This window comes from Ochotona curzoniae, unplaced genomic scaffold (genome assembly GCF_017591425.1).
Source record: "Ochotona curzoniae isolate NIBS_2020 unplaced genomic scaffold, NIBS_Ocur_1.0 contig_3498, whole genome shotgun sequence".
Classification (NCBI taxonomy): domain Eukaryota; kingdom Metazoa; phylum Chordata; class Mammalia; order Lagomorpha; family Ochotonidae; genus Ochotona; species Ochotona curzoniae.
The window spans coordinates 39,630,304-39,746,929 of record NW_024465885.1 but is presented as its reverse complement, the minus strand read 5'-3'; the positions used below and the strand labels follow the sequence as shown (position 1 = coordinate 39,746,929).

At 44.8% G+C, this 116,626-nt stretch overlaps 2 protein-coding genes across 3 annotated transcripts; one reads left to right on the top strand and one right to left on the bottom strand.

Annotated features, from left to right (window-relative positions):
- The first annotated feature begins 5,832 nt into the window (after positions 1–5,832).
- LTN1 (listerin E3 ubiquitin protein ligase 1) lies at positions 5,833–75,189 on the top strand. 2 transcript variants are annotated; one of them, XM_040980690.1, is made up of 30 exons: positions 5,833–5,922; positions 10,833–11,036; positions 11,838–11,936; positions 12,408–12,638; positions 14,982–15,034; positions 15,782–15,962; positions 19,614–19,787; positions 21,930–22,120; positions 24,496–24,631; positions 26,445–27,254; positions 28,851–28,892; positions 30,694–30,880; positions 32,020–32,259; positions 33,517–33,670; positions 34,385–34,529; positions 34,921–35,107; positions 37,156–37,315; positions 38,740–38,844; positions 42,890–43,032; positions 44,635–44,770; positions 45,717–45,861; positions 50,126–50,339; positions 51,408–51,645; positions 53,249–53,323; positions 55,114–55,300; positions 59,673–59,844; positions 63,835–64,055; positions 69,234–69,428; positions 73,155–73,322; positions 73,724–75,189. In XM_040980690.1, exons 1-30 carry the CDS (start codon positions 5,881–5,883, stop codon positions 73,784–73,786), a joined length of 5,298 nt encoding a protein of 1,765 aa, XP_040836624.1. In that variant the 5' UTR covers positions 5,833–5,880; the 3' UTR covers positions 73,787–75,189. The 2 variants fall into 2 exon arrangements, with proteins under 2 accessions (XP_040836624.1, XP_040836625.1); XM_040980691.1 differs by lacking the exon at positions 28,851–28,892.
- A 13,951-nt stretch (positions 75,190–89,140) lies between these two features.
- On the bottom strand, positions 89,141–99,892 carry N6AMT1 (N-6 adenine-specific DNA methyltransferase 1). The gene is made up of 6 exons (XM_040980689.1): positions 99,759–99,892; positions 97,774–97,860; positions 96,693–96,783; positions 93,461–93,544; positions 90,571–90,712; positions 89,141–89,393 (listed from the first exon to the last, which is right to left on the bottom strand). The coding sequence occupies exons 1-6, from the start codon at positions 99,890–99,892 to the stop codon at positions 89,287–89,289; spliced, it is 645 nt and encodes a 214-aa protein (XP_040836623.1). The 3' UTR covers positions 89,141–89,286.
- Between the last annotated feature and the right edge of the window lie 16,734 nt (positions 99,893–116,626).

Here is a 116,626-nt window from a genome sequence, read left to right as displayed (position 1 = left end):
CCCTGCACCCATGTGGGATACCCGGAAAAAGTTCCTGGATCCCGGCTTCGGATCGGCATAGCATCGGCCGTTGCGCTCACTTGGGGAGTGAATCATCAGATGGAAGATCTTCCTCTCTGTCTCTCCTCCTCTCTGTATGTCTGACTTTCCAATAAATAAATAAATCTTTTTTTAAAAAAGAAAAAGAAATAATGTTAAGTCTTAGAAAATAGAAAAACAGTTGTACTCAAATTAGGCAAAAGAACAAGCAGGAAACGGTGACTAGTGTCAATTTTATTTGTAAAAAGCATTTCTGTATCAACAATACTAATCTTCAAGTCTTAAACCCACCCTCAAAAAAACTAAAATTCACCCCATAGATCTAAATGAATTGAAGTGAAATAAAGAAATTAAAAACCAGGGCCCAGCACGGTGGCCTAGCCACTAAAGTCCTCGCCTTGAACTTGCCCGGGATCCCATGTAGGCACCAGTTCTAATCTCGGCAGCTCCACTTCCCATCCAGCTCCCTGCTTGTGGCCTTGGGAAAGCAGTCAAGGACGGCCCAAAGCCTTGTGACTCTGCACCCATATGGAAGACCTGGAAGAGGCTCCTCACTCCTGGCTTCAGATCAGCTCAGCTCCAGTTGTTGCAGTCACTTGGGGAGTGAATCAATTTTCAGAAGATCTTCCTCTCTATATATCTGCCTTTCCAATAAAAATAAAATAAATCTGAAAAAACGAAATTTTACAAAGCACCCAAGGGTCTGCAGCCCCTTCTCCAGGATTCATCACAAGTACTTAGATCAAACCAAGTTTCTGTAGAAACACTGCACATGGGTACAACCAGCTCCACACTGAAGCCGTTCAGCTAGACTGCATTCAGGAAGCGTCCTCCACCCTCCCAGCGGAAGATCACAGACCAACCCCCTCATGGCACTGGCTGTGAGAGCAAAGAGGAGCAATTCACTTAGGCTCTGGCACTTGTGTTCCAGCTCTCAATCAGCAGGGCCCCAGCACAGCCAGCAGCACGTTGAGAGCTCGGCATTGCACCAGAACCACCAGCGGGGCAGGGCCCGGTGTTGCCAGCCCATGGCTTGTCCCAGTGGCAGCCACGATTTCTGCCTCAGCCAAAGTAGCAAGGTCAGCTTGCAGTCCTAAGCCGCACGCTCACACTTGAGATGGGCCAAGTGCAGCTGGGTTGCTGAGATGTACTTCTTTCTTTAGCTTATGTTTCTGAAAAATAGTCAATGATCCAAGCCCTTGGCATTTCTTAGAGCTTGCTATAGCAGGGAAATTAAAGAAAAGGAGTTCCTTGTTCCTCGAGGTTCAGGGTATTCTCCAGATTTTAAACTGGGGTCAACCAAAGTAAGTTTTGTTTTTTCTGTTATTCGGCACTTGTCAGTTGCAATCTTGCTATCCTGTCCTCTTTTACCTCTCCCCTTCGACACCCCACATTTTATATATAAATAAATGTTGTTCACTTTTATTAGGAAAAAGTAATGAGAAAATGTGGAAACGGCAACGTAAACATCCTTGAAATGGACATTTAGCAAGCGATTAAGATGCAGCTTGGGATGTTTTGACTCGCTTGTGAATCAGCTTCTGCCGATGCGGACATGGGAGGCAGCAGGAGATGGATCAGGGTCCTGACCCTACCCAGGAGACTGAAATCAGGGCCCCCTTTCCAGCCTCTGTGGGTTGTATTACATAGGGAGTGAGCCAGGGGATGGCAGAAGGACCCTTTTCTGTTTCTGTGCCTTTCCAACAAATAATGTGACAAGCCATGGCTGGGCTGAAACATCCAACAGCAAGGACCAGTTTGAGTTGAAGGCCAGTCAGGAAAAGCCACTGTTCCTGCTAGGACAGGAGGTGAACTGAGTTGTGCTGGCTCATGGACCCCCTGGTATGTGCAAAATCTGGCATTGGGAGAGGTTCTGATAGAGGGACCTGGGCAACTCCTCTGGCAGGACACAGACCAGGCAGGTAAGCGCAAGAAACATGATAGAAAACAGTCCAGAACAGGCCATGGAAAGTTTCCCACTGTGGCATACATTTGGCAGGGGTTGGGGGCAGACCAGGTTGAATCAGTTCATGTCATCCACTGGCAAATCCAAGCACCAGAACAGTGTGAGTCGAGCCAGGTTCAGTCACGACAAAAACTACTGCACAATATGGAATGCCAAAGTGAGGTTGCCTGTACTGAATATGACCGCAGCACCCAACCAGCACACATAAGAACAAGGAAGAGAGGGGGCAGAGCTGGTAGGGGGACAAGGGGTGGTTCCCTTGCTGGATAGCTACTCCCACTGGAGAGCGTGAGCTGGGATGGGGGCAGACCAGACTAAGCAGGGCTACAACACCTGTGTGCCTCATGTGGACTAGATCAGGGAAAAGCCAGGCTGGGCTGATTATTCCTACTGGTACAACAAAATTAGAGTGGGTGAGGGTTGTTTGGGCTTAGCCATAGCATCAGCTGGCAGAAGCTGGCACTGGGGGTCTAATTCTGTCAAGTCAAACCCCAGAACTACCTGGAGAGTGTATAATCTGGAAGTGGGAGACGCCTGGGAGGGAAATAGTGGGCTCATCCCTATTGGGTTACCACTTCCATGGGACGGCATGAAAACTAGGACAGGGGCTGGGGTGGCTAGACAGACACCCAACAGCATCTGTGTGGGATCATAGTGGAGCTGGTTAGAGGGAACAAAGCTTTATATCCATTGACATGTACGTGACAGACTGGACTACTGCTACACTTACTGGCAAACCAGGGTAGGGGGTGGGCCTGGTGGGGGTTATTGTGGGTCGCTCCAACTAGGCTGCAGCTTCCACTGGTTTATGCGAGGGCCGAGTATGTGCTGGGCAGAACCAGGCTGGACTGCAACACCCACTGGTTCCACTGGAAGTCGGGAGTGAAAACAGAACCAACCCAGTGATTGCAACCACCAGCTGCTCAGGGTGATGGACCCTGCCGGGCCCTGTACTTGCTAATACATACAAGAATGTGGTCTGGGGCCCGGCGCGGTGGCGCAAGTGGTTAAAGATCCTCGCCTTGCACGCCCGGGATCCCATATGGGCGCCGGTTCTATCCCCACAGCTCCACTTCCCTTCCAGCTCCCTGCCTGTGGCCTGGGAAAGCAGTCGAGGCCGGCCCAAAGCTTTGGAACCTGCACCCGCGTGGGAGACCCGGAAGAGGCTCCTGGCTTCGGATCGGCATAGTATCGGCCCGTTGCGCTCACTTGGGGAGTGAATCATTGGACTGAAGATCTTCCTCTCTGTCTCTCTTCTCTGTATATCCGCCTTTCCACTGAAAAAATAATAAAAAATAAATCTTAAAAAAAAAAAAAAAAGAATGTGGTCTGAGGACACCTCAGATGAAGTTTCTTTAGGGATCTCCCCAATCGAACTGCTGGACTCAGAACCCTAACCAAGAAAAGACAGAAGACAGAACAAGTTAATCAAACATCTCAGCTATATGTTAGCAAGCGAAATACAGGACAAATGGAGACTCTATGATGGACTATGTCAATCAGTGGATTCTTCAAAGATCTCACAGTGCTTGGAGTGGCAAGACTGATAGTGATTCATAACAGTTGAACTATCAAAACCATTTGAGCAAGAACCTCGGAGCATACCCTACATCCGGGACCTGGGGAGGATGGGCAGTTGGGTGGGCCTTCTCCCTTAATATTCCCCTTTAAGCATGAAAGAAACAATATGGAAATAATAGTCTTACCCACTTTCCTATAGCTCTTGTACCTTTTTACCCCAATTAGCTATGTATAGATTGTCAAAAATATAATTTAAAAAAGGTTAAAAAAAGATTTATTTTGATTGGAAAGACAGATGTACAGAGAGGAGAAAAGACAAAGAGGGAAGATCTTCCCTCGGATGGTTCACTCCCCAAGCAGCCACGATAGCTGGAGTTGAGCCAATCCGAAGCCAGGAGTCAGGAGCTTCTTCCGGGTCTCCCACGTGGGTGCAGGGTCATAAGGCTTTGGCCCATCCTCGACTGCTTTCCCAGGCCACAAGCAGGGAGCTGGATGAGAAGCGGAGACGTTGGGATTAGAACCAGTGCTCATATGGGATCCCGGTGCATTCAACAAGAGGACTTTAACTGCTAGGCCACGCTGTTGGGCCCAAGTTGTTGTTGTTGTTTGAAAGAAGTAATTATTTTTGCTGGAAGATAGATTTTACAGAAAGGAGAGACAACAAGAATGGTCTTCCATCTGCTGGCTCCTCCCCAAATGGCAAGAATAGCTGAAGCTGAGCTGATCTGAACCAGGAGCCTTCTCTCTGGCTCTCCCATGCAGGTGCAGTGCCCAAGGACTGGGGTCATCCCATGCTGCCTCCCAGGCCACAAGCAGCGAAGAGGTGGATCAGAAGTGGAGCATCCGGGACATGAACTGGTACCCATGTAAAATGCCAGCATCACAGATGGTTCAAAGCCTTGGGGCCCTGCACTTGCATGGGAGACCTGGAGGCTGCTGGCTCCTAGGTTTGGAACAGCTCAGCCCTTGCCACTGTGGCCATTTGGGAAGTGAACTAGCAGATGGAGGTTCTTTTTATTTTTTTTTCAGATTTATTTTAATTGTAAAGTCAGATATACAGAGAGGAAGATCCTCTGTCTGTTGATTAACTCCCCAAGTGGCCACAAGGGCCGAAACTATGCCAATCTGAAGCCAGGAGACCGCAGCCTCTGGCGGAGCTCCCACATGGGTGTTGAGTCCGAAGGGTTTGGGCCGTCCTCTATTGCTTTCTGAGGCCACAAACGGAGTTGTTTGGAAAACAGGGCCACTGGGATTAGATCTGGCGCCTATATGGGATCCGGTGCGCCGGGCCCAGCAGGCTCTTTCTAGGTTTTTTCTCTCTGCTTTTCCCTATAACTTTGATTTGCCTTTCTGATAAAAATAAATATATAATCTTAGAGGAAATGACTCTCCTCCTGCACACCCCCACCCCCAGTTTTGATTAGAACAGAAATTCATGAGTGTAACAGAACCCAGACAAGCTGAACTCAGCAAGACTAGACGACTGGGTGGAAAATCAAGTGGTAAAAAGCTTTCCCCCAAAAGAACCAAATGAAGGCCCTGGAGCTGGAAAGCCTGTGACACTACTGAGAGATTCAACTAGGCTATTGAGGCTCATCCTTGTCACATGACAGGCAGAAGGGCCCAAGATTAGATGCTGCAATGCATGATCTTGCAGGACAGTTTCATCGGATTCTTCTGGGTTCAGCACGAACCCTGGACTGAAGTGAGAATGCATGTGTGCAAAAACAGTTGGCTATTGCCAAGGTGAGCGTCTGGGCTTGGTTAGAGGTGATGAATACGGGGGACGAGGGATGCCTTTGTCAGACATGCAGGAGAATCCGGGGATTTAGTGGACAGAGGGATGAAGGGGAGAAAGATTACTCTGAGGAGAGTGGCTTGTGCACCTGGATTTATCGTGGTGCACTTCAGCAGATGGACAATGCTAGAGAACCAAATTTAAGGATAAGACAAATTCCAATTTATTGAGTGTGGATTTAAGGACTAAAAAAAATGTTCAAATGCTATACCGTTTCACGAATGAGTAGGGAGCATACAGAAGAGATTTGGATTGTTTACAAAACGTGACCCAAACTCACAGCCAGCAACGGTCATGCCTGTTGCTGGAGCCAGCAGGATATGTCGCTGCAGGTGCACCGGACTGCGGGGGCGTGGCTTCCATTGTGGCGTATCCAGTGACGCCACGTCACAGGCTTAGCGGGAGGTGGGACGGGAAGCGGGTCGGCTCGGGGCAGGGAGGGCAGGCGACGGAAGTTGTTAAAATGAGCCCTCTTCCGGCGCCGGGGACCGGAAGTTGTGATCCGGCTGAGTCCACCCGGGAGCTGGGGGCTGGGAGTGCGGCTGCAGCCGGCACGATGGGCGGGAAGAACAAGCAGCGAACCAAGGGGAACCTGAGGGTGAGTGCTGCGCGGGTCGGCGCGTGCAGGGTGGGCTGTGTGTGCGGGTGCGGTGGGCAGCAGGTGCAGCCGATGCCGAGTCTCCGTGTCCCTTCCCGGTCCCTCAGCCACAGCCCCCGCCGTGCAGAGCTGCGATGTCCGCCGGCGGCGCGGGGTGCCGCGGGCGGCTGGGGGAGCGAGCTTGGGGTGCAGCTTGGGGTGACCCTCCTGATCAAGGCCAGCCTGCTTCCAGGGCTTGCCGTCGTTACTGTCAGTGTCAGACAGACCCTCTGCTCGGCTCCACCGCAGCCATGCTGACATGGCGGGGTCTGTTAGGTTTGCTCTCTGCAAAGCCTGTTTCGGGTTTTATTGGACTCCACTGCAGGTGACATTACACCTACGATTGTAGTTGACCATCTAGCTGCACTAAAAAGTGATTTGAAAGTAGGTGTTTACTTCCCACGACTGTAATCTTGGAGCCTGAAACACAGACCGGCATATGGTGCAAGTTCATCCATACTCGTTTTGAGTAGATTCGGGTAAACCCCACACGCTTTGGGATGTTGTGATGCTGTAGATGCAGGGTTTGTGGTAGCGCAGTGCAGTTATTAGGGAAAGCTTCCCCACTGTTTGATTCAGTTCATTGTAGCGCTTTCATCGCTACATTTTCTTGGCTCTGTAACTTGAGATGTTTAACATAATAAGAATGTCAAAGGTTATAGTAATTTACCTTGTGGCCTGTGCGCCTCACCAGTTGCTTGTTGCAATCCTGGTCCTTGTATTCTTTACCTATGCGTAGATTCATGAATTGTTACTGTTAGTCATATTTGCTTTTTTTCCTTCTTCCTAAAAGGCTTATTTACTTGAATTGTGGGCACCATGGAATGATGGGCTGGGCCACTGAGTGTGGTTCTGGTATCCCCTGTGGGCACCAAATTGTGTCCTAGCTGCTCCACTTCCCATCCAGCTCCCTGCTTGTGGCCTGGGAATGCAGTAGGACAGGCCTTGGGACCCTCCACCTGCGTGGGAGACCGGAAGATGCTCCGACTTCCACCCGTGGATCATGGCCATTGGGGATGGAGCAATGAGTGGAAGATCTTTCTCTCTCTGTCTTTCCTTGTCCCTGTTACTCGGACTTTTAAATAAAAATAAGCTAAAATTTAAAAAGGTTTATTTATTTGAAAGGCAGTTAGAGAGAGAAAAAAATTAGTATCCTATCAACTGTTTCACTCGCCAGCTGCCTGCAGTGGCCAGTCAGAAGGCAGCTCTCTGGGGAGCTTTGTCTTGGGCTCCAGTGTGAGACACAGATACTCAGTGCTTGCGCATCTTCAGCTGCTCTCCTGGACACACTAGCAAGGAACTAATAGAAAGTGGCCACACTAGGATTCCAGCAGGGGCTCCTGAAATGCAGGCGCTTCAGGCAGCAACTTCACCTGCTCCTCTCTCTCTCTCTCTCTCTCTCTCTCTCTCTCTCTCTCTCTTTTAAAGATTTATTTTACATTTATTGGAAAGTCATATTTTACAGAGTAAAGGAGAGACAGATACAAAGGTCTTCTGTCTGCTGGTCCACTCTGCATATGGCTACGGTGGCCAGAGCTGAGTGTATTCGAAAGCAGGAGTCAGGAGCTTCTTCTGGCCTCCCGTGTGGGTGCAGGGTCCCAAGGCTTAGAGCCATCCTTTACTGTTCCCGGGCCACAAGCAGGGAGCTGGACGGGAAGTGGAACAGGTGGGACACGAACCAGTGCCCACATGGTATCTCAGTGGTTGCAAGGAACGGGTTTTAGTTGTGAGGCTATCATGCTGTGCCCTGCTTTCTTAATTATGTTTTGCTGAACTGTATGAGTTAATTGTGAAATTGAGACTTTAAATTGTTAAATACTTTGTTTTCTTAAAGTAATGCTTTTTTCCATGTAATCATGAGCAGTTGTAGCATGCTTAGGCTGTAACTTATGCAGTTTTATATTTACATTTTAAAAAAGACTTATTTATTTTTACTGGAAAGACAGATTTACAGGGAGGAAAAGAGACAAATCTTTCCTCCCCAAATGACTGCAGTGGAGCCAGGAGCTTCTGGGTTCCCGTGTGGATGTAGGGGCCCTAGGACCTGAGCCATCCATCACTGCTTTCCCAGGCCATAAGCAGGGAGCTGGACACGAACTGGAGTCCGTCTAGGATGCTGATGTTTGCAGGTAGAGGATTAGCCAATTGAGTCATTGTGCTGGCCCCTGTTCTTAAGTTGTATTTTTTCTTTTTTAGATCTGTTGTGATTTTGATTTGAAAGGCAAGAGTTAGAGAGGAGAAACAACCCAGGATCTTCCATCTACTGGTTCCAGATGGGTACAACAGCTGGAACTAGGCCAGTCTGAAGCCAGGAGCTTCTGGGTCTCCCACACGGGTGCAGGGGACCAAGGCTTTAGACCATCCTCTATTTCTTTTCCAGGCCATAAGCAGGGAACTTTATTGAAAATGAGACAGCTGGGACATGAACTGGTGCTCATCTGGGATGCTGGATCCACAGGCAAAGGCCTAGTGTAATATGCTAGGGTGTCAGCCTCTCAGTTATATCACAGCCCCCTTTTTTAAAAGAAAGATTTATTTATTTTTGTTGGAAACACAGGTGTATGGAGAGAAGGAGAGACAGAGAGAAAAACCTTCCATCTTCTGACTCACTCTGCAGGAGGCCACAAAAGCCAGAGCTGCACCCATCCAGAGCCAGGAACCAGGAGCCTCCTCCAGCGCTCCCAAGCGAGTGTAGGATCCCAGTGCTTCAGGCCATTGTCCACTGCTTTAAGCTGTAAACAGTGAGCTGGATGGGAGGTGGAGCAGACAAGATGTGACCTGGTGCCTGTATGTGATCCTAGCACTTGGAGGTGGAGGACTGGGCAGCTGTGCCATTGCACCGGGCCCCAGTTATAGTCTATAGCCTTTCAGAACCCTTTGAGATTCAATGAAAGATCAGTCACTCATTTATATATCAGTTATTATGACAGTTAGTTTGCAAGAGTCTGAGCCATTTATTTGACCTAATTTAGCTTTGCTAGTTTTTTCCTTAAGATTAGATCTAGGGTAAGTCCGATGCTTGTAGATAGTCTTTCCTAGTGTGTAACATTAGGGATACATGAACCTCTGTCCTATTATTGATGTTATTTATTTCATTACTTGTTTACTATCCTTTATGGAGTTATCTTTTCCCTTGATTGATAAATAATGTGGATTGGTAGCTTGAGAATGAATGTCTGGGTCTTCTTTAAACTTTTACCTATAATTTGGTATTTCTTGCTGGAATAAATTACTGTGATTGTTTAAACCCCTAGATTTAAGATTGATTTATCTATTTGAAAGAGTTAGAGGGAGAGAGACAGTCATGGGAAGATCTAGCGGTGACCAGGGCTGGGCCAGGCTCAAGCCGGGGTCTGTTTCTGGGCGTCCTGCAGGAGTAGCGAGGCTCCAAATATGCAGGCAGATACATTGGCAGCCTTCCACTGCTTTTCCCAGGCTTTTGGCAGGATGTTGGATGAAAAGCCGAACAGCCGGTACGAGAGCTGGCACTGCACCTCTGTGGGATGCGGGCCTTCCAGCTCACGCAGTTCAGGCTATGCCTTGGGTATGTGTAAATGAGTGTGTATGCCTGTGAAGAATTCCCAGTTCACAAACAGCTGTCATTACACTGGTCCCATGCTAATTGCTTGATAAGTATTTGATGAATGAATGAAAACGTGGAATCCATTGGTGAGCTAACTTTACAGCACTGCACAGTTTACCTGAGTTGTATATATTCTATTTATGTGAAAGTTGGAAATAATTTCATAAAAATAGTGTTTATGAAAATTCTTAACAATTTTTAATCGCATTTTAAAATTCTGGCAATACCGATTATGTTGACACAATGAACTGCTAACATTTATTTACACAGTTTATAAATCAGGAAGTAGGCACTGGTGGTGTTTAAAGGGCAAATCTGTCCTGCTGTTGGCATCCTAATTGGGTCCTACTTTGTGTGTCTGCTTCAGCTCAGCTGCCCTTTGACGGGCTGGGAGAAGCACCGGAAGGTGGCCCGAGTGCCTGGGCCTCTGCCAGCCACGTGTGCAGCCTGGATGAAGCGCCTGGCTCTGACCACACTCAACCCTGGTTGTTGCAGGCAACTGGGAAGTGAACCAGCAGAAGACAGATCTCTCTGTTTCTGTCTTTCTCTCACTAACTGTCACTTTTAAATATTAAAGAAGAAGAAACGAGGAAGTAACTCCCCGGACTATTTTGACAGGTTCTCGGTGACAGAAACATTCATCTTTGAGTAAAACTGTGATGAATGAAAGCTTATGTTAGGAAAAAACAGTACCTCAGTAACAGTATTTTTTAAAGATTTATTATTTATTTTTGTTGGGAAGTTAGATATTATATTGTGGAGGAGACACAGAGAAGATCTTCCATCTGTTGATTCACTCCACAAGTCGCCACAATGGCCAGAGCTGTACCAATCCAAAGCCAGATGCCAGGAGCTTCCTCTGGGTCTCCCACTTGGGTGCAGGGGCCCAAGGCTTTGGTCTGTCCTTGACCACTTTCCCAAGTCACAGGCAGGGGGCTGGAAGGGAAGTGGGGCTGCTGGGACACGAACCAGTGTCCATATTGGATCCCTGGTGCATGCAAGGCGAGGACTTTAGCTGCTAGGCTACCATACTGGGCCCTCAGTAACATTTTTTTTTTTTTAATTAATCGCATTGCATTATGTGACACAGTGTTATGGGCACTGGGATTCCCCCCACCCCTCCCCGAACCCTCCCCCCATGGTGGATTTCTCCACCTTCTTGCATTACCACAGTTCAAATTCAGTTGAGGTTCTTTCATTGGAAGTATAGTAACATTTTGAACCATGGGAATTGTTAAGAAATTACAAGTTAAGTTTTGAACTCTTCTTGTGTCTTCTTTCTTTCCAGCCTTCCAACAGTGGCCGAGCTGCAGAACTCCTTGCCAAAGAACAGGGCACAGTTCCTGGGTTTATAGGGTTTGGAACATCTCACAGTGACCTGGGCTATGTTCCTGCTATTCAGGGAGCTGAAGAAATAGACAGCCTTGTAGATTCTGACTTCCGGATGGTGCTGCGGAAACTGTCTAAGAAAGATGTCACAACAAAATTAAAAGTAAGTTTTCATAAAAGTGACCAGAACCTTCTTTTGTTAGAACATGTTGGTCTAGCATATTCTGTATACAAGTGGGTAAACACTCTTTAGTTGCTTTCACATTTCTGCTTTTTCTGACATAATAATACTTCAGCTTACTTGACACCTTCTGGGTTTTAAATTAGTTTATTGCCCGAAATGTTTTGAAGTGATTGAATTTTTTAAAGATTTATTTATTTTTATTGGAAAGTCAGACATATGGAGAGGAGGAGAGACAGAGAGGAAGATCTTCTGTCTGTTGATTCACTCCACAAGTAGCCGCAATGGCCAGAGCTGCGCTGAGCTGAAGCCAGGAGCCTGGAGACTCTTCCAGGTCTCCCACATGGGTGGAGGGTCCCAAGACCTTGGACTGTCCTCAACTGCCCTCCCAGGCTACAAGCAGGGAGATGCTTGGGAAATGGGACCTCTGGGAATAGAACCAGCACCCATATGGGATCCCGGCCACTAGGCTACCTTGCTGGACCCTTTCCATCAGTCTTTCCATCAGGAAATGTGATTCTGGTTCTTTTTTAACCGTTTTTTTTTCTTTTTCTTTGCATGCATTTTATTTTTGTTCTTGGAACCATTGGAACCATTTCTTGTTCTTGTCCAGTGGACCCATTCCTTCCATGGTTATCCATGAAGGAACTCTTCAAATTAATCCCATATGACAGAAGTATAAATAATGTGTTGTTCTTGCTGTATGACACTCACTAGGCTTCCAAAACAGAATATAATCGGTTGCCAGCATCTTCAATGTTACTGGTGTGTTAATACTTTCAGGCTATGCAGGAATTTGGAACCATGTGTACAGAGAGAGACACAGAAGCAGTGAAAGGAGTGCTTCCGTATTGGCCAAGAATATTCTGCAAAATTTCACTTGTGAGTATTAAGAATTTGCGCGTTCTTTGGTTGAAGTCCCAAAGACTGTGGGGTCGAAGGGCTCCGTTTTGCTCAGGGCTGTGGCGTGCCGTCAGCACCGATCCTGCGGACTGCGTTGCATTGATTTGTGGAGTGTGTGGAGCGTGTGTTCACAGATGAGGTCATTGGTACAAGTCCATCCAGATGCTTCCCAGCTGTCATAAATCTTGGCAGTAGTTTTAGTCCTTTGCCTATGTGCTCTAAGAAAATGAGAAGGAATGGAATCTAATGTGAAAATATTATTAAGGAAGGCAGAAAACAAGAAATTATATTTGAGGAATAAACCTCAAGTTCTTGATCCTTGAAAACATTGAGTGTAGTTTTACTCTGTACATAGGCAATTCTTGGTAATGGGCTGTTGTTGCATGCCTAGAAATAAATGAGTTTATTTTTCTATTGCATTTCTTTATGCCACATTTATGTTTTCCACAGGACCACGACCGCCGGGTTCGAGAGGCCACGCAGCAAGCTTTTGAAAAACTTATCCTGAAAGTAAAGAAACACTTGGCTCCCTATTTAAAAAGTTTGATGGGCTATTGGCTCATGGCTCAGTGTGATCCGTACTCGCCAGCCGCGTTTGCAGCGAAAGACGCATTCGAAGCGGCCTTCCCTCCAACCAAGCAGCCTGAAGCCATAGCATTTTGTAAAGATGAAATTACCACTGTAAGTTTTGGGAGCCATTCTGTAATTTTGTTTTTTAAATATTTAAAGAATATAAAGCATAATACAATGACAGTTCTGTTAGCTGCCATTGTAGAAGAATGAGTAAGTCAAATGCCATTTTTTTTTCATAATGTTTGACAAAATTGACTGTTTTTAACAAAATGTGTGCCTTACTTGGAATGTTTATCTAGTCGTTTCTTAGAGCTTTTGTTTTTATAAATTTATCATGTATTATCTAAAGATTTAGATATATGTGTGAAGGGCCATTTGGATATTTAGAGCAGGTGAAAATGTAAGTTTACAAATTAGTTTGCTATAGATTTAAGGAATTTAGAGCCCTGCCTGTGGTAGCCCCTGGCTAGGCCCGCCAGAGTGCTTTTGTGGCCCTTAAACAACTTGCCAGTCAGACACCTTGCATCCTAGCGTGTACAAAGTAAATCTCAAATTATTTTCTCCATATTTCCATGTCAGTGTATTCTTTTAGTTCGCTGTTTACTGCTTCTTTATATGAGAAGATACAGGGTACTTGAAAAATGAGATGAAAAGTTTTATGAGGGAACAAGAGGTGTTGAAATTTGTGCATAGTTTTTCATGAGTTACTTTTACACAAATTCTTTAAAGTCCCCTTGTGCAAGGGTTAAACTCTATATATGACTGGAGAATTGAATTTTTCTCAATTGTTTCTAAAGATTTATTTATTTTGATTGGAAGTTCAGGTATACAGAGAGGAGGAGAGACAAAGAGGAAGATCTTTCCACTGCTGGTTCACTCCCCAAGCGACCACAATGGCTGGAGCTGAGCTGATATGAAGCCAGGAGCGGGGAGCCTCTTCCAGTCTCCCACACGGGTGCAGGGTCCCAAGGCTTTGGGCTGTCCTTGACTGCTTTCCCAGGCCACAAACAGGGAGCTAGATAAGAAGAGGGACTCCCAGGGTATGAACAAGTGCCCATATGCTATCCTGGTGCATGCAAACTTCAGCCACTATGCTACCGAGCTAGGCCCCTAATTTTTATTATATGAAATTTTGATAAGCATCTTATTAAAGGATTCATGTATTTATTTGAAACTCACAGGTGGATGCAGCAGCTAATATCTGTGTCACATGTGCAGCAGGTGCCCAGGCACTTAGCCCATCCTGCACTGCCTTTTTCCCTTCCTTTCTTAAATAAAATGTATGAGTGATTCACAGAGACAGAAAGCAGGCTTCTGTCTGCTGGGTCACTCCCAAATGGCTGCAGTGACCAGGGTGAGGCCGGTCTGAAACCAGGAGGGTGGAACTCCTGCGTTTGGGTTTCCCATAAAGGTGGCAGGGGCCCAGGCACTTCTCGTGCCTTTCCAGGCACATTAGCAGGAAGCTGGATTGGAAGTGAAACAGCTGGAGCTCGGAACACCCTGATGTGTGATGCTGGCATCTCCCAGAGTGCCACAACTCACTGGCATGGAACAGGGCACAGGAAGCGTCCTCCTGTATGCGTGGGTATCCTGGCAGAGTCATCTCAGATTTACTGTGGAGTTTTTTTCTACTCAGCTCTTCTGTGCAAGAGAAAAGAGGAGTAAGTGGCCAAAAGCAGGTAGAGAAAATTTCTCTTGATGGAAACAGGAGGAAGTACATTATCTTTGCCTCAGGAGCATGGGGCTGGTACCGTGGGATAACAAGCTAAGCTTCTGCCTATTACTCAGGCATCCTGTTTGGCTGCCAGTTTGAGTCCCAGATGTTTCACTTCCAAGTCAGCTCTGTGCTAATATTAAACTGGGAAGGCAGGAGAAGAGGGTCTGAGTGCTGGGGCCGCTGCACTCGCCTGGGAGACCTGGAAGACGCTGCTGCAGCCGTGTGGAGAGTGTAACCCAACAGATGAAAGGTCTCTCTCTCTGTCTCTGCCGTTCAAATACAAATAAAATAAATCTAAAAAAAAAATGCAGCTTGATAGAAAAAGTAACACAGATAAAATTTGAATCTTTTAGCTTCTCTGTGTGCTTTTGCTATTTAGCAACAGATGAGGGAAACATACAGACAAAAAGAATGCTTCAGTGTGCTTGTTCACTTCTCAAGCACCAGCGAGTTAGGACTGCAGCAGGCCGGAGCTGGGAGCTCATCCCAGGTGTCCCCTGTGTGGCAGATGCACAACTTCTTGAGCCATCACTTGCCATCTTTCTATTTTAACAGGCAGGTGAACTGGTGATAGAGTCAGTACTGGAGAACCGGGCAGGAATATGGGCACTGCAGCTACTGGACAGACACCTGTCCCCTGGAGGCCCTGGGGACTTGTTAACTGGCTTTGCTTAACTTTGCCCTATTCATTCCCCATGAAGAATCAAGGCCTTGTTATTTTTCTCCTGGTGTAGGTGCTGCAAGATCATCTCCTGAAGGAAACCCCTGACACCCTCAGTGACCCACAGTGAGTTTCAGTGTTCATACGTAGCCAGTGTTAAAGGTTTGTTTCACTTCTAAGCAGTCATGGTAATGTCGGTGGGATTTATTTTTTTTTTTTTTAAGAGAATGATTCTAAATATACAGCTGAAAATACTTAATGTAATGCCACATGGCACATGCTATAGTAAGTACTTTTATTTGCAAATTGACCCGCAGTGTAACTTGGACTTTCAAGAAGGTACACATTTGGTTCTGTTACAAAGAGATGTTTTAAATGTTTCCTACATGCTTTTGTGTATAGCAGGAACTTTTTTGAAATCTGGCTTGAAGTAGTTGTACTACAAGCAGTTCCGAAAGAGAAGGGAAATATTTTTCTTTCATGCCTTCTATTCTAATCAAACTTAGAAGAATCCATAAGATAGAGTAGATGCTAGATATATGTGTTCCCGAGGATAAGCTTGGTATGTGCTGTTGAAAGTGGTGTACTAGATCATGTTTTCTAAGCCACAGCTCTTCATCTGTTTTTAGACTATTAGGAGTAAGTAATTAAAATCAACGTTGATTATCTTACAAGGAGTTGCTAGAGAACAAATAAAAGAATAAAATAAGGGAACTGTATTACATGTTTAATGATGACAAACATATAGTTACATATATGTATATATTATGTGTGTATATGCACATGTATACATGCATACATATGCCTGTATATACCAAGTATGTAGTTTGGCTTGTTCTCAATCTTGATATATGTTCTTTTTTTTCCATCAAGAACTGTCCCTGAGGAAGAAAGAGAAGCTAAATTCTATCGGGTTGTGACTTCTTCCTTATTGGCATTAAAGAAATTGCTTTGCCTTTTACCGGATAGTGAACTTGACTCTCTGGAGGAGAAATTGAAATCTCTGCTGTCACAGAACAAGTTCTGGAAGTATGGAAAGCACAGTGTACCCCAGGTATCTTCATTCTTTCAAGGGTGAAAGGCATTTGTCTGGTTTCTTTTAGCTTGTTCTTATTGGCTTACTTTATGCTTTCTGTGTCAAAGATCTGTAAGCATGTCTTTCTGGTGACTCATTCAAGAGTGGATTAAATTTTTTCTATTTTAATTTTTTAGATTTAGTTTGAGCCTTAGGTATCAGTCTCTTTTGTCCCTTAGTACTGTTGGTGTGCTCAAGGCTCTTTCTTTCTTTTTTTGTTTGTTTGTGTAAGAGAAGCTCATTTATTTATCTGAAAGAGTTAACAGAGAGGGAGGGAGAGACACAGTGAGAGACCTCTTCCATCTCCTCGTTCACTTCCCAGATGGCCACAGTGGCAAGCCCCGGCCAAAGCCAAGAGGAAGCATAACAGGCCATCTTCTGCTGCTTTCCCCAGGTCATGATCGGATTTGCTGGGTCTGAGACAGAGCCACCAGGGCGTGAGCCAGCACAACACTGGTCCAAAACGACACCTTTCATTTCATGTAATTAGTTTTCACTGAATCCCTGTCTGTGCATTTTCTTTTTCTCTTTTTTTAAGCATTATTTCTATGGAAGCTAGGATTCTAGAGAGATGGGGGAGAGAGAGGGAAAAAAAAAAAGAGAGAGAGAGCGATATCTCCTGTATCCACTGCTTCACTCTGAAAATGGCCATAATGGTTGGGGCTGGGGCAAACTGAAGCTGTGAGCCAGGAGTTTCATCCAAGGGGCACATGCATTTAGGCCATCTTCCACTGCTTTCTCAGATGCGTTAACAGGAAACCAAATTGGAAATGGCACATCTGGGACTAGAATCGGCACTCTTAGGGGAAGCTGGGGTTGCAGGTGGCTACTTTACACACCGTGTCGCTGTGCTAGCCTCCTCACTCTGAATTTACCCTCTCCAGCAGCTGATGGAATATTTTGGACATATGTCCTTTTGTTTATGTAATTGATTCTCGTTATTCATTGTAATTATGTTCTAAAGTCCTCATAAAGATGGTGCTATGGCATGATAGCTAAGCCTCTGCCTGTGGTGCTAATATCCCATTGGCTGTGGTTCAGGCCCCAGATGCTGTGCTTCCAGTCAAGCTTTCTGCTATGGCCTGGAAAAGCAGAAGATGGTGGCTGAAGTCCTTGAGTCCCTGCACCTGTATGGGAGACCCAGAGGAAGCTCTTGGCTCCTGTCTCAGATTGCATCCGTTCTGGCCATCACAGCCATTTGTGACCCAGCAGATGAAAGATGTCTTTGTGTCTCTCCTGTCTTTGTAACTCTGCCTTTCACATGAGAGTAAAATAAATCTTGGGAAGAAAAAGTTCCTATGAACACTTAGTTATTGGATTATTGCTGAAATAGAGGAAATACTGTTCTGTTTTAGTCAACTGATCCATATATAATGTTTAAAATACTTGCTTATCATTCATCTGTTGATGTTAAACTCATGAATTAGTACACTGAAGGCTGCACATAGCTTATCTCATGCAAGGCACGTCTCGGCCTTCTTATACTTCAACTCAGCAGGTAAAACAACACAGATAGGCCATTTAAGTCAACAGATCATCACCCAAAAGCTCAGTAGCTTAAAAACCGAGGACGCAGTGTAAACGGTGCTTGTTTCTGTTGTGAGAGTTGAAACATAAAGGTGGAGCACTGTCTTCTCTCCTTTGGGATTACGCATGTTAGTGGCTCACATTTTGTATTATTCTGGGCATGTTCACAAACTATGCTAAAAAACTGACTTTTGGGCCCAGAACGGCAGCCTAGTGGCTAAAGTCCTTGCCTTGCACATGCCAGGATCCTGTATGGGTGCCGGTTCTAATCCCACTTCCCATCCAGCTCCCTGCTTGTGGCCGGGAAAAGCAGTTGAGAATGTCTCAAGGCTGCACTTGCATGGGAGACCTGTAAAAGGCTCTTGGTTCCTGGCTTTGGATTGGCTCAGCTCCAGCCATCACGGTCACTTGGGGAGTGAACCAGTGGATGGAAGACCTTCCTGTCTCTCCTTTTCTGTGTAAAATCTGACTTTCCAATAAAAATAAATCAATCTTTAAAAAAGATTGTGACTTGATACTGGGTTCACAGATTTTAGAAAGTGGGTGATTTTTTCAAAAATGGAAACTTCAAAAGTCGGGCTGCAGATGTTTTTGAGACCCGAGCCTTTATGTATGTTTTTAATTTAGTATCGGAGTTTGCACTGAGCCCTCAGTACACTGTGGTGCAGCATCTGAATGGCTGCAGCAGGTGCCTGCTCTGGATTCTGTCTTGGTAGAAAACAGGATCTGCTCAGGTCACCAGAGCAAGGAACTGTAGACTAGTATGTAAGTGATAGAAATGTGTTTTTCACAGCTCTTGAGACTGGGAGGTGCAACATCAAGGCACCAGCAAATTAATTTTCTCATAAGGACGTGCTTTGCTTGAAAGATGGTGCCTTGTTGAGTTGTCATAGGACAAAGGGGTGGGAAAAGGACCATAATGCCATTCATGAGGGTGGAGTCCTCCAGACTCAGTAGCCTCCCCATGGCACCACCTGTTCTTGCTGTCGCATTGGGGAGTAAGTTTCAGTATCTGGAGGAAAGCACTGCTCTGAAACTGAATTGAGTTTTGCATTTTAATTATTCACTTTTAGCTTAGGAATTGCACTTTTTTTTTTAAATCTGAAAAGCTGCTTCCAGATTTATTTCCATGCAGATTAAAAAATTTTTTTGTTTTATTTTTAATATTGTTTACATAGCTGAGAGGGATGCACACCCATGTGGCCCTCTGGTTACTCCGATTAGGGTGCAGGAAGTTGAGGTATGGAGGAAGGTGGGTGGGACAAATGCTTGAAGTTTGTGTGTGTGTGTATGTGTGTGTGTGTGTGTGTGTGTGTGTTTGTGATCTTAGAGACCTTGATTTGGGGAAGAATATTCTCAAGATGTTAGTTGAGCTGAACAATTGTGTTAGTTCTTAGACATTGTTAGCTTTGTTGCAGGAAATCTATCAAAGGTCTGTTGGCTGACCAAGCTCACCCTAGTGCATGCACAGACCCAGACACTTGCTGCAAAGCTTGGCCAGGAGAGTTGTCCAACCTGTTCTGCTTTCCATCATCTGATGAGACAGTTGCTGTGCCCTGCTGTCCTAGATGAGCTAGTGGTCCTGTCCCATTGTGCCTCTGGACATGTTTGTCCATTGCATGGGCATCAGCAACCGAGGAGGCCCAGTCCCAGGACCTGTCAGCGCAGACTTTTTAAAGTTACTTTTTAAATATAATAAATGTTGTTTTATGGTAGTTGTATATATCTGTCATGTAGGGTTATGTGACTGATAAATCTAAAATTTGAAATCTTTTGGATTTCTGCTATTTGTATTACTGTTAGCCGTGGCTCATGGTGCCTCAGCTTTTGTTAAGTGATTGTGGTAATTCCAGAAGAAGGCTTCCTGAAACTAAACATGTTTTGTACTTGTTTTGCCAGTGAAAGAGAAAATCCAAGTAATCCTTTCCAATTTCACATTTGCTTTAAAGATTGCTATTGTCTTTTTAGCCTTTTGATGTTCTTATGAAGATTTTAAAAAGCGTTTCAAGCCCTTTCAGTATTGTTAGTGGGGAGTTAATGCGAGTAATCCGACCATAAAGCATCTTGCAAGGCTGTCATTTAATTCAGCTTTGTTTCTTTCAGATCCGCTCAGCTTATTTTGAGTTAGTGTCTGCTTTGTGCCAGCGTATTCCACAGTTGATGAAAGAGGAAGCCTCCAAAGTGAGCCCTTCAGTTCTACTCAGCATTGATGACAGCGACCCCATGGTGTGCCCGGCTCTCTGGGAAGCTGTCCTCTACACAGTTACAACTATTGAGGTATGTGGAAGAGGCACAGTTACGCAGTGAATACTCCGCATCTTATGTTTCAGAACCCTTAGATACCACACAAGACAGAACTGATTATGATGTTTAAAACTCACTGGGGAAAAAAAAAAAAAAACCTGCTGTCTTAGAACTAGGCTATTTGGGAGCTGGTGCAGTGGTTCAACCAGTTAATCCACTGGCAGCACCAGCATCCCATATGAGCACCAGTTCATGTCCCGGATGCTCCACTTCCCTTCTAGCTTCTTGCTTGTGGCCTGGGCAGTGTGGAAGATCCTGCAGAAGCTGCTGGTTGCTGGCTTTATGTTGGCTTCGTTGTGGTCATGGTGGCCATTTGAGGATCAAACCAGCAGATGGAAGATCTCTGGTCTTTCCTTCTCTCTGTAAATCTGTCTAAAAAAAATCTTAAAACTAAGACACTTGAAACAAAATGCTAATTAAAGCTTGTTGTAAAGCTTAAACTGAATATAAGATGTAGTTTGTATGTTGCATTGCATTTGCCAGTGTTAACAGTCACGTGAAGTGTATGTGACCTCATGGGGTCTCCCCTACAGATTCCTCTGATACCCCATTGTCGGAGGGGATGAGCCTGCTGCCCGCCACCAGCCTCCCGGCCCGCGAGAGACAGACGGACAGGGCTTCTGTCTCAGCAGTTCCGATTTATTGGGGAAATTCAGTTTCTGTAGGGTAAGGGATAAGCCTCAGGCCAGGAATTTCAGGAGTTCCCGGAGGGGAGAAACTAGGAGCCAATTACTAGGAGCAGGATTGCGGAAGCCACCTCCCTTAGGCCAGGGGTGGGTGAGCGAAATGGCCCTGGACGATCAGTCTTTCTTTGAAACGACCTGACCCCTGCCCTGGTTCAGGCCCAGGGCTCTGTCCTTGGCCGCCATCTTGCCTGCTGTAACCCAGTGACCTTGACCGTTAGTCACCATGTTATTGACTTAGTGACCTCTTTATCCCTGAGCCCCACATGACCTGAGGGAAAGGTAAAATATAGCTGTCCCTGTTAGAAAGCGGCTTTTTTGTCTCTCATTTTAAGGCTCATTTATTTATTGAAAAGATAGAGAGATCTTCCTTGTACTGGTTCACTCCCTGATGGCTGCAATGGTCTGGGTTGGGCCTGAAACTGCACAGGAGTCTGCCATGTGGGTGGCTAGGCCCCAAGTACCTGGGCCATCTTTCACGCTGTCCTAGGTGTGTTAGCAGGGAACTGGATCAGGCGTGGAGAGGCGGGACTGACTGCATCTCATATGGGATGCAGTGTCTAGGTCAGGACGTCACTGGTTGTGCCACAGTGCTGGTCCCAGTCCAGTATTAATGAGCAGCATTATCCTGTGGGCATGTATAATGTATCGTTATCATTTATAATATTCATAATGTCAGAATTTTAGTTTTTTTTTTTTAAAGATTTATTTATTCTCATTGGAAAGGCAGATATACAGAGAGGAGAGACAGATGAAGATCTTCTGTCTGATGGTTCACTCCCAAAGTAACCGAGGTGCTGATCTGAAACCAGGAGGCAGGGTCTTCTTTGGGGTCTCCCACATGGGTGCAGGGTCCCAAAGCTTTGGGCCATCCTACACAGCTTTCTCAAACCACAGCAGGGAACTGGATAGGAAGTGGGGTGGCCAGAGTATGAATTTTAGTTTTTAGTAGAGGTGAGAGATTTTCCTTCTAGATAAAATACTTTTTGCTTTTATTTTTGACTCTGTGAATTGTCTCTTTTTTTTTTTTTTCTTAAAATTTATTTATTTTATGGGAAAGGCAGATGTACAGAGAGGAGGAGAGACAGAGAGGAAGATCTTCTGTCCGATGATTCACTCTCCAAGTGAGCTGCAACGACTAGTGCTGTGCTGATCCGGAGCCAGAAGCCAGGAGCTTCCTTCCGGGTCTCCCACACGGGTGCAGGGTCCTAAGACTTTGGGCCGTCCTTGACTGCTTTCCCAGGGCACAAGCAGGGAGCTGAATGGGAAGTGGAGCTGCCGGATTAGAACCGGTGTCCACATGGGATCCTGGCGCGTTCAAGGCGAGGACCTTAACCATCACGCTATTGTGCCGGGCCCTGTGAATTGTCTCTTAATTGAGAAAATCTGCTTAAGGTCTTTAATTGCTGATAACAGTCTTTTCTTTGCTTAGGACTGTTGGCTTCATGTAAATGCCAAAAAAAGTGTGTTTCCCAAGCTGTCCACTCTGATTCGCGAGGGTGGCCGGGGCCTCGCCACTGTCATCCATCCCTACCTTCTGCCATTCCTCAGCAAACTTCCTCAGTCCATCACAGATCCAAAGCTGGATTTCTTCAAAAATTTCCTCACATCTCTTGTTGCAGGGTAAGGATTTAACATTCTTTATTTTTAAAGCAAGATGTTTGTTGTTTTCATATGTAAGTTTTTACAAATTACTTTGCTATTCATTACACACTGAAAAGTTTTCAGAGAATTATGATTATAATCCTGTTTTGGATACTTTCAGAACTTAAATACTACCAAGAAAGGTAAGTATTATAAGGTAGCTGCTAGGCGAAAATAGTCCAGTTTTAAAATTTGGAAATAACAATGCGTAAGTGCAAAAATGCAATCCAGTGAAGTTTTAAAACATTCCATAAAGCAAAATAATGCTGTTCAAATTCATGCTTGGAAAAACTCAGTGCATTTATTGCATTTGAAAGACAGTTTTAGCAATGATTAAAATTCTAAACATTTTAAAGTTAACTTAAATGACAGGCAGCCCTGCCATTTACTGGTTCACTTCCCAGGTATATCTGTTAGCTGGAGCAGGACTGAGGTGAAACAGGAGCCAGGGTTTCGGCCCTCGTCTTCCCTGTGCGTGGCCTGGACTCAGCTGCCCGCAGCCGTTAGTGCAGTCTCGCAGCCTGCGAGCGGGGAGCTGGAGTCCAAAGCCACCAGCACTGTGTAAGGACTGGGTGCATCTTGGCAGGCAACTTAGCTTAGGTCAGATGCCTGCCTCTGCCCTGCACTCCACCCCAAACCATTCCCCATTTGATTAAATCTTCTCCGTCAAAGGCAAAATGTCATAAAACACATAGTCTTAGCTTTTTCTGATAAATTTTGAAAATACGATTTTTCTCCTCCTTAATATTTTCTCATTGGTCTGTTAATATATTTTGGTTGTTCTTAGCCTATGAGGCTTTTAGTTAATTTTTAAAAGATGTATTTGTTTGAAAGGTAGAATGAATAGAGAGAGGGAAACACAGAGAAGGATCCTCCATCTGCTGATTCATTCCTGAAAATGCTGCAATGGGCAGGGATTGTTCCTGGATCCAGTAGCTTTTTCTGGGTTCCCATGTAGGTGGCAGGGCCCAAGTACTCCGACGCTCTGCTGGTTTCCCAGGTAACGTTCACAAAGAGCTGGGTTGGAAGTACAACTGCTGGTTTTTGAACCTGCGCTCATATGGGATGTTGGTATCACAGGTGGCTGTGTAACCGTATTGCACCACAGTGTCAGTTGCAATTATTTTCATTTAAAAAATTTCGTGTTTGGGGCCCAACGAAATAGCGTAGTGATTAAAGTCCTCACTTGAACACACTGGGATCCCATATGGGCGCCAGTTCTAATCCCGGCAGCCTCCCTTCCCATCCAGCTCCCTGCTTGTGGCCTGAGAAAGCAGGCGAGGACGGCCCAAAGCATTGGGACCCTGTACCCACATGGGTGACCCAGAAGAAACTCCTGGCTCCTAGCTTCAGATTGGCTCAGCTCCAGCTGTTGCTGCCACTTGGAGAGTGAACCATCGGACAGAAGATCTTCTTCTGTGTCTCTCTTCCTCTCTATATATCTCACTTGCCAATAAAAAATAAATAAATCTTAAAAAAAAATGTCCTGTTTGGGGATCACACCTGTTTGTTTGTTGTGTTTAGCATGTCTCTGCTTTATTTTTTGTTTATTTTGTTGTTGTGTTGAAATTTTGGAATGATTTTGTATAGCCTGGGATTTCCTCCCACCCCTGACAGATTTTCTCCATGTTGCTACAATCGTACAGTCTCTCATAAGGACTCAAAATTCCATCAGTCTCTTATTTAAGGGGATCACATCTTTGTAATATCTTTATTTTTCTTTTGTTTTAGTTTTAAATTTTTTTTGAGATTTATTTATTTTCAATGGAGAGAGAATTACAGAGAGAGAGAGAGAGAGAGGTCTTCCATCTGCTGTTTCACTCCCCAAATAGCCACAATGGCGGTGGCCGGGCTGATAGGGAGCCAGGAGCTTCCTGCCCTCCCAGCTGATTAGCAGAGAGCTGGATTGGAAGCGAAGTAGCTGGTACATGAATTGGTGCCCATAGGTTGCCTGTACTTGTGGGCGGGGGATTAGCATGATATGCTACAATGCTGGCCCCTATTTTGTTAAGATTTATGTATTTGAAAGGCAGAGTGACAGAAAAATCTTCCATCCATTAGTTTCCTCTCCAAATTTACCTCTCTGACTGTGGCTGGACCAGGCTGAAGCCACCAGTGTGATGCTCCCTCTGGGTCTCCCTCGTGGATACCCCTGCTGCCCTCCCAGGCAGTTTGTGGAGAGCTGGGTTGGAAGTGAAGCAGCTGGGACTGAATCAGCTCTCTGGTGTTGGATGCCCGCGTCACAGGCAGCGGCTTCAGCTGCTGCAACGCTGCCAGGCCTCCAGTGCCTTTGTCTTGTTCATTTGGGGTTTCTTCTTCTCGAGAGTAATCTACAGTTGTTTATTCTTTTCTAGGCTGTCAACAGAGAGAATCAAATCAAGTGGTTCCGAGTGCTCAGCGGTGATAGCCGCCTTTTTTGAATGTTTGCGTTTTATAATGCAGCAAAACTTAGGTGAGGAAGCGATCGAACAGATGCTCGTAAATGATCAGGTATTTAAAACTTAAAAATCACCTGCGCCTCTGTACACTGATGGTAAACAGACTTATTGCGACTATTCTCAGTTGTTAGCCCGCCTTGTAAAGATATCATTTGTGTAATTCACGAATCGCACAGTGGGCATTTCACTAAGAATTCCATATTGTCATAGCCACTGTAATCCCAATGCCTGAGGACCAGTTAGTCTTTGGATGTAAAACGACTACATACAAAAAAGAATTTGAGGGATGCACCTTGCATTGTTCAAATGCCATCATTATATCACTACTTGTAAAATATTCGAATGTATTTTTGTTGTTGTTGTTAGAATTTTGGCTTGGTTTTTAGAAATAAGACATAGGAATATGTCTTACGGTTTCTACCGGCATACTTTTAATAACAGATTAAAAGCCCATGAGTTGATATTTCAGATAGTTCTCTTATTTTTGTAATTTAAGCAAGAGTTATGAATTTTTCAAAAAAGATTTATTTTTGTTGGAAAGGCAGATATACAGAGAGGAGGAGAGACAGAAAGGAAGGTCTTACACACACTGATTCACTCCCCAAGTGGCCACAATGGCCAGAGCTGAGCCGATACGAAGTCAGGAGCCAGGAGCCACTTCCAGGTATCGCACGTGGATGCGGGGTTCCAAGGCCTTGGGCCATCTCGACTGCTTTCCCACGCCACAGGAAACAAGCTGGCTGGGAAGCGAGGCCACCGGGACATGAGCCAGCGCCCATATAGGATCCCGGTGTGTGCAAGGCGAGGACTTTAGCCACTAGGCTTGCCACGCCAGACTCGAGTTACGAAATTTTGTGGGCTCTGGGTATTCTTCATATTGGCTTATGGTCTCATGTCTTATATTTGTCAACAGTTAAATAGGAATTGCAAAACATTGAGTAAATACAAGATGCAAGACTTGTGATTTTTTAAAAAGATTTGTTTACTTGAAAGACAGAATGGTGGAGGTCTGTGCCTGAAGCACCAGCATCCCATATGGGCACCAGTTTGAATCCCATCTGTTTCGCTTCTGATCCAGATTTCTGTTAATGTGCCTGGGAAAGCAGTGGAAGATGGCCAAGCCATTGGGCCGCTGCACCCACATGAGAGACCTGGAAGAAGCTACTGCCTTTGGACTCTCAGTGTTCTGGCTGTTGCGGGCATTCGGGGAGTGAACCAGTGGATGTAAAATCTTTGTCTCTTCTCTGTCTGCAATTGCCTTTCAAATGAAAATATTTTTTTGTTGTTTAAAAAAGAAGAAGAAGAAGGAAAAAAAACAGGTGATCGAGAGAGAGAAGTGGCTGGGAGCAGAGAGAGGATGAGATCCAGAGAGGCAGAGAAGCGGAGAGGAGAGGGCTTCCATTGGGGAGTTTCTTTCTCCAAACACAATGGCCGGCTCTGGGCAAGAAAGAAACCAGGAGCTGAGAATTCCATCCGTGTCTCCCACAGAGGAGGCAGACCCTCGAGCCCTGGGGTCCTCCAGGGCTGGCTTCCCAGGCATGGAAGCAGGGAAACTAGGATGGGGAGTCTCTGGGACTTGAACTGGCATTACCTGTGGGATGCCAGTGGTCCCAGGCCATAGTTTAACACGTATGATGCTCACCGTTGGACTATGTATTATTGACCAAGACTGTAGAAAAGAAGTAATTCTTATGGAATGTGGTGACATTGTTAAGTTCTTTGTATGATCTGCAAGTTAATGTTTCTTGGAGTTCTGCAGCAGGATTAGTATTTTTCTGTTAATAAATATGAAAGCTTATGTAGTCTCTTTTCCAGAATGATTCGTTTCTCTCCATGACCTTTTCCACGTTTACATTCTTTTTCAGTTGATTCCTTTTGTTGATATGGTTCTCAAAGACCCAGTATTGCAAAATGGGCAACTGTTTCATTGTTTGGCAGAAACCTTAAGTTCCTGGGAAGCTAAAGCAGACATGGATAAAGATAATCAGACAGCTCACGGCTTGGAAAATGTCCTGCTGAATTTCTGGGAACGATTATCAGAGATCTGCGTCGAGAAAATCGATGAGCCAGAAGCTGATGTTAAATCCGTTTTGGGCGTCTGTAACTTACTACAGGTGCTGCAGAAGCCAAAGAGCTCAATCAAGTCCAGTAAGAGGAAAAATGGTAAAGTTAGATTTGCTGATGAGATACCTGAACCTGAAAGTAACAAAGAGAATGAGCAGTGCATGTCATCGGAAGGAGAGAACAGTGAGGCCACTGAGTTAGTGCCTGGGTCTGCTCGTGACTCCTCAGACGTCTTATCTCCTCTAAGGAAAAAACCTTTGGACGATTTAGTGTGTAAGCTCGCCGAGATGAGTATTAACTATGTCAATGAGAAGAAGTCAGAGCAACATTTGCGGTTTCTGTCTACCCTGCTTGGCTCCTTCTCATCAAGCCAGGTGTTTCAAGTGCTTCTTGGTGATGAAAACCGGAGTATTGTCAAAGCCAAATCTGTTGCAATAACCGAGCTCGCACAGAAAAATCCCGCCGTGAAGTTCTTATATGGAAAAGTAATAGGTTGGCTGAGTGAAGAACAAAGAAAGGATTCTGGGTTCCTGGTGGACATTTTGTACAGTGCCTTGCGTTGCTGTGATAATGATATGGAAAGAAAAGATGTCTTGGACGATATCTCTGAGGTATGAGTGTTCTGTATCCTTTCTCTCCCTGGAAAGGCAGAGAGCAAGCAAGCAGAGATCCGGGAGACAGGCTGAGCTCGCTCATTTGCTGACTTACTCCCCGTAAGCACAACACGGTACCTAACACCTGGCCATGCTGAAGCCAGGAGCCGAGAGCTCGAGCCCAGAAACCCCTTTGGGTAACAGGATCTAAGAACTTGAACCATCACTGTTGCTTTGTAGGGTATGCTTTTTAGTAAGAGACCAGAATCAGGAGTGAAGCATGTACTTGAACTTCCCAATATGGCAAGGGGCAGTCTCGGTTGGTATCTCAGCTGCTCTTCCAAATGCCTATACTCCTTACTGTTGTGTTAATTTCGTTTCTTTTTCTTGTAACATTTATTCATTTATTTGAAAGTCAGAAGAGTGAGAGGGGGCAGGGAGAGCTTTTGGATGAGCTGGTTCACTCCTAAATGGCCATAGCCAGAGCAAAGCCAGTTGCGTGTAGCTCCATCCTGGTCCCTGATGTGGTGGCAGGGCTCGCAGCACTTGGGCCATCCTCCACTGCTTTCCTGGGCACGTGAGTAGAGACCTGGAGTGGAAGCTGAATGTTCGTGTGCGATGTTGGGGTCTCAGCTAGTGGCTTAACCACCTTTTTTTGTTTCTTTCTTTTTATTTTTTAGAATATGTTACATAGGCTTATACTTTTTTTTAAAGATTGATTTTTTAAAAAAGATTTACTTATTCTTATTGGAAAGTCAGATATATACAGAGAGGAGGAGAGACAGAGAGGAAGATCTTCCGTCCGATGGTTCACTCCGCAAGTGACCACTGTGGCCAAAGCTGCACCGATCCTAAGCCAGGAACCAGGAACGTCCTCTACATCTCCCAATTGGGTGCAGAGTCCCAAGACTTTGGGCCGTCCTTGACTGCTTTCCCAGGCCACAAGCAGGGAACTGGATGGGAAGCAGGGCTGCTGGGATTAGAACCGGCCCATATGTGATCCAGGTGTGTTCAAGGACGTTAGCCCCTAGGGCACAGCGCTAAGCCAGATTGATTTGTTTTTTTTTTTAATTGGAAAATCAGATATGCAGAGAAGATCTTCTGTTCGCCAGTTCACTCCTCATTGGTCCCAACGGCCAGAGCTGAGTTGATCTGAAGCCAGGAGCCAGGAGCTTCTGGGTCTCCTGTGTTCGGTTGTAGAGGCCCAAGGCATTGAGCCATCCGCAACTGCTTTCCCAGGATACAAGCAGGGAGGTGGATGGAAAGTGGGGCGACAGGGATTAGAACCAGTGCTCATATGGGAACCTGGTGCGTGCAAGGCAAGGAGTTTAGCCACTAGGCTACCGCGCCGTGTCCATGGCTTAATCTCCTATGCCACAGTACTGGCTCCTCCCTTTGTCATCAGTTTTAATAATGGCTGCCCATGAATTATTTTGGATTTCTTTTTTACTGAAGATCAGTTTTAAGATAAGTAATATATTCTTGATTGTAATTTGGGAAGTATCTGATAGTGCTTCATAAATGTTTAACAATACTAGCATGATTAAAAAAAGGGGGGAGAGTTTTTTAGTGTTTGTTCTAGTAGAGTGTTTCTAAATCTTTTTCTTCTTTCAGGAGCACCTACACTGGAATTCTCTTCTTCAGGTTATTGAAAAGGTATCTCAGGAATTTTTTTCTCTGTAATTTTATTCATGAATATAGAGAAACTAAAACCATTGTCATAGTTTCAAGTGGTAAGATGTTTACACTAGAAAACCTCTATGCTATTGTAACGTTTCCTAATTTAAGAAAACATTTGGTCTTTGCCTTACATTCTGTTACTTTTCCGGTTAAGTATATCAGAGAATGTACAAGTTTTGGAAAGTTCAGTGTGTCATCCCTATTTATTTTTATTGCAAAGTCATAGTTACAGAGAGAAGGAGAGATAGGAAGATCTTGCTTTCACTGGTTCACTCCCCAAGTGGCTGCAATGGCCAGAGCTGAGCCGATCCGAAGCCAGGAGTCAGGAGCCTCGAGCCTCTTCCTGGTCTCCCACGTGGATGCAGGGTCCCAAAGCCTTGAGCCGTCTTCAACTGCTTTCCAAGGTCACAAGCAGGGAGCTGGATGGGAAGTGGAGCAGCTGGGACATGAACCAGCATGCATATGGGATCCCAGTGTATTCAAGGCAAGGACTTTAGCTGCTAGGCTACTGTGTTGGGCTGGAATTAATGATTTTGTAGGAGCAGGCTGAGGGATCCATTGCCAACTTAGGAATGTGGTTTACAGACTTGTATTTGTCATGGTAAAGTATCTCTTTCTTGGGTATTAAAATTCCTAGCTAGTGTTTGCCTTCTGTCCTGTGGCTCGCTGCTGTCAGCTACCCCATTTTTTGGCAGCTGTAAAGATTGTTTCATCAGATACATTAGTACCTTGAAATTCCTGGCTTGCTAACTTGACAGAGAATTTTAAATATCTATGCCAGGATTCAATAGGTGTGGTTGAATTTATTAATAAACTACATTAGAAAACCAGTATTATAACCCTCCTAAATGTTAGTGTGTTGTTGTTGTTGTTGTTGTTTTAAATTGAACCTGGTGAAGAAATTTCCTCAGGATTATAAGGCTCATTTATTGGTAGCTCTAGTTACCTACAGTTTTCTTTAAAATTAGAAGAATAAGCAGTTTTTTAGACATTACCCAATCTGCACTTGGATTTTTTTTTTCCAGATTGCTTTGAAATGAGCCAAGTTGCACACTCCTTCCTTCTCAGCCCTTGCAGAGAAGCTCTGGCACCTGGATCAGCATTCTTTTCGGGGTGGATTTACAAGTTCTCTCCCCCTCCCCATTTCATCAAAATAAAGAAGTTACTGTCAGATACCTGGCTTTAGGAACCATTTTTCAGAGAATTTAGGGGTTGACTCCCATTTTCAAATTGAATTTTTACAAAATTAATTAAGAAAAATGTAATATCCTTAGAGTGGTTAAATCTGTCATTTAAGTTCACACACTCATCATTCAGTGAACATGCCTGAAGTGCTGACAGCAGGTGTCAAAGAAGTTTAAGAGTTCTCTGCCCTCCAGGACGTTAAAGTTTCATTGGAAAGACAAGATGCAGACAGGTGAACCTTTACATGTTAATACAGTACAGTAAGTGCTTTAGAAACTCCGAGAAAAGCAGTGATCATTGCAGGTTCCAGTGGATGGGGAGACTTTATAAACATGGCATTTGTACCATTTTGAAGAACGGAAGGGAGTTTGGCAGGAAATGGATGGAATATTTATGGTTGGGAAGGTAGCAGGAACACATTGTGGAAGAGCAGAAAAGCCAGGTTTAATGGGAGACCAGGAAGATAGCGGTTTCCTGGAACCAAGGAGGAGGAAAGGGCGGGGGAATGCTGGGAGATGGAATTGGAGCCATGAAGGCTGGCAAGAAGGTTTTGATCTTGAATCTGACCTTTGTTTCAATCTTATGGTTTTAGGCATGTTCTGGTTCAGATAAGCATGCTTCAGTAACACCTTGGCTAAAAGGTGATACACTTGGAGAGAAACTGGTAACTTTGGCAGACGAACTTTGTAATAAAAAGAACTTACAATCTACTTCAGAATCCTACTTCTCCGAAAAATGGACTCTGCTAAAGTTGGTGTTGTCTCAGCATGTTAAAAATGGTAGGGAAAAATACTGCTTTTGTGTGCTTTTGCTGACATATTACTGATTAAGAATAAACAGGACTTAGTTGGATGTCTTAATTTTGTAAGCATGCCCAATCATTGTCAATCTTTGTAGTATGGCTTAAAAGATAAACCATTTTTTTTTTTTTTAGTTTCATACGCTAAGATTTTTTAGTGTAACAAAGCTACTCCCAGTGATTTTGCAAACTAATGCTATTCTGTATGCAATTTATTTATTTGTTTATTTTTTATTTATTTTTATTACAAAGTCAGATATACAGAGAGGAGGAGAGACAGAGAGGAAGATCTTCCGTCCGATGATTCATTTCCCAAGTGAGCGCAATGGCCAGTACTGCGCCGATCCAAAGCTGGGAACCAGGAACTTCATCTGGGTCTCCCACGGGTGCAGGGTCCCAAGGGTTTGGGCCGTCCTCGCCTGCTTTCCCAGGCCACAGGCAGGGAGCTGGATGGGAAGGGGAGCTGCGGGGATTAGAACCGGCGCCCATATGGGGTCCCGACGCATTCAAGACGAGGACTTTAGCCGCTAGGCCACATTGCTGGGCCCTATGTATGTAATTTAAAATAGCTTTTTTTATCTGTTGGTGTTTATGTGTGACAGGACAGATTGATTTGTTGAGATAATATTCTTCAGTGTAATGCATAAACAGTTCTTATTCTTTTTTTTTTTTAAGATTTATTTATTTTTATTGGAAAGTCAGATATATACAGAGAGGAGGAGAGACAGAGAGGAAGATCTTCTGTCCAATGATTCACTCCCCAGGCAGCTGCAACGGCTGGAGCTGAGCCAATCCAAAGCCAGGAACCAGGAGCTCTTCCGTGTATCCCACACAGGTGCAGAGTCCCAAGGCTTTTGGCCATCCTCTACTGCTTTCTCAGGCCACAAGCAGGGAGCTGGATGGGAAGCGGAACGGTCTGGATTAGAACCAGCACCCATATGGGATCCTGTGCATTCAAGGCGAGGGGCGAGGACTTTAACCACCACACTATTGCGCCGGGCCCAGCACTTCTTATTCTTAAACACACAGAAAGACCCACCTGTTACTAACTCCAAGTAAGATTTTAAAAATATATGTTAATATTTTTTTCATTTTTGTCTGAACTTTTTTTTCCTCTAGATTACTTGATTGGAGAAGTATATGTTGAAAGAATCATTGTTAAACTTCATGAAAGTTTATGTAAAACAAAGACATTGTCAGAAGCTGATAACAGTGATTCGTCAGTGTCTGTTGTCTGTGACGTGGTCCACAACTACTTCGGCTCTCCCAAAGGGTGCTCGTTAGTGCCCTCGGCTGAAGAGTTACTATTAACGCTCTTTCAGTTGTGTGCTCAGAGCAAAGAAAAAACACACTTGCCAGGTAATAGCAAATGTTTTGTTGGGAATCTCCGCCTCTGACCTTCGTAGTGAGAGTAAGTTTCCAGGCTTTATTAATTGAATCATAATATGTTTCAAAATTTAAAGCATTTTGAGTAAATGACTGCGATGTTAACACACTTTCAGCTTTAGCAAGCACGTTAAAGCTGTATGTGAACTTCATGTCAAAAGAGTTTTGGAAGTAACCCTGGCAGATGAGTTAGAATCTTGGCTCGCCCCCCACATCCCTGTTCATCAGCCTTGGCAAGCTGCTTAATTTTTTAAAAATATTTATTTTTATTATTTTTTTATTAGAAAGGCGGATATACAGAGAGGAGAGACAGAGAGGAAGATCTTCTGTCTGATGATTCACTCCCCAAGTGAGCGCAACGGCCGATGCTATGCATCCGAAGCCAGGAGCCTCTTTTGGGTCTCCCGCGCGGGTGCAGGGTCCCAAAGCCTTGGGCCGTCAGACGTTTATTTGAAAACCAGACTTAGAAAGGAGAGGGAGGAAAAAGAGAAATCTTCAGTGCACTGATTGACTCCCCGAATGGGAATGGATAGGCTGGCGTTAGGCCTGTCCATAACCAGGAGCTGGGAGCTTTTGCCGGGGCTCCCGCGGGAGTGCGGGGACACAGTCCCAGGCCCATGTGCGGGGACACAGTCCCAGGCCTGTTAATAGGGAGCTCGATCAGATTTGGAGAAGCCAGGACTTGAACCAGTGCCTACATGGGCTTTATGCCGGCTCTGAGTTGCTTAATTTCTTGGTGGTTCCACTTTCTCGTTTAACGAATAATAATGTTATATCTCAATTATAGTAGAAAACAAATCAGTGTTGGCTCTTATCACAATGAAACATTATCATTGTGAGGACTATTTTCTTTAATGTATTACTTCAGACTTCAGAAGCACTTGTGAAAAAAATACTCAGAAATATAAAACACTTTGGATAGACAGCCTTTCTTTACCTTTTTCTTTAATGTTTACACTTATGTGAAAGAAGTGTGATGCTTAATTCTTATTATCTCCAAAAGAACAGTTCTTGTAAAGGCATTTGCAGTAGAAAAGCTACTAAAGTTTTACACTTTTAGTTTTACATAGCACAAGGTAGTGTACATATCTGAGTGTTCACAACACTTTTAGTAATTGAATTTTAATTTTATGTTTTCTTATCCTGAGTCCAATTTATGAGTTCTTTCAGATATTTTTTAACAAAGCTGATTTGTGAGATGATAAATTCCTACTGACATCTCGATTTTAGATTTTCTTAGGTGTAAACTGAAAGATACTTGGCTCTCTGGTGTAAATGTGTTGGTCCGTCATGCCAGTGGCACATTTAAGCAAAGCACCTTCCTACGTTCATCTGCTCTGTGGCTCAAGAGTCAAGTTCAGTCTTCCTCTTTGGATATCACAAGGTAAGCTTTTTTGGGCTTAGTTATAAAGTGTCTTTTTGATCACGGTCCTTAAATCGGCTCCATTGTGATGTGTATACCTAAGAAAAATGATTTGTTCTGTAAGAAAACCATAGGACTCTTTAAGAGAGAAACAAGATTTACAAGTCCATTTTGTTGTACTGCTCATTCATTTAAACTGATCGCTTGAAGAATCATTTGTTATGATGCATCAGCAGGACTCCTAACTTGTAGCAGTTTCTGATGATGGTACTGTCCTGTGTAGGGAGCTGGTCTGGAGTGGTGGCCGTGACTTCTCATCTCCACACACTGTTGATTGGTTCTTGGGAAGGTATTCTGTATTTCAAGCTGCTGGAAATACATTGCGAATACATTTTACACATCAGATATGAATTAATGTAACACAAGTGAAAACAGAGAATGTATATTGAGGCTGTTGGGAAGGGGTCAAAGAATCAAGCTCTTTTCAGGGATAAGAGAGCTGTAGCTCGGGCAGATCTGCCTTGAATTGGAATCAGGTTCCCTTCAACCTGAGCTGGAGGCTGCATTTGATTTCCGTTCGTGAAAGCATTCCTGAAGGCCCTGTTTTGACTGTGTGTATCCAAGGCCTTAGGAGCATCTGTTCTCTGCTGTTTTTGTCACAAGTATTGTCATCTGTGATCAAGTATTTCACGAGTGCCAGGGTTCTCAACAGCTAAGTTCTTTCATTATTTTCAGTCTTCAAGTCCTTTTGTCTGCTGTTGAAGATTTGCTAATTGCATTTCTAGAGAGTGAAGATCCCTGTCTTCTGGCAGATTATATTGGAAGTATAATGCCAACCAGCAGTGAATGGGAAAAGATGAGACAGTCTCTTCCTACTCAGGTATGTTGGAAGTTGGAGAGTATAATTTCTGATTTTATGCAAGCTTGGAAATTTTAATTTGCTGGGGAAGAAAAAGAAATTCCAAGAAACGAGCACCTTGCTTTGTGTCTCTGCCTGCCTTGCACCCCTCATGTACTGAGTGAAGGCTGTTTACCAGCTACTGTTTGGATCTGACAGTAGGGAGTAAGGCTTAATGAGTCCTTAGGAAGTTTTATTTAATCATTTCTTTTCCTTAGGGAGTTTTAAAGAGATATAGACTTTGATGATTTCCTTTAGTAGTAAACAAGCTTCTACATATTATAATAACTCATCTTTATTCTCTGAATTATGTAGGTCTGTAAATAATATAGAATAATGATCTTGTATGTAATTTGATGTATTCATTTTACAGTGGTTACACAGACCTCTTTTAGAGGGAAGATTGAGTTTGAATTACGAGTGTTCCAAAACTGAGTTTAACGAACAAGATGCCAAGAGCCTTCCCAGCCATTTGTGTATGTCAGCCTTATTGGGCAAGATGATGTTAGTGTCACTGAAAAAGAAAATAAACCTGGAAAATAGTGAGCTTGAGAAAATAAGTAAGTATCCATGGATATAACTGAAATAATTTTCATTGTGCCACAGTTTAAATCTAAGATCTTCAGTTTCCTATTGATTGTTTTGGTGATAGGAAATGTGAGGTTGGGAAACACTGAAGTTTGTTCTGCTATTAGCTAGGGGTGTAATTTGCTCTGAAATAGGATCCTCGGGTTGGCAAAATATCAAAGTATAAGCAAGTCCTGTGACACGTAACCTAAAGGAAATGGGAAATGAGGCTTTGGCGTTTCACCAAGGATTCTGAATTCTGCTTGATTTTTGAATCTGTACCTTGCTATTCAGCACAATATAATACTTTCCCGACAAGTATAGGTACAAATATTATATCTCCAGAGGAGACAGTTTGTATCAGGGTGTGGCATAGAGTTGTAGGCAGGGGTAGGACCTTGTAGGAGATGGTGTGAAAGGTAGAGCCTTTGGTGAAACCTGTGTGTCTTATTGCTGTGACACAGTAGGGAACAACAGATGGCAGGGCAGAAAGCTGAAATTCTGAATTGCCTCTTGAGATCATTTAGCTGCTTACGTAGTTAGTGCTAAGAAAATAAGCCTACAGTTTATATTGCTCAGAGGGATTCTATCACCACATAAAGCTGAAATTTAAGAGTTTTTGTAATAATTTGTTCTGATTGTAAGTAGTTATTAGAAACTGATAGTTATTTATTCTTCTTACTAGCCTTATCTGTTAGATATTAATTGCTGTTTTAGTTAGCTTTGCTTGATTGGAGCTACCTAGCTTAAAAGGATAGAATTGTATTTTGAATCTAGTCCTATGGCTTCTGACTTTAGCATACACTTTTAAGGAATGTTCAGGACCCGGTGCGATAGACTAGTGGCTAAAGTCCTTGCCTTGCACTTGCTGGGATCCCCTATGGGTGCTGGTTTGTGTCCCGCCTGCTCCACTTCCCATCCAGCTCCCTGCTTGTGGTGGGAAAATAGTGTAGGAAGGCCTAAAGCCTTGGGACCCTGCACCTGCATGTGAGACCCTGAAGATGCTCCTAGCTCCTGGCGTTGGATCAGCTCAGCTCCAGCCATTGGGGCCAGTTGGGGAGAGAACCCACAAATGCAAGTTCATTCCCTCTGTTTGTCCTTCTGTCTGCAAATCTGACTTTCTGATAAAAATAAATGTTAAAAAGCAAAGAATGTTCAGATCATTAATGCATTAGAAGCCTGTGATGAGTCGATCAGAATGGACGTTAGGTCATTTGATGCTCACAGTAGCCCTGTGAGGCAGGTTGCAGTATCCTCAGTAATAATCACGTATGTGTGCAGTACAGTGCTACATCATGCCGTCTCCCCCATCCTGCCACTTGGGCGCACAGTGCTGACCCAGGTGTGGCCTGTGTGTGTTTCCCCTGAGGCAACTTGCTGTCACTTGTGCCAAGATAGTAAGAAGATTGTTTCAGTGTCTAATAAATTAGTTACCCAAGCTCATTCCCCCCCCCCCCTTTTTTTTAAATCTTTACTCATTAGAACCACCAAGTAAGACTTGGGGAGAGAAGAGTGGCATTTTGTGCCACAGGCAGATGTTCTGTTTTCATTATACTAGGAAATTCTTAGTTTTTTTTTTTCAGATTTATTTACTTAAAAGCTAGTTGCAGACTGAGAAGGAAGGAGAGAGAGCGAGAGAGCGCTTTTATCTGCTGGCTCACACTGCTGTTGCCTATGACATCCAGAGCTGGGCCAGGCCAAAGCTGTGAGCTTCATCTGGGTGTCCTGTGTGGGCGCGGAGGCCCACGTGCTTGCCCTGTCTGCCGCTTTCCAGGGCAAACCGGGCTTCCAGGAAGCCCAGGTGAGCGTGGAGCTGCCGGGCCTTGAGCTGGCACACAGGGGACGTTGATGTTGCAGACAGCAGCCCAACCTAATGTGCCACAGTGCCTGCGCCCTATGTGAATGGCCTGAAGGTCATTTGACAAAAAGTCATAGCTACTTCGATGTGAGTACAGCAGTAACACTAGGAAATGGGACGCGGACGTGAAAGTAATTCAGTTGTGAAGTGCACCTGGTGATGTGATGCCTTCCTCAATGTTAGCCGCAGAGCTGCTCTACTCACTGCAGTGGTGTGAAGAACTAGACAACCCGCCTGCTTTCCTAACTGGATTTTGTGAGATGCTTGAAAAAATGAGTATTACATTTGATAACCTACGTGCATTTGGCGATACCTCTGGCCTTTTGCAACTGTTATTTAACAGGTAAGAATCCCTTTAAGTTTCCATTTTTTAACTGATTATTGTTCTTTTGTGTAGCTTTGTCCTCCACAAGCTGGTGATGAACGGCTCGGGGATGTTAAATCATTGGTGTAATTTTCCAGGGGATCTGTTTGGACCTTGCTTCTCTTTTAATCTATAAATTTATGTATTTTTAAAGACTTATTTTATTTTTATTGAAAAGTCACATATACAGAGTGGAAGGGAGTCAGAGAGGAAGATCTTCCATCTATTGATTCACTCCCCAAGTGGCCATAAAAGCCAGAACTGCGTCCGGAGCCTCCTCTGGGTCTCCCATGTGGTGCAGGGTCCCAAGGCTTTGGGCCATCCTTGACTGCCTTCCCAAGCCACAAGCAGGGAATTGCATGAGAAGTAGTGTAGCCGGGATTAGAACCAATGCCCATATGGGATCCAGGTGCATGCAAGGCAAGGATTTTAGCCGCTGGGCTACTTTACTGGGCTCCGTAAGTATTTTAAATGGCAAATGACAATGAAAGATACAAGTGGAAAAGCCAGGACAAGAACCTGCACCCATATGGGACACCAGCGCACACGCAGAGGATTTGCTCTCTGTGCCACACTGGCCCTAGCAGGCAGTGGCTTTGCTTGTTTTGCCACAACATTAGTCCCCAAATTTACTCTGAAGCAAAAGAGAGGTTACATTTCCATACTCTGATTGACAGTCCATAAAAACCAGAGGGTAGATCAGACTAAAGCCAGAATCCTGGAACTCGGCCTGAGTTTTCCATGTGGGTGTAGGGACGCCAGAACTTGGACCATGCGCAGTTGCTCCCTGTGGTGGACATTGGCAGAAAGGCAGCATTGATGGGGCTGAGACTTGAATCCAGGCACATGACTGGTCCGTGTCTTAGAAATATGAGATCCTTTCCCTAAGAGGAGGAAGTTAGATGTGCAAGAGCCTTTGTGGAAATTACAGTGATGAGATGCTTAACTTGTCCAAGTCGTTTTCATCTTCCAGAGCGATTCCTTGCCTGTCTGCCTAGCATGCTTTGCGGTGTCAGGGTGCCCACTTCTTCTCGGGTCCTAGTCTGATTGTGGAACAGCTTGCCTTGGAGGAGGGAAGTTCCGGCCGGCTGTTCGTGTGGCAGATGCCCAGGTGTCCTCAGGGAGATGTCCTTTTCCCACCTGCACCCTCTGGTTCTTTAAGTCTGTTCTTTAGGTTTGTCTCCTAGTGAAACTTGACAGACTTGGGGATTTGCTTGAAGTGAGTACTCAGTTCAGTTGTGGATAATTACTGAAAGTCTGAACTGCCTTTTCTTTGGGTAATTATGGTAGTTGTGTGGTAAAAGTTTTGGGTAAGTTGATGCCTTCAGAAAGCTATTTATTTAATTTTACAACGATTTTTAAAAATATGTGTTCAAAATGAAGTGTAACTTTCTCTTTTTTAGGTCCAAGGAAAATGGAACACTCTGGGCTCTTATTATTGCCAAGTTGATCCTTTCCCGAAGCATTTCATCTGATGAAGTAAAGCCACATTATAAGAGAAAAGAAAGGTATCCTTATCTCACGTGTTGTACTTTGTAATTTATTATTTTTGATCGTCTAACAAATGGATAATCTCTAGTGAATCAAAAAAATAAAGTTTACAAAATGAGCAAATGAAAGGAAGTGAAAAGTAAAGACTTTTTTTTTCCTTCAAATTTTTTTTATTGGAAACGGAGATAAACAGAGAAGAGGAGAAACAGAAAGATCTCTCCTTTTACTCACTCAAGTGGCTGCTATGGCCCAGGCTGTGCCAGTCTGAAGCCAGGAGCCAGGAGCCTCCTCCAGATCTCCCATGCAAGCATAGGGTCCCAAGGCTTTGGGCCATCCTTAACTGCTTTCCCAGGCCACAATCAGGGAGCTGGATGGAAGCAGGGCTGCTGGGATTAGAACCGGCGCCCATGTGGGATCCCAGGGCATGCAAGGTGAAGACTTTAGCCACCAGGCTTCCATGCTGGGCCCAGAAAGTAAAAACTTTAAAACATCTTAAATTATCTTAGATTAGAGGCTCATCTTATTTTTTTCAAACTGACATGTCTAAATTTTCACATGTGCATTATGAAATGATATATACTTGTTTTAAACAGATAGTATTGTGTAAACTTAGCCTTTTCTTCAGAAGTCTCCTTAGTAAAAATCTTTTTCTTCTCTACAGCATTCTTCTGCCACTTTTGCTCTAGGGAACTGGTAGAGAAAGTCACTCTTAAATGAGAATAAGCCTGTTGAAAGATGTTTTGCAACTATAATAAATGTGTACTTTAGACAAAGCAAAACAAGAATGTACATTTAAAATTCGTACTTAGGGTCTGGTACAGTAGCCTAGTAGATAAGTTCTCACCTTGCACACCCTGTGATCCCATATGGGTGCTGGTTCTAATCTTGGCTGTGCCACTTCCCTTCCAGTTCCCTGCCTGTGGCTTGGGAAAGCAGTGGAGTATGGCCTAAAGCCTTGGGACCCTGTACCCGCATGGGAGACCCAGAAGTGGCTCCTGGTTCCTAGGTCCTGGCTTTGGATTGGCTGAGCTCCATTCATTGCGGCCAGTCGAGGAGTGAATCGGCAGATGGAAACTCTTGCTCTCTGTCTTTCCTTCTCTTTGTAACCCTGACTTTCCAATAAAATAAATAAATCTTTCAAAATAACTTTAATAATTAGCTGAGATTTACCCAGAAATGTTTCGGATGTAGTGATCCACCAAGAGAAATTCAGAAGTTAAATGCATGTATGTATCTATTTTGTCTATTATACAATATCATGACAAACAAAATGGTATTTCCTGTAAGCTGTTGAGCCGGCTGACACAGGTTGACAGACATATGAGGTATGTGAACACGTCAGCCCAAATAATGCAGTAGTTTCAGCATAGGATCCCTTGTGTATAAACCCGTGTCACACCTTCTTGTTATTTGTGTGAATGAGAGAATTCACAGTGAGAGGGAGGTAGTCCGTGCAGTGTTACTCCTTGAATCGCAGCCACAGCTGGGGCTGGGTCGGACTGAGGCCAGGGTTTTCCAGGTCTTCTTCGTGGGTGGCAGGATCCCGAGGCCTTGGCCATGCTCGGCTGCTTTCCTGGGCCAGTAGCTGGGAGCTGGATTGGAAGTGGAGCAGCCAGGAGTCAAACCAGTGCCCATACGGGATGCCTCAACACCCGCCCCAGGCAAGATATTAAGGAACGGACAATGTCATAAAATCCATAAAGTAAATAGATATTTGACTGTGTGAAAAGGAAAACTTTTATCTGTCTGGATCAAAAGTCAAAAAACTAAATAATACTCACTTTTAAAAAGGAAAAAAATTCTGACACATGCAATAGTGTTAATGAATCTTGAAAAATCTTACACCAAATGAAGTGAGTCAGTCACAAGGAGACACCTACTGATTAGCCTGTTGATGAAAGTGACCCAGACTGGTTGCAGGAAACTACTGGGGCGTCGGGGCTAGGTTGAGCCCAAGTGCTGGTGGGCCCTAGGCATCCCAGCGGGCGGTTTGACCATTAGGCCACACCGCATTACTTCATCAACTTTATGAAGCCCCTTTTCTGAAGTTTGAGTTACATGTATATTACCTTAATGGAAAACAAAAATCTTTTTTTTTTAGATGAAAATGAATTTTAACAAGATGTGTGTACTCATTTGAAAGGCAGAGGCCAAGAGCGAGCTTCCATCTGTTGGTTCACTCCACAAATGGCTGCCGTAGCAACGTCTTGGTCCTGCCAAAGCCAGGAGCCAGGAGCCAGGAACTCCCTTCTAGTCTTCCCCATGGGTTGCAAGAGACAGTGCTTTGGCTGTTACCTGTTTTTCAGACTCATCAGCAGTCGTGGATTGGAATAAGAGTAGCTGGAATTCAGACCAGCTCCCATATAAGGGACACTAGATTGCAGGCAGTGGTCTAACTCTGTGCCACAGTGCTGAACCCTAAATGATAATTTCTTTATCGTGGAAATATTATAAATAAAGGTTAGAGGGGCAGGTGGTAAAATGGCAGAACCTTTTTTTTTAAAAGATTTATTTATTTTTTATTGGAAAGGAGTATATACATAGAGGAGAGACAGCGAGGAAGATCTTCTGTCTGATGGTTCACTCCCCAAGTGGCCACAACAGCTGGAGCTGAGCCAGTCCGAAGCCAGGAGCCTCCTCCAGGTCTCCCACTCGGGTGCAGGGTCCCAAAGTCTTGGGCCATCGTTGACTGCTTTCCCAGGCCACAGGCAGGGAGCTGGATGGGAAGCGGGGCTGCCGGGATTAGAACTGGCACCCACATGGGATCCCGGCACGTTCAGGGCAAGGACCTTAGCCGTTTGCTATCGTGCCGGGCCCAACAGAAAATATTTACAAACTAATAAGCAAATGGTGTCTATAACTTATAAATAGCTCTTATGAACTATTAAAAAATCGTTGAAATTGAAAAATGTGTTAAGGTCTTAAACACCAAATTTGTAGATGAAATTGCCAAAGCTAATTCAGTAAATGTGAAATGGAAAAGTATTTGCTTTATTGGTAAGGGCTGCTAATAAAGTTAAAACTAGCATGTTTTTCTACTGTATTACCAGGAATGAAATAGATTTTAAGTGTGCAGTGAGTCACATTTTTACATATTTTTGGTGGAAGTATAAACTAATTATGCTTTTTCATAAAGCAGTTTTTGAAGCTATCAAAATATTAGGACTTCAGATCCTTTGATGTTACCAGCTTCACTTCTGAGGATCCAGAGTCTTTTTGTACATACATGGAAAAGAGGACGTTCAATGCAGCTTTATGTGCAAGAACGAAATTTAAGGTAGAGTGGTGTCCTAAGTGGCCACAAAGAGAGAAGCAGGCAAATGGTGAACATCCGCAGGGTAGACCGTTAAATAGTTTTTTCTGCGTTTTTGTTATGTAACTTTTAAATGGGTTGATTATACCTAAACATCCTCAGTTGAACAGATCTACAAAATATGCACGTGGTAAATAGAGTGGTATGTTTAGTGTGATCCTATTTATGCAACTAAAACCCAAATATTTATTATTAACATTAGTTCAGAAGGTCAGTAGGTAGTTAAATTGAGTCAGTTGAGACAATACACTCATGTTTGCTGGTAGAAGTTTAAGTTCATTCATGGGGAGGAGCCTTGGGGTACGGCCCACATCCCATGTCGGAGTGTTGGTGGGGTCCGGGCTGTTGGGCTCTGGTTCTGTCTGCTGATGGCCTAGGAAGCAGCCCTTAGAAGCTCAGGCCTTTGAGCTCCTGTCCCCACGTGGGAGCTGGGTAGCGCTGCTGCCTCCTAGCTGCAGCCCTGGATATTGCAACCATTTGGTTGCAATATCACTCCACCTTTTAAGTAAGTGAATCTAAAAAAAAAAATCATACGTGGTGGAAAAGTTCTGTATACTCATTTCGAAAACTAGAAATATTCAAGAAAAGGTAATAACAATTGTCTAGGTTCAGCAGTTTAAATCTCTTATCAGTTTATTTTCTTACGCTGTTTTATGTAGTAGAATTATTGATTTTTTTTGCGTAGTTGAATAAGGTTTTGATGGATTGCATATTTAGAATAAATGTAATTCCCATTTCTCTTTAAACAGCTTTTTTCCACTAACCGAAGGTAATCTGCATACCATCCAGAGTCTCTGTCCATTTTTGTCAAAAGAAGATAAAAAGGAATTCAGTGCGCAGTGTATCCCTGCTCTGCTGGGTTGGACTAAAGAAGATCTTTGCAGTATTGATGGTTAGTTTACCGGCGAGTAAAATGTTATTAACTTAACCATTGTTTTGGATGAAAAGGGTTTTACAAGACGCAACAGCAGAAATAAGTTGGATTAGTTCTCAGTTTATGACGCATTTCACTGCAGGAGTGGCTGGTAATATTTTGTAGTACAGACATTCTATAGGCTTCAGGGGAACTTGTCACCCACAAAAAGCATCTACTTGTTTATTTTCCAATGACAAGGGTCTTCAAAATGTTCATGGGAAAAGGAAATTAAAAGTTTGTCTTGGGGTCAGGCGTTTGGCCCAGCCGTCGGGAGGCTGCACGGGACTCCCGGGTCGCCCCGTCTGCTGCTCACTGACGTGTAACCCCGGGCTCCGCAGGTGGCGGCCGCCCGGGCAGTCGGAGCCCTGCTGCTCAGGCGTGAGCTCCGAGCTGGGTGCTGGGCTTCTGGCTTCGGCCTGGCCCAGCTCAGGACTTTTGGGCATTTGGGAAGCGGACGATGACAACTGAGTCTGTCTCTCTCCCTGTCAAAAATGTAAAAAGGGTAAGTTTAAGTGCAAAAAATAAAGAAATGAAGTCCAGTCTTCTCTTAGTATATATGTCCTGTGAGCCTTTTGAAGGCTCCTGTAGAAATCTGTCGCATTCTTTCCTAGCCAACTAATGCAAAAAGCAAAAGAAGAAATATATCTTGTTGTATTCGAAACTTTTTGGAGCACTCTTATTAGTTCATTTGTTGACTAAGTTAAACGCACACCTTCCACAGGACAGTTCCCATTGTAAAGAAGACAGGCATAAAGTCATACTTTGTAACAGCGGATGGTGCGAAGTGATGTTGCGAGTGTGGAGAAGGCAGAAGGGGTGTTTCCACTCTGCTTTAAGGGTGCCAGCAGGAGCGTCCCAGAGAAATACAGAGACAGTTACAGGATGACCAATGATACATGTGGATATAGTTGAGAAAGGCCATTCCAGATACACAAGAACGTCCAGAGGTGCAGATGGTATAGCGTGGGTGGCATTTAAGGGAGAATGTCGGAGGCAGAGGGTGTCAGGATGTGCCAGAAGGTGGCTTACGTGAGATGTTGGGATTCTAAGAGCGGAGACCACAGTTACCAGACATCTTCTTTTCTGTCTTTTTTTTAAACTTTGCAGTTGCTTGCTGTCCTTTTCGGTTTTTATTTGGACAGTGAATGCACTGCACGTGTCCTTTAAGAAAGGAAAAGGGGCATAGATTTGCGTAAAGCACAGTTTCCTTCGCTCGCTGTACTTTCAGTTCATCTGTCTCAGTGGAGCCTGCAAGACTGTTTGTGAACTCCTATATTTTTTATAGGTTCATTTTTTGTTTTGTTTTTCCTTTCTCTTTTTGTGTTATTTATTTATTTTATTATTATTATTTTTCTTAATCACGTTGCATTATGTGACACAGTTTCATAGGTTCTGGGATTCCCCCCCCCCCATCCCCTTGTCCTCCCCCATGGTGGATTCCTCCGCCTTGTTGGTTGTCTTTTATAATTCGTAATCTGGATAGTCTTGAACGTTTTTGACTTCTCAGAGTAGTCTTCATTTCGTGGTAATGGTGTACTTCAAAGATTTTTAAAATTTTCATTTTGAACTTTACTTTAGGAGGTTTTGGCCATCTTGCCATTTTCAATTCTTGTCTGCAGACCAGAAGCATAGATGACGGAGAGCTGTTACATGGGATATTAAAAATAATAATGTCCTGGAAGAAAGAGCATGAGGACATATTTCTTTTCAGTTGGTGAGTGATGCTTGACACTGCTCTGCCTGCTCCCCCATGACACAGTAGGGGCCCAGAGTCTGTGCCTACATTTAGCAGGTTTGTATGAGGTAGTAAGATGATAGATGTTTAAGTCAGTCATTTATAAGACTGTAAATGGAGGCAGGACGTCGTTACGGTTTTACACCACTGCTCGGAACATCCACAGTGGATTGATTCTGATTGACTCAAGTTAGTCAACACTACTGATGAGCTTCAGGCAGCACCTGTGTCTGAGCTGGGTGGAGCTGCTGGTGCCCGCTCTGGGGTTCCCCCAGCCCGTGGCTGAGCTGGGTGGAGCTGCTGATGTCTGCTCTTGGGTTCCCCCAGCCTGTGGCTCAGCTGGGTGGGGCTGCTGGTGCCTGCTCCAGTGTGGGTAGCCCTGCTGATGGGCATTCGGAGGCAGCAGTTGGGTTCCCCCAGCCGGTGTCTGAGCTGGGTGGGGCTGCTGGTGCTCGCTCTGGGGTTCCCCCAGCCTGTGTCTGAGCTGGGGGGGGGCTGCTGGTGCTCGCTCTGGGGTTCCCCTAGCCTGTGTCTGAGCTGGGGGGGGCTGCTGGTGCTCGCTCTGGGGTTCCCCCAGTCCGTGGCTGAGCTGGGTGGGGCTGCTGGTGCTTGCTCTGGGGTTCCCCCAGCCTGTGTCTGAGCTGGGTGGGGCTGTTGATGCCTGCTTTGGGGTTCCCCCAGCCTGTGTCTGAGCTGGGTGGGGCTGCTGATGCCCGCTCCAGCGTGGGTAGCCCTGCTGACGGGCATTCGGAGGGTGAGCCAGTGGGTGGAAAATCTGTTTTCTCTCTCTTTGTCTGTCATTCAGATGAATAAATAAGCAGATAAATCTCTTTTTTAAAGTGTAAAAAGAATACTTTCTACTTGAATGTAAATGTAACTAATGCTTCTTGGTTTCTTGTTATTTTGCTTCTTGTCGTTATCACAGTAATCTATCAGACACAAGTGCAGAGGTGCTCGGAGTGAACGTAGAGATCATCCGGTTCCTGTCCCTGTTCCTGAAGTGTGGCTCGTCTCCTTTGGCGGAGGGTGAATGGGACTTCATTATGTGCTCCATGTTGGCGTGGCTGGAGGTAAGGTAACTTGGTACCGTGTTCCCTCTGTTGGATTTTCGTGTGTATCTGTACAGCAGACCGTTTGCTGATGCAGTCAACATATGGTTGTAATTAGCTCCTTTTAAACATTTAGAACGGAGCAGATCTCCTCCCTACCAGGCACTCTGACAGACTGTAAAGATTGTGATGTAATCATAGCCAACACCATTCACTGCTGTTAAAGCTGCTGCGTCCGTGGAGCTGTGGTTCAGTGCACCAACGCTCCGCCAGTGGTGTCGCAACCCACATGGTTTCATTCCTGCTGCTCCGCTTTCTGTCCAGTTCCCTGCCGATGGCCTGGGAAAGCAGAAGACACCCCAAGTCCTTAGGCCCCTGCACTCATGTGGGAGAAGCTCCCTGCTCCTGGCCTCGGACTGGCCGAGCTCTGGCTGTTGCAGCCATTTCGGGAGTGATGTAGTAGTTGAAAGACCTCTTTCTCTCTCTTTTTTTCTATAATTCTGCCTTTCCAACAAATACAATGATCTCTTTTAGAAAAACTATTCTCTCCATTAACATTTTGCATATGGTTTTTGTTACTTGGTTGATACTGGTAAAATACAAGTTTTGTTGTTGTTGTTGACTCTTTTATCGTAATTATTACCAGACTGATGCGTTACGGCTAGGCAGATGGAGATGTTTTTTATTCCCCAGAGCCATCAGATGCGTGACTTGGGCTCAGACCAGTTGGTGAGGCTTAGTTGGTTTGACTCCTGACCTTGCCTGTAAATGTGACCCTGTTTAAGCTTCAGATTTTTTTTTTGTTCTCCTTCATATATTTTCTTTCTTTTTTTTTTGTTGGTAAGACTCTTATTTTTTCCATATTGCTTCCTTCACGTTTAAAGGGGGGTATTAAGGGAGAAGGCCCACCCAATTTCCCACCCTCCCCAGGTCCCGGATGTAGGGTATGCTCTGAAGTTCTTGCTCAAGTGGTTTTGATATTTCAACAGTTATGAATCGCCGTCAATCTTGCCACTCCAGGCACTATGAGGTCTTTAAAGAATCCACTGATTGACCTAATCCATCATAGAGTCTCTGTTTGCCCCCTATTTCGCTGCCAAGATATAGCTGAGATGGTTGGTTGACCTGTTCTGTCTTCTCTCTTTTCTTGGTTAGGGTTCTGAGTCTGGCATTTTGATTGGGGAGATCTCAAAAGAAACTTTGTCTGAGGTGTTCTCAAACTACATTCTTGTATGTGCTAGCAAGTACAGGGCCCGGCACAGTCCATCACCCCAATCAGCTGGTGGGTTGGCTCTGTTTTCAGCCCCGATTTCCAGTGGAACCAGTGGGTGTTGCAGTCCAGCCTGATTCTGCCCAGCACATACTCGGCCCTCACATAAACCAGTGGGAGCTGCAGCCTAGTTGGAGCGACCCACAATAACCCCCACCAGGCCCACCCCCTACCCTGGTTTGCCAGTATGTGTAGCAGTAGTCCAGTCTGGCCCACACCCCATTCCACCCCAGCCCCTATCATAGTTTTATGCCCTCCCGAGGAAGTGGTAACCCAAGAGGGGGAACCCATTATTTCCCTCCTAGGCCTCTTCCACTCCCAGATTATGCACTTTCCAGATAGTTCTGTGGTTTGACTTGACAGACCTAGCCCCCAGTGCCAGCTTCTGTCAGCTGATGCTGTGGCTAAGCCCAAACAACCCTCACCCACTCTAATTTTGTTTGCAGCAGTAGGAATAATCAGCCCAGCCTGGCTTTCCCTGATCTAGTCCACATGAGGCACACAGGTGTTGTAGCCCTGCTTAGTCTGGTCTGCCCCATCCCAGCTCGCACTCTCCAGTGGGAGTAGCTATCCAGCAAGGGAACCACCCCTTATCCCCCTGCCAGCTCTGCCCCCTCCCTTCCTTGTTCTCACGTGTGCTGGTTGGGTGCTGTGGTCATATTCGGTACAGGCAACCTCACCTTGGCATTCCATACTGTGCACTAGTTTTTGTCGTGACTGAACCCGGCTCAACCCACACTCTGTTCTGGTGCTTGGATTTGCCAGTGGATGATGTGGAGAGATTCAGCCTGGTCTTCCCCCGACCCCTGCCAAATGTATGCCAGTGGGTAACTTTCCATGGCCTGTTCTGAGCTGTTTCCTGTCATGTTTCTTGTGCTTACCTGCCTGGTCTGTGTCCTGCCAGAGGAGTTGCCCAGGTTCCTCCATCAGAATCTCTCCCAATGCCAGATTTTGCACATACCAGGGGGTCCATGAGCCAGCCCTACTCAATTCACCTCCTGTCCTAGCAGGAACAGTGGCATTTCCTGACTGGCCTTCAACCCAAACTGGTCCTTGCTGTTGGATGTTTCAGTCTAGTCATGGTTTGTCCATACCCACATATGGCTCACACATGGCTCAGTAGGGGGTTGAGACTTTGCCTAGTCCATCACACATCTGCCCTGGTCCTCCAGAACAACAGAGGGTGTTGGGGTCTGGCCCGGCTCGGTGCATCCAATCCCAGTCCACACAGTGCCAAGGGAGACTACATCCGTTTCCTGATCAGAACGCAGCCCCCATGCCAGGTCATAGGCCCCTTGGTGATAACCTCAACCCAGCTAGTGATGTCCCCTTAGCTCCCCAGCCGGGCCTGTTCCCAGCCATAGATCATGCGCATGCCAGTGGTTGCTCTGACTCAGCTTGGCTCAGCCCCTCACCTGTCCTGACCTCTGCCTTAGACACTGTGGCTTAGAGTTCCTGACTCTTGCACATCAGTTTGTGCAAGAGCCTAGCTTGGCATGACATGTGCTCCTCCTGGTCTCTAGTTTTGCTTGTGGGCTAAAGTTTGCTCAGTCTTGCCTGATCTACTTGCTTCCAATACCAATTGACACATTTGCCAGCTTTTGGAGCTGTTTGCCCAGCTTGTCCAACCCCCAGGTCTGGACCACATGTTCACCAGTGGGAGCTATGACTCGCCACGGGAGTTTCCCCAGTTCCTCCACTTAATCCACCCCAAGCCCAGTTCTCATACATGCCATTGGACTTAGGCCAGTGCCCAGTTCAGTCTGGCCTTCCATTTTGCCTTGTATGAGCTGGTGAACATTGCAGCCTGGCCCACCCCACACCCTAATTAGGATGCACATTTGGGTGTTGCTGCCCTGACCAGTCCAGAGTGTTGCCGGTTCCTTTACCTGTGGTTGATGGCAGGCTCCTTGGTCACACCTAGCTTAGTCCATCACCACCCCAACTCTTGAGCTAACCAGTGGGGCTGGAGTTTCCACAGGATGTGGCCCACACATCCCTCACAGAATCTACCCCTGGTTATGGTTCTTGAGTGCTAGTTAATGTAATGGCTTACTTAATGTGACCCTTCTCCTGATCCATCATCATGTTAGGTAACATGGTATGATTCTGCAGGACAAGCCATGAGCGATAGCCTCTGAATGGACTCGTATTTGGTGGTCAGCATTGTTCAATGATTGCAAGTTTTATAAAGGAATAGTTATTGCCAATGGGAATCTTTACGAATGCTTCATGTCCTAAAAGTACAATGGGTTCAACCTGGAGCTAACTAAGCAGCAACTCAAAGAACCAAAACCCCAGAGCTCCCCGACCGGGTGGCCACCAGGAGTGCCCGGGAGCCTGGCACCGAATTGTGCACTGGCCCGGGAACAGCTCACCATGTGCACGTGGTAGCTGGCGTCTGGGATCCAGGCATGAGACGCCCGGTCCTGAGACCCAGCAGCCGGGAGGCTGCTGGAAGTTTAAACTCCCAGGCCCAAGGTCGCACCCCTCCCCAATTCCATTCACTGTCCAATGAAGGTGGCAGGCGGGTTCCAGAGCTGCCCATTCCCGGAGACCTCCCCCCGGGTGTACTCACCCCGAAGGAAGCAGCCCCTGGAGCCCAGGCAGGCCCGGGGACAGCTCACCACATGCACATGGTGGCTAACATCTGGGATCCAGGCATGAGATGCCTAGTCCTGAGACCCACCTTGTTGTTGTTTTTAAACAATAAAGTGCAATGTATAGGCTGCTGATAAAATCATGAATATGTTTTTAATGTGTCTGACTTGGTAAATTGTAGGCAATACATTTTCTTTTGTTGTTTTGCAATTTACAAAAGGGATTCCAGAATAAATTGTTCATTAGATTTTGACTCTTTCCCAGCAGTTGTCTTGGTATATAGACTACAAATTCCACTTCAGGTGCTTTTTGCTTTTTAACTCCTAGAAACGGAGGAGGCTTTTCTCTTTACTGCCTTCATCTGCAGTGCTCCAGTTGAGGCCAGCTTACCTGTTTTATTTCTTGTTTCCACAGACAACAAATGAAAACCAGGCGTTATACTGCGTCCCCCTCGTCCAGCTCTTTGCCTGTGTCAGCTGTGACCTGGCCTGCGAGCTCAGTTCCTTCTTTGATTCCGTAACTCCGGACACCGCTGGCAACCTTCCTGTAAATCTAATCAGTGAATGGAAAGAATTTTTCTCCCGAGGCATCCACAGTTTGTTCTTACCTCTTTTGGTGACTGTTACAGGCAAGTGAAAAGGGGCGTGAGAATGAGACTGTTATTAAAAATGACTTATTAAAAAATTCAGAACAAAAATCTCAGTGGTTTAAATCAAGCTGTACTAAGTGGAAAAAGAGAGACAGTAGAGAAAGTACAACTTCCTAGAAGCATCATGTATGCTTTTACAGAAGAAATTCAAAGCAGTCAGGTATCCAAAGGCCATCGTAAAATAATGGGGCAAGCCTCGTGGTGTAGAGGGTCAAAGTGCCTGCCGCACACTAGCATCCACTCTGACCCCAGTTTGAGTCTCGGCTGCTCTGCTCCCAACCCGGCTCCCCGCTGACGGCCTCGGGAAAGCAGTGGAAGATGACCCAAGTGCTTGAACCCCTGTCTCCAGTGCGGGAGATGGGGGGAAGCTCCGCCTTTGCCCTGGCCCAGTCACAGTCGTTACAGCCATCAGGGGAATGAACCAGCAGATAGAAGATATTTCTCTGTAGGTGTGATTTTCAAATAAATAAATGAATTATAAAAATAATAATTCAGATGGCATGATAAGTGGAATCTGATGAACAGTCGTTTGCTTTTTATTTTTTTTTTTAAAGATTTATTTTTATTATTATTATTTTTTAATTGGAAAGGCGGATATACAGAGAGGAGAGACAGAGAGGAAGATCTTCCGTCCGATGATTCACTCCCCAAGTGGCCGATACTATGCCGATCCGAAGCCAGGAGCCTCTTCCGGGTCTCCCACGCGGGTGCAGGTTCCCAAAGCTTTGGGCCGTCCTCGACTGCTTTCCCGGGCCACAGGCAGGGAGCTGGAAGGGAAGCGGGGCTGCCGGGATTAGAACCGGCGCCCATATGGGATCCTGGGCGTGCAAGGCGAGGACCTTTAACCACTTGCGCCACCGCGCCGGGCCCAGTCGTTTGCTTTTTAAAGATTGCGATTAAAGTCATTACTTGAGGTGAACTGAAATGTGTGTTTAGTTACTCTTAGGACTGCTTGAATAATTCTGTTTTTCCTTGTGATTGTGTGAGTTGGTTGAGCTGTATTACTGAATTTATTGTGAGATCTGAATGTTTCCCTTTCGTCTCCAGGAGAAAACAAAGATTTGTCGGAAACATCCTTTAAGAATGCGATGCTGAGGCCCATGTGTGAAACGCTAACGTATATTTCAAAGGATCAGCTGTTGAGTCACAAACTTCCTGCAAAACTGGTTACTGGCCAAAAAACGAACTTACCGGAGTGTCTGCAGACCGTGTTGAATACGTTGGTGCCGTTACTGCTCTTCCGAGCCAGGCCCGTGCAGATCGCTGTGTATCACATGCTGTACAAGTAAGTGTTCTTGAATCAGTGTTACAGCAGTCTGGGAAAAAACAGCAGAATGCGTGTTTACATTTTCATCTTAAATTAAAAAGTAGCAGGGTACAAATAGAGACAAAGTGTAATAAATAACCTAGGAATCCACGTCACGTGGTACTTCAGGTCGTTGTTCTCTGCATAAAGTTATGTTTAGATGATCCAGGCCACACATATTTATTTTACAAAACTCACATTGAAAATATGTTCATTGCCTATAAGTCACCTGTTACAATCTTAATAGATTATACAACATGGGCGCTTATGGATTCACTGTAGGATTCCCCTCAATGCTACATATTTGGATGCTTTCATAATAAAACATTTTCAGGGAAAAGATAAAATTTACCTTCAGTACAAACACATTTCCATGGTTGTGCTCTCTGCTGGGCCGACTCCCTTTCAAAAGAAAAATACCATTTAAAGCAGTCACTTGCCGATAAAAGAAGTACACCAATTAGAAAAATAGAAAATGTATTCATTGCTAAAAAAGTACTGATCTTTCTGCTATTAAGCATGTTTTAAAAATAGATAGATACCCTAGCTTTAGTGCGTATGTATTTATCATAGCTACCTCTTCCTGGTTTTATTTATTTATTATTAGTTTTTGTTGTTGTTGGAAAGTCAGGTATGTATAGAGAGGAGGAGAGACAGAAAGGAAGATCTTCTGTCCACTGATTCACTCCTCAAATGGCTGCAATGGCCAGAGCCCGGAGCCAGGGGCTTCTTCTTCTGGGTCTCCCACGTGGGTACAGGGTTCAAAGTCAATGCCTTGGGTTATCCTTGACTGCCTTCCCAGGTCACAAGCATGGAGCTGGGAAGCAGAGCCACCTGGATTAGAACCAGCACCCAGTGGGATCTTGGCATGTGCAAGGCGAGGACTTTAGCCACCAGGCTACGGTGCCAGGCCCTGCTGTTAAACATTTAGCAGTGGGGCTGAGCCCTGACTTAGCGGGCTGCCCTGCCTGCAGCGTGGGTATCCCATGTGGGTGCTGCTTCACTTCCCATGCAGCTCTCTGAACCCAGGTGCAAGACCGAGAAAGAGCTCCTGGCTTTGGATTGGCTTAACTCTATCCATTATGGGCATTTGTGGAGTAAACCAGTGAGTGGATAGGAGATCTCTCTCTCGGGCCTGGTGCAGTGGCCTAGCGGCTAAAGTCCTCACCTCGAACGCACCAGGATCCCATATGGGCGCCGGTTCTAATCCCAGCAGCTCCACTTCCCATCCAGCTCCCTGCTTGTGGCCTGGGAAAGCTATAGAGGATGGCCTAAAGCCTTGGGACCCTGCGCCTATGTGGGAGACCCAGAAGAAGTTCCTGGATCCTGGCTTCGGATCGGCATAGCATCAGCCGTTGCGCTCACTTGGGGAGTGAATCATCGGACTGAAGATCTTCCTTTCTGTCTCTCCTCCTCTCTGTATGTCTGACTTTGCAATAAATAAATAAATCTTAAAAAAAAAAAATCTCTCTTTTTCTCTTTCCTCTTTGTAAATCTACATTTCAAATAAAAATAAATAAGGAAAAAAATATATTTAACAATGAACAATTTAATATGAAATACTTGTTTTTCTAATCTCCAGATTGATGCCTGAATTGCCAAAGTATGATCAAGATAATCTGAAGTCATATGGAGATGATGAAGAAGAACCAGCCTTGTAAGGTTTTTCCTTTATTTTTTGTCCTAAATAATTTGGTTTATTAAATACTTATAATCTGCCTCATCGTATGGTGTCTTTAAAAGATTGAAGCCAAACAAACTCCAAGAGGATACGTTCTTTTTCAGTTATCTAAAAGATGTCATGTAGCATTTGCTCTGTAGGAGAAGATATATGACAGTTTTTAGGAACAAGGAGAAGTTAGCATGTTGAGAACCGGAAAGGAGTAGGGTGGGCTGGGGCGGTTAATGGACACAGACGTTATATTGTGAAAGAGATGCTTGGGCTGAACTTTTAGCGTGGTACTTCAGCAGGCAGGAAAGATCAAACAAGTTTAGGAAGCACCGTGTGCAGGATGTTGGGGATGCACTGGTGAAGTGTTTACCCTTTGACATTGTTTGTGCGTCTGTGAAGGCACAATTTTTGTTTCTTGCTGCTGACTGTAGGTACCCGGTACCCAGTACAGTTTATCATCTGTTGAAGACTCATGGGTAGTGCCCATTTGTTGAATGAAAGGAGAAATGAGCCGGTGTTTACCGGGTAGGGTGGGTATAGTTGAAAGTGAAACTGGAAGATTTCAGGGAGCAACAGAATAAATGGTTCTAAAATGACATTTTCTAAATTGTGGGGCATTACTTGGTAGAAGATGAGTTCTATGATTGAAACAGTACTGGGAAGCATGAATTACAGAAAGAAACAGAGTGGAAAGGAAAGCGATTTGGGAGCTGTGATTCTTAAGATCTACTGTCCCCTGGGACGGAAATGGAATAGAGAGACATGGTGTGTGAGAAGGAGATGGTGCAGGTAAGGACCTGGGCTGGAAGTTTCGAGAAAGCCTGTCTACAGACGGCAGGAAAGTCTCAAGGAAGAAAGAACATTCCCGGGAAAGGAGAAAAGCAAACTAGAGAATCATAGGAAAGAAATTTGAGAAGCTGGTGTGTTCATCTTACTTCCATAAATACTGTGAATGAGTTAATGTGAAAAGAGTTAGTTGAATGATTTTCTTAAAAGTGTGTATTTGCTATTGATCATTCTGATTTATAGTTTTGGTTATAGTACTTTTTATATACACAATACTGCCAGGTATGCAGTAAAGCGGAGATAGAACCAGGTGCCTCTGCTGCTCTCTCTGTCCTTCGTAGGATGGCACAGGGCGTGCTGGATGTCAGGCTCTCCTGACTGGCTGTTGAACTACTCATTTGGCCTCTCTGGGCACATGGTTTGTCTTGCAAAGTTAAAATAGATATTTTCTAGAAGTGTCGTCTTGAAGTACTACCTACAGAGTTATATATATAAGATGTATGTATTTTTATTGGGTTAAACAGTTAAAGAAGCAAAGATAGCAAGAGAAATCTTCCAGCCTCTGGTTTACTTTCCAAATAGCTGTCATTGCCGGGGCTGGGCTGCTCTGAAATTAGGAGCTTCTTTGGATGTCCCACGCAGGTGTGAGATCCCAAGGCTTTGGGCCATCCTCTGCTGCGTTCCCAGGCCACCAGCTGGGAGCTGGACCGAACGTGGAGCAGCTGTCACTTAAACTGGCATCTGCATGGAATGTGCAACCACGGGCAGAGGCTTAGTGGGCTATACCATGGCACCTGCCCCCAGGGTCTGTGTTTTTCTTTCATAGCTTTCAGATCCAACAGTTGGCATTATATGAGATAAATCGGATCTGTACAGGGGAACTGTTCAAAGCGTTTTGGAAAACAGAGGAATAAGTTTGTGCAGCACTTGCAGTTTGTGCATGTTTATCAGTTTGTCGAACATTGTGGTGTTCAATCCTTCCTTCTCAGGTCTCCACCGGGAGTGCTGATGTCTGTCCTTAACAAACAAGAAGACTTACTAGAAAACATTTTGGGGTGTATTCCTGTGGGACAGATAGTTACTATCAAGCCACTGAGTGAAGACTTTTGTTACGTTCTGGGGTACCTCCTGACTTGGAAATTAATACTTACTTTCTTTAAAGCCGCTTCATCTCAGGTAAATAATGCGACAACTTTTGGCAGTTTTGTCCAAGCGTGTATCTCCATCACTGTCATTCAGGGGGAAATGCCTTCCAGTTCGATGTAATACTGTTGCTTCACCCTGCATGTTTCACAAAGTGATTGATCTGTGAAATGTAGCTGGTCGCAATGGCAGAGTCATTCTGTTGCAGAAACTTTTACCCAATACCTTCATAATAATGATTTCAGAAGAATCGAATCTTAAACATTTTGTGAGGAGCAGATCCTGATGTAACAGATTTCATTTGATGAAAGTGCAGATTTACATTGTTTGGAAATCATGAAATTGGAGAAAGACAAGTGAAGTCACCTGTACAATTCGAAATGCTTTTCTGATGAAAATAGCCCAAATTATGAAAACGGCCACTAGGTGTCTCTCTTGGCCCTTGTTTAGGCAGAGTTTGTGGCCTAGAAAGAAGCTGGAACTATTCCAGCCATGCTTTAAGGAGATCCTCACTTAAAATTTCATCCTAGTTTTGATTGACTTAGTCTGATGGTGTGCTTTCTTCAAACAAATCAATACAGAAAAGAGTGAGTTTCAGTTCATATTTTAAAATGTCATTTAAAACTCAAGGCATCGTTTTCATTATGATTTTTCAGAATCTTTGAATAATTGTATTGTTGATCATAGTCATACCAATTATTTCAACTTACACTGCATTAAACCTTCTAAGAGGAAAATCAAATCACGGGTCACATTAGATTTGCTTTGCTTCTCTGCTTATCTGTAACTTATATTTATGATGTAAACTTTTTACTTGTTGATGTATTTTGAGAGCTTCTTGTTGAACTTTTGTATTTGTTTCTTTTTTATAAGGTTTGTTTATTTATTTATTTATTGAACAGTCAGATATACAGAGAGAGGAGGAGAGACAGAGAGGAATACCTTCCATCTGATGATTCACTCAGGTGGCTGCAAGGGCCGGTGCTGTGCCGATTCAGAGCCAGGAGCCAGGAGCTTCTTCTGGGTCTCCCACATGGGTGCGGGGTCCTAAGGCTTTGGGCCATCCTCAGCTGCTTTCCCAGGCCACAAGCAGGGAGCTGGATGGGAAGTGGGGCTGCCGGGATTAGAACCGGCACCCATATGGGATCCTGGCGTGTTCAAGGCGAGGACTTTGGCTGCTAGGCCACTGTGCCAGGCCCATGTATTTGTTTCTTAAAATATTGTTAATCTCTTTTAAAAATTGCAAAAGTTTGTGAATTTTTGTATTAATTTTGTTATTGTCATTCAGAAATCAGAATTTACACGTATCATTGTTATCAAGCCAGCATGTGGGCAGAATTGCAAAGATTTGCACAAAGTTTAATGTGGAGCCTGAAATTTGAACTGAATTAGTAATACAAAAGCTGGAATAATTCAATAAGTAATACTCATTAGATGAGTCCTGAGTTAGAGGATTTTAAAAAAACTTAAATTAGCCTTAAATTATGGACTGTTTTAATTCTATTCTCAAAAAAAAAAAAAACCAACAAACTTGAAAAATGAGATTGAACGAGAAATCAAACTCTGGTGAGAGTGTGTGTGTGTACAGTGTGTGTGTGTACAAGTGTGTGTGTAAAATGAGATAGAGCATGCTCTTTATTGAGATACAACTCATGTACCTTAAGATTTAACCATTTCAAAGTGTACAATTTGGTGTTTTTAATATACTATGGTATTTCAAAAATTTCATGATACATGGAATTAAAAGTAACTGTTTTAGTTTAGTTAAAACATTTTTCCTAATGTGCAGATTCTATGAACTTTTTAAAAAATTAAAAAAAAATTTTTGTCTGAAAAGTATGATTTACTTAGGAAAAAAAAAAAAGAACTCCTGCATTAGTGACAGGAAGGACTCCAAGGGAGGAAAAACCTCTCCATAAACTTTTTTTTTTTCAGTTTTTATTTTTTTTTTTAATTCGAAAGTCAGATATACAGAGAGGGGGAGAGACAGAGAGGAAGATCTGTTGATTCACTCCCCAGGAAGACGCAGTGGCCCGTGCTGCGCTGATCCGAAGCCAGGAGCCAGGAAGCTATTTTGGATCTCTCAAGCAGGTGCAGGGTCCCAAGGCTTTGGGCCGTCCTCTACTGCTTTCCCAGGCCACGCACAGGGAGCTGGATGGGAAGTGGAGCTGCTGGGATTAGAACCAGCACCCATATGGGATCCTGGTGCATTCAAAGTGAGGACTTTAGCCACTAGGCCACTGTGCCGGGCCCCTCTCCTTGAACATTTGAAAACCCTGTGTATACATGGAGTTATGCTCCTATTGGGGCACGATCTAATTTTAGAACATTTTCAGCATCTTCCAAACCAGCCCATACCTTGGAGCAATCACTTCCCATTTCCTCGCTAGTGTTGCTGGTTTGGGCAAGCACTAAATTCTTTCTCTGTGGATTTCTCTTTTTTGGACATTTTACACTTTTGCTTTATTTTTATTTGAAAGGCAGAGTTAGAACAGAGAGGAGAGGCAGAGATCTTCCATCCACTGGTTCACTCCCCAAATGGCTGCAGTGGCCAGAGCTGGGCCAGCCTAAAGCCAGGAGCCAGGAGCTTCGTCTGGGCATCCTGTGTGGGTACAGGGGACAAAGCATTTGGTCTGTCCTTCACTGATTTCCCAGGCCATTGGCAGGAAACTCGGTGGAAGTGGAGCAGCTGGGACTCGGACTGGTGCCTATGTTGGATGCTAACGCGGCTGGCGGAAGCTTAACATGCTTACATCACACACCAGCCCCACTGTGTGTGTTTGTACCTGAGTAATACTCTCTTGTATGGATGTGCCACATTATGTTTATCTTTTCATCTGCTCACGAACATTTGGGTCATTTTTACTTTTGGCTAGTGTCTGAGGTTGCTGTTAACACTGATGTGCAAGCTTTCGGCTTCTCCTGTATACCTGGCTGTGCGATTTCTAGTCATGTTCGTGTGTTTTTTTAGATACCATTGATAATACCTAATTAATTATTGAAAAATTTTTTTGTTCCAATGTTTTTATTTTGGAAAAGAAAGAAACAGCAGCTAGAACTCAGTGACTGTATGAGAAGTCACACACCATCATACATTTCACCATCACACGTTTTCACATGGTACTGTATTTACGCATGCTTTTTATTCTGCTGCTCTGCTTAAAAGTAAGGCACACACACTGATGTGATGCTTTACCAAAAGCAGCTCAGTATGTATCTGCTGAGGAGAAGGCCGCGTTCCTGTAAAACTGTAGCGTAGGAATGCAGTTTTGATGCACTTGTCTAAGTAGGACTTGGAGTTCCCTGGTTTATCACAGTTATAGTCCTTCTAGCTTTATTTCCTTCTCTACGAAGGGTGCAGGCAAGGCTTATAGTACATTTACTTGCGCTTGTGGCGATACCCCATAACTCCTCTGTCGCTCTCGTTGTTAGCCAGCTGTTATGTCGAGTGTCCCGTACTCTTCAGTTCTCTGCCGTTTCCTCGTGATTATTTTCAGCAAGAGTACTTCCTGCACTCGTGAGCCTGCGTTACCTCTGCAGGTGCATGTCATTGTGCCCTTTTACTGATGATGTTCAGTTTGATTTCTCAGTAAAGGTAGCATCAGTCTGATTTCTTTAATATGAAGATACTTTGATCAATGTATTCTAAGAATCAACTCCAGATGCTACCATGGCTTGATCCATGTATTTGAGTTTTCATAATATTCAGCTAGTGGTATCTTTGTACTGTGAGGAGGTGTATGCTGTGATGCAAGACATTATGTTAAGCAGATAAAATACCGAAGAACTAGAAAGCCGATGTGAAGAATTTGAGCTCCATTCTTGAGGGACGACAGGTACAAGCACGCCAGAATACACCCAGCGGTGCCGCTTTCTCCTGTTCCTAAAAGAGAAAATAGAAACTCATATTTTCATGTTAAATTTTCTGATTGATTAAACAACAGTGAGGAAACCCCAAGACATTTTGGGCTACTAGTTTCTGTACCCTGCCCTAAAACCAGTTGATACAGAAAGAGCTCAGCCATGAAATGACATTCTTTTTGGAAGTCTTGGGGAGAGAGTAATGAGTCCTCCTTGGGGAGGGTTGAGTGGATTTTCTTCATGCTGTAAAGAGAGACTCCAGGCCAAGGTAAGAGTATTACCTGGGAGATGATATGAGAAAGTTGTGATAAGCATATATCTAATAACGTCAGCACGAACAGGATGTCATGGAAGGAATAGTACCGTGTGACATGGCACATTTGAAACATGGGAGTGACAGGAATTTTAGAACTTTCCTTGTAATTGTAAATCGTCAAATCCTTTTGTAATTTGTTCTAAGATCTGCTATACGTTTGTCTGTTCTTTCCCACCGATTGTATTGATCCAATTGGTTTCATCATCCAATTCTTTTCCTTTTCACTAGCTTCGGGCTCTCTATTCCATGTACCTTCGCAAAACGAAGAGCTTGAATAAGTTGCTGTACCACCTGTTCCGACTCATGCCAGAAAACCCCACTTACGGAGAGACAGCTGTTGAGGCCACAAATAAGGACCCGAAGACATTTTTTACCGAGGAGCTCCAGCTGAGTATTAGAGGTCGGTAAGCTCTGTGTGTTCCGTCTTGGAAATTAGGTTCACGCCAGGTTACGTGAAACCTGTCCCTGGAGCTTGGAAGAATGATCCCAAATGGTCCCCAACTGTAAGAATGTTGAAATGGAAGACTTTCTGTATCTCTGTTAATAGGACAAACATTTAAATCTTGGGATAAGATCTAAAGAACTATTGAATAAATGTTTGAGGGTTAGTACGTGGAGAATGTTGCCTCATATCCCACAAACAAATATTTGTTAGGTGATAACATTTTACAGGCTTGTAAACAAGTAGTCTTCAGTTGAGAAAACAAAGGCGAATAAAAGATGCGCTCAGGTCTTAGCGGGACAGTGGCATGTCTGCATCTAGTTGTAAACGGCATTCTAAACAACCGACCAGCAGTGGGGAGTTTTGCTGGGTTGCCTGTCTGCAGGGCTGCACGTGCGAGGGTTGAGGGCAGTGTTTTGGAGCTTTGCAGCGGCATTTCATGAGCTCTGAAGAACATAAATGAGGCCAAATTTCTTTTCCTAATCTACTAGGATCCTCAAAAAGTTCACTGTGCAAAACCAGTGTGAGGATTCTAAAATTTTTTTTTCACATTAAACTTTTTTTTTTGAATAATGTATTTACTTACTCAAAAGGCAGAATGAATGAATGAATGAGAGAAAGAAATCATTTGAGATCTCCCTGTGCTGGTTCACCCTCCCAGTGGCCACCGCTGCCAGCTCTGAGCCGGGCTAAAGCCAGGAGCCTGGATCATGTCCGGGTCTCCGCCTACGAATGGCAGGAACTCCCGTACTTGAACCATTGTTTGCGGGGGAAGTGGAGAAGCTGGGCCCAGTGCAGGTGGCCTTAACACTGGCTCGAGCTGCTGTGCTATAATGCCCGCCCGGGGCACCAAAATAAGCTTTTCAAAAATGTTTAAACATTTTAAAGTTTTTTTTATAATTGTAATTAGTTTGTAAGATTCACTATGGTTTGTATGTGCAACTTTAAGACCGTAATGTCATTCCCTTTTCCCTGCTTCTCTGCTTCCTTTTTTTTTTTTTTTTCTTTTTTTGAGTTTGAACATTGTAAATTGGAGGGCTGGTGTGGTGGCTCATTAGGCTTAACCCTCTGCCTTCGAGAGCTGATATCCATATAGGTGCAAATTCTAGTCTTGGTTGCTCCACTTTAAAAAAAAAAAAAAGATATATTTATTTTTATTGCAAAGTCAGAGATATACATAGAAAGGAAGATCTTCCATCAGATGATTCACTCCCTAAGTGACCGCCTCGGCCGTTGCCGCGCCATTCCAAAGCCAGGAGCCAGAAGCTCTTCCAGGTCTCCCACATGGGTGCAGGTCCCAAGGCTTCAGGCTGTCCTCGACTGCTCTCTCAGAACACAAGCAGGGAGTTGGAGGGGAAGCAGGGCTGCTGGGATTAGAACCAGTGCCCGTATGGGATCCTGGCGCGTTGAAGGCGAGGACTTTAGCCATTAGGCCACTGTGCCAGGCCCTTTTGCTCCATTTCTTTTTTTATTTTTTTTTAAAGATTTATTTTTATTATTTTTTCATTGGAAAGGCGGATATACAGAGGAGAGACAGAGAGGAAGATCTTCTGTCCGATGATTCACTCCCCAAGTGAGCGCAACGGGCCGATACTATGCCGATCCGAAGCCACTTCTGGGTCTCCCACGCGGGTGCAGGTTCCCAAAGCTTTGGGCCGTCCTCGACTGCTTTCCCAGGCCACAGGCAGGGAGCTGGAAGGGAAGCAGGGCTGACCGGGATTAGAACCGGCACCCATATGGGATCCCGGGCGTGCAAGGTGAGGACCTTTAACCACTTGCGCCACCGCCTGGGCCCTTTTGCTCCATTTCTAATCCAGCTGCCTGATTATTGACTGGAAAAGTGACACAAGATGGTCCCAAGTCCTTGGACCCTGCATGCGTGTGGGAGACCCAGAAGAAGTTCCTGGCTTCAGATCAGTTCAGCTGTGGTTTTGTAGCCATGTGGGGAGAAAACCAGCGAAAGGAAGATCTTTCTTTCTCTGACTCACCTGATCTCTGTAAATCTACCTTTCTAGTACAAACGAATCTAAAAAGCAATTTTAAATTAATAAAAAATTTAACAAAAACAAAAAAGACTGTAGTTGATAAAGTTAATAAAGACTGTAGTTAATAAAGACTGTGGAAATTTAAGCAGTGGCTGTAACTGAATGAAATAAAGACCATTTCACTCATATGCAGTAACTTTTAAAGTAATCACAGATCATTGACTCTATAGCAGTGTATAACTGGCTTGACAAAGCTATAAAAGAAGGTTTTTTTTTTTTTTTTGAAGATTACTTATTTAGAAGACAGATTTAAAAAGATGGGGACAGATCCCCAAATGTTCACAATGGTTGGAGCTGAACTGATCCAAAGCTAGAAACCCGTAACTGCTGCATCTGCTGTGTGGACACAGGGGCCCAGCACTTGGGCCATCCTCTGCTGCTTTCCCAGGCTCCTAGGGGACCTGAACCTGAAGTGGAGCAGCCAGGACCCGAACCAGCACCCACTGGGGACTTTGGCCAATACACCACTGCACTGGTCCCTACAATAAAGCTTTGTGAAACTGCCTTGATAGCAACACCCGTACACGCAGATGTGTCTTTTCGAATTTTAACTCCCATGCATGTATAAGGGGGAACTTGTAGTGTTTGTCTTTTAGGGTCTGGCTTATTTCGCTTACAGGATCTCCTCTAGTTGTGTTCGTTTTGCCACAAATGGCAGGATTTTTAAAAATCTATTTTTGTTAGAAAGGCAGATTTACAGACAGATAGAAAGAGTCTTCGTTCCGCTAGTTCACTCCCTAACCCTGAATTGCATTTGCTTTTATGACTGAATGATATTCAATTGTTTATGTATAAATATAAACCGAATTACCCTTGCATGTGTGTTCTGTTTTATATGAGGTCTTTGTCTTATTATTGTTTTAGATGATGTTTGCATCGTTGGCCAGGGCGGGAAGGGTCTAGTGTCAGGGAGAAGTGGGTGTGATCGCTGCTTCCTATAGGAAACATAGAATGCTTCTAGGAAGACTGGGTCAGTGGTATTGACATTTTCCCTGTTTTTACTTCTTTTGCCATTCCTATATATATATATTTTAAACTTTTACTTTCTTTTTTTTTTAAAGATTTATTTTATTTTTTTATTACAAAGTCAGATATACATAGAGAGGAAGATCTTCCGTCTGATGATTCACTCCCCAAGTGAGTGCCTCGGCCGTTGCTATGCCGATCCGAAGCCTGGAACCGGGAACCTCTTCCGGGTCTCCCACATAGGTGCAGGGTCCCAAAGCACTGGGCTGTCCTCACCTGCTTTCCCAGGCCACAGGCAGGGAGCTGGATGGGAAGTGGAGCTGCGGGGATTAGAACCAGCACCCATATGGGATTCTGGCATGTTCAAGGCGAGGACTTTAGCCGCTAGGCCATGCCGCCAAATTTTATTTCCTTTAATATTATAATGGCAGGGAGAAAGGTCTCTTTAATCTGCAGGGTGGTTCCCTAAATGCCCGCTGCAGCCCAGGATAGAACAGGTTGAAGCCCAAGAACTCAGAATTCCATATAGATGTCCTGGAGAGGGCATAGCGACCTGCGTACTTAGAGCCTCTCCTGCTCTTTGCTCGCGGACACATTAACAGGAAACCGGATCAGAGCAAGAGTAGCTGAGATGTGAAATAGGTGCTTCCGTGAGTAACAACATCACAACATCCCAACAACTTGCTTGATAGAGCAGCAAGTTGGCTGCTCTATCAAACTTTGTCCTCTTATTTTTCATTTTGAATGTGTTGGAGGGTGCTGGCACGGTTCTGCTTTGAAACTCTTTGTCCTATTAGCTGTAACAGGGTTGTTGGAGTATTAAGATGTTCTAAGGAAAGTAGTAATGTTACAGCAAAAAGATGTAAATAAACATAAAATGTTATGTAAGAATAGTATTCCTAAACTTAAGAATTTGTTTTTTTTTTTTTTTCCTTAGAAACAGCAACTCTTCCATACCATATTCCACACTTGGCTTGTTCAGTGTATCATATGACATTAAAAGACTTGCCAGCCATGGTTAGGCTGTGGTGGAACAGCAGTGAGAAACGTGTTTTCAATATTGTTGATAGATTTACAAGCAAGTATGTCAGCAATGTTCTTTCATTTCAAGAAATATCTTCTGTGCAAACAAGTACACAGCTGCTTAATGGCATGGCGGTAAGTACTGGCCTGATGTGCAGAAGCGGTTTGAATATTGTTTAAATTGGCTTCTGTGAATATCATCACAAAAACGTCCGCTGTTAAGATTATGTGGGAGTTGTGTTATTTTCTTTCTTTTTTTTTTTTTACTTATTATTATTATTATTGTTATTAGAATTTTGCAATACAGTTCCATAGACACTTCCCCAAACCCCTCCCCTCTCACTCAGTTCCCCTATATTATTACTATAGAATAGTTCAGTTCTTCATACAGTCATATGTCCAGCATGCTATTGTCAAGATAGAGTTAACAGTTTCATTGGGAGTCCATCTTTAGTCTGGCGTTAGAGATGCATACTACATTGTATCCTCACATCTGGACATGATAGTCTCCATGACATAATTACTGTTCATCCCCTTAAATGAAAAATCACAATACAAAATCAGCAACAGGAAGAAAAATAGAAATTTACAATGCTATGAAGTTAAATAACATGCTACTAGATATGATAGTCTCCATTACACAGTTACTAAACCTCACCTTAAATGAAAAGTCACAAAACAAAATCAACATCAGGGAGAAAAAAAGATTTTAACAACACCATGAAGTTAAATAATACGCTACTGAATGACTAATGTGTCCTGAAGAAATGAAAAAGAAGATCAAGAACCTTCTTGAAGAAAATGATGCTACTGTGTGATCTATGAGTCATGAAGACTTTAATAAGAGAATTCTGAAGAGATGAAACTAAAACAAATAAAAACTTGAAAATCCATGAGATATAGTTTCCGCTGATCTTTGTTGGTGAGATATATGTCCTGTAGGCAACAAATAGATGGCTTTTTTAATCTATTCTACAAATCTATGATGTTTGATTGATGCGTTTAAGCCATTTACATTCACGGTTAATATGAATGGGTGGTAATTTGATCCTGTTATTTTAGGAATGGGTTGTTCATTGATTTAGTCTTCTGTTGTTATTTTACTGGAATGTTCTTTGCATTTGTCTTTCATTTTGGTGGGTGCTGTTCTTCTGTGAAGAGAATATCTTTAAGTTTCATTTGTAGAGCAGGCTTGGAAGAGGCATATTCTTTTAATTTCTTCTTACTGTCAATTTTATTTCATTTTCAAAGACAAAAGAAAGTTTTCCTGGGTACAATATCCTGGGCCAACAATTTTTTTCTTTTGGAATCTGGAATATGTCACTCCATTCTCTTCTGGCCTGTAGAGTTTCCTGTGAGAGATCTGTGAGTTTAATTGACATTCCTTTATATGTCAGCTGATTTTTTTCACATGCACATTTAAAAATCTTTTCCTTATGTTCGAATGAAGAGAGCTTGATTATCATGTGTTGTGATGAAGATCGCTTTTGGTCAAGCCTGTTGGGAGTTCTATGCCTCTCCTGGATGTTGTTTCCCAATTCTTTCTCCAGATTAGGGAAATTTTCCCTTATTATTTCATTAAATACATTTGTAAACTCAGCTTCTCTCTCTGCACCTTCTGGGACTCCCATAACTCTTATATTTGGCCTCTTAATAATGTCTTTCAATTCTTGTGTACTTTTTTAGCTTGATCCAGCTCTGCTTCCAGCTTTTTGTTTGTTTGCTTCCCCCTGGTGACAGGAAATATCTTTCAATTCTCAGATTCCTTCTTCTGCTTTATTCATTCTATTTTGGAGACTTTCCACTGTACTTTTTATTTTATCTTACTTTTATTGCAAAGTCTGATATACAAAGAGGAGGAGAGACAGAGGAAGACCTTCTATCCGATGATTCACTCCCCAAGTGGCCACAGTGGCTGGGGCTATGCTGATCTGAAGCCAGGAGCCAGGAGCTCTTCTGGGTCTCCCACGTGGGTGCAGGGTCCCAAGGCTTTGAGCCATCCTCAACTGCTTTCCCAGGCCACAAACAAGAAACTGGAAGGGAAACAGGGTTGCCGAATTTAGGACCCTCCACTGTACTCTTAATTTGCTCTAATGTATTCTTCATTTCTGATGTATCAGCTTCCATTTAATTCATTTCCTGTGTGACACATTCCTTAAATTTCTTGAGTTCCTGTATTACTGCCTCTTGTTGATAAGAAGCTTTATAACAAGTGTTTTGAATTCTGTATCCTTCATTTTCTGGATCTATTCCTCAGTTAACTCTGAGATTGGCAAAGGCTTTTTGCTCCTTTCAAGGAAATCTTCAGTAATATTCATTGGTCTCTTCTTTTGCTGTTGGTCATTGTACTTCTGGTTAGCAGATTCTTCTCCTTGGGGCAGGTTTCTAAGCTGTGTCACCCACAGGTCTACAGTTCAGTTTTACTTACTGTGCTTGGTACATGTCTCTTTGTTTGCAGTCACTTGTGCCACTCCCTCCAGCGAGTTCCAGAGCTGGGTTCTTCAATTAGATTTCCATCATAGCCCCAGCTCCTGGATCACCAGTCTCCACCTCCTGTGGTACTGTGCTTAGGCTGCACCACTGCCTGTACAGCCTTTCTCCCACTTCTGGTTGGAGCAGTTCTCAGGATTAGGGAGACACCAGGTGTCCTGTGTAGCTAGGTAGTTGTTGGTGGTGCTGATCTTGCCAGAACCTATTGACCGTTTAGTCTGGGGGCTGCATGGATCTATTTTGACCCATACAATGCCAAAGTTCATATTATTTTCCTGTGGGACCAGTGCAAATCACTGAGTTCAGTGAGTTTGCTCCCAGCTTAGAGCATGCACAGCTCAGTGTTGTCCCTGCAGTATCAATGCCTTTGGCACACTGTACAAAATGGCACTTGATGTGCCACTACTAGAGTTCTTGATCTGTTGACCCTCTGGTCTGAGGGCTACAGGGGCAGGTTGGCTGTGAAGTCCACCCTGTCCCTGCACCACGCATTGGGACCTGCTGCTGTGTCTCTTGTCCTGGCCAAATCAAACAGCCCAGTAAGGTGGGCAGTTCTTTGTTCTCGCGGCTCGCTGAATGCTGCTGGCGTACGGGTCACTGCGACACCTCCCGTTGTCTCAGCTGCTTTCCTGTGGCTGTCAGTCACCAGGTCCCCTCAGCTTTTGTTTTGTCCTCTTCTGTTTCCTCGAATGTGCCCTCTCTGCTTCACCCAGGCTAATGTTTCTCCATCTGTTTAAACATGTCCTTACCTTCTTCCGCCATCCTGATTCTCAGATTGCGTTCATTTCGGATTCTTGTGTACTGATTTCAAAGTTATTCCGTGCATTGGAATACTAATATGATTTTATCCACCCACCAAATAGTTTTCATTGACTAGTCCATTCAAAATCGATATAGGAATGCTGGCACATACCAAACTATATACCCATCACCTGGGCAGTTACAACCCATCTGTCAGAGAGCAGACTGGTGCTTCCTGCATTAGGAACTAGAGTGGCACATCAATGAGAGTGCTCTGAGATGTCACTGGGAGATGCTCACGTGGCTGAGTGGGTTTAAGTAAGACTTCACTTGGGGTGAGCAGGGAAAGACATTTCATTTGGAGAAAACAGTATTTCAGAAACAAACAGCATTGGAATGGAAATGTAATTTAATTTTATTTGAATCGTATAGTGACAGAGTGATACCTTTCATTCTGATTCACCATCACAAAAGCACACAGCAGCCAAACTGGCAAAACTCAGTCTGAGTCTCCCTCACGAACAACTGCAACTAAAATATAGTAGCCATCATTTGCTGCTTCCAAGTATGTTAGCAAGGTGCTGGTTGGAGTATAGCAACGGCATTGAACTGGTGCAGCAGTGCTGTGCCCCGACACCTCCCCTAAGGTGATACTCTGATTTCACCCAAGAAATGACTGATCCAGTGAGCATTTAGAACAGGATTCCCAAAGGGGAGTCATCAAGAGAGTCAGTTTTAGGCACGGGTTAATTGGGGCCCAGCTCGATAGCCTAGTGGCTAAACCTTGCATGTACCGGGATCCCAAATGCGTGCCAGTTGGGCAGTGAATCAGCGCGTAAAGGATGTTTCTGTCTCTCCATCACTCTGCAAATCTTCCTTTTGAGTAAAAATAAATAAATTTTTTAAGAGTTAGGTTGGGCAAGATAAATCTAAAACATTTGGTCTCTGCAGCCACTGAAGGGTTTCCATTTAGACAGAAGTATGGTCAGAGTTCTGTTTTATGAATTGCTGTGATTGTGGTGTGTAGCATGGACTGTTGGGATATGACTTGGATTTAGTTGAATAGTTCAGAGATACGTGGAGTAGACGTGAGCAGGAGCAGGGTCTGCGCGTTGCTGTGCTGCTGGCAAGGCCAGAGACAAGAACTAGGCGAGGCCAGCACTGTGATGGGGCTAAAGTCACAGTGGCTAGAAGAGCTGGCTTGCCACTTCTTCTTGTTTTTTTAAAATTATTAATTATTTTTATTTTTGATGATTTTTACATAGCTGATTAGGGCCAAGGGCTACAGGAAGGTAGGTGAGATCACCATTTTTTTCCTTCCCGTGGCTGTGCCACTTCTCATCCAGTTTCCTGCTCATGTGCCTGGACACAGGAGCAGAGTCATTTAAGGGCCTGGTCCTCTGCTCCTAACTGGGCAGTCTGGAGGAAGTTGCTGGCTCCTGGCATCCAAGCAGCCTTGCTCCGGCCCTTGTGGCCCTTTGGGAAGTGAACCAGCAGGTGGAGGTGCCCTCGGTGGAGGGTTAGTGTGATAAACTGCTGTGCTGGCCCCAGTTTGGTCGTATTTATATCTAACTAATATCTAGGTTAAGGCAGGAGGCAAAATTCTAAAATATGGTTTTTACACTGGAAATAAGAAAGTCAGAAGTTTATAAAGCACGATATGTGTCCTTGTTGAGTTTGTAGTGTTAGTATGGCAATAGAAGGAGCAGGTTGAAATGCCCTAGCAGCTGCAGCTCAGGGGAGCGCGGCGGTCGGTGGATCCAGTAGATGTGGAATCGAGACCCTGGCTAGGGAAGAGACGAATAATTCATTCTCTCTGTTGTTCATAAATGACTTTATTTAATAATCTTCAACAAAAACATAACTTTCTCAAATGAAAAGCCTGTTGTCAAGTAAATTTTTCAGTGTGATAAAATCACTATAAATATACAAAGGGATTTAAACCTATTTATTAAATATCTCATGTCAGAGAAATGAGTGTGTCTTCCTGCTTTGTCCTTGTCTGGTCAGTCTAGAAGAAATGTCTTGAGTGAAAAAAAAAAAAAAGGATTTGGTTATAAAATTGTCTTTATTGAATTGCAGGTGAAAGCTCGAGCTACTACTCGAGAAGTAATGGCTACGTACAGCATCGAGGACATTGTCATTGAGCTTATAATACAGCTGCCTTCCAATTATCCTTTGGGGTCCATCACAGTGGAAAGTGGCAAGAGAGTGGGAGTGGCCGTCCAGCAGTGGAGGAACTGGATGCTGCAATTAAGTACTTACCTCACTCATCAGGTAAAGTTCCATTTCAGGTTTGGCGTTCTGCACTAAGGCAAGACTAGTCGAGCCTGATTGGATCTCTTGTGTTTGAGAATGCAAGCGTACCTCCGACCTGTTAGCATTGGGCTCTAGAGCGCAGCAATCACTTGAGTCTCAGAATCCAGCAACTCCTAGGAATCGCTTGGCTTCCCAGCGTACACAGAGGTTGTAACCTATTAAACATTGTACATACCTTAATTTCAAGATATTTTGCTGCTATCACAAAATGCTGAACCTTCATTGAGATGTAGTTTTGTCTGTGGAGTGTCTTGCCTCCGCGTGGGTGACCGCTCACTGGTGGAACTGGTGGCTGCTGAAGGCGGAGGTGCTGGATGGTTTCTTCAGATGACACAGCAGTGGAGTTTGCTGCGTCAGTTAGCTCATCCTTTCACAGCAGGCTCCCTGAGGCTCGCAGCTGAGCTGCTTTGAACATTGCAGTCAGTTCTCTCCCACTCTGCTGCTGCTTTGCTGCAAAGTGTAGGGAATGTTCTAGCTCACTTGTCCTACAGCAGTGCTCACAGCATCTTCATCACAAGGCCTTTCTCTGCTACTAACGTTTTTTTTTTTTTTTTATGAAATTGTAACAATTCAGTTGCCTTTTTTTTTTTCTTTTGTAAAGATTTATTTATTTCTTATAGGAAAGATTTACAGAGAGAAGGAGAAATAAAGATATTCCATCTGGGCTCAGCATGGTGGCCTAGCAGCTAAAGTCCTCGCCTTGCATGTGCCAGGATCCCATATGGGTGCCAGTTCTAATCCCTTCAGCTGCGCTTCCCATCCAGCTCCTTGCTTGTGGCCTGGTAAAACATTCGAGGACGGCCTAAAGTCTTGGGACCCTGCACCCATGTGGGAGACTCAGAAGAGGCTCTGGCCTGGCTTCAGATTGGCACAACTTTGGCTGTTGTGGCTGCTTGGGGAGTGAATCAAAAGACGGAAGATCTTTCTCTCTGTATAGCTGACTTTCCAATAAAAATAAAATAAATTCTCAAAAAAAATAGATAATTCCATTTGCTTGTTTACTCCCCAAGTGGCCACAGAGCCTGAAACTGAGCTGATCTTAAAGCCAGGAGTGTCTTACGGGCCACACGGGTGCAGGGTCCCAAGGCTTTAGGCCATCCTCCACTGTTTTCCCAGGCCACAGACAGGGAGCTGGATGGGAAGTGGAGCAGCCAGGATGCAAACCTGTGCCCATATGGGATTCCGGTGGATTCAGCTACTAGGCTACTGTGCCAACATAGCCACATCTTTGAGTTCCACTTCTAGCTGTTAACCTGTGTATTCTCACCTCATCTGCAGTTGCTTCCTCCATTCAAGTCTGAATGCCATGAAAGTCACCACGGTGCAGCACCAGCTGTCGCGGTCACTTGGGGAGTGAGCTATAGTCAACTTCCCTCAAATTCTTGATAATATTGATAATGTTGACCGCCTCCCATAGTTCAAGTATGTTTTTAGTGGCATCTGGGATGCAGGCCTTCCCAGAAGGGAGTGTACTTTACCTAGATTTATAAGAGGAATGAGCTATTGCTTTATGAAACGTATTGTTTAAATCATAAACTTCATAGAGTTACTTCAGGACCCATGTAGGGCTACAGAATAGATGTTTTCTTCACAGCCGTGAAAGTAACATATTCATCTCCCTCATATTCTAGGGTGGTCAGGTTCATGGTCAGCAGGCAGTAATTTTTGAATTGCTTTTCCTCATCTGAAGCCAAATTCTCAGGGAATGTGTTACATACAGAGGTGTTGACCTCCAGGCCTTGCTGTTCCCCTCATGGCAGAGTGGATTTAGTGTAATTTTACAGGGTCTTAACCTTTTCAGAATATGAAGTGAGAATTGGCTTCAAGTCACCAGTTGTGCTGGCAGCTAGTGGGAAATTCAGCCCGTTCCTTGAACACTGAAGCCAGGCATGGGCTTCACATAAAATATCGGCACAGCATCTTTTTCCAACACAGCACTGTTCTGTCTACACCGAAAATGTGTTGTTTAACTTGGCCCCTTCCAGCAGTTCTGTGAGCTAGATCCTCTGGATGGATCACTGACAGAGCTGCTTTAAGCAGCAGTGCCTTACCTTTTATATAATAATAAAGACCACTTCTTTCCTTCAGCACTGTGAGTCTACTGGAGTTGGTTTCTCCTGCAGCTTTCTTCTCTCAGCCTTCATAGAATTGAAGGGAGTAGGCCCAGCATGGTGGCCTAGCAGCTAAAGTCCTCACCTTGAATGTGCCAGGATCCCATATGGGCACTGCTTCTAATCCTGGCAGTTCCACTTTCCATCCAGCTCCCTGCTTGTGGCTTGGGAAAGCAGTCGAGGACGGCCCAAAATTGGGGACCCTGTACCCACATGGGAGACCTGGAGGAAGATCCAGGCTCCTGGCTTTGAATCGGTACAGCACTGGCCGTTGCAGTCACTTGGGGAGTCGATCATCGGATGGAGGATCTTCCTCTCTATATATCTGACTTTGCAATAAAAAATAAATCTTTTAAAAAAAATTGAAGGGAATTAGGCTTGATGTGGGTTACGCTTTGGTTTAAGGGAATATTGTGGCTGGTTTGGTCTTCTGTCCAGATCACTAACTTTGTCTCAGTTTCAGCATTCAAGCTGTTTCCTTTCTAGTCAAGTGTTCAGTCGAGTAACACTGTTTTGTTTTGCGTTAACAACTTGGCCTACTGGCAGAGGTGGCCAAGCTTCCAGCCCGTTTCAGCCTTCAGCATGCTTTGCTAACTAGGTTTAATGATTTCTGGATTCTTTTCAAGACTGTTTTTATGTATTTATTTATTTGAAAAGCAGAGTCAGAGAGTAGGAGAGACGGAGATTGTCTGGTTCACTCCCCAAATTTACATAAAGGCTGGAGCTCAGAGCTTCATCCAGTTCTCCCACAGGGCCAGGTACTGCTGCTATTTCGGGCACATAGCAGGGAGCAGGGTGGGAAGTGGGACAGCCTGGACTATGTCCACATGGGAAGCCAGCATTGTACTTAGCAGCTTTTCCTGCTAAGCCTTGGCCCCAGCCCCTAACTCTTGATTTCAGGTGAGAGATAGGTGACTTTTACAGCCACTTAAACTCTTTCAGGCTGCTACAAGGTTAATTGGCCAGCCTTCAGTGTTTTTATGCCTCGGGGAATAGAGAGCTGCTAGGAAAGGGAAAGGATGGAGAACAGTCAGCTGATGGAGCAGTCAGAACTACTCAGTATTTACTTTCCAATTTCACAGTCTGATGGATGCGTGATTACAGTGGCAGCATCGAAGATCACTGGCCAAAGGGCTCGTGTTTGGGTGCAGTGCGTTAAGCTTCTGCTTGGGATATCCTATTCTAACGGAGTCCTCTGCATCTGATCTGGTTTCGTGCTAATGGATCTGGGAAATAAAATAAATCTTGAAAAAAAAATTGCTGGTCACAGATTACTGTATCATTTATTTTAATGAAGAAATTTGGACTATTTTAAGAATTGCCAGTGTGATATAGAAACAGAAGGTTAGGGTTGGATGTGCGGTACCTGAAGATTGCCTTAACAAAGAAAAGTCCCATACGATTCCTGAAACCTGGAAGGTTATTTTTAAGCCAGCATTCATAGAACTGCATATATGTAAATATTAGCCAGATTCTGTTCTTTATAGTACAACTTAAAATGTTGAGAAAGTGAATAAAAATATCATTGGTGGCTTTCGGTTTACAGTATGACTTTGACTTTTCTTCTTCACAGAACGGAAGTATTATGGAAGGCTTGGCATTATGGAAAAACAACGTGGACAAGCGCTTTGAGGGCGTTGAAGATTGCATGATCTGCTTCTCAGTGATTCACGGCTTCAACTACTCCCTTCCCAAAAAAGCCTGTAGAACGTGCAAGAAGAAATTCCACTCAGCCTGCTTGGTGAGTCTACACACACATGTGAAAAAGAAGATACGTGTTAAGTGCTTAGGTTTCCTAATTATAATTAATAAGAGGCATATTAAAAAGTGATTTTTAAAAAAATCTGTTAAAAACATAGCAATTTGCTGTGGCTGCTGGCCTCTGAGCAGCTGGGGTTTCTGATTGGAATGCCGGTGATTGCCGCTGGCATTTCCTTTGAGGAAGACCTTCCCTGATCTTGGCGAGTGAGCCTAACTAGAGGAAAATCATAGTGCAGCCGCTGCAGGTGGCGCTTAGGTCTGTTGATTCTGAGGAGCACAGAACAAAAATTTCACTCTCTCTTTTTCAGTGATTCTGACGCGCATGTGTGAGATAACAGCCGTGAAAAGGTCTTTTAACATTTACAATCTTTTCTTTTTCAGTACAAATGGTTTACGTCTAGCAACAAGTCGACGTGCCCCCTATGTCGTGAGACCTTTTTCTGAGTCAGTTAAAGGCGTTTGACTTGGATCGCTCGTGAGGCAGCGTTGATGTGAGGAAGCCAGTTATTTTTAAATGGGACTTTTCCAAACAATTCTTTTGGTTAATGTAATGATCCTGAAATCAAGTTTACTTATCTTTAGATTGCTTTGTAAATGTTTGGAAATCTTTTCCTTTACAAAAGAATATTGCATATTTGAGAGAAAAATATTTATATGAATGGTTTAATTTCTTTATATAGTTAATGAAAAAAATCTAAATTACAGAATTGGGATATATGAAAATGCAGCTATTATACTGATAAATCTATTCAGTTTGTTCTATGCTCTAGAAAAGTCCAGGTGAGGTAAAATGAATTGAGAGAGCTAATGTAAATCTGCAGATATTTTAAGACATATTTATTAGTTTTGACAAACAATAGAGACAACTAACTAATTCTGATTTTTGTAGATTATTCTAATGATAAAATGACACTGATCTGCTTATCTCGAGCTATCTGAAGCATGCTGTTATATCCTAAGTAAGAGTACACTGAACTTAAAGGTGCCTCCGTCTGTCAAGGGGCATGAGATTCAGAAAGCTCCAGTTCATCACACTTACATTTTGCTTGTGGAAAATCATTTCCGTGCATTGGTGAAATCTCAATTGTCAGTGAATGGATTACTCAGCTTGGAAGAGTTTCCAAAGGGTAAGAATGTGGGAGAAATAGTGATTTGATTATTTCATTCATGAAGCAGAATGGTACCTATCCCTCAGTTGAGAGGGAAGAGTGAAAAAGCATAAAGACTGATAGAATAACAATATTTTTAAAAATGCTCTAGGAGTCTTTACATTTTGGAGGTAGATCTTGCTGTTATTACCAGCCAAAATTACACAAAATAAGAGATTTGGAGAAGCTGGCCTGTTTTAGCCTTCAGAAAAGAAAGCTAGGGTTTTACTGCAAAGTCAAGTTCAATGTGATAGATAAAAGTGTGCAAATGGGTGAAGGCCTGCTTTTTGCCACAGCATGGTTACCATTAAAATTGTGCCCCAAACATATAAGTATGGAACTTTGAAACTTGAAATAATTTTATTGCAGTCTTCCATTTCATGGGGAACTAGTTAGGTTACTTAAGTGATCATCCAATCCTCTGTGTTGCAATGTTTAATTGGCAAAAAGCAACTTGTGTTAAATAAAACTGCTTACTGTCAACTGGGTAAAATGACTATTATTGACATAGCGTGACTATTCGGAGGGCTGCAGTTGGAGAGTGAAGAATTATGACATGGGATTTCCAGACCTCTTGAATTGCACTTGTAGATGCAGCGTCTTACCCAGATTCGTGTGTGTCTTAAATTTTTTGTGTAGTATTTATTATCTTCCTGCCTTGAGGCTTGGAGTCCGTCAAATAAAGACAGCAAAATTCTACTACCTCTTCTTAACTCCTTTCTTAGAATAATCGTGTGTCTTTGTCTGACAGTAACCCCAAAGGACTGTGTTATTTCCATGTAAAGTTACACATCCTGCCACAGTGGTTTTGTAATAAGACGTTGTTTATACACGGCCAGTATTGCTACTTTCGGGCTTCTAACCCAAGTCCCAGATGGAAAAGGGCACGAAGGAGCGTTTACTCTTTTCCCTGCTTCATTGGCAAGCTCTTCTGGAGGGTGTCAGGCTCTTTGGGAATGGCCAAAATGAAGTGATTATATTTATGTAACCACTCTTCATGCTTCAGACCCTAAAGTCCATTTCTTTAAGACTCGCAAGTATAATTATAAAGCTTGTTAGGGCTTACATGCTAAAGAAAAGCCTTTCCAAGGTTGGAATTCAGAATATCACACGAGTAAGTTTTATTCATGCAGCTTTGATGGCTGTGAGAAGAGCTTTAAAAGCTTTAGTGTAAGGTCACTGTAAAACTGCATGAAACTCAAAGCCCTGCAGCAAGATGATTAACTTAAAACCCCAAAGTAAATAGGGGATATTAAGATTTATTTCTGAATCTTATTTGTCACATGCTGTGATATGTGTTCGTACATTTCTGTAGCTTAAACAATCTGTTATTACTTGGTACAGTTTCAGTGCTGTGAGTAGTTTAATGTTTATTTGTTATGCCATATGTGCCCAGTAAAATTCGTTTTAATTAGAAAAAATTTCAGCTATGTAGGAAAAAATAATATAAATGCCCTTGTAACCCTCTACATATTATTTTTCCTTACTTCTGATTTTTAAAGAAATAAAATGTCTCTCTTTTATACGCCTCTCTGGCACAGTTCTCCTTGTCCTCCCCCGACCGTCCTCCTCTTGCCCCCGGACAGACCTGCGTGCTGAGGTCGCTCGGACCCGCTGCCGTTCGAGATCTCAGGCTTCACCATGTTTGTATCCACAAAACAGCGCAGAGAGCGTCTCTTAACGTACGTAGTCGTGATCCCCCGCCACACATCGGCCGTAGCTCGACGTTTACTTGACTCTACTCCTTACCATCAGTTTATTACCAAATGCCTCTATTCCTGCGTCGACTATCATTTGTTGCCATTTTGAACACTGCTACGAGTGTGCCTTCTTTCCTTTTGCAAAGGATCTATGTGTTTGAAACGCAGAGCTAGGAGAGGGAAAGAAAGAGAGGAAATATTTGTCCACCTGCAGGGAGCTGAATCGGGAGTGGAAAAGCCAGGACAGACTGGAGCCCGCGTGGGAAGCTGGGCGTTGCAGCTGGCACCTTTACTTTCTGCATCACAGCATCAGCCCCCCGTTTTTGGTTTGTTGTTTTTTTTTTTTTTTTAAGATTTATTTATTTATTATCTATTTATTTATTCGAAAGAGAGTTAACAGATAAAGAGAGACACAGAGCAGGTCTTTGCCTATCATTTAACCCTCGTGGTTGTTTAATCTGATTTGTCATTTGTTTCCCTATGGTGAGCCTTTTTGTATTAGGTAGTGAAAATTTGCTGCTTCCCTAAGATTTAAAAGTTTCTATTATATTTTGAAATGTCAAAGCCTTACTCATTTGGAACTAATGCCTGGAGTTTAAAAAATTCTATCATCTAGGGCTGGTGCAGTAGCTTGCCAGGCTGATCTTCTGCCTGTGGTGCTGGCATGCTGTATGGTCACTGAATTCCAGAAGCTCCACTTCTGATTCCGTTCCCAGCTTCTGGCCTGGAAAGGCAGCAGAGACTGGTTCAGGTCCTTGGGCCCCTGCACCCGTGTGGAAGATCCAGAAGCTCCTCTGGGCTCCTGGCTCCAAATTGGCTCAGCTCCAGCCATTGAGGCCATTTGGCGAGTGAGCCAGCAGATGAACAACCTCTGTCTTGATTCTCTCTCTCTAAATCTGCCTCAAATAAAAATGAGTAGGTTTTGTTTTCTTAAAAGGTTCTATTATTTTCTCTGAGGTGTAAATGAATCCCAAGTTCTGATCTAAAAGTTTTAAAGTCAAAATGTGCTTCATTCATTAGGAGCTGCTTGTTGCTGTGGTAAGGTAGAAGGCTTATAACTCACTATTGATGGCCAGTTCCCATGGAATCGTTTACTAAACCGTGTACCGAGTTGCCAGTAATTACGTGGTACTTCCTATCTTTATATTACTCGGTCATCTCGAGTTCTGGGCTCTGTTCCAGTGAAGGCTGTGGTTCTCTAATCTTGTTCTTTTTCAAAACTTACTCTGTTGTTCTAGGATAGTCACGTCTTCCGTGTGAGAACTTCACTTGCCCCGTCTGTCCAACATGGCTGTTTTTCTTACAGATGTGTTGGGTAGCCAGCTTGTGTTGGTTTTTCTTCTTGTTTGCTGCTTTTTATTTTTTTTTTTAACATTTATTTATTTTTATTGGATGGTCGGATTTACGAGGAGAAACAGAGAGAAAGATCTTCTGTCCACTGCTTCATACCCCGAGTGGCCTCAAGGGCCAGAGCTGAGCCGATCTGAAGCCAGGAGCCAGAAGCTTCCTCCAGGTCTTCCATGTGGATGCAGGGTCCCGAAGCTTTGGGCCAACCACTGCTACTTTCTCGGACTACCCAGCATGGAGCTGGAAAATAAGTGGAGCAGCCAGCCATGTGGGATCCCAGTGCATTCAAGGAGAGGATTTTAGGCATTAGGCTACCACGCTGGACCCACATCTTTTATTTTTCAAATAGATCTATTACTTATATGAATGAGAGTGAGTTGCCGAGCTCTGTCATCACCTGGTTCACTCCCCAAATGCCTGCAATAGCTATGACTTCGTCAGGCAGAAGTGAGGAACCAAAAACTCCATCTTTGGCCTGTGTGACAGGAGCCCCAGCACTGGGGGCATCGTCTGCTGCCTTTCTAGGCAATCGAGTAAGAAGCCAGGTCAGAAGCGGAGAGTCCACAGCTCTGGCTAAGCGAATGTTACAGTGCTAGGAGAGAGCAGCCAGTCTCCAGCGGGAATTCTGGACGTGGATAATGCAAAAATTGTTAACTATCCCAATATGCTAGCATAGTCGCCTCTGTCGCCGACCAGCAGTGATACTAATAAAATGACAGGCACACTCGAGGGTCTGGAAAAGCAGGAACCGCCACCACATCCGGAACACAAATGAATCTTTATTGCCGAAAGCAGGCTGCTTATATACCGCTCTCCACCAATCACTTCTCCCCGTGGGTCCACTGGGCACTATCTGATAGGCCAGTAACAATGGCATAATTGCAGCGAGGGCATCAGCCTATCCCCATGATTTCCTGTTTGCCTACTGGCGGGACCAACCCTGCCTCCTGGCCCTCGGCCAGCCGCCAGCTGCCATCTTGTGACGGCCTTTCATGGGGCAGCTCCAGCGCACCGCCCCCCACAGCCTCCTTTGTTTTTAGGATATGTAGGGAAGTCGGAGAACAGAGAACGCTGTTGGGGGGGCGGGGAGGGAGGACTGCAGATTGCCTGGGGAAGGGATGCAGGGTCATACGGAGTGGAAGCAGCTGGGAACATGTTTTGAGAGGGTAGGGCTGACGCCTTCCATGGATCGTGGCGCTGCACTCCTGGGTAGGCAAGAGAGCTCAAACTGGGTAGTTTGGGGGCTGGAAGGAACTGGAGGACATGTGTGGGTCAGGCCAAGGCACCCACCCACATGGGAGGTTTTGGCTGGGCTAAAGAACATTACCTGCTAGTGGTTGCTAGCTGGGGCTGGGAGGCATGCCTGACTGGGCTAGGCCGCAGTAACTACCTGTTGAGTGTCTGAGCACAGGGTGTTCCATGTCAGGCTGGGCTGCAGCACACACCAGAACATGTAAGAACTGGGTCTGGGGGTAGACTCTGCAGGGGACTGTGAGCCAGCCTCTGGTACCGCAGCACTTGCAGGTGTGCGTGAAGAACTGGGAGTGATGATGGGTCGAGCCACACTAGACCACAGAACTCACCTGACATTTCTGGGACCTGGGGCTGGGGGGATGCTGAGCTGGACCAGGTTGCAGCACCTCCCGGTACATACAAAACCTGTGCCTGAAGGCAGACCATGCCAAACAGGGCTGCAGCACCTGCCAGCACGTGTGAGATCCAAGGCTGTGGGCAGGCCTGGAAGGAGAACTTGGGGAAATTCCCCTGCTGGGCTCCAGCTCCCATGGGAGAGCACAGTAGCTGGGGTTGGGAGTAGGTTAGGCTAGGCAAGGCTGCAGCACTCCTCAGCATTTGTGCTCACCGGATCTTGGGCCAAGCCTCAGCACCTGCTGGCTCTGGTGTGGACCGCATCAGGCCAAGGGAAGCTGTAACACCTGTCAGTGAGAGCTGAGGTTGCAGGCAAGCCTTGCCAAGACCCGGTCAGAGAGCCGCCAGCATGCAGCAGATCCTTGGCCAGGAGTAGTCATGGTAAGGAGACTGTGGTTTTCCTGGCTAGGCTGCAGCTCCCACTGGGAAATACCAGAGCTGGGCTGTGAGCAGACCAGCCTGGTCAGGACTGCGGCAGCCGTTGGCACGTGTGTGGGCCTGGTCCAGTGTCGGCCTAGGCCAGGACAGGCTGCTGCATCTGCTGGCATGAGACACAACTGGGCTTTGTTGCAGCATCTGCTGGAAGTGCCAGACTGGGTGATAGTCATGTCAGGCTAGACCATGGTGCCCTCTGGCAGGGGCAGGATCTGGGGCTGGGAGCAGGCCTGGTAGGGAAACTGTGAGCACTTCCCTGCTAGGCTGCTGGTGAGCATGGCTGTGGGCAGGCCATATGTATGGGCTAGGTCTGGTGTTGGTTTAGGCTGAGCTAAGCTGTAGCACCCACCCGTGGGTATGCACAAGGGCCAGATAGGATGCAAAATGGGCTAGGCTAGGTTGCAGCACATACCCACATGCAAAAACCAAGGCTAAGGACGTGCCTGGATAGGACTTGTTGGGGGTCACCCCAACTAAACTACGTACTCTGGTGTGCATGAAAACTGAGTCTGTAGGGCCTGGTGCAGTAGCCTAGTGGTTAAAGTCCTCGCTTTGAACATGCTGGGGTCCCATATGGGCGCCGGTTCTAATCTTGGTGGCCCAGCCTGTCCTCCAGTTCCCTGCTTGTGGCCTGGGAAAGCAGCCGAGGACAGCCCAAAGCCTTGGGACCCTGCACCCGTGTGGGAGACCTGAAAGAAGCCCTTGGCTTCGGATTGGCGCAGCACCAGCCATCGCAGCCACTTGGGTAGTAAATCAACGGATGGAAGATCTTCCTCTCTGTCCCTCTTCCTCTCTGTATATCATCTGACTTTTCAATTAAAAAAAATCTTCAAAACAACCAACAAAGGTCTAGACCTTACAGTTCACAGGAAAGGTAGGGCTGGGGAAACTGAGTCTGCAGCTGCAGGTGCCGGACTGAACCTGACCCTGCACTGGCTGAGGCACACGGAGGTCAAGTCTGAGGACACCCAGGTGACACTTCTGGGGGGACTCCTCAACTAGACCACCTGACTCAGACTCCAGTCCCAGGGAAGGTCCTGAGACACGTGATGTGACCTTGGCGTGCGTGTCTCGGGCCTGGCTCTCCCCGGTGCTGACGCCGGTGCAGCCCACCGCGCATGCAGCTCCATGTGGGGAACGCCACAGGTTCAGCTAGGCCCACGGAGGACGCTGAGTGCCTCATCAGAGGGTGGGAAGCAGAACAGGTTGACAATTCTCCCAGCTTTGCAGCAAGTGCCTGGGTCTGTGGATGCACTAAGGTGGACTTGGTCAACCAGCACTCAGTGTGTCAAAACTATTAAAGCCATTCGAGTAATACCCTTGCAACAGTCGTCCCCACTTGGCGGGTCCCTAAGGAACATCCGGTGACTGTCCCCCAGTTCCTGGGTGTCGCTTCACCGCGTCAGCAGCCCCTTCCCCTTCCCTCCCTGCAGGTGCAGCAGAAGAAAAATCCAACATGTTCTGCCCGTTCGACCCTCCTTCCCTCAAACCTCCCCACGCGAGTCAGAGACCCTCGTGGGTGTGCATCTCTCCCAAGTACGTAAACATTAAAACTAACAGAACAAGCTGAACCTGCCTTCCAGCTGGCACGTGGGCCTCCTGTGCCCTCAGTACCTGCACTCGTCTTAGCTTTTAGATGTTCTCCTCCAGGTCTCACAACCCAATCATTGCCAGGTTTTCCCCTTTCTTTAACAGAATTGGAAGCACAAGCGATGCGTGTCTGTGATGGAATCCTTGAATCTCCTTATGGGTTTCCCTACTTTGTAGAGCTTTCTTGCACAAGGCCTAGTCAGAGCGAGGCATTATTTCTCAGGGTTTATAATGAGTAGTAGGTTTGATTTTTACATATACATATATCCAGTATGTTTGATCATATGTGTGATTTAAAAAAAAATTATTTTGGGCCTGGTGCAGTAGCCTCACCTTGTACTTGCCAAGATCCCATATGGGCGCCAGTTCTAATCCCGGCAGCCCTGTTTCCCATCTAGCTCCCTGCTTGTGGCCTGGGAAAGCAGTCAAGGACGGCCCGAAGCCTTGGGACCATGTATCCACATACGGGAGACCCGGAGGAAGCTCCTGGCTCCTAGCTTTGGATCGGCTTAGCTCCAGCCCTTGAGGCCACTTGGAAAGTGAATCAGTGGATGGAAGATCTTCCTTTCTGTCTCTCCTCCTCTCTGTATATCTGACTTTCCGATAAAAATAAATCCTTAAAAGAAAATAAAAAAGGTATTCCACCTGCTGGTTTCACTCCCCAAGCGGCTGCTGTGGCTGAAGCTGAGCTGATTTTAGAGCCAGGAGCTTTTTCCGGGTCTCCCACGTGGCTGCAGGGTCACAGGGGCTTCGGCCGTCCTCGACTGCTTTCTCAGGCCACAAGCAGGGAGCTGGAAGGGAAGTGGAGCAGCCAGGACACACACTGGTGCCCTTAATGGGATTCCAGTGGATGAAAAACGAGGATTTAGCCACTAGGCTACCTTGCTGGGCCCATGGATTTCTTTTCAAGGACAGGAGCTTTTAGGTGGCACTGAAACTGGAGCAGTTTGTGTATGTATTTGCTGTCCGCATTTTAGCGTGGTGCTTGAGACCATTGTTTCCATGGCAATTCAAACTCCTAGGCTGTTAGAACACCTAACTGAGGTTTTTTTTGCAGTTTATTGTTGCCTAGTAGAAACCTACAAGTTAGGCTGCTCATGCTTGCATGGTTTCTGGACAGGGCCTGAATTCCAAGAGTCGGATGTTGTTACGTAACCAGCTAGCATTATGTATTTGTCCTTCTTTGAGACCCATTAACAAGCTGTGTCTTTAAGAATTTGGGAGGCAAGGGTTTCGAGTCATCTTTCCCTGACAAAGATACTTCTTAAACTGGAAAGCCACAGTCATGCTTTTCTGCGTCAGATAAGAGTGACAGCTTTTCTAGATGACTGAATAGAAGGGCGAGACACGAGATGGAGAAAACTGAGTGGGTAATGCAGTCAAGTCAGATGGTGAGTTTAGTTCTGGGGCTGCATCAGAAGGTAGGCTGTGGCATTCCAGCCCCGCTGCAGCTGTTGCAGCCATTTGGGAGGAGAATGAATGGATGGAATCTTTGTGTCTCTCTCTCTCCCTGTAACTCTTTCAAGTAAGAATAACCACCCATGGGCCCGGTGCAGTAGTCTAGTGGCTAAAGTCCTCGCTTTGCACAAGCTGGGATCCTGTATGGGTGCCGGTTATGATCCCGGTGGCCGCAATTCCCATCTGGCTCCCTGTTTGTGGCCTGGGAGAGTAGTTGAGGACAGCTCAGGGTCTTGGGCTCCTGCACCCACGCAGGATACCCAGAAGAGGCTCTGGGTTCCTGGCTTCAGATTGGCTCAGCTCCGGCCGTTGTGGCCACTTGGGGGGTGAATCAACGGGCACAATATCCTCCTCTCTGTCTCTCCTCCTCTCTATATATTTACCTTTCCAATAAAAATGAAATAAATCTTAAAAAAAGAAACCATGCTTTTAAGAACATAATCTAATCAATTAGTGTTCGGTAGAAGTGTGACGTTGAATGAGTGACACATGTTTTAAATGCTTCTGTTGGGTATAGGACATACATATGAAGTTGGAACTGGTACTGTGGTGCAGTAGGTAAAAGCAGTGCCTGCTGTGCTGATGCCCTCTACGGGCGCTGGTTCAAGTCCTGGTCGCTACACTTCTGATGCCGCTTCCTGCTAATGTGCCTGGGAAAGCAGCAAAAGATACACATACCAGGAAGTACCCGGAAGAAGTTCTGGGCTGCTGGCTTCGGACTGGGCCCAGTCCAGCTGCTGTGGCCATCTGGGGAGTCGATCAGTGGGTGGACCATCTCTCACGCTCTTCTGTAACACTTTCAAGTAAATGAATTAAAAATATCTAAAGCTATTTTTAAAATCTATTTTAATTTAGCATATACAAGATAGCTCAACATGTAATCAATATAAAATTGTTAAACATGATATTGTACATTGTTTTTTTTTTTCCCTCATGGTTTTAGAATCCATTTCACATTTTAAATTTGTATTGCATTTAAATTTAGATGTAAAATTTCCTCCAAAATTCTGGCACTTTGCTTAGATATCAGAAAAATTAGAATGAAAAAGTTAAAATCAGATACTGAGCTTGTTCAAGGCACACTTAAAAATTTTCTAGGGCCTGGTGCGGTGGCGTAGTGGTTAAGGTCCTCGCCTTGCACGCCTGGGATTCCATATGGGCGCCGGTTCTAATCCCGGCAGCCCCGCTTCCCTTCCAGCTCCCTGCCTGTGGCTCCCTACTGTGGAAAGCAGTAGAGGACGGCCCAAAGCTTTGGGACCCTGCACCCGCGTGGGAGACCCGGAAGAGGCTCCTGGCTTCGGATCGGCATAGTATCAGTCGTCATGCTCACTTGGGGAGTGAATCATCGGACGGAAGATCTTCCTCTCTGTCTCTCCTCTCTGTATATCTGCCTTTCCAATAAAAAAATAATAAAAATAAATCTTTAAAAAAAATTTCTAATAATTGTACCGGGTGCTATGTTGAAATTTAAATGAGTTAAAATAGGATAAAATTTTAAATTTGGGTAAGCTGTCACACTTGCTGTGTTCAGCACTCAGGAGGCGTGTGGCTTGCAGCTTCCGTTCTGCCTGGCACAGGCCTCATTTCAGGTACAGGGGACGTGGGCCAGCTGCTTGGGCCAGCAAAGGTGCCGCCTGGCATGTCCGCAGCCCATGCTGGCGTGCCTGGCTCCAGTCCTGGCTCCTGTACTTCTGGTCTACTTCCTGCTCATGTGCACCCTGGCAGGCATCATCTGATGGCTAACTCACGCCCCTGCCTCGCTTGTGGGGGACCCAGATGGAGCTCCAGATCCCGTCTTTGACCTGGTCAAGCCTAACCGTCACATGCACTTGGTGGAGTGACCCAATTGGTGGATGCAACACTTCCTTCCGTCTCTCTTTCTACTAAAAGGAAAGTAGCCATCCTGCTCTTTTCACCTCATTTTAAATCTTATTTTTGGCTCTTTTAAGGATCAGAAGTTTGTGCTTAACATTTTGTAGTGTTTTGTAGTGTTCAGTGACATGATGAGGTCTTCTAAGTTGGTAAGTCTCAGTTTATTTTCTGAGAAGGAAAGCCTAGGTCAGTGCAGATTAAGCTTCTGCCTGCAGTGCCGGCACACCATATGGATTCCAGACCCACCTGGCTGCTTCACTTCTAATTCAGCTCCCTGCTAATGTGCCTGCGGACGTAGTGGAAGACGGCCCTAGTCCTTGGAGCCTGGTACCCATTGGGAGATGCAGAAGCAGCTCCTGGTTGCTGGCCCAGCCCCGGCCACTGCGGCCATCTGGGAAGTGAACTGATGGAAGATCCTGCCTCTCCTTCTCTCTCCGCAAGTCTTCCTTTCAAATAAAACTAAATTAAAAAAAAAAATGTAAAGGATGGGTCTGTTTCCCTTCGCATTAGTTGTTAGGGATTTCCTGAAGATTTTCATAAGTCTGATTTTTTGAGTCTACTACTTAACTATTTTGTTTAGAATTTTAGGTTTTTGTTCAGTCCCTGAGGGAAAAGCTTAAGACATGGCTTTGTGTAGTGTGTGACGTTTTTGCTTACTTTCAGGAGCATTCCTTGAGTCTGAAGAACTAGGTATTAAACGGCCTGCTAGGTTTGTTTTATTCATTTTGTTGCTACGTGAGTAGAACCGACACTGTGAGCTAACTGCCACAGACTGGGTAGTCCAGAACACGAAGGACCACAAATGAGAGACTCATTCATTCAATGCAAATAAATACTGATTTCTGTGGCAAATTTGTCTTTTCCTGGTTAAGAAAATCCTTGATTCAAGTGCTAAACTTGACTCTACATCACCAGATTCAAAGTCAGTTTCTTGAGGTCTACGTTCTGATAGTTGTAAAGAAACATTCAATGATGTAACTGTCGTGGCCTTGGGAAGATCTTGTCAAAGTCATTCTTTATATCAGACGCAAAATGCAGAAGGATGCAGGGATTGAAAGTTTCCATAAAAATCAAACGGGGGGTTGGGCCCGGCGCGGTGGCGCAAGTGGTTAAAGGTCCTCGCCTAGCACGCCCGGGATCCCATATGGGCGCCGGTTCTAATCCCGGCAGCCCCGCTTCCCTTCCAGCTCCCTGCCTGTGGCCTGGGAAAGCAGTCGAGGACGGCCCAAAGCTTTGGGGCCCTGCACCCGCGTGGGAGACCCGGAAGAGGCTCCTGGCTTCGGATCGGCATAGTATCGGCCCGTTGCGCTCACTTGGGGAGTGAATCATCGGACGGAAGATCTTCCTCTCTGTCTCTCCTCTCTGTATATCCGCCTTTCCAATGAAAAAAAAAAAAAATAATAAAAATAAATCTTTAAAAAAAAAAAAAAAAATCAAACGGGGTACGGAGGTGGGAGGAAGGCCGGCTGCAGGTCTGAGAGCCAATGGCCCAGTAGCTTTTGAGAGCTTTCTGAGGCCCCAGTGCACTAATGGAAATTGACTGTTGGCTACCTCAGTGCTTCTTCTCCCCCACGATTTTTCTAGAGCCCCTTTGAAATGTGTTTTGATTTGCCAGGAATTTCCCATGTTACCTGATTTAACACACACTAACCCTCAACTGATTCGTATAAATGTGTTCGTAATACTTTTTATTTGTACTTTTAATCTATATGATCAGTGTTTTTTAGTTTCAAGATTTGTTTGGCAGAATGTTCTCCTTCAAAGTTGGTTTTTGCTCTTATCATCATTACATTCCTCCGATTTCCTACTTTGGATTTTTCTAACTTCTGGTGTGCTGATCTGAGCATTTCTTCTTTTCCGTTATGCCTACATGTGTAAGACTAAAAACTTGCTTGACTTTTGTTGCATTTTCTAAATTCTGATACTAATGTTATCACAATTATTTTTCTTTTGACTCCACCAAATGAGCTGTTCTAAGAGCTAATTTTAAAGTATTCTAGCTAATTTCCTTTGCATCCTGGTGCAAGGAGGAACATGAAGAATCTCGTAATGACAGGCTTATAAACCTCATGGGGTTGAGTTGATGCACTGACACAGGGAGCCGCCCCCTTGTCCCTGTCATCAAGTGATGTAGCCACGAAATCAACATTTTTTAAGCCATCACACATTGTCCCAACATTTTTTTAAGCCAACTGGCAGCCTTTTGGGTCACTTGGTAAGTGGGCTGCAGTAATCCCCTTAAGAGATGCAAGTTGCCTTTAAAAACCGGAGGCCTGCCACTAAGCATTCCAGTTCTTTCCTGGTAATAAAAGTAGCCAGATCCACCTCATTCTACCCCTTAGGAGGGATAACTCAACGTGCTCCTTACCACCAGATCCCTACAAGTTTCCCAAGGCAGGTCGCTGTGTTTTGTTTGCTACATGCTGCCATGCAAGTGTGTCACCTGTGCTGCAGGTCTGCCATGCTGGTCACTCTTTGCTCATTTGGTCCAGTCGGCAGAGTGCCCCCAACTGAATTCGTTAGTGTTGTAACTTGCAGAAGGGAAGATGATAAAGATCTCCTGAAGCAAGTTATGACAAAGGGATGGAGGGTTTTTATACACCAGTCTCGGGGTTTAGACCTGCCAGCAGGCCCCGAGGTCACCCAGAGTGAGGCAGACCGTGGCCTTCGGCTGCAAGAACCGCCGGAAACAAGATGGTGAGGAATGTCTGCTTTATTGCACCGATTACCGGTTTTAAAGGCTAAGGAAGGGGCGGGCAGGAGGGAACCTTCCGGCAGACCCCACGCCCACCAAAGACGCTGTCATTGGCTGTATGACACGTCTGTCTCCCTAGATCTTCCTGTGGTGTCAGAGGTCAGGTTCCAGGTGTACTTCCATTGACCTTCTAGCCATGTTGGAGGTCACACTCCATGTGTAGGCCTGAAGGCTGTGCCTTGGGCCACGGGGAAGGTTAGGCTTAAGCCACGCCCTCCAGGCAGCAGGGCAGGGGGTCTGGGTGATCACCCACACACCAGAGGGTAGAACAATGAAGTATTACAGCCTTGCCAGCTGAAAGCAAGCTGCCTCTTGGGTGTTTTCTGGATAAGTGTGGAGGGAAAGACATTTGCCAGCCAGTAGCTGCCTAGCAGACATGAAGGGATGTTTTAAAATTGCTCAATGAAATCACTTGTACAGTCACCACTTGGTTAAGCGCATAGTAATCCTCTCACTAACATTATTGTACAAGTAAAAAATGCCACCACAAAAGTAAAAAGTAAGCATTTTAGTGCTTAACAGCCATGCCCCACAATACAGTGCCTTACTTCTGAGTCCTGTTCAAATAAACAGAATCTATATATCCATCTAGACAACACACATTCCTCCATTGCTATCATTGCCTTTTCAATACATTTTTTAAAGATTTATGAATTCATTGAGTTAGAGAGAGACAGACAGACAGACATCCTCCCTGCACTGGTTCACTCTCCAAACGGCCCCAATCTCAGGGCTTGGCAAACCAAAGCCAGGATCCCATGTGGGTGAAGGGGCCCACTGCACCACTGCGCCCACACACCTACCTTCTCCATTGGTGGAAACAGTAAAATTTGAAATAAGCAGTTTTTGATGCAAAAATGTTTTGAAGTCCACGTATAGTTTCTTCATTATACATCCTTTCCATGAAATTTCCAAAAACCAACTTGGATAGGATGGTACCGATCTGCTGCTTGCCCGTTCATTCGGCAGCAGATCCTGGACCCCCGGCTCGGTCCAGTGCAGCAGGAGTGTCTCATGCTTTACCCCGCTGGCTCAGTCTACTTTAACAGGACAGTGCTTAATACTTTAACAATCAACGACTAGATGCACGGTTCCTCCTGTTAGCTTCCACCCGGATGGACACTGACTCCGTCACTTTGCGCTGTATAATGCTGAAATCAGAGTGGGTGATACCTGCACTGAAGCAACATGCTCGACCCATCACATCCCCTCCACATGCTCGGGTACAAGTCCTGAATTGTTTCCAATCTGATTTCCTGCCATTGCAGACCTTGGCAAACAGCAATGGAGGCTCAACTAGCTCCCTGCACTCACGTGGGAATGTGACTTGTTCCCGGCTCTGGGCTGAGGTCTGGCCCAGTCCTGATCCAGCCTGGGGAGTGAGCCTGCAGGCACATCTCTGCTTCATTTGTCTCAGACTTGCAAAATAAGTAAATGAAGTTAAACAACCTTTCATGCATCGTATAAAAATACTTTTTTATTTACTTGTATTTACATAAACATTTCTACAGTTCTGATTGCCTCGTGAAATGGAATGTCCAACTTTTTTTAAAAAGAGATTTATTTCTTTATTGGAAAGTCATATATACAGAAAGGAGGAGAGACAGAGAGGAAGATCTTCCGTCCGATGATTCACTCCCCAAGTGACCACAACGGCCGATGCTATGCCGATCCGAAGCCAGGATCCAGGAACTTCATCCGGGTCTCCCACACAGGTGCAGGGTCCCAAGGCTTTGGGCCGTCCTCGACTGCTTTCCCAGGCCACAAGCAGGGAGCTGGATGGGAAGTGGAGCTGCTGGGATTAGAACCGGCGCCCATATGGGATCCTGGCGCGTTCAAGGCAAGGACTTTAGCTGCTAGGCCATGCCACTGGGCTCCCACTTCTTATTTGTGATGAATTTCTGCTAAAATTCATTCTTAGTCAAGGAATAGTTTTAGTTTCAAAATGCAAAGAATGCACTAGCTCTCAGCAGTTCTCGGCATACAGGTCTATCACGACTTGGTGAACTTGAGGACTGAAAGGACTTCCTGGCCTGCTTGTCTAGAAAGTGCAATGGTCCCATGGAGACCTTTTGTCTTCATAGTTTTCAAAATATCTTCTGAAATGAAAATCAAAATGAAAGGGAAAAATCAAATTAGTTGGTGTATATGGCTACTAAATACTAACAGGATAATAAACACAGATTATTTTTTAAAAAGATTTATCTTTTTATTGCAAAGTCAGACATACAGAGAGGAGAGACAGAGAGGAAGATCCTCCCTCCGATGATTCACTCCCCAAGTGACTGCAGCGGCTGGAGCTGAGCCAGTCCGAAGCCAGCAGCCTGGAACTTCTTCCAGGTCTCTTTTTGCAGGCTCAGGATCTCAAGGCTTCGGGCCATCCTCTGCTTTCCCAGGCCACAGGCAGGGAGCTGGATGGGAAGCCAGATGCCAGGATTACAACCAGCACCCAAATGGGATCCTGGTGTGTTCAAGGCGAGGACTTTAGCTGCCAGGCCACTGCGCCGGGCCCATAAGCACAGATTATTTACAACTTCCTCAGACAAAGTGATCTACACCAAGGACTCCACATGGATAAAGTGAATGTGTATGAAGAGTCTGCCTGCAATTCAGAGCACTCCGTATTTTGAGAACACTGCTCAGGATTCTTACGAGGAGTGGCCCGGTGCAGACTCACCAGAAGCAGCGCTTACACTTGGTGCTTCAGCAAGTGCTCAGCTTTTCAGCTGCCTGGCTACTCTTTCTGTCCTGTGTCCTTTCTTCTGGATGAAGAATGTCAATGAAGGAATGAACAAACAATACTGATAACTGTATGCCGAGAATAAAGAAGTAATGCTTGTTTCAGGTATATTAAAAAAGCAAAACTTTAAATAAATACAGCCTAAAAGACTAAAAGAATGGCATTACTAAAAAATAAAACTGGTACTGATGTGACTTGAGGGGCTGAAGATGAGATAAAAATCAAACTTGATGTATATGAAAAGAGGAAAGATTATGATTAATTACAAAGTTATCTGAAAATGAAGATTAAAAAAACCCAAACACTTCAGATGAACTAAAGAATACTGCCGGGTAGAGAGAATTCACAGTATTATTGGGTGAAGGGTTAGAAGGAATAACAGATTTTGTATTGCAGTATTTGCTAATGACCGAGACCAACGCTGGGCATGTGACTGGGTAGATTACTATCGCAGGCTCTGCACAAATTAACGTCTTCGACATTATCTTTTGATTTTAGTGAAACAAACTGGTAAACAATCAACTAGTTGGAATTACCTGGATTATTTTCTTTGATGGTTACTAAGTAGAAAGATCCTCCTGGTGACAGCAGCTCCGAAGCCACAGGAAAAAATCTGTCCATGACTTCTCGGCCACTTCTGCCACCGGCCCACGCTGCCTCTATTCCGTGACTCCCCACCTGCGGCCAATGAGAGAATGTCTTCTACGACTCAAGTCCAGCGCCATTCAGATCACGAGCTGGGCCTTTCTGATTGATAACAAGTAACATCCCAAACATGTATACATTCTGTAGTGCTGCCAAAGAGGCAAGGCAAAATTGCAATTCTACCGTTTCCTGGTTTATGTGACTGTGGGTAGAGTTTTGTGAATTGGAAAAAATAGTTCCATCTGTATAATTAGGAAAGTAATTAAAATTTTTTTTTGCTCACTGTTAGGAGTAAATGAGGAAGTCCACAACTTTTTAGAAAACTTTGCCCTTCATATTAGTAATAATAGATTATGAACAGTATTAAAAAAAATTTATTTTTCTTGGAAAGACTCCCCAGATGGCCGCAACATCTGGGGCAGAAAGGATCTGAAGCCAGGAGCTTCTTCTGGGTCTCCGATGCAGGTGCCGGGTTCCAAGGCTTTAGGCCATCCTCTACTGCCTTCCCAGGCCACAAGCAGGGAGCTGGATGGGAACTGGAGCAGCTGGGATATGAACTGGTGTCTGTATGGGATCCCAGGTGTGCAAGGAGAGGATTCAGCCACTGAGCCATTGCACTGAGCCCGAGAAAAAACATTTTTTTAAAAGACTTGTTTATTTTTATTGAAAAGTCAGATATACAGAGAGGAGGAGAGACAGAAAGGAAGATCTTCTGTCTGATGATTCACTCCCCAAGGGACCACAACGGACAATCCCAAGCCAGGATCCAGGAACTTCTTCCGGGTTTCCCATGCAGGTACAGAGTCCCAAGGCTTTGGGCCGTCCTCGACTGCTTTCCCAGGCCACAAGCAGGGAGCTGGATGGGAAGTGGAGCGGCCGGGATTAGAACCGGCGCCCATATGGGATCCTGGCGCATTCAAGGTGAGTACTTTAGCCACTATGCTATCGTGCTGGGCCCATGAGGATCTTAGGTCTTGTTTCTGGATACACTAGTTCGCATAGCCACCACTTCTTATAAGCACAAATTCTAATTAGTTGCAGTATGTCTCCTGGTTCTGTAATTCTGTTAGGCTTTACCTTTGTTCTGTTGATCTTCATGCCTCCTCACTAAAAACAAGTTTTCAAAAAGTTCATGAAAAATGCGTGCTATGAAAAAGTGATACATAGCAGAAAATCAGAGACAGATGGAGGCCCATTGTGAAGGCTCAATGGCAAATCTCCCCTTGAAAGTGCCCGGCTCCCATGGGGTGCTGGTTTGTGCCCCAGCTGCTCCACTTCTCATCCAGCTCTCTGTTTATGGTCTAGGAAAACAGTAGGGACCCTGCACCCATGTGGGAGACCCAGAAGAAGCTGCCGGCTTCACATCAGACCAGTTGAACTCTGGCAGCTGCGGCCATTTGGGGAGTAAACCAGTAGATGCAAGAGTTTTCTGTCTCTCCTTCAATTTGTAATCTTACCTGCCTTTCCAATAAAAATTAAAAAAAAATTTCTTTTTAAAGAGACAGATGGACAACTCTATCTGGTTCACGCCCCAAATGCCCATGGCTGCTTGGGCTGGGCCAGGGTCCAGTCTGGGAACCAGAAACTCAGTCCAGGTCCCGCATGTGGATGCCAGGAATGGAATTACTCAAACCATCACCACTGTCTCGTAGGGCTTCTATCTGAGGAAACTGAAGTCAGGAGCCAGAGATGAGCAGTCAACCCAGGAACTTCTACATGGGGAAACGGGCATCTTAACTAGTAAGCCAAATGTCTACACCTAAATTTATCTTTAAATCTGACTTATCCACGAACCTTTGGAAGTACTCTCATATTTCCTTGATTTGGTTTCCAGACCAATGGTACAGGTCTTGACTGACTATATCCACTTTTAACTCACTTCCTATTGGGCTGCAGCACATCTATGCTGTGTTGTATTTTGAGCCTCACCTCTAGCTAACTGCTCAGCACGTGGACACTGCCTGCACTGCGTCATCGCCAAGTTCCAGCAGCTGGAGGAGTCAGAGGCACAGGACCAGGAAAGGGGGTTAGAAGAGGGACCCCTGGGGCCACCATGTCCCCACTATCTTCTCTTCATCCACCTCTCTTCTCAGTAGTTAGTAGAAATGACAGACCATGATTTACCGTTCTTGTTACACAATTAAGTTCACATCATTTACTATCACAAATACGGTTGAATGGCTTTCTTAAATTTTCTCACAGCAACTGAGATTATTAGACTGAAATATTGTCACTGTTTTTCTTTTTTTAAGATGTACTTATTTATTTTAAAAGTAGAGTAGAGAAAAGATACAGAGAAAGATACTTTTTAGTCACTTGTTCACTCCCCAAATGTCCACAATGGCCAGATCTGGTCCAGGCCAGAGCCAGGAGCAAGGAGCTTCACCCCGGTCTCCCACGTGCCCAACAAGGACCGCAGCACTTGGGCTGTGTGCCGCTGCTCTCCCAGGCGCACTGGCAGGGAGCCGGATCAGAAGCGGAGGCCCTGTAACCAGCACCCCTGGTGCTGGACGCACCGTTGAGGCGGACCTGCAGAAAGCTTTCCCAGAGCGCTTCTACGATTCAGTGCCCTGATCCTCTGTGGCACAAGAGCAACCACTTACCTGTTACTGGCAGTAATAGCAGCCAAACAGGCTTTAGGGTTTAAATTCCATAAATTCCATTATGGACAACCACAAGTAAAATCAGACAGTTTGTTAGCAGTCACGGACTAATGTCATTTGATTTCTACAAACAAATCAGCCACAATGTCTGATGACTAAATTCTGTTGTCAGCCTTACCTCTTCAGGGGGAGTCACCACATAGGGGGGATTGAACACGAGAAGATCAACTTTCCCCTTCAGTCTCGGTAACAAGCCTTCGACCTGGACACATTCAAAAACAGAGTGTATATCTAGGACATAGTTAGCATAGATTTGAGCACAACTTCATGGCCATATGTGCTAACTTGACATTCATCTCCTATAACCAAGAAAACTGATGAAATGCCAGAGATGTACCTTTATTAGCAGGAAGCCTGGAGGATGACACTTCCTGCTTTCCACTTCTGTAATTACCTGTAAACACGCTGGCTGACAGAATCAGACTGCAAAGTGTTTAAGATACTTGGAAGAGAGATACTGAAATTAAAAAATGTTTCTATTCTGAAAATGTTTCTGCTGGGGACAACCTTATACACAAGAAAAATGTTTTTAAAAAAGCACATTTAGGGCAAATGGCTACTGAAAGAATTCCTTTGAATTAAACACTCTAACAGATCCTGTTTTTTTTGTTTGTTTTTTTTAAGATTTATTTATTTTTACTGGAAAGACAGATATGCAGAGAGGAGGACAGACAGAGAGGAAGATCTTCTATCTGATGATTCACTCCCCAAGTGAGTGCAATGGCTGGTGCTGAGCTGTTCCAAAGCCAGGAGCCCAGATCCTCTTCTGGGTTTCCCACGCAGGTGCAGGGTCCCAGGGCTTTGGGCCGTTCTCGACTGCTTTCCCAGGGCATAAGCAGGGAGCTGGATGGGAAACTGGGCTCCCGGGATTAGAACCAGCACCCATATGGAATCCTGATGAGTGCAAGGCAAGGATTTTAGCTGCTATGCTACCGTGTCAGGTCCAACACCGTGTTTTATTGGATTATTTTATGCCTTCACAGGTATTGTGAACTAAAGACTAATGCATTTATTTGAAAGTCTGAGTTATATGAAGAGGGAAGAGACAGAAACACACATAGGGCAAGAGAGGGAGGCAGACAGGGAGAGATCCTCTACCCTCTGGCTCACTCGCTTCAGCAACAGCCAGGGTCAGGCCGAGCAAACCCAGAAGTCAGGCTTCTTCTGGGTGCTGACACACTTGGGCCGCCCTTTGTTGCTCTCCCAGGCAGATGAGCAGACAGCTGTATCAGAGGTGGAGCAGCTCGTGGCAATAATACGGGACACCAATGCTTCAGGCAGCAGCTTTAACCACTTTACTACCACAGTCATGACCCCAATATTCAAATTCTTATGAGCAGTAGAAACTTCTAGTCATAGGAAAACAACTTATCTCTTTGTCTTAAGTTTTACTAAGCTACAGAATCATTCATAATTTCAAAAAAAAAAAAGAAAGGTTTGTTGTTACCTACGTGAAAGGCAGTAAGAGTGACAGTGACTATTCCATACTCACTCACTCCCCAGTGCCTCCAGCAGCCAGGGCGGGGCCAGGCTACAGCCAGGAACCAGGAATTCCGTTTGGGTGGCAGGGACCCAAGCCTTTGAACCATAAGCCACTGCTTCCTGGGATGCATCAGATGGCGGCTGGACTGGAAGTGGTGCAGCTAGGACTGGAACAAGCACTCAGATACGGGATGCAGGAGTGCAAGCAATGGCATAACCTACTGCACCACAATCTCCACCCATTTAAAAACTTTAACAAGCAGGAAGGCTACTGATCCTCATTAGGGGAAGAATGTTGCAGGGCTAGGACAGAAAGACTTTTGTCTTAAGTCTACCTGGTCTGTGCTGTTATGACTTTTGCTTATAAATAGGCATTTCATATTTATTACTAAAGTAAGAAAACTCATACATTTAAAACAGTCCAAGTGCTTATTCTAAAATATCTTAACAAAAAAGCATGATGTTTACTTGTTAGAAAACAGCAGCACTCTGTAGCTGTCATTTGGCACTTTTCCCATTTTTTTCTGACTCCATTTGCTTCTGTTGGGCAAGTGCGACCACCTGCCATTCTCCTATTTCTTGTTTATCTGACAGACAGAACGACAGCTGAAGAGACAGAGAGCTAGAGAGTTTCCATTCACTAGCTCATGTTCCAAATGCCTGTAAGAGACAGACAGCTGCACCAGACTGAAACCAGGAGCCAGAAGCTCCATCCTCATCTCTCCTATGCTGGGCACGAACCAAAGTACCTGACCTTCAACCACTGCCTTCCAGGAGCAGCAGGCAGCTGGATCAGAAGCACAGTAACCGGGATTTAACCTCAGCCTTGATGCCAGTCCCTTGCCAGTTCCTCTTAACCCGAGCAGTTCAGAGATGGTCTACCCTGATCACACTTCCGCGGTAAGGTCATGACCGTGGTGGAAGTCAGTCACCTCTGTATCCTATTCCTCCCTGGCAGAACACAGTTGAGCGGCAGGCACACAACTCAAACGGATCCAACACAATCATTCAGGGACTTTGGCAAAATAAGATTTAGCCATGCAAACTTGTTATGATCAAGTGAATAAAAGATTATAGACAAATTCGGAAATAAGGGAAAGATGCTAACGTCTTTTGAGTTCCTGGTGCCAGCTGTACCTGAAGCTATCCACTGTTAGTATTTAACACAGTCTGAAGCAGCTGACTACTACTTTTAATTGAAAGATACCATGCGTACAAGTCAATATAAATTTGTTCTAAAAATGTGGAAAGATGGATTACAGTAGTGAAAAATTTATTTTGAATGTAATATCCTATTTAGGGGTCAGAAGCTGACTAATTCATTATTATTATTATTATTATATTTATTACATTGTATTATGTGACACAGTTGTAGGTACTGGGATTCCCCCCACCCATCCCCCCATGACTAATTCATTATTAAAGCTTTTTTAACCTAAAACGTCATGGCCTTAACTTATCTGAGGAATAAATTTATTATTATTTTTCAAAAATTTATTTTATTCTTTATTTGAAAGACAGAGAGAAGGGAAGAGAGAAAGAGAAACATCTTTCATCTAGTGGTTCACTTCCCAAATGGCCTCAATGGGCAATACAGAGCTGTTCCAAAGCCAGGAGCCAAGAGTTTCCTTTGGGTCTCCTTCATGGGCACAGAGTCTCCAGGACTTGGGCCATCCTCCACTGCCAAACAGGGAGCTAGGAGGGAAACGCCTCCTCTGCCACAAACAGGGAGCTCGGAGGGAAGTGGAGCAGCCAAGAAATGAACTGGTGACCATATGAAATGCCAACGCTGTAGGCAGAGGCTTAGTCTATCATGCCATGGCTGTGATTCCACATTGAGTATTATAGGACAAGAACTAATGGCTCACCAAATCCGTAATGATTGCTTGAATATGAACTCGGTTACAGCGTGCTGTCTCCAGTGTACAGGCTGCGGCCTCGGGATTGATGTCAGTGCACCTGCAGAAAAGGAAGGAACGTATATTCTCAAAAGCCTTGTCTTTGATGAACTCAAGGGGTGTTCTAGTAATTCCAAATGGGACAGATCTGGGGAAAAAATCCCAATGCTTTAATAAAGATGAAAAGAATGAAGATCTGCTGTTGATGAAAAAGACTGACATAATCTAAGTGCAAGAATGGAATAATTCACATATATGTGCACCAACAATGGAAGGAATTCTTTAAACTATGGTATGTCCAATGGAGTACTAGGTAAGCAGTAAATTGGAATTTAACATGAATTCTTGATCAGAAAATGTGATACAATACCAAATGAAAAACATGAAAAATATAGGGCCACACATTGTAAAATTTTACTAGTGATTTAAATTTTTCTCCTGTTTTTTTTAATTTTTCTCTATTCTAAAATTTTCTATCAAAATTTTTACTTATTTTTTAAAGATTCATTTTACTGGAAAGCCAGATTTACAGAGTAAAGGAGAGAAAGAAAGATCTTCCATCTGCTGATTTCACTCCCCCAGTGCTCTCAGAATGGCCAGAGCTGAGCTGATCAGAAGCCAGGAGCCAGGAGCTTATTCTGGGTCTCCCACGTGGGTGCAGGGTGCCAAGGTTCTGGGTCATCCTCTGCTGCTTTCCCAGGCCACAAACAGGTGGCTAGATGGGAAGTGGTGCCACTGGAACACAAACCTGCACCCATATGGGATCCCTGCACATGAAAGGCGAAGACTTCAGTTACAAAGCTATCACATCGGGCCCTGCCACCAAAATTTTTCTAAAATTTTCTGATAAAATTATTTACCTGAAACAGTTCCAGAGATGACTTAAAATTACACTGCTCCCACAAAGATGTGTTAGAAATAAAGCTTTGAAGATACAGTTATGTCTAAAGAAAGCCTAGCTTAAAATTGAGGTCCTTAGTATTATGTGCTTACAAAAATGATTTCCTTGAGGCATTCAGAAGATCTGACTGAACCTGACACATTTACTTACATATACAGAGCTCGGGGGCCGATCAGAGAAGCGAGGAATGCAGACACCACACCGGACCCGGACCCTACTTCCAGGCATATTTCCACACTGAAAGAAAAAAACCACATAGCATTTCACATCACTTACCTGCAAATACCCAACTGACATTTACAACAACCGTTCTGTGTTCATTTAAAACTGCCTAATTCTGTTTTAAGATACATTTGTTTGAAAAGCAGAGTTAAAGAGCATGTTTCTGTGCACCAGGTCACTCTCCAAATGACTGAGATGGCCAGGGCCGAGCCAGGTGAAGTCTGGAGTCTGGAACTCCACTTAGGTCTGTAGTGCAGGTGGCAGGGCCCCAGGCACTTGGGTTACCTCCTGCTGCTTTCCAGGTGCTACTGTAGGAAGCTGGATCCGAAATGGAGCAGTCAGACCTCAAACTAGGTTCTTATGGTATCCTGGTATTGCAAAAGGTGGCTTAACATGATATAACCGCAACATCGGCACCTGTTGCCTGATTCAAAATCACTAAAATAATGGATTTGTATTGTATTCCAAGCTCATAAAATGGTTACATACCATAATAGGTGGCTTTCCAAAAAAATTTCAGCATAAGAAAGATGGAATTATGTTAACCTAAAGTTGGAAATAATATGGAAGATATCCATTTCCGTAAGGAGTTCCTAATTTTTATGATATCCTAAAATGACAGGGTTGGCTGTCATTTTCAAGTACGGAGCATTAATAAGTCTACTTGCACATCCAAAGGGGAAAAGACCCATCATTTTACCCATAACAGAGCAGCACATTCCATATTTCCACAGTTTATAAGCACAACTTTTAAAATACCTGTGTGTAATCTTAGAATGGTGTTGAAATCTTCAATTTTTGCATTTTACTCTTTAGTTGTCTTGCCTATAACGGGATCTAAACTCAAAAACATCAACTGTTCTGTTACAAGGTTCATTTTGATGGCATTTGCCAACACTTCACTATTCCAAAAACTCCCCAGCCACAAAGCCTACAGTTTTCTAACACTGGAGCCTGCCCACACATCTGACAAGTCTTCTGTAAACTTTAACCAGGTGACTTCTCTTACAAAATCAACTTCATGGTCTCACAAGTAATTAGAAAGCCGAGATTGGAAATATCCAAAACTTGTAACAGATTCAGTTCCGTTTATAGAACTTTCTGCAAGGCAATTTGTACTTGTATAAATGGCACGTTCCACACTCTAGTAAATTCCAAACCCCAGTGTCTACAATGAAAACTAGCTTATTATTAACGCGTTAGGTTTCATACCTATAAAATCACGACCCATTGTAAAGATAAGTAAACACAATAAAATCTTTTGAAAGCCAATGGCTGTTTCACTCTGAGAAAACCCAGTTTTGATCTTCAAAGACCCAAATGCCTCTCATTAAAAAATTAAATGTACAATAATTCTTTTTAATGTTACGAAGTGTTATAGCGTGCACTTCAACAAACTAATTCCAGCGACCGTAAAATGCTAAGAGTGGTTTCTATAGGTGCAGCTGCACGTAGCTGAATTTTTACTAAATGAATATTTCAGGGCCTCCGCTGCCCCAGCCGCGCCGCAAGTGCTCTGAGTATGCCTATCCGGTGGATTTAAAAAATACGTTCCCACTCTGCCGTGCCTCAAAGGCCTTTTTTCTTTTTTTCGGGAGCTGCTTTATATTTCGAATTTTGGTACAATTTTGTATAGGCTGGGATTCCCATCCCCCCAAAACCTTCTATTATCGCAGCCTTCCGCTGCTAGAGGGTGTCTGGCTCAATGCCACAGCACCTTATCAGCCATTTTAAAACTCCGCGTTGATAAGAAGCGATGCTTTGGACGTTTGCGCTTCCCAAGGCGTCCTCAGACGAACGGCAGACGGGCAGGGTGAGCGCACACCGCGCGGAGGCGGCGGCTCACAGCGGTCCCCGAGCCTGCCTGCCGCCCTCCAGGACCTCTCCCGCCGGGGCCCTCGCCCTTCTCGCACCCCGCCAGCTCGGCCGCAGCCGCCTCGAGCGCATCCAGCAGCAGGAATGTGTCCTCCGCGGGCTCGTACACGTCGCGAAAGGCCCCGCGGCCCACGTGCCCGTGCAGAGGCGTGGGGAGGCTGGGCGCCGCCATCTTCCGCCGCTGCGCTTCCCGCGCATGCGCCTGCGCACGCGCTCGGGCGCGGTCCTGAGGGGGACGGCGCACTCGGGATGGAGCGCGGCCTTGGGTCTTGGGCAACTGGGGCTGTCTGTAGAGGCTGCTGAAAATTCTAAATAGACAGTTACCTAATCGGCAGTTACTAATATTTGCTGCCGCCTTTTGAGCATTTATTTCACTTTATGAATCAGTGCTGCATAGTGGGGCACCCTCTTGCTGAGGTGAATGTGGTAATATTGGAAAATTTCTTTTCCTGGTTTGTAAGGATTAAAAAAAAATGTAGTTACGAAATATAAATTTTTTTTGTGGGAGTTTTCAACCGTGAGCTGAACGTTAAGCTTTCAGCCTGAAGATTTTTCTTACTTACTTTTTATTGTATTATGATCCAAAAATTGCTTTACTGATTTTGGATCATCAGTATACTTTTAATTTAAAATTTTATTTTTGTTAGGCAGATCTATAGAAAGAAGGAGAAGCAGAGAAAGGCCTTCCATCTTCTAGTTCACTCCCCAAATGGCTGCAGTGGGCTCTGGACCATCCTCTGCTGCTTTCCCAGGTTCATAAACAAAAAAATTGGATGGGAAGTGGAGCAGCTGGGACATGAGCTGGTGCCCATATGGGAGCCTGGTGCTAGAGAGGGGAGGATTGGCCAATTGAGCCTTTGCGCCAGGCCCAGGAGTACAGCAAGATGCATTTTTTTTTTAAGATTTATTTTTATTATTTATTTATTGGAAAGGTGGATATACAGAGAGGAAGATCTTCCGTCCGATGATTCACTCCCCAAGTGAGCGCAACGGCCGATGCTATGCCGATCCGAAGCCAGGAGCCTCTTCCGGGTCTCCCACGCGGGTGCAGGGTCCCAAAGCCCTGGGCTGTCCTTGACTGCCCTCCCAGGCCACAAGCGGGGAGCTGGATGGGAAGAGGGGCCGCCGGGATTAGAACCGGCGCCCATATGGGATCCCGGGCGTGCAAGGCGAGGACCCCAACCACTGTGCCACCACGCCGGGCCCGCAAGATGCATTTTTAAAAAGGTTTATTTTATTTGTGTTGGAAAGTCAGATATACAGAGAGGAAGAGAGGAAGATCTTCCATCCAATGATTCCCTCCACAAGTGAGTGCAACAGCTAGAGCTGAGCTGATTCAAAGCTAGAAGCCAGGAGCCTCTTCCAGGTCTCCCTCACTGGTGCAGGGTCCCAAGGCTGTGGGCCATCTTTGACTATTTTCCCAGACTACAATCAGGGAGCTGGATGGGAAGTGGGGCTTCTGGGACCTGATCTGGCACCTGTGTGACATCTTGGCATGCGACATGTCCTATTTATTTTTTTTAACAGGGAAAATTTTTTGGGAAGCTTTATTTTTAGTGAAAAAGCAGATTTTGCAGAGAGAAGGGAGAGAGAGTGCTGTTATCTGTGTGTTTACTCTGCAAATGGCTGTATGGCTGTATGGCTGGAGCTGGGGCAGCCAAAAGCCAGGAGCTTCTTTCTGGTCTCCCACATGAGTGCAAGGGCCCCATTACCTGAGCCATTTTCTCCATTCATTTTCAGGTGCACTATTCGGGGCTGGATTGGAAATGGAATAGCCAGGATTTGAACTGGCGCCATATGGGATGTAGGCACTGCAGACAGTGGCTTAACTTACTATACCACAGCCCTGACACCATATCTTCTAATAAACATAAAAATTCTGGACTCATTTCGCTTTATTTATTTATTTATTTATTTATTTATTTATTTTTTCATGCACTTTAATCCCACATAGTGTGCAAGTATCAACGGAAAATTTTTTATATTTGTTCAATTTTTACAAACAGGTAATAGTGATTTGACTGTAATTATGTACCTTGGGCTCATGGAGACTCCTGCCATCCATGAGGGAGGCCTACATGGAGCTCCAGGCTGCTGGCTTTGGCCTTCCATTTGGTAAGTGAACCAATGTGTGGGAGAGCATCTCCATAACTCAGCCTTTCAATTAAATAAACACATCTTGAAAGAAATTTAGTCCACATTTCCAGAAACCTCTTGGAGTACCCTCAGAGATGCTGTGGGGTGATTAATTTTATACGTTCATTTGGTTCGACCAGATCACCCAGACATTTGGCCAAACGTTATTCTGGATATTTCCATTGACATGAGTGGATATTACGGCAGAGTGCACTGTGTGTGGGCCTCATCAAATCAGCTAAGACCTGAACTGAGTAAAGACTGACCTTGCTTGGGCAAGAAGCATCATCTTTTCCAGGATGCCCAGCTTGCTGGATGCCTCAGCAGAGCCCAGCATTGGTCAGCCTCCACGACCACATTTTACAGTTCCTTAAAATAAGTCTGCTTTTCACTCTGTTCACATCTTGTTGCTTCTGTCTCTCTGAAGAACTTTAATGCAATACAGATACGTGGATGTGTTTTTCTTTCTTTTGTTTATTTTTATTGGAAAATCATATATATGGGGAGTAGGAGAGACAAAGGAAGATCTTCTGTCCGTTGATTCACTCCCTAAGTAAGTGACAGCAATGGCTGGAGCTGAGCCAATCCAAAGCCAGGAGCCAGGAGCTTCTTCCGGCTCCTCCATGTGGGTGCAGGGTTCCAAGACTTTGGACTGCCCTCAACTGCTTTCCCAGGCCACAAGAAGGGAGCTAGATGGGAAGCTGGGCTGCCGGGATTAGAACTGGCCCATATGGAATCCCAGCATTCAAAGTGGGGACTTTAGTGGCTAGGCCACTGCGCCGGGCCTGTGTTTTCTTTCTCTTTTGTTGAACACTTAAAGTCCTTTTCAATCTGATCCCTTCTCTATTGAATTTTAGGATTTCTACTTCCCTTCATCCTCTCTTCTTGATTCCAGGAACTCTAGATATTCTCAGATGCTTTTTACTTTTTAAGTATAGTTTATTTTATTTTATTTTATTCTATTCTATTTTATTTTTTGAGAGGCAAAATTACATAAAGAGGAGAGACAGAAGAAGAGATCTTCCACCTGCTGGTTCACTCCCTAGGTGGATGCAATGGCCAGAGCTGAGCCAATCTGAAGACAGAAGCCATGGGTTTCTTCGGGGTCTCCTGGTGGTTTCAGGGTCCCAAAGATATGAACCTTCTGCTACTGTTTCCCAGGCAGTAAACAGGGAGTTGTATCAGAAGAGGAACTGCTGGGAAACAGACCAGTGCCTATGTGGGGATGCAGGTGCCATAGGTGGAGGCTTAGCCTGCCAGGCCTAGCCACTGGCTCTGGTCCTTGTGTCTGTGTTATTACTATTATTATTACTATTATTATTATCTTTCTTGGATTTGTCTACCAGAAACAGATTCTGTTCAGATAGGGAGAAAGCAGAGGACAGGAGAGAAAGGAAAAAGTTGAACTGAGATAAAAGCACAACCAAGTTTGAGGTTGACCTTGCAGGTATTGGTTCTAAAGCAGGAATGACTCTCCAGGTTGTCCAGAAACCAAGAAAAGTGCAGTGTGCTTTGCAAGGGGATATTACCATGGAGACAGCAGCCGTATTTCTTGAGGGCATTTCCTGTTTGTAAACTGTCAGCAGCCAGGGTGATTGAGAACATCAAAGGAAATCTGGGGTGGGCACCTCAGTACCTCCTGCATATATTTTTTAAAATTTCATTTTATGACACAATTTCATAGGCTCTGGGATTTCTTCAACCGCCCCCCCAACCCTCTCCCCATATTGAATTCTTCCATATTGTTACAGTAGTACAGATAATCACCAGTCATGATTCCTTCATTGAGGGCATGGACCATGCAGAGTCCAGTGTCTTATTGTCCAGACAAATTCAACAGTTTCAATGGCAGACCATCCCTGGTCTGAAAGCAGAGCTGGCAGAATATCATCCCCTCCAATGAAAAGCCACTACACAACTTCAACAACAGAAAGAAACATGGAAATTTACAACATCATGAAGTTAATTAACATGGTATTGAGTGACCAATATCTTAGAAAATTCAAGCTCTTAACCATATTCTGTAACTACTTCATTGACATCTCAATTTTAGCAAATACACAGCAGGAGAGACAGAGAAACATCTTCTGTCTGCTGATTCACTCCCCATGTGGCTACAACGGTTGGTGCCTAGCCAATCTGATGCTAGGAGCCAGGAACCTCTTCTGGGTGTTCCATGCAGGTGCAGGGTGCCAAAGCTTTGGGCCTCCTCTATTATTCTCCCAGGCCACAAGCAGAGAGCTGGATGGAAAGTGGGGTTGCTGGGATTAGAACTGGTGCCCATGTGGGATCCTGGCATGTGCAAGGCAAGAACTTTAGCTGCTAGGCTACTGTGCTGGGCCCATTAGTGAAATTTTAAAAACTGATTAGGTTGTTTGTGTCACCTGATAACATTGCAGGAGTCAGCATCCAGGGATAGTCATACACAATAACAATGCAGGGAAAATGAGGATTTTCCTCCTGGAAACATCCCAGGAAAGGACAGCTCCCAGGAACATCCAATATTTTTCTATCCATCCAATAATACTCTGTTGTAATACCCAAAGGGGGTTGGGAATCTTGTTCCCGAGAAGCTTCCTACCCTGTAGTATTCCAGAGAGTGTAAGGGGTAAGAAAGATGGCAGGAACAAGTTTGCCCCATACCCATAAAATCGCCAGTGCCTGCACAGATGGGACACTGGTTTTCTGCTGAACTGCCCACCTGATCTGACAGGTGCACTTGATTAAATTTTGATAACATGTTCATTGCCAATGTCAGTGTCTTGTCTGAACTTTTTTCTTCCTAGGTGACAAGAGCCCCTGATTCAGTCATGATGATAACAAGTTGAAAATATAGATGGACACAAAAATCTGCCCACAGATACTTATAATATAGTTTTATTCATATGTATTAAAATTTATAAATAATCAAACTGTCTTTAACTAGGTTACTAGATGAACTGTAGAACTATGTACAATAGAATATTATTTGATATGAAAACAATGAACTTTTCATTTTAAAATATTATTTTTTTATTTTAAAGGTTTATTTTTAATTGAAAGATTCTCAGAGTGAAGGAGAGAGAGGGGTCTTCCATCCATTGGTTCACTCCCCCACATGACTTCAACAGCCCAAGCTTAGTTGATTTGGAACCTGGAGTCTCTTCTGGGCTTCCCACATTGGTGTGGAGTCCCAAGAACTTGGCCATCATCTGCATTCCCAGGCCACAAGCAGAGAGCTGGAATAAAAGTGGAGCAGGCGGGACACATACCAGCCTTTATGGGTTGTTGGCACCACAGAGTGAAGGATTGCCTTTTGAGCAATGCACCGGCAATATTTTTTATTTATTTGAAATATACATGGTGAGAGGGTGGTTGGGGACAGAGAAAGTGAGAGTTCTTTAGTTGGCTGATTCACTCTTCCAATGGCTGGAACGATTCAGGCTGGTCCAAGGTGAAGCAGAAGCCTGGAGCTTCTTCCAGGTCTTCTACAAGGGTGGTAGGGGTTCAAGGACTTGGGTCATCTTCCACTGATTCCCAGATGCATTAGCAAGGAGGTGGATGGTAAGTGGAGCAGCGTGGACTTGTACCAGTGCCCATATAAGATGTTGGCACTGCAGGAGGCAGCTTAATGTGCCATGTGACAGGGTTCATGGCAATAAATGAACTCTCAAGCTATAAAGACATGGAAGAAACTTAAATGCAGTTAACTGTAAAAGAAGGCAATCTGAACATGCTGTTTGCTGTAATTTCAACAGAGGGCACTACAGAAAACAGTATACAGTCAGAAAAGCAGTGATTTCTAGAGCTAAGAAAGAAAGAGAGAGAAACATCCGGAGCAGGAAGGATTTTCAGGGCAGTGGTACTGTAATGGCGAGTACATATCACTGTCTGTTTTCCCAAATCTGTAGACTGTTTAATGTTGGGCGTGAACCCCTGGGGCCTCATGTGGTGTAGCAAGTATAGGCATTAGTTTATGTCCCACTGGCTGCACTTCAGATCCGGCTCTCTGCTAAGGGCCTGGGAAAAGCAGTAGGGGATGGATCAGGGGTTTGAGCCCTGGCCACTTATAAGCGAGAGCCAGGTGAATTTCCTGGCTCCTGGCTTCAGCTTGGCTCGACCCCACATATTGTGGCCAAATTTCTCCCTTTCTGCCTAGAACTCTCACTTTCAAATAAATGCTTAAATACAAAAAAAAAAAAAATAAAAAGAGACCCATAATATAAACCATGAATTTTGGAAATCAAGATATTCATAAGCTCTTTTTACTTTTCACTTAGTTTGGCTGTGAATATGAAATTGCTAAAAAAGTAAAGTTAAAAATCTACGGCATATGCTCATACTTAGAAATATAATTACAAATATTCTTATTAAAATTGTTTTAAAAATTGAGTAGAGGGAAAAGTATGTTCCAGTTAATTAAATGTCTACTGTTGTGTTGTTCATATTATAACTATTTCATTTATCTTAAACAATCTTCAGCAAACTTTATGAATTTAGCAATTAGTGATGTCTGTGTTGAAAACAAGTTATGTGCTTGACAGAAGCGTTTCTTCTGATATTTAAGTTGATATTATATATTCCTTTTTTACATTTTCCTTTATTTTATTTTTAGTATTGTTTACATAGTTGAGAGGGATACATGCCCATATGGGTGTCTGAGAGGGGTGGGGAGGAATGAGGTATGAAGGAAGGTGGGTGGGACAAATATTTCAAATGTTTTTTTCTCCTGCATCTTCAGGAAGCGAAGGGGAAGGGGCTGCTCCGTGCTGACAAAATACATCAGCACCTGGGAATTGTGGATGGCCGTTTGATGATGCCCCGATATGGAAGAGTGTTCCGAGAGAGTCACTTGAGTGAACAGTTTGAACAGTTCTTAGGCATTGTTGGCCTTGTAGCACCAGGGCTGAGAGAATCTTTCCAAGGGCTAAGCCTGCTTAGTGTGCATCCGTGGACCCAGACACTTGCTGCAAAGTTTGGCCAGAATTGTCAACCCTCCTCTGATGAAGCATTCAACACCCTCTGCTGGCCTGGATGAACTGGCTCTCATGTCCTCCACATGCATCCAGGCATACTGTACACCTCATGGGCACCAGCAACTGAGGAAGCCCAGTCCCAATACATGCACTCCAAGAGACCACAAATCTTGTGATTTTCCCTGTGGTTGGAGTTTGAGTTCCAGTGATCTAGCTGGGAAGTTCCCCAAGAAACCTCACCTGAGGTGACCTCAGACTTGCTCTTGTGTGCTTCAGCCAGTGCAGGGTCAAGTTTGATCCACCCCTTGCACCAGCCAATGCACCCCAGCCCATACATACTAGTGGATGCAGCTGCCTGGTCAGTTCTGCCCTAGCCTCATCTCTCACATGAACTGATGGGTGCTTCAGCCTAGCCCAGCCCAGCCCAGCCCAGGCCACCACAGGCCCAGTCCTCATGCACACTAGCAGGTGCTGTGTTATAGTCAGGGTGACCTCCACTAACTTCCACCAGCTCTACCCAGCCCTAGTTATTGTGCATGTTGGTATGTGCTGTGACCTAGCCCAGCCCATTCTATATCCCAGCGGGTTCTTGCATACACCCATGGGTGCTGCAGCTTAGCTAAACCTAATCCGCTCCCAGATTTGACTTTTATGTGTGCTTATTCACGCTACTGCCTTGTCCAGCCTGGCCTCCCCCAGCCCTGGCTTTCACACTCACCAGTGAGAGCCAAAGCCTAGCAGGGAAGTGCCCACGCTTCCCCTACCAGTTCCCCTACCACAGTTCCACTCCCAGCTCTGGATCTTGCACCTGCCAGGGAGTACTGCAGTTGAGCCTAACGTAACTTGCACCCTGTTCTAGCACTTGCCAGCTCACTTGCCACCCAGCTGGACCACACCTATTCTGGCTTGTGCCAGTGGGATGGTAGCCTAGCTTATCCTGGCTCACTCTGGCCCATCCCCTGATCCTGCCCACATGGTTGCCCATGGGTGCTGTAGCCATGTCAAAACTCCAGACCCCAGCCCACCTCTCATGCTTGCCAATGGAAGTAGCAGCCCAACAGGGGAGTCCCTAAGGTTCCCGTACAAGGTCCACTCCCAGCCCTGGGTCTTGTGTGTGCCAATGGGTACTGCAGTCCAGTCTGAGAAGACCTGCTTCCAGTCTCAGCATTCTTTAAGGGGTGCTGTAGCTCAGCTCAGCCTGGCCCACTCCCAGCCCCAACCCTCATGTGAACTGGTGGTTGCTGTGATCCAATGCAGCCTGGCCTGCAACTTGTCCTGGCTTTTGCTCATACCAACATGTGCCGTGGACTGACTCTGCCTCAGACCCAGCCCATATTCTGCAACCTGTAACTCTGCCTAGTCTGGCCTACAGCTCTGCCTGTCCTAGCCTGTACCCAGCCCCAGCAGTCACAGTGGGAGCTGCAGTCTGGCAGGGATTCTTCAAGTTCTTCTACTAGGTCCCTTGCCAGCCCTGGATCTCACGTGTGTCAGTATGTGCTGCAGCTCATTTTGATTCTAGTCCTGGCCCTCATTGGTGTGTGCTGCAACCTACCCTGACTGGCCCACAGCCATTTCAGCTTTCACTGGTGGGTGCTACAGCTTAACCCAGCCTGATCCACCTCCTAAACTCAGCTCTCATGTGGCCTGGAAGGAGCTGTGGTCTAGCCTGGCCTGTTCCATACCTATTCTGGCTCTTGAGAATACATGTAGGTGCTGGAGTCTGGCTTAGTCTAGGTTGTACCTAGACCCATCCCACATATATACTGACAGGTTTTGCAGCCTTGCCCAGCATGGTCTGGCCACAGCCCTGGCTCTTGTACTCACAGTGGGAGAGCTGCATCCTAGCAGGGAAGTCTCCAAAGTTCCCCTCCCAAGTCTGTTATTATCTCCAGATCTTGTGTGTGCTTGTGGGTATTTCAACCCAGCCTGGCATGGCCAACCCAGAATCTCAGCTCTGGGTTTATTACAGCCCAGCCCAGCCCAGCCAGATGTGGCCCACAGCCTATCCTAGCTCTTGTGCGAGCTAATGAGTGCTGTGGCCTGGTTCAGCCTGTCCTGCCCCAGACCTAGCCTACACAAATGCTGATGAGTGCTGAAACCTCGCTTGACTTGGTCCACTCCCAGCTCCAACTTTTTCCTCCTTGTTAAGGAGTTCTGCCAGGCTCACTCCCAGCCCTGAATCTCATGCATGCCTCATGCAGTTCTGCTTGGCATGGTCTGCTCTCGGTACCAGCCTTTACCCATGTTGATGGGTGTTGCAGCTTGGCCCAGTCTGGTATTGTCCCAGCTCCACCTCATGAATGCAAGGTGAGTTCTTGTCAGGTGAGTTTTGTGGTCTGACCTGGCTTGTGCTAATACTCCCAGCTCTGTATGCAAAGCAGTGAGTGCTGCAATCTCACAGATGTGAACCCACAATTACCCTACGGAATCTGCCCCTAGAATTGGTTCTCTTGTGTTATGGTTAATGCTGCTGCCTGTCCTGTTGTGGCTACTCCCTGAAGACATTTGTGGGGGGGTCCTACTGCCTAGCCCACTCACGCATGTCCCACAACCCCAGCTTTTTGCATGTGCCAGTGGGTGGTGGGTGGTGCTGTTTAGCTCAGCCCAGGTCTCCCACGTGGATGAATACCTTGGTCTGACCCAGACATGCCATCTGGTTTCCCCTCTCTAAACCATTCTGTCTCTGCTCCCTTGCCTACCTGTGAATGCTGTGGCCTGGTTGCTGGAAGTCCCCAGAAGTCATTCCTCTCCCGCCAAACATGCCCTCATCTGCTCCCACTCCTGCAGGTCCCCACACTCCCTGTCTCTGAGCACTCTTCTGCTCTGCACCAACCTGAGGGCCAGGGTGGTGTGTCGCTGCCCAGCATTCCCTGTGTTTCCCACATATTTGTAAAAGAAAACTAGGCAGCTATGCTGGCACACTGGTATAATAAACACAGATTTGGCATTAACCAGGCCCAGAATGCCCTCCAGCTGTTGGTTGCCTTTTTCCCAGCAGGGTAACATTTGCCTAGGTACGAGGCAACCTAGCTAGTTAGCTGCATCTGGGGATATTGTATATTCTATTACCTCGGTTAAAAATAACGTAAAAGGAAAGCCAGTGTTGTGGTGTCATAGGTAAAGCAGCCATCTGGAATGTCAGTGTTCCATATGGGAATTGGCTCACATTGTGGCTATGTTAGCCCCTCTGATCCGATTCCCTGCTAATGGCCTTAGAAGGTCAGTGAAGATGGTCCCTGTTCTTGGGACCCTGAAGCTATGCAGCAGACCTGAATTAAGCTCCTGGCATTAGAGAGGCTCAGCTCTGGCCATTGCAATTATTTGGGGGAATGAATTAGCAGACGGAATATTCTCATTCTCTCTGAGTGTGTGTGTCCCCCTCTCTCTCTGTAGCTCTAAATTCCAAATAAAGAAATTAATATGAAAAGAACATGATATGCTGGAGTTCACACAGCCAACGCGGCAGAAGGCAGGCTCACCTGGTGGTATGGCTTTGCTTCTCTCCGTCAGTTGAACAGTGAAGATGGGCCATTATCCCGTAGGTAATTGTAACTATCCTAAAAATACCTCTGATTGCTTTGCACATATTCTATCCAGGAAACAAAATCTAGGCTCCACAATGCTTTCAGAAATAATGGATTCATGTGTTTTGTTTGATCTGGAACTTGCAGAGATGCACATTGGTTCTTGCACTATAATGACTGTTGCTTGAAAAGCTAGAGTGTGCATTGAATTCCATTACTTTGGCATGATGGAAAGTCATGTAGAAGAGGGAGACTGTCGCAGCTTGTCCGAATATGGAAAATTATTTCTCTTAGGAACTTAGAGAGAATCGCTACAGGTGGTCAGGTCTTGAGAATTTGGGACCAGAAATGACCTCATCACATTCAGCTCTTCCAAAACCTGTCTTTGGCTGTTGTACACTTCATGAAATCTTGTTAATTATAACTGTTTTTTCTAGTTATAAGTCCTTCTGGATAAATTTTTATAAAACATTTTTTGTCACTTACATAACTATATAAAATATTTTCACTGGTGTCAAAATGTCATGTTCTTGCCAAACAGATTTCATTTTGATTTCTAGAAATTATTGGAAAGTTAATACCCACATTTTAATGGCATTCTTATTGGAGTATTAAATCATGCATTACTGAAATTCAGAAGAGTCATAATTATATTGTATTTATCCATCCAAGATGAATCATGGATTATTTTTTGACAGCTTTTCCAGTTAGTCTCTATGGTTAATGATTGCACTGCTTCTCCAGACAAAATGTGAGCAAAATTCAGTGTCTTTCTGTAGTTGAGTTTTCATGAAAATGATTGTCAAGGACACCCATCACTCATTTTTCTTGTTATTTTTAGCCCAGAAATCATTAAGCACATTTTTCTTCTGGCTTCTAAAACTTCACCATATTTATTTCTGCTTCAAAAAATATTTCTAACAGTAATATCAGCAGGAAAGTCATCCTGCTACTTGGGCATTTGGTTTTTCCTTAGAGATGTCACTCAAGAAAACTCAGTCTCCCTAGGCATCCTTTCAAGAATGTAGTTGTCAAGGATGCAGTTTTGGGCAGAAAATACCCTTCAGGGTTTGCACATTGAAGCCACACTGAGACAACATGAGAAATGAACTTTTATTAGGAATCACATTTACTCTTGGTCCCAGGCTTGGGGTCATCTGGAAAGAACCACCAGGAGCAGTAGAGGCTGGCAAAATACTGCCTTGAGTCAAGTCTGCCAGAGTATGCACTTCACCCAAGCCTCTCTAGTGGGATCCTACAGATCCACATGCCCCTGGCCAGGGTCTGAATTGTGTTCCTGTAACATTCACTTGTGGAAAGCCATGCCTTTAGAAACAGGGCTTTGGGAGATATTAAATTTAGATGAGGTCATGAGAGTTGTTTGCCTGGCGGAAGCAGTATCCTTATAAGATGCAGTACTAGAGAACTTGCTGTCTTTCCCTGTGCCATGTTGGGACACAGTCAGAGGGTGGCCATCTACAGCCCCAGAAGATGATCCTTGCCAGAGCCCAGCTATGGTGGCAACTTGATCTTGAACTTTCTGTCTCCATAAATGTGAGAAATAAATGTCTGTTCTTTAAAAGCCACTTAGGTTATGGTATTTTGTTATGGCAGCCTCAGATAACTAATACATACCCCAACGACCAGAGACTCAGAGGTTCAACTCAGAGGTTAAAAAAAATGCAGTGTGGAATTTAGACATTGGTCTGAGCAGTCCAGGAACACACGTTTTAAATTTTAAACAATTGCCTCAATATTCCCTTTACGTATGTAACTGAAATCTCAGAAATAAGGCTAAGTTGAAAACAGCATTTTAAGGGCAGCATTCTATGGAATCAATTGATAGTGAAATTACCAGCTTGCCTGTACTAATTTGTTAATGAAGGGAAAATTTATAGGTAGTTGCTATTAAGAAAGTAAAATTTGGGGACCAGCATTAAGATAGAGTGGGCAAAGCTGTTGCCTGTGATGCCCAAATTCCATATGGGCATCAGTTGAATTCCTGGCTGCTCCACTTCTGATGCAGCTCTCTGCATCAAAAACAAACAACAACAACAACAACAAACAAACAAAAAAACCCAAACCCACCTGAAGATGGTCCAAATATTTGGAACCCTGATACCCAGGTGGAAGACCTATATAAAGCTCCTGGCTTGTGGCATTGACATGGCCAGGTACTGGACATTTCAGTCATCTGGTAGTGAATAAGCAGATGGAAGGATCGCTCTCTGTAACTTTGACTCTCAAAATTAATAAAAATATCTTTAAAAAAATAAAACATGGAAGTCAAATTTAAATGTAAGTAAATTGTGGAAGAATAAATTGTAGAAAAGTAGGTTGTAGAGCATTTTGAAGTGGACGCTATGCCTTTATTATAGTGTTAGACATTTGTTGATTTGGCTTAAGATATTTTCACTTTCATGCCATATACTTAAGAGTAGAGTGCCTACCAAACACTTTATATGTTCTTAGGAGAATGTATACTCCATGCTAGATGTTGCAATGATTACCTAGGATGTAAACTAGATGTGCCCTGGCAAATTTGGAAAAGCATCTTAAAAACTGACAATGTACAAGGTGAAAGAAAAAAAAGTATGAGATGTCTTAAACTGAATTCCAAGCAGCAGGGGAAGATGGAATACCAGAGAGCTAAGCGAGTTACTAACTTAAATAGCCAGAAGCTCAAAACAACAAAAGGCCATTTCACATTCCAGAATCTACATTAAAACTCTAGCACACCCCAGCTGTGGGCACCTGCCTAAGTCGCTTGTACCTAGGCAAGTGTTACATTGCTGGGAGAAAAGCAGCCAACAGCTGGCAGGCATTCTGGGCCTAGTTAATGCCAATTTTGTATTAACTATACCAGTGGGACAGAATAGTTGCCTATTCTATTTTTTTAAAAGATACATAGTGGACAGACACCAGCAGACAGGGGCTGGGAACCCACACATGAAGTGTGCATTGACCCTGGATAGGCAGGCAGTGCCCTAGGGTGACATGGCACACTGCTAGAGGATCTGCACGCTTGTGGGAATGGGGGTCTGTGGATTGCTCAGGGAAGCAGATCTGGAGAAGTGTGGAAGGACCCTTTGGGACCAAACCAATATATCACCGCCTGCCTGACTATAAGTACTGACCACAGTACCTGCCAGCGAGTGGTGGGGCAGGGTGTGGGTTAATTTAGGTTGGGCCATGACACAAACCATCTCATGAAAGAACTGGATTTGGGAGCAGATTCTCTGGAGGATAGTAGGCTAATCCTGTGGGACTGCCATACCGTCTGGTTTGCTCAAGGGCTGTGGGTGGTGCTGGGCTGAGCTAGGCATGGCCATGAAACTTATCAACACTCATGGGTACTGTGGTTGGGAACAGGCCAGGCTGGTACAGGCTGTAGCACTGACAGGCACACCCAGAAATTGGGTGTGGGGTAGCTTGAGCTGCAGCATCAACCAGCAGACACAAAGGCCGAGACTGGTGGGCAAACTGTGCCGGGCAAGGGCCTAGCACATGCTGGCATGCATGAGATCTGGGTCTGGGAGTGGGCTTTGTGGAGGAAGTTAGGGAACTCCCCTGGTGTGGTGTAGCTCCTGCTGGTGAACACATGAGTTAGGGCTGGGTGTTGTTCAGGCCAGGCAGGGCTGCTTCACTTGTTGGCTGGTGTGTGGGTTGGCTTTGGGTTGGGGGGTGGGACAGACTGGGCAGGGCTAGGCCAAACATAGCATGCATGAGAGCCAACATGGGATGTGGGCCATGCTGGGTTAGGCTAGGCTATCACACCTGTTGGTTTGCATGAAAGCCAGGGATGGTGGAAGGCTGGGCAGGGGTAGGGTGCAGCATCTACCATATGGAAAGTGCAAGATTTGGGGCCAGGAGTGGGTCTAGTAGGGAAATCATGTCCATCCCCCTGATAGACTGCAGCTCCCACTGGTGAGCATCAGAACCAGGGCTGGGGTAGGCACCCATCAGCCTGAGTGTGGGCTGGATAGTGGGGTTGGTTGGTTTGAGCTAGGCTCCAGTGCCCATTGATGTGTATGAGAGTTGAATGGGATGAGAGACAGACTGGAGCACTCTGCTGTAAATGTTGACGTGCACAGGAATCGGGGCTGGTGTCGGCCTGGTGGGGGTAAGGGCTATTAGGGGTTTTTATCCCAAGATATGATGGACTGACTACAGTGAAGGTGTCCCTACTGCAATCGGAATTGGTCATGAAGAGGACTGCACTTCAGCAGGGGCAGCACATGGCCAGCTTTTTTATGCTATGGTTTTGGATATGCCTGGCACAATGACTGAAACTTGTCATGGTTAGGTTAGACCTGCATGCTGTTATATGTTCCAATAAATTTCTCCAGGTGCAGGAACACAAATGTTTTCAAAAATATTTTTATTTTTACCTGCTTGAAAGTCAGGATTACTGAGAGAGTAAAAAAGAGAAAGAGATCTTCCACTTGCTGGTTTACCGCCCAGTTGGCCGCAATGGCCAGGGGTAGACCACACTGAAGCCAGGAACCAGGAACTTCATCCAGATCTACACGGTAGGAGGGAGAGACCCTAACACTTGGATCATTCAGTTGTGTTTTTCACAGGTCATTAGCTAAGAATTGGAGCAGCCAAGCTATGAATCAGTACCTGTACAGGATGCTGGTGTTGCAAGTGATGGCATTAGCTGCTATTCCACAAGGACAGCTCTTGCTTCTGTATTTAAAAGATGTGTAACAGACACGTGAAATTATCCATGTTTATAGAGTAATATGGAATGCTTCAATACATGTGTGTCTGTCTGATGTTCATTCAGGGTAAACAAACCCATCTGTTTAAACATTTCTTTTCTTTTTTTAAATGTTTATTTTATTTTATTTTTTTTTTATTACAAAGTCAGATACACAGAGAGGAGGAGAGACAGAGAGGAATATCTTCCATCTGATGATTCTTTCCCCAAGTGAGCGCAACAGCCGGTGCTGAGCTGATCCAATGCCAGGAGCCAGGAACCTCTTCCAGGTCTCTCACGTGGGTGCAGGGTCCCAAGGCTTTGGGCCATTCTCGACTGCTTTCCCAGGCCACAAGCAGGGAGCTGGATGGGAAGTGGAGCTGCTGGGATTAGAACTGGCCCATATGGGATCCCGGCACGTCCAAGGCAAGGACTTTCGCCACTAGGCCACAACTCCAGGCCCTAAACATTTCTTTTCAAAAAGGTTTATTTATTATTTATTTTTATTTGAAAGGTGAAGTTATAGAGAGAGGAGAATCACACACACATACAGAGACAGAGAGAGAGGGAAGGAGAGGAAAAAAATCTTTCACCCAGTGGCTCACTCCCCATGTGGCTACAATGGCTAGAGCTGGCCAGTCTGAAGCCAGGAGCCTGGAACTTCTGCCGGATCACCCATGTGAGCGCAGGAGCCTCAAGGCTTGAACCATCCTTTGCTGTTTTGTCAGGAGCACAGCAGGGGTGGGACTTGAATTGGTGCCCATATTGGATGTCGGCACAGTACTGCAGGTGGACACTTAACCTGCTAGACCAAGGTGCTGACCCCAGGCAAACATTTAACATTTATTTGTGGTAAAATACCCAAAATCCTATCTTTTTTAAAAAAAATAGAGAAATCTCAACTCTTTAATTTATTCTCTTCAGAAACGTAAAACAGAGGAATTGCCCTTAAATCACACTTTTATCCCATATCCTAAGACTTTGGGTAAAGAATCTTCCCTGAATCTGTCAAATCAACTACCAATTATGTACCCCAAATTAGGCAACTATTTTTTTTCCCAATTAAAGCATTGGACTTTTTAAAATATTCATTTATGGGGCCTGGTGCAATAGCCTAGTGGCTGAAGTCCTTGCCTCATATGCACCAGGAACCCATATGGGCGCCGATTCTAATCCCGGCAGCCATGCTTCCCATTCAGCTTCCTAATTGTGGCCTGGGAAAGCAGTCAAGGATGGCCCAAAAGCCTTGGGACCCTGCACCTTCGTGGGAGACCTTTAAGAAGTTCCTGGCTTCCGGTTTCGGGTCAGCTCAGCACCAGCCGTTGTGGCTGCTTGGAGAGTGAATCATCAGATGGAAAATCTTCCTCTCCATCTCTCCTCCTCTCTGTATATCTGCCTTTCCAATAAAAATAAATAGATCTTTAAAAAATATATTTATTTATTATTGAAAAGGAAAATTTACAGAAAGTTCTTCCATTTACTAGTTTGCTTCCCAAATGGCTGCAATGGCTGGAGCTGAGCATATCTGAAGCCAGGAGCCAGGAGCTTCCTCAAGGTGTACAGGGTTTCAAGGATTTGGGCCATCC

What these genes read in the sequence shown, in the direction of transcription:
- LTN1 (XM_040980690.1), top strand. Translation starts at nt 5,881, where the DNA reads ATGGGCGGGAAGAACAAGCAGCGAACCAAGGGGAACCTGAGG. An exon ending in GACACCCTCAGTGACCCACA is followed by an intron (nt 15,035 to 15,781) that starts GTGAGTTTCAGT and finishes TTTTCCATCAAG; the next exon opens with AACTGTCCCTGAGGAAGAAA. An exon ending in GTACTTACCTCACTCATCAG is followed by an intron (nt 69,429 to 73,154) that starts GTAAAGTTCCAT and finishes TCTTCTTCACAG; the next exon opens with AACGGAAGTATTATGGAAGG.
- N6AMT1 (XM_040980689.1), bottom strand. Translation starts at nt 99,892, where the DNA reads ATGGCGGCGCCCAGCCTCCCCACGCCTCTGCACGGGCACGTGGGCCGC. An exon ending in GGCCCCCGAGCTCTGTATAT is followed by an intron (nt 96,784 to 97,773) that starts GTAAGTAAATGT and finishes CCTTTTCTGCAG; the next exon opens with GTGCACTGACATCAATCCCG. An exon ending in CATCAAAGAAAATAATCCAG is followed by an intron (nt 89,394 to 90,570) that starts GTAATTCCAACT and finishes TTTTCATTTCAG; the next exon opens with AAGATATTTTGAAAACTATG.